Source organism: Onthophagus taurus, chromosome 7 (assembly GCF_036711975.1).
Source record: "Onthophagus taurus isolate NC chromosome 7, IU_Otau_3.0, whole genome shotgun sequence".
NCBI classification, from domain to species: Eukaryota; Metazoa; Arthropoda; class Insecta; order Coleoptera; family Scarabaeidae; genus Onthophagus; species Onthophagus taurus.
Window position 1 is genome coordinate 24,792,887 of NC_091972.1, and position 144,179 is coordinate 24,937,065.

At 37.6% G+C, this 144,179-nt stretch overlaps 1 long non-coding RNA gene across 1 annotated transcript; it reads left to right on the forward strand.

Annotated features, from left to right (window-relative positions):
* The first annotated feature begins 19,829 nt into the window (after positions 1-19,829).
* Positions 19,830-21,010, forward strand: LOC139430759 (uncharacterized). The gene is made up of 3 exons (XR_011641142.1): positions 19,830-20,444; positions 20,525-20,647; positions 20,701-21,010. It is a non-coding gene; the product is annotated as an uncharacterized lncRNA (long non-coding RNA).
* The last annotated feature ends 123,169 nt before the right edge of the window (positions 21,011-144,179 follow it).

Sequence of the window (144,179 nt, forward strand, 5' to 3'; positions counted from 1 at the left end):
TGATACTATGACGTTATACGCAGTTCTGAGCCATGTTTGAACTTTCTATCACTTTTGGTTCCGATAATTCTGTTGACCATATATGTGATATTCAGTCGCCAAATGACACGTTGGAGCATGTTGAAGATAAAAAACAAAATGTGCCCAAAACGTGATATTATGACGTTATACGCCGTTCTGAGACATGATTGAACTTTCTATCGCTTTTGGTTCCGGTAATTCTGTTGACCATATTTGTGATATTCAGGCGCCAAATGACATGTTGGAGCATGTTGGAGATAAATAACAAAATGTGCCCAAAACGTGATATTATGACGTTATACGCCGTTCTGAGCCATGTTTGAACTTTCTATCACTTTTGGTTCCGATAATTCTGTTGACAATATTTGTGATATTCAGATGACAAATGTCACATTGGAGCATGTTGGAGATAAAAAACAAAATGTGCCCAAAACGTGATATTATGACGTTATACGCCGTTCTGAGCCATGTTTGAACTTTCTATCACTTTTGGTTCCGGTAATTCTGTCGACAATATATGTGATATTCAGATGCCAAATGTCACATTGGAGCATGTTGGAGATAAAAAACAAAATGTGACCAAAACGATATATTATGACGTTATACGCCGTTCTGAGCCATGTTTAAACTTTCTATCACTTTTGCTTCCGGTAATTCTGTTGACCATATATGTGATATCCAGATGCCAAATGTCACATTGCAGCATGTTGGAGATAAAAAACAAAATGCGCCCAAAACGTGATATTATGACGTTATACGCCATTCTGAGACATGTTTGAACTTTCTATCACTTTTGGTTCCGATAATTCTGTAGACCAGATTTGTGATATTCAGATGCCAAATGTCACATTGGAGCATGTTGGAGATAAAAAACAAAATGTGCCCAAAACGTGATATTATGACGTTATACGCCGTTCTGAGCCATGTTTGAACTTTCTATCACTTTTGGTTCCGATAATTCTGTTGACCATATTTGTGATATTCAGGGGCCAAATGTCGTATTGGAGCATGTTGGAGATAAAAAACAAAATGTGCCCAAAACGTGATATTATGACGTTATACGCCGTTCTGAGCCATGATTGAACTTTCTATCGCTTTTGGTTCCGGTAATTCTGTTGACCATATTTGTGATATTTAGGGGCCAAATGTCATCTTGGAGCATGTTGGAGATAAAAAACAAAATGCGCCCAAAACGTGATATTATGACGTTATACGCCGTTCTGAGACATGTATGAACTTTCTATCACTTTTGGTTCCGGTAATTCTGTCGACCATATATGTGATATTCAGATGCCAAATGTCACATTGGAGCATGTTGGAGATAAAAAACAAAATGTGCCCAAAACGTGATATTATGACGTTATACGCCGTTCTGAGCCATGTTTGAACTTTCTATCACTTTTGGTTCGGGTAATTCTGTCGACCATATATGTGACATTCAGATGCCAAATGTCGCATTGGAGCATGTTGGAGATAAAAAACAAAATGCGCCCAAAACGTGATATTATGACGTTATACGCCGTTCTGAGCCATGTTTGAACTTTCTATCACTTTTGGTTCCGATAATTCTGTTGACCATATATGTGATATTCAGTCGCTAAATGACACGTTGGAGCATGTTGAAGATAAAAAACAAAATGAGCCCAAAACGTGATATTATGACGTTATACGCCGTTCTGAGCCACGTTTGAACTTTCTATCACTTTTGGTTCCGATAATTCTATTGACCATATTTGTGATATTCAGGCGCCAAATGACATATTGGAGCATGTTGGAGATAAAAAACAAAATGCGCCCAAAACGTGATACTATGACGTTATACGCAGTTCTGAGCCATGTTTGAACTTTCTATCACTTTTGGTTCCGATAATTCTGTTGACCATATATGTGATATTCAGTCGCCAAATGACACGTTGGAGCATGTTGAAGATAAAAAACAAAATGTGCCCAAAACGTGATATTATGACGTTATACGCCGTTCTGAGACATGATTGAACTTTCTATCGCTTTTGGTTCCGGTAATTCTGTTGACCATATTTGTGATATTCAGGCGCCAAATGACATGTTGGAGCATGTTGGAGATAAATAACAAAATGTGACCAAAACGTGATATTATGACGTTATACGCCGTTCTGAGCCATGTTTGAACTTTCTATCACTTTTGGTTCCGATAATTCTGTTGACAATATTTGTGATATTCAGATGACAAATGTCACATTGGAGCATGTTGGAGATAAAAAACAAAATGTGCCCAAAACGTGATATTATGACGTTATACGCCGTTCTGAGCCATGTTTGAACTTTCTATCACTTTTGGTTCCGGTAATTCTGTCGACCATATATGTGATATTCAGATGCCAAATGTCACATTGGAGCATGTTGGAGATAAAAAACAAAATGTGACCAAAACGATATATTATGACGTTATACGCCGTTCTGAGCCATGTTTAAACTTTCTATCACTTTTGCTTCCGGTAATTCTGTTGACCATATATGTGATATCCAGATGCCAAATGTCACATTGCAGCATGTTGGAGATAAAAAACAAAATGCGCCCAAAACGTGATATTATGACGTTATACGCCATTCTGAGACATGTTTGAACTTTCTATCACTTTTGGTTCCGATAATTCTGTAGACCAGATTTGTGATATTCAGATGCCAAATGTCACATTGGAGCATGTTGGAGATAAAAAACAAAATGTGCCCAAAACGTGATATTATGACGTTATACGCCGTTCTGAGCCATGTTTGAACTTTCTATCACTTTTGGTTCCGATAATTCTGTTGACCATATTTGTGATATTCAGGGGCCAAATGTCGTATTGGAGCATGTTGGAGATAAAAAACAAAATGTGCCCAAAACGTGATATTATGACGTTATACGCCGTTCTGAGCCATGATTGAACTTTCTATCGCTTTTGGTTCCGGTAATTCTGTTGACCATATTTGTGATATTTAGGGGCCAAATGTCATCTTGGAGCATGTTGGAGATAAAAAACAAAATGCGCCCAAAACGTGATATTATGACGTTATACGCCGTTCTGAGACATGTATGAACTTTCTATCACTTTTGGTTCCGGTAATTCTGTCGACCATATATGTGATATTCAGATGCCAAATGTCACATTGGAGCATGTTGGAGATAAAAAACAAAATGTGCCCAAAACGTGATATTATGACGTTATACGCCGTTCTGAGCCATGTTTGAACTTTCTATCACTTTTGGTTCGGGTAATTCTGTCGACCATATATGTGACATTCAGATGCCAAATGTCGCATTGGAGCATGTTGGAGATAAAAAACAAAATGCGCCCAAAACGTGATATTATGACGTTATACGCCGTTCTGAGCCATGTTTGAACTTTCTATCACTTTTGGTTCCGATAATTCTGTTGACCATATATGTGATATTCAGTCGCTAAATGACACGTTGGAGCATGTTGAAGATAAAAAACAAAATGAGCCCAAAACGTGATATTATGACGTTATACGCCGTTCTGAGCCACGTTTGAACTTTCTATCACTTTTGGTTCCGATAATTCTATTGACCATATTTGTGATATTCAGGCGCCAAATGACATATTGGAGCATGTTGGAGATAAAAAACAAAATGCGCCCAAAACGTGATACTATGACGTTATACGCAGTTCTGAGCCATGTTTGAACTTTCTATCACTTTTGGTTCCGATAATTCTGTTGACCATATATGTGATATTCAGTCGCCAAATGACACGTTGGAGCATGTTGAAGATAAAAAACAAAATGTGCCCAAAACGTGATATTATGACGTTATACGCCGTTCTGAGCCATGTTTGAACTTTCTATCACTTTTGGTTCCGATAATTCTGTTGACCATATTTGTGATATTCAGGCGCCAAATGACATATTGGAGCATGTTGTAGATAAAAAACAAAATGTGCCCAAAACGTCATATTATGACGTTATACGCCGTTCTGAGCCATGTTTGAACTTTCTATCACTTTTGGTTCCGATAATTCTGTTGACCATATTTGTGATATTCAGATGTCAAATGTCACATTGGAGCATGTTGGAGATAAAAAACAAAATGTGCCCAAAACGTGATATTATGACGTTATACGACGTTCTGAGCCATGATTGAACTTTCTATCGCTTTTGGTTCCGGTAATTCTGTTGACCATATTTGTGATAATTAGGGGCCAAATGTCATCTTGGAGCATGTTGGAGATAAAAAACAAAATGTGCCCAAAACGTTATATTATGACGTTATACGCCGTTCTGAGCCATGATTGAACTTTCTATCACTTTTGGTTCCGATAATTCTGTTGACCATATTTGTGATAATTAGGGGCCAAATGACATGTTGGAGCATGTTGGAGATAAATAACAAAATGTGACCAAAACGTGATATTATGACGTTATACGCCGTTCTGAGCCATGTTTGAACTTTCTATCACTTTTGGTTCCGATAATTCTGTTGACCATATTTGTGATATTCAGGCGCCAAATGACATATTGGAGCATGTTGGAGATAAAAAACAAAATGCGCCCAAAACGTGATATTATGACGTTATACGCCGTTCTGAGCCACGTTTGAACTTTCTATCACTTTTGGTTCCGATAATTCTGTTGACCATATATGTGATATTCAGTCGCCAAATGACACGTTGGAGCATGTTGAAGATAAAAAACAAAATGTGCCCAAAACGTGATATTATGACGTTATACGCCGTTCTGAGCCATGTTTGAACTTTCTATCACTTTTGGTTCCGATAATTCTGTTGACCATATTTGTGATATTCAGGGGCCAAATGTCGTATTGGAGCATGTTGGAGATAAAAAACAAAATGCGCACAAAACGTGATATTATGACGTTATACGCCGTTCTGAGCCGTGTTTGAACTTTCTATCACTTTTGGTTCCGATAATTCTGTTGACCATATTTGTGATATTCAGGCGCCAAATGACATGTTGGAGCATGTTGGAGATAAAAAACAAAATGTGCCCAAAACGTGATATTATGACGTTATACGCCGTTCTGAGCCATGATTGAACTTTCTATCGCTTTTGGTTCCGGTAATTCTGTTGACCATATTTGTGATATTTAGGGGCCAAATGTCATCTTGGAGCATGTTGGAGATAAAAAACAAAATGCGCCCAAAACGTGATATTATGACGTTATACGCCGTTCTGAGACATGTATGAACTTTCTATCACTTTTGGTTCCGGTAATTCTGTCGACCATATATGTGATATTCAGATGCCAAATGTCACATTGGAGCATGTTGGAGATAAAAAACAAAATGTGCCCAAAACGTGATATTATGACGTTATACGCCGTTCTGAGCCATGTTTGAACTTTCTATCACTTTTGGTTCGGGTAATTCTGTCGACCATATATGTGACATTCAGATGCCAAATGTCGCATTGGAGCATGTTGGAGATAAAAAACAAAATGCGCCCAAAACGTGATATTATGACGTTATACGCCGTTCTGAGCCATGTTTGAACTTTCTATCACTTTTGGTTCCGATAATTCTGTTGACCATATATGTGATATTCAGTCGCTAAATGACACGTTGGAGCATGTTGAAGATAAAAAACAAAATGAGCCCAAAACGTGATATTATGACGTTATACGCCGTTCTGAGCCACGTTTGAACTTTCTATCACTTTTGGTTCCGATAATTCTATTGACCATATTTGTGATATTCAGGCGCCAAATGACATATTGGAGCATGTTGGAGATAAAAAACAAAATGCGCCCAAAACGTGATACTATGACGTTATACGCAGTTCTGAGCCATGTTTGAACTTTCTATCACTTTTGGTTCCGATAATTCTGTTGACCATATATGTGATATTCAGTCGCCAAATGACACGTTGGAGCATGTTGAAGATAAAAAACAAAATGTGCCCAAAACGTGATATTATGACGTTATACGCCGTTCTGAGCCATGTTTGAACTTTCTATCACTTTTGGTTCCGATAATTCTGTTGACCATATTTGTGATATTCAGGCGCCAAATGACATATTGGAGCATGTTGTAGATAAAAAACAAAATGTGCCCAAAACGTCATATTATGACGTTATACGCCGTTCTGAGCCATGTTTGAACTTTCTATCACTTTTGGTTCCGATAATTCTGTTGACCATATTTGTGATATTCAGATGTCAAATGTCACATTGGAGCATGTTGGAGATAAAAAACAAAATGTGCCCAAAACGTGATATTATGACGTTATACGACGTTCTGAGCCATGATTGAACTTTCTATCGCTTTTGGTTCCGGTAATTCTGTTGACCATATTTGTGATAATTAGGGGCCAAATGTCATCTTGGAGCATGTTGGAGATAAAAAACAAAATGTGCCCAAAACGTTATATTATGACGTTATACGCCGTTCTGAGCCATGATTGAACTTTCTATCACTTTTGGTTCCGATAATTCTGTTGACCATATTTGTGATAATTAGGGGCCAAATGACATGTTGGAGCATGTTGGAGATAAATAACAAAATGTGACCAAAACGTGATATTATGACGTTATACGCCGTTCTGAGCCATGTTTGAACTTTCTATCACTTTTGGTTCCGATAATTCTGTTGACCATATTTGTGATATTCAGGCGCCAAATGACATATTGGAGCATGTTGGAGATAAAAAACAAAATGCGCCCAAAACGTGATATTATGACGTTATACGCCGTTCTGAGCCACGTTTGAACTTTCTATCACTTTTGGTTCCGATAATTCTGTTGACCATATATGTGATATTCAGTCGCCAAATGACACGTTGGAGCATGTTGAAGATAAAAAACAAAATGTGCCCAAAACGTGATATTATGACGTTATACGCCGTTCTGAGCCATGTTTGAACTTTCTATCACTTTTGGTTCCGATAATTCTGTTGACCATATTTGTGATATTCAGGGGCCAAATGTCGTATTGGAGCATGTTGGAGATAAAAAACAAAATGCGCCCAAAACGTGATATTATGACGTTATACGCCGTTCTGAGCCGTGTTTGAACTTTCTATCACTTTTGGTTCCGATAATTCTGTTGACCATATTTGTGATATTCAGGCGCCAAATGACATGTTGGAGCATGTTGGAGATAAATAACAAAATGTGCCCAAAACGTGATATTATGACGTTATACGCCGTTCTGAGCCATGATTGAACTTTCTATCGCTTTTGGTTCCGGTAATTCTGTTGACCATATTTGTGATATTTAGGGGCCAAATGTCATCTTGGAGCATGTTGGAGATAAAAAACAAAACGCGCCCAAAACGTGATATTATGACGTTATACGCCGTTCTGAGACATGTATGAACTTTCTATCACTTTTGGTTCCGGTAATTCTGTCGACCATATATGTGATATTCAGATGCCTAATGTCACATTGGAGCATGTTGGAGATAAAAAACACAATGTGCCTAAAACGTGATATTATGACGTTATACGCCGTTCTGAGCCATGTTTGAACTTTCGATCACTTTTGGTTCGGGTAATTCTGTCGACCATATATGTGATATTCAGATGCCAAATGTCACATTGGAGCATGTTGGAGATAGAAAACAAAATGTGCCCAAAACGTGATATTATGACGTTATACGCCGTTCTGAGCCATGTTTGAACTTTCTATCACTTTTGGTTCCGATAATTCTGTTGACCATATTTGTGATATTCAGGCGCCAAATGACATATCGGAGCATGTTGGAGATAAAAAACAAAATGCGCCCAAAACGTGATATTATGACGTTATACGCCGTTCTGAGCCATGTTTGAACTTTCTATCACCTTTGGTTTCGGTAATTCTGTCGACCATGTATGTGATATTCAGGTGCCAAATGTCACATTGGAGCATGTTGGAGATAAAAAGCAAAATGTGCCCAAAAAGTGATGTTATGACGTTATACGCCGTTCTGAGACATGTTTGAACTTTCTATCACTTTTAGTTCCGGTAATTCTGTCGACGATATATGTGATATCCAGATGCCAAATGTCACATTGGAGCATGTTGGAGATAAAAAACAAAATGTGCCCAAAACGTGATATTATGACGTTATACGCTGTTCTGAGCCATGTTTGAACTTTCTATCACTTTTGGTTCCGGTAATTCTGTCGACCATATATGTGATATTCATATGCCAAATGTCACATTGGAGCATGTTGGAGATAAAAAACAAAATGCGCCCAAAACGTGATATTATGACGTTATACGCCGTTCTGAGACATGTTTGAACTTTCTATCACTTTTGGTTCCGGTAATTCTGTCGACCATATATGTGATATTCAGATGCCAAATGTCATCTTGGAGCATGTTGGAGATAAAAAACAAAATGCGCCCAAAACGTGATATTATGACGTTATACGCCGTTCTGAGCCATGTTTGAACTTTCTATCACTTTTGGTTCCGATAATTCTGTCCACCATATTTGTGATATTCAGGCGTACAAATGTCATCTTGGAGCATGTTGGAGATAAAAATCAAAATGCGCCCAAAACGTGATATTATGACGTTATACGCCGTTCTGAGACATGTTTGAACTTTCTATCACTTTTGGTTCCGGTAATTCTGTCGACCATATTTGTGATATTCAGATGCTAAGGGCTGCATTCAGAGACGATTCTACATCATGTAGATTCTACAATTGTAGACCGAGAATCTGTTCGGACGAGCTCGGCATCCAGGCGATCGACGTCGTCTCGACTCACGCCAGGTGCATAGCAATGAATCTATCGCACTTTAAGAAAGTGTTTGTATGTTTGGTTTATTTTTCGTAATGAGCAAAAATTATAATTAAAAAAAATTGTTTTGGTTTTAAAACCATATTTTTTATTATGTTATTAATATTAACGGCAGAATATTTTTATTATACTTTTCGTTTAAAATTTTACATTTCATGGGTATTAGAATAATATGTAGGAACACATATTTAATAAAACAGATAAGAAACCGAAGATTCTATTCTTCACAATTCATTTATTTACATATTTGTTTTAATTCTGTATATCGGGTATCAATATTATTGATGTAAGAATACTCCTCAAAATTACAGGTAAGTACTCAAACAACACAAAAATAATGTTATTAAAAAAAAAGTTGGAAAAAAATATATTAAAAGTTGATCTTTATACAGGTGTCTCAGCGAGACCGGTCATTAGACGTTTCTGGGGTTCTGGCCAAACAAAAAATTTGAGAATGCAGACTTAAGTATTATCAATTACGTTCTCTTCATCTAAAATATTTTCAGATTTCTAGCGCTTCCGGTTGATAATACTTAAGTCTGAATTCTCAAATTTTTATTTTCGCCAGAACCCAGAAACGTCTAATGACCGGTCTCGCTGAGACACCCTGTATATGTGTTCGATGAACTCGTTAAAATCGTCGTCTTAATAATAAAAAAAACTCAAAAAATATAAATAGCACCTGCACTACAAAAACAAAAAATTATTAAAAGTAATAGTAAACACCTAAAAATAAATAAAAGAAATCCAATATGAAAAATACCTACATACAAAACAGTAAAAATTAATATTAATTACTTTACAAAGTAGAAATAAAACAAAGAAATAACAATAGGCTACACTACGAAAATACAAAAATAATTAAAATTGCACTAAACTTAAAAAAAAAAAAAATATACCGAATATAATAATGAAAACAAAGTACCTACTCTACAAATAGAAACAATAACGCTAATACTGAACACTTATTACAACAAAACCACAAACATTATCGAAAAACTACAAGATATACAGAATTAAAACAAATATGTAAATAAATAAATTGTGAAGGATAGAATCTTCGGTTTCTTATCTGTTTTATTAAATATGTGTTCCCACATATTATTCTAATACCCATGGAGTGTTAAATTTAAACAAAAAGTATAATAAAAATTAAAATATTCTGCTGTTAATACTAATAACATAATAAAAAATATAGTTTTAAAAGTAAAATGTTTTTTTTTAATTATAATTTTTTTCTCATTTCGAAAAATGAACGAAACATACGAACGCTTTCTTTAAAGTGTGATAGATTCATTGCTATCAATTGCTGTACGCCTCGCGTGAGTCGAGACGACGTCGATCGCCCAGATGCCGAGCTCGTCCGAACTGATTCTTGGTCTACAATTGTAGAATCTACATGATGTAGAATCGTCTCTGAATGCGGCCCTAAATGTCACATTGGAGCATGTTGGAGATAGAAAACAAAATGTGCCCAAAACGTGATATTATGACGTTATACGCCGTTCTGAGCCATGTTTGAACTTTCTATCACTTTTGGTTCCGATAATTCTGTTGACCATATTTGTGATATTCAGATGTCAAATGTCACATTGGAGCATGTTGGAGATAAAAACAAAATGTGCCCAAAACGTGATATTATGACGTTATACGCCGTTCTGAGCCATGTTTGAACTTTCTATCACTTTTGGTTCCGATAATTCTGTTGACCATATTTGTGATATTCAGGCGCCAAATGACATATTGGAGCATGTTGTAGATAAAAAACAAAATGTGCCCAAAACGTCATATTATGACGTTATACGCCGTTCTGAGCCATGTTTGAACTTTCTATCACTTTTGGTTCCGATAATTCTGTTGACCATATTTGTGATATTCAGATGTCAAATGTCACATTGGAGCATGTTGGAGATAAAAAACAAAATGTGCCCAAAACGTGATATTATGACGTTATACGACGTTCTGAGCCATGATTGAACTTTCTATCGCTTTTGGTTCCGGTAATTCTGTTGACCATATTTGTGATAATTAGGGGCCAAATGTCATCTTGGAGCATGTTGGAGATAAAAAACAAAATGTGCCCAAAACGTGATATTATGACGTTATACGCCGTTCTGAGCCATGATTGAACTTTCTATCGCTTTTGGTTCCGGTAATTCTGTTGACCATATTTGTGATATTCAGGCGCCAAATGACATGTTGGAGCATGTTGGAGATAAATAACAAAATGTGACCAAAACGTGATATTATGACGTTATACGCCGTTCTGAGCCATGTTTGAACTTTCTATCACTTTTGGTTCCGATAATTCTGTTGACAATATTTGTGATATTCAGATGACAAATGTCACATTGGAGCATGTTGGAGATAAAAAACAAAATGTGCCCAAAACGTGATATTATGACGTTATACGCCGTTCTGAGCCATGTTTGAACTTTCCATCACTTTTGGTTCCGATAATTCTGTTGACCATATTTGTGATATTCAGGGGCCAAATGTCGTATTGGAGCATGTTGGAGATAAAAAACAAAATGTGCCCAAAACGTGATATTATGACGTTATACGCCGTTCTGAGCCATGATTGAACTTTCTATCGCTTTTGGTTCCGGTAATTCTGTTGACCATATTTGTGATATTTAGGGGCCAAATGTCATCTTGGAGCATGTTGGAGATAAAAAACAAAATGCGCCCAAAACGTGATATTATGACGTTATACGCCGTTCTGAGACATGTATGAACTTTCTATCACTTTTGGTTCCGGTAATTCTGTCGACCATATATGTGATATTCAGATGCCAAATGTCACATTGGAGCATGTTGGAGATAAAAAACAAAATGTGCCCAAAACGTGATATTATGACGTTATACGCCGTTCTGAGCCATGTTTGAACTTTCTATCACTTTTGGTTCGGGTAATTCTGTCGACCATATATGTGACATTCAGATGCCAAATGTCGCATTGGAGCATGTTGGAGATAAAAAACAAAATGCGCCCAAAACGTGATATTATGACGTTATACGCCGTTCTGAGCCATGTTTGAACTTTCTATCACTTTTGGTTCCGATAATTCTGTTGACCATATATGTGATATTCAGTCGCTAAATGACACGTTGGAGCATGTTGAAGATAAAAAACAAAATGAGCCCAAAACGTGATATTATGACGTTATACGCCGTTCTGAGCCACGTTTGAACTTTCTATCACTTTTGGTTCCGATAATTCTATTGACCATATTTGTGATATTCAGGCGCCAAATGACATGTTGGAGCATGTTGGAGATAAAAAACAATATGTGCCCAAAACGTGATATTATGACGTTATACGCCGTTCTGAGCCATGTTTGAACTTTCTATCACTTTTGGTTCGGGTAATTCTGTCGACCATATATGTGATATTCAGATGCCAAATGTCACATTGGAGCATGTTGGAGATAAAAAACAAAATGTGCCCAAAACGTGATATTATGACGTTATACGCCGTTCTGAGCCATGTTTGAACTTTCTATCACTTTTGGTTCGGGTAATTCTGTCGACCACATATGTGACATTCAGATGCCAAATGTCGCATTGGAGCATGTTGGAGATAGAAAACAAAATGTGCCCAAAACGTGATATTATGACGTTATACGCCGTTCTGAGCCATGTTTGAAATTTCTATCACTTTTGGTTCCGATAATTCTGTTGACCATATTTGTGATATTCAGGCGCCAAATGACATATTGGAGCATGTTGGAGATAAAAAACAAAATGCGCCCAAAACGTGATATTATGACGTTATACGCCGTTCTGAGCCACGTTTGAACTTTCTATCACTTTTGGTTCCGATAATTCTGTTGACCATATATGTGATATTCAGTCGCCAAATGACACGTTGGAGCATGTTGAAGATAAAAAACAAAATGTGCCCAAAACGTGATATTATGACGTTATACGCCGTTCTGAGCCATGATTGAACTTTCTATCGCTTTTGGTTCCGGTAATTCTGTTGACCATATTTGTGATATTTAGGGGCCAAATGTCATCTTGGAGCATGTTGGAGATAAAAAACAAAACGCGCCCAAAACGTGATATTATGACGTTATAAGCCGTTCTGAGACATGTATGAACTTTCTATCACTTTTGGTTCCGGTAATTCTGTCGACCATATATGTGATATTCAGATGCCTAATGTCACATTGGAGCATGTTGGAGATAAAAAACAAAATGTGCCTAAAACGTGATATTATGACGTTATACGCCGTTCTGAGCCATGTTTGAACTTTCGATCACTTTTGGTTCGGGTAATTCTGTCGACCATATATGTGATATTCAGATGCCAAATGTCACATTGGAGCATGTTGGAGATAGAAAACAAAATGTGCCCAAAACGTGATATTATGACGTTATACGCCGTTCTGAGCCATGTTTGAACTTTCTATCACTTTTGGTTCCGATAATTCTGTTGACCATATTTGTGATATTCAGGCGCCAAATGACATATCGGAGCATGTTGGAGATAAAAAACAAAATGCGCCCAAAACGTGATATTATGACGTTATACGCCGTTCTGAGCCATGTTTGAACTTTCTATCAGCTTTGGTTTCGGTAATTCTGTCGACCATGTATGTGATATTCAGGTGCCAAATGTCACATTGGAGCATGTTGGAGATAAAAAGCAAAATGTGCCCAAAACGTGATGTTATGACGTTATACGCCGTTCTGAGACATGTTTGAACTTTCTATCACTTTTAGTTCCGGTAATTCTGTCGACGATATATGTGATATCCAGATGCCAAATGTCACATTGGAGCATGTTGGAGATAAAAAACAAAATGTGCCCAAAACGTGATATTATGACGTTATACGCCGTTCTGAGCCATGTTTGAACTTTCTATCACTTTTGGTTCCGGTAATTCTGTCGACCATATATGTGATATTCATATGCCAAATGTCACATTGGAGCATGTTGGAGATAAAAAACAAAATGCGCCCAAAACGTGATATTATGACGTTATACGCCGTTCTGAGACATGTTTGAACTTTCTATCACTTTTGGTTCCGGTAATTCTGTCGACCATATATGTGATATTCAGATGCCAAATGTCATCTTGGAGCATGTTGGAGATAAAAAACAAAATGCGCCCAAAACGTGATATTATGACGTTATACGCCGTTCTGAGCCATGTTTGAACTTTCTATCACTTTTGGTTCCGATAATTCTGTCCACCATATTTGTGATATTCAGGCGTACAAATGTCATCTTGGAGCATGTTGGAGATAAAAAACAAAATGCGCCCAAAACGTGATATTATGACGTTATACGCCGTTCTGAGACATGTTTGAACTTTCTATCACTTTTGGTTCCGATAATTCTGTTGACCATATTTGTGATATTCAGGCGCCAAATGACATGTTGGAGCATGTTGGAGATAAAAAACAATATGTGCCCAAAACGTGATATTATGACGTTATACGCCGTTCTGAGCCATGTTTGAACTTTCTATCACTTTTGGTTCCGGTAATTCTGTTGACCATATATGTGATATTCAGGGGCCAAATGTCATCATGGAGCATGTTGGAGATAAAAAACAAAATGTGCCCAAAACGTGATATTATGACGTTATACGCCGTTCTGAGCCATGTTTGAACTTTCTATCACTTTTGGTTCCGATAATTCTGTTGAACATATTTGTGATATTCATTGGCCAAATATCGTATTGGAGCATGTTGGAGATAAAAAACAAAATGTGCCCAAAACGTGATATTATGACGTTATACGCCGTTCTGAGCCATGATTGAACTTTCTATCACTTTTGGTTCCGGTAATTCTGTCGACCATATTTGTGATATTCAGATGCTAAATGTCACATTGGAGCATGTTGGAGATAGAAAACAAAATGTGCCCAAAACGTTATATTATGACGTTATACGCCGTTCTGAGCCATGTTTGAACTTTCTATCACTTTTGGTTCCGATAATTCTGTTGACCATATTTGTGATATTCAGATGTCAAATGTCACATTGGAGCATGTTGGAGATAAAAACAGAATGTGCCTAAAACGTGATATTATGACGTTATACGCCGTTCTGAGCCATGTTTGAACTTTCAATCACTTTTGGTTCCGATAATTCTGTTGACCATATTTGTGATATTCAGGGGCCAAATGTCGTATTGGAGCATGTTGGAGATAGAAAACAAAATGCGCCCAAAACGTGATATTATGACGTTATACGCCGTTCTGAGCCATGTTTGAACTTTCTATCACTTTTGGTTCCGATAATTCTGTTGACCATATTTGTGATATTCAGGCGCCAAATGACATGTTGGAGCATGTTGGAGATAAATAACAAAATGTGCCCAAAACGTGATATTATGACGTTATACGCCGTTCTGAGCCATGATTGAACTTTCTATCGCTTTTGGTTCCGGTAATTCTGTTGACCATATTTGTGATATTCAGGCGCCAAATGACATGTTGGAGCATGTTGGAGATAAATAACAAAATGTGCCCAAAACGTGATATTATGACGTTATACGCCGTTCTGAGCCATGTTTGAACTTTCTATCACCTTTGGTTCCGGTAATTCTGTCGACCATATATGTGATATTCATATGCCAAATGTCACATTGGAGCATGTTGGAGATAAAAAACAAAATGCGCCCAAAACGTGATATTATGATGTTATACGCCGTTCTGAGACATGTTTGAACTTTCTATCACTTTTGGTTCCGGTAATTCTGTCGACCATATATGTGATATTCAGATGCCAAATGTCATCTTGGAGCATGTTGGAGATAAAAAACAAAATGCGCCCAAAACGTGATATTATGACGTTATACGCCGTTCTGAGCCATGTTTGAACTTTCTATCACTTTTGGTTCCGATAATTCTGTCCACCATATTTGTGATATTCAGGCGTACAAATGTCATCTTGGAGCATGTTGGAGATAAAAAACAAAATGCGCCCAAAACGTGATATTATGACGTTATACGCCGTTCTGAGCCATGTTTGAACTTTCTATCACTTTTGGTTCCGATAATTCTGTTGACCATATTTGTGATATTCAGATGTCAAATGTCACATTGGAGCATGTTGGAGATAAAAACAAAATGTGCCCAAAACGTGATATTATGACGTTATACGCCGTTCTGAGCCATGTTTGAACTTTCAATCACTTTTGGTTCCGATAATTCTGTTGACCATATTTGTGATATTCAGGGGCCAAATGTCGTATTGGAGCATGTTGGAGATAGAAAACAAAATGTGCCCAAAACGTGATATTATGACGTTATACGCCGTTCTGAGCCATGTTTGAACTTTCAATCACTTTTGGTTCCGATAATTCTGTTGACCATATTTGTGATATTCAGGGGCCAAATGTCATATTGGAGCATGTTGGAGATAAAAAACAAAATGTGCAAAAAACGTGATATTATGACGTTATACGCCGTTCTGAGCCATGTTTGAACTTTCTATCACTTTTGGTTCCGGTAATTCTGTCGACCATATATGTGATATTCAAATGCCAAATGTCACATTGTAGCATGTTGGAGATAGAAAACAAAATGTGACCAAAACGTGATATTATGACGTTATACGCCGTTCTAAGCCATGTTTGAACTTTCTATCACTTTTGGTTCCGATAATTCTGTTGAACATATTTGTGATATTCAGGGGCCAAATGCCATCTTGGAGCATGTTGGAGATAAAAAACAAAATGCGCCCAAAACGTAATATTATGACGTTATACGCCGTTCTGAGACATGTTTGAACTTTCTATCACTTTTGGTTCCGGTAATTCTGTCGACCATATATGTGATATTCAGATGCCAAATGTCATCTTGGAGCATGTTGGAGATAAAAAACAAAATGTGCCCAAAACGTGATATTATGACGTTATACGCCGTTCTGAGCCATGTTTGAACTTTCTATCACTTTTGGTTCTGATAATTCTGTTGACCATATTTGTGATATTCAGGTGCCAAATGACATATTGGATCATGTTGGAGATAAAAAACAAAATGCGCCCTAAACGTGATATTATGACATTATACGCCGTTCTGAGCCATGTTTGAACTTTCTATCACTTTTGGTTCCGATAATTCTGTTGAACATATTTGTGATATTCAGGGGCCAAATGTCATCTTGGAGCATGTTGGAGATAAAAAACAAAATGCGCCCAAAACGTGATATTATGACGTTATACGCCGTTCTGAGACATGTTTGAACTTTCTATCACTTTTGGTTCCGGTAATTCTGTCGACCATATATGTGATATTCAGATGCCAAATGTCATCTTGGAGCATGTTGGAGATAAAAAACAAAATGTGCCCAAAACGTGATATTATGACGTTATACGCCGTTCTGAGCCATGTTTGAACTTTCTATCACTTTTGGTTCCGGTAATTCTGTCGACCATATATGTGAAATTAAATGCCAAATGTCACATTGTAGCATGTTGGAGATAGAAAACAAAATGTGACCAAAACGTGATATTATGACGTTATACGCCGTTCTAAGCCATGTTTGAACTTTCTATCACTTTTGGTTCCGATAATTCTGTTGAACATATTTGTGATATGCAGGCGCCAAATGACATCTTGGAGCATGTTGGAGATAAAAAACAAAATGCGCCCAAAACGTGATATTATGACGTTATACGCCGTTCTGAGCCATGTTTGAACTTTCTATCACTTTTGGTTCCGATAATTCTGTTGACCATATTTGTGATATTCAGGGGCCAAATGTCATCTTGGAGCATGTTGGAGATAAAAAACAAAATGTTCCCAAAACGTGATATTATGACGTTATACGCCGTTCTGAGCCATGTTTGAACTTTCTATCACTTTTGGTTCCGGTAATTCTGTCGACCATATATGTGATATTCAGATGCCAAATGTCATCTTGGAGCATGTTGGAGATAAAAAACAAAATGTGCCCAAAACGTGATATTATGACGCTATACGCCGTTCTGAGCCATGTTTGAACTTTCTATCACTTTTGGTTCCGATAATTCTGTTGACCATATATGTGATATTCAGGCGCCAAATGACATCTTGGAGCATGTTGGAGATAAAAAACAAAATGCGCCCAAAACGTGATATTATGACGTTATACGCCGTTCTGAGCCATGATTGAACTTTCTATCGCTTTTGGTTCCGATAATTCTGTTGACCATATTTGTGTTATTCAGGCGCCAAATGTCACATTGGAGCATGTTGGAGATAAAAAGTAAAATGTGCCCAAAACGTGATATTATGACGCTATATGCCGTTCTGAGACATGTTTGAACTCTCTAACACTTTTAGTTCCGGTAATTCTGTCGACGATATATGTGATATCCAGATGCCAAATGACATCTTGGAGCATGTTGGAGATAAAAAACAAAATGCGCCCAAAACGTGATATTATGACGTTATACGCCGTTCTGAGCCATGATTGAACTTTCTATCACTTTTGGTTCCGATAATTCTGTTGACCATATATGTGATATTCAGTCGCCAAATGACACGTTGGAGCATGTTGAAGATAAAAAACAAAATGTGCCCAAAACGTGACATTATGACGTTATACGCCGTTCTGAGCCATGTTTGAACTTTCTATCACTTTTGGTTCCGATAATTCTGTTGACCATATTTGTGATATTCAGGGGCCAAATGTCATCTTGGAGCACGTTGGAGATTAAAAACAAAATGAGCCCAAAACGTGATATTATGACGTTGTACGCCGTTCTGAGCCATGTTTGAACTTTCTATCACTTTTGGTTCCGATAATTCTGTTGACCATATATGTGATATTCAGGCGCCAAATGACATCTTGGAGCATGTTGGAGATAAAAAACAAAATGCGCCCAAAACGTGATATTATGACGTTATACGCCGTTCTGAGCCATGTTTGAACTTTCTATCACTTTTGGTTCCGATAATTCTGTTGACCATATATGTGATATTCAGTCGCCAAATGACACGTTGGAGCATGTTGAAGATAAAAAACAAAATGTGCCCAAAACGTGATATTATGACGTTATACGCCGTTCTGAGCCATGTTTGAACTTTCTATCACTTTTGGTTCCGATAATTCTGTTGACCATATTTGTGATATTCAGGGGCCAAATGTCATCTTGGAGCATGTTGGAGATTAAAAACAAAATGTTCCCAAAACGTGATATTATGACGTTATACGCCGTTCTGAGCCATGTTTGAACTTTCTATCACTTTAGGTTCCGATAATTCTGTTGACCATATTGTGATATTCAGATACCAAATGTCACATTGGAGCATGTTGGAGATAAAAAACAAAATGTGCCCAAAACGTGATATTATGACATTATACGCCGTTCTGAGCCATGTTTAAACTTTCTATCATTTTTGGTTCCGATAATTCTGTTGACCATATTTGTGATATTTAGGGGCCAAATGTCGTATTGGAGCATGTTGGAGATAAAAAACAAAATGCTCCCAAAACGTGATATTATGACGTTATACGCCGTTCTAAGACATGTTTGAACTTTCTACCACTTTTGGTTCCGATAATTCTGTTGACCATATTTGTGATATTCAGGGGCCAAATGTCATATTGGAGCATGTTGGAGATAAAAAACAAAATGCGCCCAAAACGTGATATTATGACGTTATACGCCGTTCTGAGCTATGTTTGAACTTTCTATCACTTTTGGTTCCGGTAATTCTGTTGACCATATTTGTGATATTCAGGGGCCAAATGTCATCTTGGAGCATGTTGGAGATAAAAAACAAAATGCGCCCAAAACGTGATATTATGACGTTATACGCCGTTCTGAGACATGTTTGAACTTTCTATCACTTTTGGTTCCGGTAATTCTGTCGACCATATATGTGATATTCAGATGCCAAATGTCATCTTGGAGCATGTTGGAGATAAAAAACAAAATGTGCCCAAAACGTGATATTATGACGTTATACGCCGTTCTGAGCCATGTTTGAACTTTCTATCACTTTTGGTTCCGGTAATTCTGTCGACCATATATGTGATATTCAAATGCCAAATGTCACATTGTAGCATGTTGGAGATAGAAAACAAGATGTGACCAAAACGTGATATTATGACGTGTGGCGGCTTTTCAACAAAACGACAACAACACAATCGAACCCCTTTTAAAAAAATACAGATCTGCAACACCTCGGCTTCCCAGTGAAGATGGGGTGGGTTTGAATTTATAAGGCGCCACGCAGTTTCAGTTACAGATCGCTCTAACTGCGAAGAGGGCTGGAAGGGAAAAGGTTCGACAACACCAACATATAACAAAACACAAAGAAATCGCGAAATCATATACCATATAAAAACAAATTTATTAAGGAAAAAAAAATATGGTAAAACAAAATATAAAGTATATAAGTAGTAAATAAAATAACGGAGATTGTTCAAAAAAAATCCCGAATAATTAGGGGGGTAAAAGAGAAAGAAAATAATAATGAACTGAATAAAACAAAATTAAAACAAACCTAAATAATGATCGCGACACGTCCCCGATTGACCCGAGCGCTCGATCAGGCGAACGGAAAAGAAAACAAAATCGAAATCAATACCGAAATTAATAACACCCCTAATAAATCCGATAACTTTACAAGAAAAATTAATTGACAATTAAAATGAGATAATAATAATAAAGAACTGGTTTAAAGTGAAATGAACAAAATGAACCCGTGAAGTTAACAAAAAAAATTAAATGGTAAGTACAAAAGAAAATCTTACTTTATAAAAAAAATACAAAAGTATCTAACCACACTGATATTCTTTTTGTATAAACAGGAAAATTCTGACCTTTATTCCAAACTCTTTTGAACGAAGGATGATGACTTCACGATGACAACAATTATACGTAGATACAGCAACAAAATCCAGCAAACCTCCTTTGGAAACACTTGTTCGATGGTAAGTACAGGAAACTTGGGTTATGTAGCTTCTAATTTACTTCTTTATTCCAGGTAGTACTTGTTTCCGGGATGGGAGATTTCCCAAGAACTTATGTAAGGAATAAGGCTCTCAGAAAACAAAAAAAAAACCTAGCGTGTAAAAAAAGAAAGAAAAATGTAAATAGATAATTAGGCAAGAATGTAGGAATGGATGATTTTATGTAGTGTGAAAGGAGTTTAAATGAATTTAGGTTTAAGTTAGTATTAAGCTAAAATTAGAGAAAATGTAAAAAGAAAAACCTACCTCAAGGTGGTATGAGGTTTTAACCAGCAAAATGAATAGTCTTTGTAAAAATGTGCAATAAATCCGGTGAAACCGTAATCGTTGAATAATTTCCAAACGAAAAATTAAAGGATTAATTAACTCAGATCCCGATAAATACGGATATAAATCGATCCAAAATTCTACACAGAATTATACCAAAATGTCGACTTAAAATTCTTGTTAACCATCCATACACTACAAAGGCTGGTTTCAAAAGAGGAAGAGTAAAATCGCGCACGGGTATTCATTTCCCAAGATTTTAACCAAAAAACTCGTAATAAAATCGCGCGGTGCCAAGAATTCAAAATCACTCCCTCCCTCTATTATTGACAGTCCGAACTTAAAAATGTAAACAAAATTCATGATAGTAACGAAGAAGAGAAAAAGAAAAGTTTTAAGGTTAAGATTTATTGTGTGATTGTAATGAAGGTAATGAAAAAGAAAAAGGCGTTTAAAATGAGCGAAAGGAAAGGATTTAAGAAAAGTGATGAAAAGGAAAGGATTTTCAAGTGTTTCCAAGTTCGGCTTGCTGTAACAAAAAAACAAAAATTATAACAAGGTAAATAAACAAAATGGTATATAATTCCCCGACTTCTAACAATTACAGACAAATCACAAGGAAATTCAATAACCTCGAACGGAACCGTTACAGACGTTATACGCCGTTCTAAGCCATATTTGAACTTTCTATCACTTTTGGTTCCGATAATTCTGTTGACCATATTTGTGATATTCAGGGGCCAAATGTCATCTTGGAGCATGTTGGAGATAAAAAACAAAATGCGCCCAAAACGTGATATTATGACGTTATACGCCGTTCTGAGACATGTTTGAACTTTCTATCACTTTTGGTTCCGGTAATTCTGTCGACCATATATGTGATATTCAGATGCCAAATGTCATCTTGGAGCATGTTGGAGATAAAAAACAAAATGTACCCAAAACGTGATATTATGACGTTATACGCCGTTCTGAGCCATGTTTGAACTTTCTATCACTTTTGGTTCCGGTAATTCTGTCGACCATATATGTGAAATTAAATGCCAAATGTCACATTGTAGCATGATGGAGATAGAAAACAAAATGTGACCAAAACGTGATATTATGACGTTATACGCCGTTCTAAGCCATGTTTGAACTTTCTATCACTTTTGGTTCCGATAATTCTGTTGAACATATTTGTGATATGCAGGCGCCAAATGACATCTTGGAGCATGTTGGAGATAAAAAACAAAATGCGCCCAAAACGTGATATTATGACGTTATACGCCGTTCTGAGCCATGTTTGAACTTTCTATCACTTTTGGTTCCGATAATTCTGTTGACCATATTTATGATATTCAGGGGCCAAATGTCATCTTGGAGCATGTTGGAGATAAAAAACAAAATGTTCCCAAAACGTGATATTATGACGTTATACGCCGTTCTGAGCCATGTTTGAACTTTCTATCACTTTTGGTTCCGGTAATTCTGTCGACCATATATGTGATATTCAGATGCCAAATGTCATCTTGGAGCATGTTGGAGATAAAAAACAAAATGTGCCCAAAACGTGATATTATGACGCTATACGCCGTTCTGAGCCATGTTTGAACTTTCTATCACTTTTGGTTCCGATAATTCTGTTGACCATATATGTGATATTCAGGCGCCAAATGACATCTTGGAGCATGTTGGAGATAAAAAACAAAATGCGCCCAAAACGTGATATTATGACGTTATACGCCGTTCTGAGCCATGATTGAACTTTCTATCGCTTTTGGTTCCGATAATTCTGTTGACCGTATTTGTGTTATTCAGGCGCCAAATGTCACATTGGAGCATGTTGGAGATAAAAAGTAAAATGTGCCCAAAACGTGATATTATGACGCTATACGCCGTTCTGAGACATGTTTGAACTCTCTAACACTTTTAGTTCCGGTAATTCTGTCGACGATATATGTGATATCCAGATGCCAAATGTCACATTGGAGCATGTTGGAGATAAAAAACAAAATGTGCCCAAAACGTGATATTATGACGTTATACGCCGTTCTGAGCCATGTTTGAACTTTCTATCACTTTTGGTTCCGATAATTTTGTTGACCATATATGTGATATTCAGGCGCCAAATGACATCTTGGAGCATGTTGGAGATAAAAAACAAAATGCGCCCAAAACGTGATATTATGACGTTATACGCCGTTCTGAGCCATGATTGAACTTTCTATCACTTTTGGTTCCGATAATTCTGTTGACCATATATGTGATATTCAGTTGCCAAATGACACGTTGGAGCATGTTGAAGATAAAAAACAAAATGTGCCCAAAACGTGACATTATGACGTTATACGCCGTTCTGAGCCATGTTTGAACTTTCTATCACTTTTGGTTCCGATAATTCTGTTGACCATATTTGTGATATTCAGGGGCCAAATGTCATCTTGGAGCACGTTGGAGATTAAAAACAAAATGTGCCCAAAACGTGATATTATGACGTTGTACGCCGTTCTGAGCCATGTTTGAACTTTCTATCACTTTTGGTTCCGATAATTCTGTTGACCATATATGTGATATTCAGGCGCCAAATGACATCTTGGAGCATGTTGGAGATAAAAAACAAAATGCGCCCAAAACGTGATATTATGACGTTATACGCCGTTCTGAGCCATGTTTGAACTTTCTATCACTTTTGGTTCCGATAATTCTGTTGACCATATATGTGATATTCAGGCGCCAAATGACATCTTGGAGCATGTTGGAGATAAAAAACAAAATGCGCCCAAAACGTGATATTATGACGTTATACGCCGTTCTGAGCCATGTTTGAACTTTCTATCACTTTTGGTTCCGATAATTCTGTTGACCATATATGTGATATTCAGTCGCCAAATGACACGTTGGAGCATGTTGAAGATAAAAAACAAAATGTGCCCAAAACGTGATATTATGACGTTATACGCCGTTCTGAGCCATGTTTGAACTTTCTATCACTTTTGGTTTCGATAATTCTGTTGACCATATTTGTGATATTCAGGGGCCAAATGTCACATTGGAGCATGTTGGAGATAAAAAACAAAATGTGCCCAAAACGTGATATTATGACGTTATACGCCGTTCTGAGCCATGTTTGAACTTTCTATCACTTTTGGTTCCGATAATTCTGTTGACCATATTTGTGATACTCAGGCGCCAAATGACATGTTGGAGCATGTTGCAGATAAATAACAAAATGTGCCCAAAACGTGATATTATGAAGTTATACGCCGTTCTGAGCCATGTTTGAACTTTCTATCACCTTTGGTTCCGATAATTCTGTTGACCATATTTGTGATACTCAGGCGCCAAATGACATGTTGGAGCATGTTGCAGATAAATAACAAAATGTGCCCAAAACGTGATATTATGACGTTATACGCCGTTCTGAGCCATGTTTGAACTTTCTATCACCTTTGGTTTCGGTAATTCTGTCGACCATATATGTGATATTCAGATGCCAAATGTCACATTGGAGCATGTTGGAGATAAAAAACAGAATGTGCCCATAACGTGATATTATGACGTTATACGCCGTTCTGAGCCATGATTGAACTTTCTATCGCTTTTGGTTCCGGTAATTCTGTTGACCATATTTGTGATATTCAGGCGCCAAATGACATGTTGGAGCATGTTGGAGATAAATAACAAAATGTGCCCAAAACGTGATATTATGACGTTATACGCCGTTCTGAGCCATGTTTGAACTTTCTATCACCTTTGGTTTCGGTAATTCTGTCGACCATATATGTGATATTCAGGTGCCAAATGTCACATTGGAGCATGTTGGAGATAAAAAGCAAAATGTGCCCAAAACGTGATGTTATGACGTTATACGCCGTTCTGAGATATGTTTGAACTTTCTATCACTTTTAGTTCCGGTAATTCTGTTGACCATATTTGTGATATTCAGGCTTCAAATGACATATTGGAGCATGTTGGAGATAAAAAACAAAATGCGCCCAAAACGTGATATTATGACGTTATACGCCGTTCTGAGCCATGATTGAAATTTCTATCACTTTTGGTTCCGATAATTCTGTTGACCATATATGTGATATTCAGTCGCCAAATGACACGTTGGAGCATGTTGAAGATAAAAAACAGAATGTGCTCAAAACGTGATATTATGACGTTATACGCCGTTCTGAGCCATGTTTGAACTTTCTATCACTTTTGGTTCCGATAATTCTGTTGACCATATTTGTGATATTCAGGTGCCAAATGTCACATTGGAGCATGTTGGAGATAAAAAACAAAATGTGCCCAAAGCGTGATATTATGACGTTATACGCCGTTCTGAGCCATGTTTGAACTTTCTATCACTTTAGGTTCCGATAATTCTGTTGACCATATTGTGATATTCAGGTACCAAATGACACGTTGGAGCATGTTGAAGATAAAAAACAGAATGTGCTCAAAACGTGATATTATGACGTTATACGCCGTTCTGAGCCATGTTTGAACTTTCTATCACTTTAGGTTCCGATAATTCTGTTGACCATATTGTGATATTCAGGTACCAAATGACACGTTGGAGCATGTTGAAGATAAAAAACAGAATGTGCTCAAAACGTGATATTATGACGTTATACGCCGTTCTGAGCCATGTTTGAACTTTCTATCACTTTTGGTTCCGATAATTCTGTTGACCATATTTGTGATATTCAGGCGCCAAATGACATGTTGGAGCATGTGGGAGATAAAAAACAAAATGTGCCCAAAACGTGATATTGTGACGTTATACGCCGTTCTGAGCCATGTTTGAACTTTCTATCACTTTTGGTTCCGATAATTCTGTTGACCATATTTGTGATATTCAGGGGCCAAATGTCGTATTGGAGCATGTTGGAGATAAAAAACAAAATGGGCCCAAAACTTGATATTATGACGTTATACGCCGTTCTGAGCCATGATTGAACTTTCTATCGCTTTTGGTTCCGGTAATTCTGTTGACCATATTTGTGATATTCAGGCGCCAAATGACATGTTGGAGCATGTTGGAGATAAAAAACAAAATGCGCCCAAAACGTGATATTATGACGTTATACGCCGTTCTGAGCCATGTTTAAACTTTCTATCACTTTTGGTTCCGGTAATTCTGTCGACCATATATTTGATATTCAGGCGCCAAACGACATCTTGGAGCATGTTGGAGATAAAAAACAAAATGCGCCCAAAACGTGATATTATGACGTTATACGCCGTTCTGAGCCATGTTTGAACTTTCTATCACTTTTGGTTCCGATAATTCTGTTGACCATATTTGTGATACTCAGGCGCCAAATGACATGTTGGAGCATGCTGCAGATAAATAACAAAATGTGCCCAAAACGTGATATTATGACGTTATACGCCGTTCTGAGCCATGTTTGAACTTTCTATCACCTTTGGTTTCGGTAATTCTGTCGACCATATATGTGATATTCAGATGCCAAATGTCACATTGGAGCATGTTGGAGATAAAAAACAGAATGTGCCCAAAATGTGATATTATGACGTTATACGCCGTTCTGAGCCATGATTGAACTTTCTATCGCTTTTGGTTCCGGTAATTCTGTTGACCATATTTGTGATATTCAGGTGCCAAATGACATATTGGAGCATGTTGGAGATAAAAAACAAAATGCGCCCAAAACGTGATATTATGACGTTATACGCCGTTCTGAGCCATGTTTGAACTTTCTATCACTTTTGGTTCCGATAATTCTATTGACCGTATTTGTGATATTCAGATGCAAAATGTCACATTGGAGCATGTTGGAGATAAAAAACAAAATGTGCCCAAAGCGTGATATTGTGACGTTATACGCCGTTCTGAGCCATGTTTGAACTTTCTATCACTTTAGGTTCCGATAATTCTGTTGGCCATAATGTGATATTCAGGTACCAAATGTCACATTGGAGCATGTTGGAGATAAAAAACAAAATTTGCCCAAAACGTGATATTATGACATTATACGCCGTTCTGAGCCATGTTTAAACTTTCTATCACTTTTGGTTCCGGTAATTCTGTCGACCATATATTTGATATTCAGGCGCCAAACGACATCTTGGAGCATGTTGCAGATAAATAACAAAATGTGCCCAAAACGTGATATTATGACGTTATACGCCGTTCTGAGCCATGTTTGAACTTTCTATCACTTTTGGCTCCGATAATTCTGTTGACCATATTTGTGATACTCAGGCGCCAAATGACATGTTGGAGCATGTTGCAGATAAATAACAAAATGTGCCCAAAACGTGATATTATGACGTTATACGCCGTTCTGAGCCATGTTTGAACTTTCTATCACTTTTGGTTCCGATAATTCTGTTGACCATATTTGTGATACTCAGGCGCCAAATGACATGTTGGAGTATGTTGCAGATAAATAACAAAATGTGCCCAAAACGTGATATTATGACGTTATACGCCGTTCTGAGCCATGTTTGAACTTTCTATCACATTTGGTTCCGATAATTCTGTTGACCATATTTGTGATACTCAGGCGCCAAATGACATGTTGGAGCATGTTGCAGATAAATAACAAAATGTGCCCAAAACGTGATATTATGACGTTATACGCCGTTCTGAGCCATGAATGAACTTTCTATCGCTTTTGGTTCCGGTAATTCTGTTGACCATATATGTGATATTCAGGCGCCAAATGACATCTTGGAGCATGTTGGAGATAAAAAACAAAATGCGCCCAAAACGTGATATTATGACGTTATACGCCGTTCTGAGCCATGTTTGAACTTTCTATCACTTTTGGTTCCGATAATTCTGTTGACCATATTTGTGATATTCAGGGGCCAAATGTCATCTTGGAGCATGTTGGAGATAAAAAACAAAATGTGCCCAAAACGTGATATTATGACGTTATACGCCGTTCTGAGCCATGTTAGAACTTTCTATCACTTTTAGTTCCGATAATTCTGTTGACCATATTTGTGATATTCAGGGGCCAAATGTCGTATTGGAGCATGTTGGAGATAAAAAACAAAATGTGCCCAAAACGTGATATTATGACGTTATACACCGTTCTGAGCCATGATTGAACTTTCTATCGCTTTTGGTTCCGATAATTCTGTTGACCAGATTTGTGATATTCAGATGCCAAATGTCACATTGGAGCATGTTGGAGATAAAAAACAAAATGTGCCCAAAACCTGATATTATGACGTTATACGCCGTTCTGAGCCATGTTTGAACTTTCCATCACTTTTGGTTCCGATAATTCTATTGACCATATTTGTGATATTCAGGGGCCAAATGTCGTATTGGAGCATGTTGGAGATAAAAAACAAAATGTGCCCAAAACGTGATATTATGACGTTATACGCCGTTCTGAGCCATGTTTGAACTTTCTATCACTTTTGTTCCGATAATTCTGTTGACCAGATTTGTGATATTCAGATACCAAATGTCACATTGGAGCATGTTGGAGATAAAAAACAAAATGTGCCCAAAACGTGATATTATGACGTTATACGCCGTTCTGAGCCATGATTGCACTTTCTATCGCTTTTGGTTCCGGTAATTCTGTTGACCATATTTGTGATATTCAGGTGCCAAATGTCACATTGGAGCATGTTGGAGATAAAAAACAAAATGTGCCCAAAGCGTGATATTATGACGTTATACGCCGTTCTGAGCCATGTTTGAACTTTCTATCACTTTAGGTTCCGATAATTCTGTTGACCATATTGTGATATTCAGGTACCAAATGTCACATTGGAGCATGTTGGAGATAAAAAACAAAATTTGCCCAAAACGTGATATTATGACATTATACGCCGTTCTGAGCCATGTTTAAACTTTCTATCACTTTTGGTTCCGGTAATTCTGTCGACCATATATTTGATATTCAGGCGCCAAACGACATCTTGGAGCATGTTGGAGATAAAAAACAAAATGTGCCCAAAACGTGATATTATGACGTTATACGCCGTTCTGAGCCATGTTTGAACTTTCTATCACTTTTGGTTCCGATAATTCTGTTGACCATATTTGTGATACTCAGGCGCCAAATGACATGTTGGAGCATGTTGCAGATAAATAACAAAATGTGCCCAAAACGTGATATTATGAAGTTATACGCCGTTCTGAGCCATGTTTGAACTTTCTATCACCTTTGGTTCCGATAATTCTGTTGACCATATTTGTGATACTCAGGCGCCAAATGACATGTTGGAGCATGTTGCAGATAAATAACAAAATGTGCCCAAAACGTGATATTATGACGTTATACGCCGTTCTGAGCCATGTTTGAACTTTCTATCACCTTTGGTTTCGGCAATTCTGTCGACCATATATGTGATATTCAGATGCCAAATGTCACATTGGAGCATGTTGGAGATAAAAAACAGAATGTGCCCATAACGTGATATTATGACGTTATACGCCGTTCTGAGCCATGATTGAACTTTCTATCGCTTTTGGTTCCGGTAATTCTGTTGACCATATTTGTGATATTCAGGCGCCAAATGACATGTTGGAGCATGTTGGAGATAAATAACAAAATGTGCCCAAAACGTGATATTATGACGTTATACGCCGTTCTGAGCCATGTTTGAACTTTCTATCACCTTTGGTTTCGGTAATTCTGTCGACCATATATGTGATATTCAGGTGCCAAATGTCACATTGGAGCATGTTGGAGATAAAAAGCAAAATGTGCCCAAAACGTGATGTTATGACGTTATACGCCGTTCTGAGATATGTTTGAACTTTCTATCACTTTTAGTTCCGGTAATTCTGTTGACCATATTTGTGATATTCAGGCTTCAAATGACATATTGGAGCATGTTGGAGATAAAAAACAAAATGCGCCCAAAACGTGATATTATGACGTTATACGCCGTTCTGAGCCATGATTGAAATTTCTATCACTTTTGGTTCCGATAATTCTGTTGACCATATATGTGATATTCAGTCGCCAAATGACACGTTGGAGCATGTTGAAGATAAAAAACAGAATGTGCTCAAAACGTGATATTATGACGTTATACGCCGTTCTGAGCCATGTTTGAACTTTCTATCACTTTTGGTTCCGATAATTCTGTTGACCATATTTGTGATATTCAGGTGCCAAATGTCACATTGGAGCATGTTGGAGATAAAAAACAAAATGTGCCCAAAGCGTGATATTATGACGTTATACGCCGTTCTGAGCCATGTTTGAACTTTCTATCACTTTAGGTTCCGATAATTCTGTTGACCATATTGTGATATTCAGGTACCAAATGACACGTTGGAGCATGTTGAAGATAAAAAACAGAATGTGCTCAAAACGCGATATTATGACGTTATACGCCGTTCTGAGCCATGTTTGAACTTTCTATCACTTTAGGTTCCGATAATTCTGTTGACCATATTGTGATATTCAGGTACCAAATGACACGTTGGAGCATGTTGAAGATAAAAAACAGAATGTGCTCAAAACGTGATATTATGACGTTATACGCCGTTCTGAGCCATGTTTGAACTTTCTATCACTTTTGGTTCCGATAATTCTGTTGACCATATTTGTGATATTCAGGCGCCAAATGACATGTTGGAGCATGTGGGAGATAAAAAACAAAATGTGCCCAAAACGTGATATTGTGACGTTATACGCCGTTCTGAGCCATGTTTGAACTTTCTATCACTTTTGGTTCCGATAATTCTGTTGACCATATTTGTGATATTCAGGGGCCAAATGTCGTATTGGAGCATGTTGGAGATAAAAAACAAAATGGGCCCAAAACTTGATATTATGACGTTATACGCCGTTCTGAGCCATGATTGAACTTTCTATCGCTTTTGGTTCCGGTAATTCTGTTGACCATATTTGTGATATTCAGGCGCCAAATGACATGTTGGAGCATGTTGGAGATAAAAAACAAAATGCGCCCAAAACGTGATATTATGACGTTATACGCCGTTCTGAGCCATGATTGAAATTTCTATCACTTTTGGTTCCGATAATTCTGTTGACCATATTTGTGATATTCAGGGGCCAAATGTCATCTTGGAGCATGTTGGAGATAAAAAACAAAATTTGCCCAAAACGTGATATTATGATATCATACGCCGTTCTGAGCCATGTTTAAACTTTCTATCACTTTTGGTTCCGGTAATTCTGTCGACCATATATTTGATATTCAGGCGCCAAACGACATCTTGGAGCATGTTGGAGATAAAAAACAAAATGCGCCCAAAACGTGATATTATGACGTTATACGCCGTTCTGAGCCATGTTTGAACTTTCTATCACTTTTGGTTCCGATAATTCTGTTGACCATATTTGTGATACTCAGGCGCCAAATGACATGTTGGAGCATGCTGCAGATAAATAACAAAATGTGCCCAAAACGTGATATTATGACGTTATACGCCGTTCTGAGCCATGTTTGAACTTTCTATCACCTTTGGTTTCGGTAATTCTGTCGACCATATATGTGATATTCAGATGCCAAATGTCACATTGGAGCATGTTGGAGATAAAAAACAGAATGTGCCCAAAATGTGATATTATGACGTTATACGCCGTTCTGAGCCATGTTTGAACTTTCTATCACTTTAGGTTCCGATAATTCTGTTGACCATAATGTGATATTCAGGTACCAAATGTCACATTGGAGCATGTTGGAGATAAAAAACAAAATTTGCCCAAAACGTGATATTATGACATTATACGCCGTTCTGAGCCATGTTTAAACTTTCTATCACTTTTGGTTCCGGTAATTCTGTCGACCATATATTTGATATTCAGGCGCCAAACGACATCTTGGAGCATGTTGCAGATAAATAACAAAATGTGCCCAAAACGTGATATTATGACGTTATACGCCGTTCTGAGCCATGTTTGAACTTTCTATCACTTTTGGCTCCGATAATTCTGTTGACCATATTTGTGATACTCAGGCGCCAAATGACATGTTGGAGCATGTTGCAGATAAATAACAAAATGTGCCCAAAACGTGATATTATGACGTTATACGCCGTTCTGAGCCATGTTTGAACTTTCTATCACTTTTGGTTCCGATAATTCTGTTGACCATATTTGTGATACTCAGGCGCCAAATGACATGTTGGAGTATGTTGCAGATAAATAACAAAATGTGCCCAAAACGTGATATTATGACGTTATACGCCGTTCTGAGCCATGTTTGAACTTTCTATCACATTTGGTTCCGATAATTCTGTTGACCATATTTGTGATACTCAGGCGCCAAATGACATGTTGGAGCATGTTGCAGATAAATAACAAAATGTGCCCAAAACGTGATATTATGACGTTATACGCCGTTCTGAGCCATGAATGAACTTTCTATCGCTTTTGGTTCCGGTAATTCTGTTGACCATATATGTGATATTCAGGCGCCAAATGACATCTTGGAGCATGTTGGAGATAAAAAACAAAATGCGCCCAAAACGTGATATTATGACGTTATACGCCGTTCTGAGCCATGTTTGAACTTTCTATCACTTTTGGTTCCGATAATTCTGTTGACCATATTTGTGATATTCAGGGGCCAAATGTCATCTTGGAGCATGTTGGAGATAAAAAACAAAATGTGCCCAAAACGTGATATTATGACGTTATACGCCGTTCTGAGCCATGTTAGAACTTTCTATCACTTTTAGTTCCGATAATTCTGTTGACCATATTTGTGATATTCAGGGGCCAAATGTCGTATTGGAGCATGTTGGAGATAAAAAACAAAATGTGCCCAAAACGTGATATTATGACGTTATACACCATTCTGAGCCATGATTGAACTTTCTATCGCTTTTGGTTCCGGTAATTCTGTTGACCATATTTGTGATATTCAGGCGCCAAATGACATGTTGGAGCATGTTGGAGATAAATAACAAAATGTGCCCAAAACGTGATATTATGACGTTATACGCCGTTCTGAGCCATGTTTGAACTTTCTACCACTTTTGGTTCCGATAATTCTGTTGACCAGATTTGTGATATTCAGATGCCAAATGTCACATTGGAGCATGTTGGAGATAAAAAACAAAATGTGCCCAAAACCTGATATTATGACGTTATACGCCGTTCTGAGCCATGTTTGAACTTTCCATCACTTTTGGTTCCGATAATTCTATTGACCATATTTGTGATATTCAGGGGCCAAATGTCGTATTGGAGCATGTTGGAGATAAAAAACAAAATGTGCCCAAAACGTGATATTATGACGTTATACGCCGTTCTGAGCCATGTTTGAACTTTCTATCACTTTTGTTCCGATAATTCTGTTGACCAGATTTGTGATATTCAGATGCCAAATGTCACATTGGAGCATGTTGGAGATAAAAAACAAAATGTGCCCAAAACGTGATATTATGACGTTATACGCCGTTCTGAGCCATGTTTGAACTTTCTATCACCTTTGGTTTCTTTTCGACCATATATGTGATATTCAAATGCCAAATGCCACATTGTAGCATGTTGGAGATAGAAAAGAAAATGTGACCAAAACGTGATATTATGACGTTATACGCCGTTCTGAGACATGTTTGAACTTTCTATCACTTTTGGTTCCGATAATTCTGTTGACCATATATGTGATATTCAGTCGCCAAATGACACGTTGGAGCATGTTGAAGATAAAAAACAAAATGTGCCCAAAACGTGATATTATGACGTTATACGCCGTTCTGAGCCATGTTTGAAATTTCTATCACTTTTAGTTCCGATAATTCTGTTGTCCATATTTGTGATATTCAGGGGCCAAATGTCGTATTGGAGCATGTTGGAGATAAAAAACAAAATGGGCCCAAAACGTGATATTATGACGTTATACGCCGTTCTGAGCCATCATTGAACTTTCTATCGCTTTTGGTTCCGGTAATTCTGTTGACCATATTTGTGATATTCAGGCGCCAAATGACATGTTGGAGCATGTTGCAGATAAATAACAAAATGTGCCCAAAACGTGATATTATGACGTTATACGCCGTTCTGAGCTATGTTTGAACTTTCTATCACTTTTGTTTCCGATAATTCTGTTGACCATATTTGTGATATTCAGGCGCCAAATGACATGTAGGAGCATGCTGGAGATAAAAAACAAAATGTGCCCAAAACGTGATATTATGACGTTATACGCCGTTCTGAGCTATGTTTGAACTTTCTATCACTTTTGTTTCCGATAATTCTGTTGACCATATTTATGATATTCAGGGGCCAAATGTCGTATTGGAGCATGTTGGAGATAAAAAACAAAATGGGCCCAAAACGTGATATTATGACGTTATACGCCGTTCTGAGCCATCATTGAACTTTCTATCGCTTTTGGTTCCGGTAATTCTGTTGACCATATTTGTGATATTCAGGCGCCAAATGACATGTTGGAGCATGTTGCAGATAAATAACAAAATGTGCCCAAAACGTGATATTATGACGTTATACTACGTTCTGAGCCATGTTTGAACTTTCTATCACTTTTGGTTCCGATAATTCTGTTGACCATATATGTGATATTCAGTCGCCAAATGACACGTTGGAGCATGTTGAAGATAAAAAACAGAATGTGCTCAAAACGTGATATTATGACGTTATACGCCGTTCTGAGCCATGTTTGAACTTTCTATCACTTTTGGTTCCGATAATTCTGTTGACCATATTTGTGATATTCAGGCGCCAAATGACATGTTGGAGCATGTTGGAGATAAAAAACAAAATGTGCCCAAAACGTGATATTATGACGTTATACGCCGTTCTGAGCCATGTTTGAACTTTCTATCACTTTTGGTTCCGATAATTCTGTTGACCATATATGTGATATTCAGTCGCCAAATGACACGTTGGAGCATGTTGAAGATAAAAAACAGAATGTGCTCAAAACGTGATATTATGACGTTATACGCCGTTCTGAGCCATGTTTGAACTTTCTATCACCTTTGGTTTCGGTAATTCTGTCGACCATATATGTGATATTCAGGTGCCAAATGTCACATTGGAGCATGTTGGAGATAAAAAACAAAATGTGCCCAAAACGTGATATTATGACGTTATACGCCGCTCTGAGCCATGTTTGAACTTTCTATCACTTTTGGTTCCGGTAATTCTGTCGACCATATATGTGATATTCAGATGCCAAATGTCTCATTGGAGCATGTTGGAGATAGAAAACAAAATGTGACCAAAACGTAATATTATGACGTTATACGCCGTTCTGAGCTATGTTTGAACTTTCTATCACTTTTGGTTCCGATAATTCTGTTGACCATATTTGTGATATTCAGGCGCCAAATGACATATTGGAGCATGTTGGAGATAAAAAACAAAATGCCCCAAAACGTGATATTATGACGTTATACGCCGTTCTGAGCCATGTTTGAAATTTCTATCACTTTTGGTTCCGATAATTCTGTTGACCATATATATGATATTCAGTCGCCAAATGACACGTTGGAGCATGTTGGAGATAAATAACAAAATGTGACCAAAACGTGATATTATGACGTTATACGCCGTTCTGAGCCATGTTTGAACTTTCTATCACCTTTGGTTTCGGTAATTCTGTCGACCATATATGTGATATTCAGGTGCCAAATGTCACATTGGAGCATGTTGGAGATAAAAAACAAAATGCACCCAAAACGTGATATTATGACGTTATACGCCGTTCTGAGCCATGTTTGAACTTTCTATCACTTTAGGTTCCGATAATTCTGTTGACCATATTTGTGATGTTCAGATGCCAAATGTCACATTGGAGCATGTTGGAGATAAAAAACAAAATGTGCCCAAAACGTGATATTATGACATTATACGCCGTTCTGAGCCATGTTTGAACTTTCTATCACTTTTGGTTCCGATAATTCTGTTGACCATATATGTGATATTCAGTCGCCAAATGACACGTTGGAGCATGTTGAAGATAAAAAACAGAATGTGCTCAAAACGTGATATTATGACGTTATACGCCGTTCTGAGCCATGTTTGAACTTTCTATCACTTTTGGTTCCGATAATTCTGTTGACCATATTTGTGATATTCAGGCGCCAAATGACATGTTGGAGCATGTTGGAGATAAAAAACAAAATGTGCCCAAAACGTGATATTATGACGTTATACGCCGTTCTGAGCTATGTTTGAACTTTCTATCACTTTTGGTTCCGATAATTCTGTTGACCATATTTATGATATTCAGGGGCCAAATGTCGTATTAGAGCATGTTGGAGATAAAAAACAAAATGGGCCCAAAACGTGATATTATGACGTTATACGCCGTTCTGAGCCATCATTGAACTTTCTATCGCTTTTGGTTAAGGTAATTCTGTTGACCATATTTGTGATATTCAGGCGCCAAATGACATGTTGGAGCATGTTGCAGATAAATAACAAAATGTGCCCAAAACGTGATATTATGACGTTATACTACGTTCTGAGCCATGTTTGAACTTTCTATCACTTTTGGTTCCGATAATTCTGTTGACCATATATGTGATATTCAGTCGCCAAATGACACGTTGGAGCATGTTGAAGATAAAAAACAGAATGTGCTCAAAACGTGATATTATGACGTTATACGCCGTTCTGAGCCATGTTTGAACTTTCTATCACTTTTGGTTCCGATAATTCTGTTGACCATATTTGTGATATTCAGGCGCCAAATGACATGTTGGAGCATGTTGGAGATAAAAAACAAAATGTGCCCAAAACGTGATATTATGACGTTATACGCCGTTCTGAGCCATGTTTGAACTTTCTATCACTTTTGGTTCCGATAATTCTGTTGACCATATATGTGATATTCAGTCGCCAAATGACACGTTGGAGCATGTTGAAGATAAAAAACAGAATGTGCTCAAAACGTGATATTATGACGTTATACGCCGTTCTGAGCCATGTTTGAACTTTCTATCACCTTTGGTTTCGGTAATTCTGTCGACCATATATGTGATATTCAGGTGCCAAATGTCACATTGGAGCATGTTGGAGATAAAAAACAAAATGTGCCCAAAACGTGATATTATGAGGTTATACGCCGTTCTGAGCCATGTTTGAACTTTCTATCACTTTTGGTTCCGGTAATTCTGTCGACCATATATGTGATATTCAGATGCCAAATGTCTCATTGGAGCATGTTGGAGATAGAAAACAAAATGTGCCCAAAACGTAATATTATGACGTTATACGCCGTTCTGAGCTATGTTTGAACTTTCTATCACTTTTGGTTCCGATAATTCTGTTGACCATATTTGTGATATTCAGGCGCCAAATGACATATTGGAGCATGTTGGAGATAAAAAACAAAATGCCCCAAAACGTGATATTATGACGTTATACGCCGTTCTGAGCCATGTTTGAAATTTCTATCACTTTTGGTTCCGATAATTCTGTTGACCATATATATGATATTCAGTCGCCAAATGACACGTTGGAGCATGTTGGAGATAAATAACAAAATGTGCCCAAAACGTGATATGACGTTATACGCCGTTCTGAGCCATGTTTGAACTTTCTATCACCTTTGGTTTCGGTAATTCTGTCGACCATATATGTGATATTCAGGTGCCAAATGTCACATTGGAGCATGATGGAGATAAAAAACAAAATGCACCCAAAACGTGATATTATGACGTTATACGCCGTTCTGAGCCATGTTTGAACTTTCTATCACTTTAGGTTCCGATAATTCTGTTGACCATATTTGTGATATTCAGTCGCTAAATGACACGTTGGAGCATGTTGAAGATAAAAAACAAAATGAGCCCAAAACGTGATATTATGACGTTATACGCCGTTCTGAGCCACGTTTGAACTTTCTATCACTTTTGGTTCCGATAATTCTATTGACCATATTTGTGATATTCAGGCGCCAAATGACATATTGGAGCATGTTGGAGATAAAAAACAAAATGCGCCCAAAACGTGATACTATGACGTTATACGCAGTTCTGAGCCATGTTTGAACTTTCTATCACTTTTGGTTCCGATAATTCTGTTGACCATATATGTGATATTCAGTCGCCAAATGACACGTTGGAGCATGTTGAAGATAAAAAACAAAATGTGCCCAAAACGTGATATTATGACGTTATACGCCGTTCTGAGACATGTTCGAACTTTCTATCACTTTTGGTTCCGATAATTCTGTTGACCATATTTGTGATATTCAGGCGCCAAATGACATATTGGAGCATGTTGTAGATAAAAAACAAAATGTGCCCAAAACGTCATATTATGACGTTATACGCCGTTCTGAGCCATGTTTGAACTTTCTATCACTTTTGGTTCCGATAATTCTGTTGACCATATTTGTGATATTCAGATGTCAAATGTCACATTGGAGCATGTTGGAGATAAAAAACAAAATGTGCCCAAAACGTGATATTATGACGTTATACGACGTTCTGAGCCATGATTGAACTTTCTATCGCTTTTGGTTCCGGTAATTCTGTTGACCATATTTGTGATAATTAGGGGCCAAATGTCATCTTGGAGCATGTTGGAGATAAAAAACAAAATGTGCCCAAAACGTGATATTATGACGTTATACGCCGTTCTGAGCCATGATTGAACTTTCTATCGCTTTTGGTTCCGGTAATTCTGTTGACCATATTTGTGATATTCAGGCGCCAAATGACATGTTGGAGCATGTTGGAGATAAATAACAAAATGTGACCAAAACGTGATATTATGACGTTATACGCCGTTCTGAGCCATGTTTGAACTTTCTATCACTTTTGGTTCCGATAATTCTGTTGACAATATTTGTGATATTCAGATGACAAATGTCACATTGGAGCATGTTGGAGATAAAAAACAAAATGTGCCCAAAACGTGATATTATGACGTTATACGCCGTTCTGAGCCATGTTTGAACTTTCCATCACTTTTGGTTCCGATAATTTTGTTGACCATATTTGTGATATTCAGGGGCCAAATGTCGTATTGGAGCATGTTGGAGATAAAAAACAAAATGTGCCCAAAACGTGATATTATGACGTTATACGCCGTTCTGAGCCATGATTGAACTTTCTATCGCTTTTGGTTCCGGTAATTCTGTTGACCATATTTGTGATATTTAGGGGCCAAATGTCATCTTGGAGCATGTTGGAGATAAAAAACAAAATGCGCCCAAAACGTGATATTATGACGTTATACGCCGTTCTGAGCCATGTTTGAACTTTCTATCACTTTTGGTTCGGGTAATTCTGTCGACCATATATGTGACATTCAGATGCCAAATGTCGCATTGGAGCATGTTGGAGATAAAAAACAAAATGCGCCCAAAACGTGATATTATGACGTTATACGCCGTTCTGAGCCATGTTTGAACTTTCTATCACTTTTGGTTCCGATAATTCTGTTGACCATATATGTGATATTCAGTCGCTAAATGACACGTTGGAGCATGTTGAAGATAAAAAACAAAATGAGCCCAAAACGTGATATTATGACGTTATACGCCGTTCTGAGCCACGTTTGAACTTTCTATCACTTTTGGTTCCGATAATTCTATTGACCATATTTGTGATATTCAGGCGCCAAATGACATGTTGGAGCATGTTGGAGATAAAAAACAATATGTGCCCAAAACGTGATATTATGACGTTATACGCCGTTCTGAGCCATGTTTGAACTTTCTATCACTTTTGGTTCGGGTAATTCTGTCGACCATATATGTGATATTCAGATGCCAAATGTCACATTGGAGCATGTTGGAGATAAAAAACAAAATGTGCCCAAAACGTGATATTATGACGTTATACGCCGTTCTGAGCCATGTTTGAACTTTCTATCACTTTTGGTTCGGGTAATTCTGTCGACCACATATGTGACATTCAGATGCCAAATGTCGCATTGGAGCATGTTGGAGATAGAAAACAAAATGTGCCCAAAACGTGATATTATGACGTTATACGCCGTTCTGAGCCATGTTTGAAATTTCTATCACTTTTGGTTCCGATAATTCTGTTGACCATATTTGTGATATTCAGGCGCCAAATGACATATTGGAGCATATTGGAGATAAAAAACAAAATGTGCCCAAAACGTGATATTTTGACGTTATACGCCGTTCTGAGCCATGTTTGAACTTTCTATCACTTTTGGTTCCGATAATTCTGTTGACCATATTTGTGATATTCAGGGGCCAAATGTGGTATTGGAGCATGTTGGAGATAAAAAACAAAATGCGCCAAAAACGTGATATTATGACGTTATACGCCGTTCTGAGCCATGTTTGAACTTTCTATCACTTTTGGTTCCGATAATTCTGTTGACCATATTTGTGATATTCAGGCGCCAAATGACATGTTGGAGCATGTTGGAGATAAATAACAAAATGTGCCCAAAACGTGATATTATGACGTTATACGCCGTTCTGAGCCATGATTGAACTTTCTATCGCTTTTGGTTCCGGTAATTCTGTTGACCATATTTGTGATATTTAGGGGCCAAATGTCATCTTGGAGCATGTTGGAGATAAAAAACAAAACGCGCCCAAAACGTGATATTATGACGTTATAAGCCGTTCTGAGACATGTATGAACTTTCTATCACTTTTGGTTCCGGTAATTCTGTCGACCATATATGTGATATTCAGATGCCTAATGTCACATTGGAGCATGTTGGAGATAAAAAACAAAATGTGCCTAAAACGTGATATTATGACGTTATACGCCGTTCTGAGCCATGTTTGAACTTTCGATCACTTTTGGTTCGGGTAATTCTGTCGACCATATATGTGATATTCAGATGCCAAATGTCACATTGGAGCATGTTGGAGATAGAAAACAAAATGTGCCCAAAACGTGATATTATGACGTTATACGCCGTTCTGAGCCATGTTTGAACTTTCTATCACTTTTGGTTCCGATAATTCTGTTGACCATATTTGTGATATTCAGGCGCCAAATGACATATCGGAGCATGTTGGAGATAAAAAACAAAATGCGCCCAAAACGTGATATTATGACGTTATACGCCGTTCTGAGCCATGTTTGAACTTTCTATCAGCTTTGGTTTCGGTAATTCTGTCGACCATGTATGTGATATTCAGGTGCCAAATGTCACATTGGAGCATGTTGGAGATAAAAAGCAAAATGTGCCCAAAACGTGATGTTATGACGTTATACGCCGTTCTGAGACATGTTTGAACTTTCTATCACTTTTAGTTCCGGTAATTCTGTCGACGATATATGTGATATCCAGATGCCAAATGTCACATTGGAGCATGTTGGAGATAAAAAACAAAATGTGCCCAAAACGTGATATTATGACGTTATACGCCGTTCTGAGCCATGTTTGAACTTTCTATCACTTTTGGTTCCGGTAATTCTGTCGACCATATATGTGATATTCATATGCCAAATGTCACATTGGAGCATGTTGGAGATAAAAAACAAAATGCGCCCAAAACGTGATATTATGACGTTATACGCCGTTCTGAGACATGTTTGAACTTTCTATCACTTTTGGTTCCGGTAATTCTGTCGACCATATATGTGATATTCAGATGCCAAATGTCATCTTGGAGCATGTTGGAGATAAAAAACAAAATGCGCCCAAAACGTGATATTATGACGTTATACGCCGTTCTGAGCCATGTTTGAACTTTCTATCACTTTTGGTTCCGATAATTCTGTCCACCATATTTGTGATATTCAGGCGTACAAATGTCATCTTGGAGCATGTTGGAGATAAAAAACAAAATGCGCCCAAAACGTGATATTATGACGTTATACGCCGTTCTGAGCCATGTTTGAACTTTCTATCACTTTTGGTTCCGATAATTCTGTTGACCATATATGTGATATTCAGTCGCCAAATGACACGTTGGAGCATGTTGTAGATAAAAAACAAAATGTGCCCAAAACGTGATATTATGATGTTATACGCCGTTCTGAGCCATGTTTGAACTTTCTATCACTTTTGGTTCCGATAATTCTGTTGACCATATTTGTGATATTCAGGCGCCAAATGACATATTGGAGCATGTTGGAGACAAAGAACAAAATGCGCCCAAAACGTGATATTATGACGTTATACGCCGTTCTGAGCCATGTTTGAACTTTCTATCACTTTTGGTTCCGATAATTCTGTTGACAAGATTTGTGATATTCAGATGCCAAATGTCACATTGGAGCATGTCGGAGATAAAAAACAAAATGTGCCCAAAACGTGATATTATAACGTTATACGCCGTTCTGAGCCATGATTGAACTTTCTATCGCTTTTGGTTCCGGTAATTCTGTTGACCATATTTGTGATATTCAGGCGCCAAATGACAGGTTGGAGCATGTTGGAGATAACAAACAAAATGTGCCCAAAACGTGATATTATGACGTTATATGCCGTTCTGAGCCATGTTTGAACTTTCATTCACTTTTGGTTCCGATAATTCTATTGACCGTATTTGTGATATTCAAATGCAAAATGTCACATTGGAGCATGTTGGAGATAAAAAACAAAGTGTGCCCGAAACGTGATATTATGACGTTATACGCTGTTCTGAGCCATGTTTGAACTTAATATCACTTTTGGTTCCGATAATTCTGTTGACCATATTTGTGGTATTCAGAGGCCAAATGTCGTATTGGAGCATGTTGGAGATAAAAAACAAAATGTGCCCAAAACGTGATATTATGACGTTATACGCCGTTCTGAGCCATGATTGAAATTTCTATCGCTTTTGGTTCCGATAATTCTGTTGACCATATTTGTGTTATTCAGGCGCCAAATGTCACATTGGAGCATGTTGGAGATAAAAAGCAAAATGTGCCCAAAACGTGATAGTATGACGTTATACGCCGTTCTGAGACATGTTTGAACTTTCTATCACTTTTAGTTCCGGTAATTCTGTCGACGATATATGTGATATCCAGATGCCAAATGTCACATTGGAGCATGTTGGAGATAAAAAACAAAATGTGCCCACAACGTGATATTATGACGTTATACGCCGTTCTGAGCCATGATTGAACTTTCTATCGCTTTTGGTTCCGGTAATTCTGTTGACCATATATGTGATATTCAGGCGCCAAAAGACATCTTGGAGCATGTTGGAGATAAAAAACAAAATGCGCCCAAAACGTGATATTATGACGTTATACGCCGTTCTGAGCCATGTTTGAACTTTCTATCACTTTTGGTTCCGATAATTCTGTTGACCATATATGTGATATTCAGTCGCCAAATGACACGTTGGAGCATGTTGAAGATAAAAAACAAAATGTGCCCAAAACGTGATATTATGACGTTATACGCCGTTCTGAGCCATGTTTGAACTTTCTATCACTTTTGGTTCCGATAATTCTGTTGACCAGATTTGTGATATTCAGATGCCAAATGTCACATTGGAGCATGTTGGAGATAAAAAACAAAATGTGCCCAAAACGTGATATTATGACGTTATACGCCGTTCTGAGCCATGTTTGAACTTTCTATCACTTTTGGTTCCGATAATTCTGTTGACAAGATTTGTGATATTCAGATGCCAAATGTCACATTGGAGCATGTCGGAGATAAAAAACAAAATGTGCCCAAAACGTGATATTATAACGTTATACGCCGTTCTGAGCCATGATTGAACTTTCTATCGCTTTTGGTTCCGGTAATTCTGTTGACCATATTTGTGATATTCAGGCGCCAAATGACAGGTTGGAGCATGTTGGAGATAACAAACAAAATGTGCCCAAAACGTGATATTATGACGTTATATGCCGTTCTGAGCCATGTTTGAACTTTCATTCACTTTTGGTTCCGATAATTCTATTGACCGTATTTGTGATATTCAAATGCAAAATGTCACATTGGAGCATGTTGGAGATAAAAAACAAAGTGTGCCCGAAACGTGATATTATGACGTTATACGCTGTTCTGAGCCATGTTTGAACTTAATATCACTTTTGGTTCCGATAATTCTGTTGACCATATTTGTGGTATTCAGAGGCCAAATGTCGTATTGGAGCATGTTGGAGATTAAAAACAAAATGTGCCCAAAACGTGATATTATGACGTTATACGCCGTTCTGAGCCATGATTGAAATTTCTATCGCTTTTGGTTCCGATAATTCTGTTGACCATATTTGTGTTATTCAGGCGCCAAATGTCACATTGGAGCATGTTGGAGATAAAAAGCAAAATGTGCCCAAAACGTGATAGTATGACGTTATACGCCGTTCTGAGACATGTTTGAACTTTCTATCACTTTTAGTTCCGGTAATTCTGTCGACGATATATGTGATATCCAGATGCCAAATGTCACATTGGAGCATGTTGGAGATAAAAAACAAAATGTGCCCACAACGTGATATTATGACGTTATACGCCGTTCTGAGCCATGATTGAACTTTCTATCGCTTTTGGTTCCGGTAATTCTGTTGACCATATATGTGATATTCAGGCGCCAAAAGACATCTTGGAGCATGTTGGAGATAAAAAACAAAATGCGCCCAAAACGTGATATTATGACGTTATACGCCGTTCTGAGCCATGTTTGAACTTTCTATCACTTTTGGTTCCGATAATTCTGTTGACCATATATGTGATATTCAGTCGCCAAATGACACGTTGGAGCATGTTGAAGATAAAAAACAAAATGTGCCCAATACGTGATATTATGACGTTATACGCCGTTCTGAGCCATGTTTGAACTTTCTATCACTTTTGGTTCCGATAATTCTGTTGACCATATTTGTGATATTCAGGCGCCAAACGACATCTTGGAGCATGTTGGAGATAAAAAACAAAATGCGCCCAAAACGTGATATTATGACGTTATACGCCGTTCTGAGCCATGTTTGAACTTTCTATCACTTTTGGTTCCGATAATTCTGTTGACCATATATGTGATATTCAGTCGCCAAATGACACGTTGGAGCATGTTGAAGATAAGAAACAAAATGTGCCCAAAACGTGATATTATGATGTTATACGCCGTTCTGAGCCATGTTTGAACTTTCTATCACTTTTGTTCCGATAATTCTGTTGACCATATTTGTGATATTCAGGCGCCAAATGACATGTTGGAGCATGTTGGAGATAAATAACAAAATGTGCCCAAAACGTGATATTATGACGTTATACGCCGTTCTGAGCCATGATTGAACTTTCTATCGCCTTTGGTTCCGGTAATTCTGTTGACCATATTTGTGATATTTATGGGCCAAATGTCATCTTGGAGCATGTTGGAGATAAAAAACAAAACGCGCCCAAACCGTGATATTATGACGTTATACGCCGTTCTGAGACATGTATGAACTTTCTATCACTTTTGGTTCCGGTAATTCTGTCGACCATATATGTGATATTCAGATGCCAAATGTCACATTGGAGCATGTTGGAGATAAAAAACAAAATGTGCCCAAAACGTGATATTATGACGTTATACGCCGTTCTGAGCCATGTTTGAACTTTCGATCACTTTTGGTTCGGGTAATTCTGTCGACCATATATGTGATATTCAGATGCCAAATGTCACATTGGAGCATGTTGGAGATAGACAACAAAATGTGCCCAAAACGTGATATTATGACGTTATACGCCGTTCTGAGCCATGTTTGAACTTTCTATCACTTTTGGTTCCGATAATTCTGTTGACCATATTTGTGATATTCAGGCGCCAAACGACATCTTGGAGCATGTTGGAGATAAAAAACAAAATGCGCCCAAAACGTGATACTATGACGTTATACGCCGTTCTGAGTCATGTTTGAACTTTCTATCACTTTTGGTTCTGATAATTCTGTTGACCATATTTGTGATATTCAGGCGCCAAATGACATATTGGAGCATGTTGGAGATAAAGAACAAAATGCACCCAAAACGTGATATTATGACGTTATACGCCGTTCTGAGCCATGTTTGAACTTTCTATCACTTTTGGTTCCGATAATTCTGTTGACCATATATGTGATATTCAGTCGCCAAATGACACGTTGGAGCATGTTGAAGATAAAAAACAAAATGTGCCCAAAACGTGATATTATTACGTTATACGCCGTTCTGAGCCATGTTTGAACTTTCTATCACTTTTGGTTCCGATAATTCTGCTGACCATATTTGTGATATTCAGGCGCAAAATGACATGTTGGAGCATGTTGGTGATAGAAAACAATATGTGCCCAAAACGTGATATTATGACGTTATACGCCGTTCTGAGCCATGTTTGAACTTTCTATCACTTTTGGTTCCGATAATTCTGTTGACCAGATTTGTGATATTCAGATGCCAAATGTCACATTGGAGCATGTTGGAGATAAAAAACAAAATGTGCCCAAAACGTGATATTATGACGTTATACGCCGTTCTGAGCCATGTTTGAACTTTCTATCACTTTTGGTTCCGATAATTCTGTTGACAAGATTTGTGATATTCAGATGCCAAATGTCACATTGGAGCATGTCGGAGATAAAAAACAAAATGTGCCCAAAACGTGATATTATGACGTTATACGCCGTTCTGAGCCATGATTGAACTTTCTATCGCTTTTGGTTCCGGTAATTCTGTTGACCATATTTGTGATATTCAGGCGCCAAATGACAGGTTGGAGCATGTTGGAGATAAATAACAAAATGTGCCCAAAACGTGATATTATGACGTTATACGCCGTTCTGAGCCATGTTTGAACTTTCTATCACTTTTCGGTTCCGGTAATTCTGTCGACCATATATGTGATATTCAGATGCCAAATGTCACATTGGAGCATGTTGGAGATAAAAAACAAAATGTGCCCGAAACGTGATATTATGACGTTATACGCCGTTCTGAGCCATGTTTGAACTTAATATCACTTTTGGTTCCGATAATTCTGTTGACCATATTTGTGGTATTCAGAGGCCAAATGTCGTATTGGAGCATGTTGGAGATAAAAAACAAAATGTGCCCAAAACGTGATATTATGACGTTATACGCCGTTCTGAGCCATGATTGAACTTTCTATCGCTTTTGGTTCCGATAATTCTGTTGACCATATTTGTGTTATTCAGGCGCCAAATGTCACATTGGAGCATGTTGGAGATAAAAAGCAAAATGTGCCCAAAACGTGATATTATGACGTTATACGCCGTTCTGAGACATGTTTGAACTTTCTATCACTTTTAGTTCCGGTAATTCTGTCGACGATATATGTGATATCCAGATGCCAAATGTCACATTGGAGCATGTTGGAGATAAAAAACAAAATGTGCCCAAAACGTGATATTATGACGTTATACGCCGTTCTGAGCCATGATTGAACTTTCTATCGCTTTTGGTTCCGGTAATTCTGTTGACCATATATGTGATATTCAGGCGCCAAATGACATCTTGGAGCATGTTGGAGATAAAAAACAAAATGCGCCCAAAACGTGATATTATGACGTTATACGCCGTTCTGAGCCATGTTTGAACTTTCTATCACTTTTGGTTCCGATAATTCTGTTGACCATATTTGTGATATTCAGGCGCCAAATGACATGTTGGAGCATGTTGGAGATAAATAACAAAATGTGCCCAAAACGTGATATTATGACGTTATACGCCGTTCTGAGCCATGATTGAACTTTCTATCACTTTTGGTTCCGGTAATTCTGTCGACCATATATGTGATATTCAGATGCCAAATGTCACATTGGAGCATGTTGGAGATAAAAAACAAAATGTGCCCAAAACGTGATATTATGACGTTATACGCCGTTCTGAGCCATGTTTGAACTTTCGATCACTTTTGGTTCGGGTAATTCTGTCGACCATATATGTGATATTCAGATGCCAAATGTCACATTGGAGCATGTTGGAGATAGACAACAAAATGTGCCCAAAACGTGATATTATGACGTTATACGCCGTTCTGAGCCATGTTTGAACTTTCTATCACTTTTGGTTCCGATAATTCTGTTGACCATATTTGTGATATTCAGGCGCCAAATGACATATCGGAGCATGTTGGAGATAAAAAACAAAATGCGCCCAAAACGTGATATTATGACGTTATACGCCGTTCTGAGCCATGTTTGAACTTTCTATCACCTTTGGTTTCGGTAATTCTGTCGACCATATATGTGATATTCAGGTGCCAAATGTCACATTGGAGCATGTTGGAGATAGAAAGCAAAATGTGCCCAAAACGTGATGTTATGACGTTATATGCCGTTCTGAGACATGTTTGAACTTTCTATCACTTTTAGTTCCGGTAATTCTGTCGACGATATATGTGATATCCAGATGCCAAATGTCACATTGGAGCATGTTGGAGATAAAAAACAAAATGTGCCCAAAACGTGATATTATGACGTTATACGCCGTTCTGAGCCATGTTTGAACTTTCTATCACTTTTGGTTCCGGTAATTCTGTCGACCATATATGTGACATTCATATGCCAAATGTCACATTGGAGCATGTTGGAGATAAAAAATAAAATGCGCCCAAAACGTGATATTATGACGTTATACGCCGTTCTGAGACATGTTTGAACTTTCTATCACTTTTGGTTCCGGTAATTCTGTCGACCATATATGTGATATTCAGATGCCAAATGTCATCTTGGAGCATGTTGGAGATAAAAAACAAAATGCGCCCAAAACGTGATATTATGACGTTATACGCCGTTCTGAGCCATGTTTGAACTTTCTATCACTTTTGGTTCCGATAATTCTGTCCACCATATTTGTGATATTCAGGCGTACAAATGTCATCTTGGAGCATGTTGGAGATAAAAAACAAAATGCGCCCAAAACGTGATATTATGACGTTATACGCCGTTCTGAGACATGTTTGAACTTTCTATCACTTTTGGTTCCGATAATTCTGTTGACCATATTTGTGATATTCAGATGTCAAATGTCACATTGGAGCATGTTGGAGATAAAAACAAAATGTGCCCAAAACGTGATATTATGACGTTATACGCCGTTCTGAGCCATGTTTGAACTTTCAATCACTTTTGGTTCCGATAATTCTGTTGACCATATTTGTGATATTCAGGGGCCAAATGTCGTATTGGAGCATGTTGGAGATAGAAAACAAAATGCGCCCAAAACGTGATATTATGACGTTATACGCCGTTCTGAGCCATGTTTGAACTTTCTATCACTTTTGGTTCCGATAATTCTGTTGACCATATTTGTGATATTCAGGCGCCAAATGACATGTTGGAGCATGTTGAAGATAAATAACAAAATGTGCCCAAAACGTGATATTATGACGTTATACGCCGTTCTGAGCCATGATTGAACTTTCTATCGCTTTTGGTTCCGGTAATTCTGTTGACCATATTTGTGATATTCAGGCGCCAAATGACATGTTGGAGCATGTTGGAGATAAAAAACAAAATGCGCCCAAAACGTGATATTATGACGTTATACGCCGTTCTGAGCCATGTTTAAACTTTCTTAAACTTTTGGTTCCGATAATTCTGTTGACCATATTTGTGATATTCAGGGGCCAAATGTCATCTTGGAGCATGTTGGAGATAAAAAACAAAATGCGCCCAAAACGTGATATTATGACGTTATACGCCGTTCTGAGACATGTTTGAACTTTCTATCACTTTTGGTTCCGGTAATTCTGTCGACCATATATGTGATATTCAGATGCCAAATGTCACATTGGAGCATGTTGGAGATAAAAAACAAAATGCGCCCAAAACGTGATATTATGACGTTATACGCCGTTCTGATGCATGTTTGAACTTTCTATCACTTTTGGTTCCGGTAATTCTGTTGACCATATTTGTGATATTCAGGGGCCAAAGATCATCTTGGAGCATGTTGGAGATAAAAAACAAAAAGCGCCCAAAACGTGATATTATGACGTTATACGCCGTTCTGAGACATGTTTGAACTTTCTATCACTTTTGGTTCCGATAATTCTGTCCACCATATTTGTGATATTCAGGCGTACAAATGTCATCTTGGAGCATGTTGGAGATAAAAAACAAAATGCGCCCAAAACGTGATATTATGACGTTATACGCCGTTCTGAGACATGTTTGAACTTTCTATCACTTTTGGTTCCGATAATTCTGTTGACCATATTTGTGATATTCAGATGTCAAATGTCACATTGGAGCATGTTGGAGATAAAAACAAAATGTGCCCAAAACGTGATATTATGACGTTATACGCCGTTCTGAGCCATGTTTGAACTTTCAATCACTTTTGGTTCCGATAATTCTGTTGACCATATTTGTGATATTCAGGGGCCAAATGTCGTATTGGAGCATGTTGGAGATAGAAAACAAAATGCGCCCAAAACGTGATATTATGACGTTATACGCCGTTCTGAGCCATGTTTGAACTTTCTATCACTTTTGGTTCCGATAATTCTGTTGACCATATTTGTGATATTCAGGCGCCAAATGACATGTTGGAGCATGTTGGAGATAAATAACAAAATGTGCCCAAAACGTGATATTATGACGTTATACGCCGTTCTGAGCCATGATTGAACTTTCTATCGCTTTTGGTTCCGGTAATTCTGTTGACCATATTTGTGATATTCAGGCGCCAAATGACATGTTGGAGCATGTTGGAGATAAAAAACAAAATGCGCCCAAAACGTGATATTATGACGTTATACGCCGTTCTGAGCCATGTTTAAACTTTCTTAAACTTTTGGTTCCGATAATTCTGTTGACCATATTTGTGATATTCAGGGGCCAAATGTCATCTTGGAGCATGTTGGAGATAAAAAACAAAATGCGCCCAAAACGTGATATTATGACGTTATACGCCGTTCTGAGACATGTTTGAACTTTCTATCACTTTTGGTTCCGGTAATTCTGTCGACCATATATGTGATATTCAGATGCCAAATGTCACATTGGAGCATGTTGGAGATAAAAAACAAAATGCGCCCAAAACGTGATATTATGACGTTATACGCCGTTCTGATGCATGTTTGAACTTTCTATCACTTTTGGTTCCGGTAATTCTGTTGACCATATTTGTGATATTCAGGGGCCAAAGATCATCTTGGAGCATGTTGGAGATAAAAAACAAAAAGCGCCCAAAACGTGATATTATGACGTTATACGCCGTTCTGAGACATGTTTGAACTTTCTATCACTTTTGGTTCCGATAATTCTGTCCACCATATTTGTGATATTCAGGCGTACAAATGTCATCTTGGAGCATGTTGGAGATAAAAAACAAAATGCGCCCAAAACGTGATATTATGACGTTATACGCCGTTCTGAGACATGTTTGAACTTTCTATCACTTTTGGTTCCGATAATTCTGTTGACCATATTTGTGATATTCAGATGTCAAATGTCACATTGGAGCATGTTGGAGATAAAAACAAAATGTGCCCAAAACGTGATATTATGACGTTATACGCCGTTCTGAGCCATGTTTGAACTTTCAATCACTTTTGGTTCCGATAATTCTGTTGACCATATTTGTGATATTCAGGGGCCAAATGTCGTATTGGAGCATGTTGGAGATAGAAAACAAAATGCGCCCAAAACGTGATATTATGACGTTATACGCCGTTCTGAGCCATGTTTGAACTTTCTATCACTTTTGGTTCCGATAATTCTGTTGACCATATTTGTGATATTCAGGCGCCAAATGACATGTTGGAGCATGTTGGAGATAAATAACAAAATGTGCCCAAAACGTGATATTATGACGTTATACGCCGTTCTGAGCCATGATTGAACTTTCTATCGCTTTTGGTTCCGGTAATTCTGTTGACCATATTTGTGATATTCAGGCGCCAAATGACATGTTGGAGCATGTTGGAGATAAAAAACAAAATGCGCCCAAAACGTGATATTATGACGTTATACGCCGTTCTGAGCCATGTTTAAACTTTCTTAAACTTTTGGTTCCGATAATTCTGTTGACCATATTTGTGATATTCAGGGGCCAAATGTCATCTTGGAGCATGTTGGAGATAAAAAACAAAATGCGCCCAAAACGTGATATTATGACGTTATACGCCGTTCTGAGACATGTTTGAACTTTCTATCACTTTTGGTTCCGGTAATTCTGTCGACCATATATGTGATATTCAGATGCCAAATGTCACATTGGAGCATGTTGGAGATAAAAAACAAAATGCGCCCAAAACGTGATATTATGACGTTATACGCCGTTCTGATGCATGTTTGAACTTTCTATCACTTTTGGTTCCGGTAATTCTGTTGACCATATTTGTGATATTCAGGGGCCAAAGATCATCTTGGAGCATGTTGGAGATAAAAAACAAAAAGCGCCCAAAACGTGATATTATGACGTTATACGCCGTTCTGAGACATGTTTGAACTTTCTATCACTTTTGGTTCCGGTAATTCTGTCGACCATATATGTGATATTCAGATGCCAAATGTCATCTTGGAGCATGTTGGAGATAAAAAACAAAATGTGCCCAAAACGTGATATTATGACGTTATACGCCGTTCTGAGCCATGTTTGAACTTTCTATCACTTTTGGTTCCGGTAATTCTGTCGACCATATATGTGATATTCAAATGCCAAATGTCACATTGTAGCATGTTGGAGATAGAAAACAAGATGTGACCAAAACGTGATATTATGACGTTATACGCCGTTCTAAGCCATATTTGAACTTTCTATCACTTTTGGTTCCGATAATTCTGTTGACCATATTTGTGATATTCAGGGGCCAAATGTCATATTGGAGTATGTTGGAGATAAAAAACAAAATGTGCAAAAAACGTGATATTATGACGTTATACGCCGTTCTGAGCCATGTTTGAACTTTCTATCACTTTTGGTTCCGGTAATTTTGTCGACCATATATGTGATATTCAGATGCCAAATGTCACATTGGAGCATGTTGGAGATAAAAAACAAAATGCGCCCAAAACGTGATATTATGACGTTATACGCCGTTCTGATGCATGTTTGAACTTTCTATCACTTTTGGTTCCGGTAATTCTGTTGACCATATTTGTGATATTCAGGGGCCAAATGTCATCTTGGAGCATGTTGGAGATAAAAAACAAAATGCGCCCAAAACGTGATATTATGACGTTATACGCCGTTCTGAGCCATGTTTGAACTTTCTATCACTTTTGGTTCCGGTAATTCTGTCGTCCATATATGTGATATTCAAATGCCAAATGTCACATTGTAGCATGTTGGAGATAGAAAACAAGATGTGACCAAAACGTGATATTATGACGTTATACGCCGTTCTAAGCCATATTTGAACTTTCTATCACTTTTGGTTACGATAATTCTGTTGACCATATTTGTGATATTCAGGGGCCAAATGTCATCTCGGAGCATGTTGGAGATAAAAAACAAAATGCTCCCAAAACGTGATATTATGACGTTATACGCCGTTCTAAGACATGTTTGAACTTTCTACCACTTTTGGTTCCGATAATTCTGTTGACCATATTTGTGATATTCAGGGGCCAAATGTCATATTGGAGTATGTTGGAGATAAAAAACAAAATGTGCAAAAAACGTGATATTATGACGTTATACGCCGTTCTGAGCCATGTTTGAACTTTCTATCACTTTTGGTTCCGGTAATTTTGTCGACCATATATGTGATATTCAGATGCCAAATGTCACATTGGAGCATGTTGGAGATAAAAAACAAAATGCGCCCAAAACGTGATATTATGACGTTATACGCCGTTCTGATGCATGTTTGAACTTTCTATCACTTTTGGTTCCGGTAATTCTGTTGACCATATTTGTGATATTCAGGGGCCAAATGTCATCTTGGAGCATGTTGGAGATAAAAAACAAAATGCGCCCAAAACGTGATATTATGACGTTATACGCCGTTCTGAGACATGTTTGAACTTTCTATCACTTTTGGTTCCGGTAATTCTGTCGACCATATATGTGATATTCAGATGCCAAATGTCATCTTGGAGCATGTTGGAGATAAAAAACAAAATGTGCCCAAAACGTGATATTATGACGTTATACGCCGTTCTGAGCCATGTTTGAACTTTCTATCACTTTTGGTTCCGGTAATTCTGTCGACCATATATGTGATATTCAAATGCCAAATGTCACATTGTAGCATGTTGGAGATAGAAAACAAGATGTGACCAAAACGTGATATTATGACGTTATACGCCAGTTAAAATTCTAAGATCAGAATTTTGTTTTTTTTTAAAGTTTATTTTATTAAAAACTAAGTTACAAAAGTTTAAGTTTGCTATTTATTTTATAATTGTAAATTAACTTGTTTATATTAAATCTAAGTTTCGAATTTTACGATGTGCGGCGACGTCGCGATGATAGCTTAGTCTCTGTTTCGTAATTACGCTCGGGATTATATACTTTTTGGAAATGCTTATTTAGCATTTACTCTTGGAGGGCACCTATAACTCCTCCCGCCAAAGAGGGAAACATAACCTGGAATTTTCTCAAAATGACCATGTTTGTTTCCCTAGATTCTGTTTGGGTCTTTCTTCTTTCGGTGGATTAATTTTCTTTTTTCTGTACATTTTCTTACTTATCAACCCTGCAATTAGAAGTATGATTAGGCAATATAGTATAATGGTCCATATTGTGATTGGCCTCTCGTGTAGATATGGTTCTTCAATTCTTCTCACGTCTTCTGACAGTTTCTCCAATTCACCAATAACGTCTTGAACTTTACCATCTTGGACTTCTTTTAGTTTTTCTATTTCTCCATTCCAAGGTAGTTTTTGTTCGGGTATGTCGGATATTTTCAGATGCGGAATCTTGATTATTCTTTCGGCAACTAGTCGGGATCGATATGCTTTCAAGGTAGCAGCGCCAATTTGTAGAGAACATCCAGGTGTTATCTTGATGATGTAGGTACCATTCAATATTTCGAATTCTTCTATCTTCCTACAATTCTTTTTTACCTTTTGAGGTGTAGATGTTGTGATAAGCCATCGATCGTCTGTTATTCTTGTAATTCTCGGGGTTAATACTTCGTCCATTTTTGTTTCACAATTTTCATATTGTCCCATAATCAGAATTAATCGTACTTCGCATGGAGTTTCTTCAAGACTGATTTGATGACTGGTTTCGTGACATATAAATTCTGACGGTAAAACTTCTCTGCATGCAGTGTGAGTAGCTATAAACTTTTCATTATTGATTGCTAAATAAGGAGTTTTGGGAGTTATCGAGGCGAAGGTAGACAAATTGTATCTTTTTGGAAGTGGAAATAGTTCATATAGGGAATAGGATAACTTTTCAACAATAGGAATCATAAGAACATAAAATATTTTAGAATCTTTCATAAATGCTTTAAGTGTAATTATTTGTTCTATGTAGTACATGCCTTCTTCGTCGGGATTTATTGGTAATTTGTCATCTGTAAGTTGTTCTTCAATATGTACCAGTTCATGATGTAATGTATTTTTGTCGAGAATAGATGGATGAAATATTCCTGCTTTTGCGAATACTATGGAATTTGTTACGGTAGATAAGATGCTATTAAGTCTGTCGATCATGAATATTAATTGATTAATGATAGCATACATTGACATAAATTTTCGAGATTCCAAAGCGAAATAAGATGCGTTTTTCATTGCGGCTCCCATTTGTAGTATTCTAGATGTAAGGACCACTTGATTCGATTTAAGAATCTTTATCGAGTCGTCAAATTTTGTCAAGGCTTTGGTCGATAAAGTAATTTGTTTATCGACGATGGTTTTAATTTTCTTCTGAGACGATTGGAGTTCCTCTATCGCTTGATCGTAACGAAGGGCATCTTCTTCGTCTAGGTTTCCTGTAATGGCCTTTATTATACTTCCCGCAATGTTAATTGCTCCTCTTTTTGATTTTAAATGATTCTTCGGGAATATATCCTCGACCTGTCTTGTCATTTGTTCCATTCCTGTTTTCATTATCGATATAAAATTGTACATTTCTCTTTCATAGGATGATTCCGTTTGGTTGATCATTTTTAAACAATCTTGATAATGTCGTTTGGTTGTCTCTACTTCGTGCAATAATTGCGCTAGATCGTAGACGGTTGTTAGGCTCCAATAACTATGAGCGTTTTGAGCTCTGCCCAGTAATACTGGTAGGAGTCCTGTGTTATCTTCTATGTTAGTTATTGTAACGTCGCACCAGTGGCCACGGAACATGAATCCGAGGTATCTGTAATAATGGAATGTTTTAGAGTTCTTGTATGATATCGTTTTTCTCCTGATTTAGTTTTTACTATGACAGTCTCGTCGTCATTTACTTTCGTAATTCTATAAGGACCTAAATAGGGGTTTTGAAGTTTATTTCTTCCTGTGTTTCTTATGTACACTAATTCATTTACTTTGAATGGTTTTCCTTTGATCTTTTCTTTTCGTTTATTCACGTATTTTTCTTTGTATGCTTTATTTTTTTCTTCTATGGTTTTATATAGATGTTTAAGTCGTTCTTTGTGATTTTGAATGTAATCCGCAAAGTAATCTTTTGAATACAGTAAATCCATGGGATCTCTTAGCGATGTGTGACCAAAAACAACTTCTAGTGGAGTGGCTCCGATAGGTTTTGAGATGCTGTTGTTATATGCAATAACTGCTAGCTTTATAAGATCGTGTGTTGGTTGATCTTTGTTGGTTTCACGAAGACATCGCACGTGTTCAATCAACGTAGAATGAAATCGTTCAATGTGCGCTCTTCAAAGGAATAGCTTGTGCCATTCTTGAAAATACATCAATGATCGTTAAATATTTTCTGTTACTAATTGAAAATGTGTCCATGAATAATTTTTTAAATGGTCTGTCTGGAGTTTGTGTAATTTGTAGGGGTGGTTGCGAAGGGTGTCTGTCATATTTAGCACGATTACAAATTTCACATTGCTTAATGTAATTCGTGACTGTTTCTCTCATGTTGTTCCACCAATATCTTCTTTTTAAATATGCCAATGTTTCTTCTATACCTCTATGATTTGATTTTCCGACGTGGTGATTTTCTACGTGTTCTATTTGTTCGCCTTTATCGCTTACAACAGTTACACGCTTCGTACATCTGATTAGTGTTGGACCGTTGTCATTAAAGTATTTCGCGTAAGCACTGCAGAAATCTCTGTAAAGTGATTCGCTACTAAAGTACAAATAATACTTTTCATTTGACGCCATGTATTCTTTCATAAAATCTAATATCAATTTTTCGTTGTTGTCTTTTGGAATTCGAGCAGTTATTATTTTTCTGTTGTCTTTATTTACTTTACTTCCTAATAGTTCCATTGAAGTTGTTATTTCTTCTCCTCTTCCTACATTAATGAGGAACTGCACCCTTTGTTTATCGATTGGTTCGTCGATGATTTCGATAGTTTTATCAGGCTCTATGGATCGATTAGAATGTCTTGTATCGTCATCTTCACTAGGAAGTAACATTTCTTGATCGTTGTTTCCTCTTAGTTCTTCTCTGAGCATGGATAGATTTTTTCCTGTTGGGGATGATAAAGGGTGATTGACGTGAAACGAAGTATTGGGTAGTTCGCTTATGTTTGGAATTGTTTCTTCTTGCAAAAGTTCGTTAACGAGTTGGTCTAATTCTTCACCAATAGTGGGTGCTGTGGTTTTGTCATCTTCTATTGCGTTTAGTTCCTCGAGTTGGATTCTAGATAAAGCGTCAGCGTTTGAATTTAGTTTTCCCTTTTTATAAATAATTTCGAAATCGTATTCTTCTAGTTTTAGTTTCCATCTCATTAATTTTGAATTTGGTTCTTTTAATTTCCAAAGCCATACTAAGGGTCTGTGATCTGTAAATATTTTAAAACGATGGCCATATACGTATGGCCTAAAATATTACGGCCCATACTATGCTTAAAAGCTCTTTTTCTATAGTGCTGTATCGTTGTTCTGTTTCGCTTAGCGTTCTTGAGGCATAACATACTGGTTTATCGTTTTCGATGTTACCTTGTGACAAAACAGCGCCGATTGCTACGTTCGATGCATCAGTTGTTATTATGAATTCCTTATTGAAATCAGGATACTGTAACAATGGTTCGTTACTCAGAATATTTTTACATGTTTCGAATGCATCTTTATAATCGTCGTCCAATATTATTTTGGCACCTTTTCGTAAACATTTAGTGAATGGCTTCGTAATATTTGCGTAATCTTTAATAAATTTCCTGTAGTATCCTACTAGTCCTAAAAATGATTTTATTTCTTTCGGCGTTTTAGGCAAAGGATAATTACGGATGGCATGTACTTTTTCTGGATTCGGTTTCACTCCGTCTTCCGTTATGAGATGTCCCAAATATTTAATTTCTTTACGGAGGAACTCGCATTTTTCTAATTTGATTTTGAAATTCGCCTTTTCTAATCTATCGAAGACCTTCTGAAGTTTCGTTATGTGTTCTTGCAATGATGTCGAATAAACAATTATGTCATCCAAGTAAACTAAACAGGTGTCTTCTAGGAGTCCTTTCAAGATGTTGTCCATTACACGTTGAAATGTCGCTGGAGCGTTTTTCAAACCGAATGGCATTCTTTTGAATTCATAGTGTCCCTGTTCTGTAGAGAACGCCGTTTTTTCTGTATCACTTGGCTCCATCTCGATCTGGTGGTAACCTGATGCCAAGTCTATACTACTAAAGTAATGACATCGACCTAGTTTGTCCAATATATCCGAAATATTCGGTATTGGATATTTATCTTCTATCGTCTGGTCATTTAATCTTCTGTAGTCTATTACCATTCTCTTCGTTACTTTTCCGTTTGTTGTTTTCGTAACGATGTTTACAGGGCAACTCCAGGGTGATATACTTTCTTTAATTATGTCCTGGTCCAATAGTTCAAATATTTGCTTCTTAATTTCCTTTTTCGTATCTTGTGATTGTCTATACATCTTGACATAAATTGGAGTATCATTCTTTAGATTTAATTTGTGTTTGATACAATGCGTAAAACTTAATCGTTGTCCTTCTACGTGAAATATGTGTTTATATCGTTCCAAAAGAATTCGGATGCTACCTTTTTCTTCTAAGGTCATTCCTTTCGTGTTCAAGTGTTTCGTTACGTTTTCTTTCAATAAGTTGCTTAATTCTTCTTCAGACATTTCTGAGTCTATTTCCATGTCTGTTTCGAAATTGTACGGGGTTTGAATGTCTTCTAGATGGTTAACTTCCATTTTGTCGTAAAATATTAGTCCTACTTTTTCTGTTGTATAATTAGTTAGCATAACAAGCGCTTCTCCGTTTACGATGTTTACTACAGAGTCTCTTATCTTTACGTTTGGAATAAACTCACGTTCTTCTACGTAAGCAATACCGTCCAGCTGATTTACGGGTATTCGTACGGGTTTTGATTCGAGGGCATTTAAAACTACTCTGTTGTCTCTAAAATGGATTGGAATTTGGGTATTTTCAGTAATTAATTTTCTTCTTCGAATATCTAAAACTGCGTTTAATTTTTGTAATAAATCTATTCCTATAAGACCATCGAAGTTCTTACTAAAATCGAATTTATAGAAAACGTGTTTGATTGGCGCTTTAAATATGTCTGGAATTTCTACATAGATAGCGTCATTGTGACATGATGTTCCATGCGCTGTCTTTACTTTAAAAGGCATTTTTATCGCAAAATCTTTGAAGTTTTTATATATTAACGAATTTATTAACGTTTTAGTGGAACCTGTGTCGATCAAAAATTTAAGTCCGCTAAATTGTATATATGGAAGAGTACTGCTAATGTTGTTTAATTCGATAGTTTCGGGCTTATTTTTCGTTATAGGTCTCGATAGAAGAGGCCTATTGCATGAAAATTTACTTCATCATCGTTATCATTTGTTTGTTCGTTATTTTCATTATTTTCGTTAGTCAAATCGGCTTCTTCGTAGTAGTCAGGTTGATTGTAATAATAACCTTCGTAACTTATGTCTGCCGATTCTTCGCCGATCTGTTCCTCTGGATAAGTTTCTTGATAGTATAACTTATTAGGCCTTTTATGCACGTTTAGAATGCTGGATTCTGCTGGTCTTTTCATTGCAGAAGTATCCACATCCATTGGTGTCGGTTTTGGTAACGCTTGTGCTCTATTACCGAAAGTATTGTTAAATTGTTGTGGCCTTCCGAACTGTTGTTGTGGCCTTCCGAATTGTTGTTGTGGCCTTCCGAATTGTTGTTGTGACCTTCCCGCCGCATTCCAGTTTCCGAACGAATTTCCAGTTGGGTTTACTCTGGGTGGATTAAAGAATGGTCGCGGAGCAGATTGTGGTAACATCATTCTAGAGCTCTGAAACGGTTGAGTAAAAGATTGAACTGGTGGATAGTATGGTACGAATATCGGTCTAGGAGACGATATTGGTTTGTGCGGAGAGTGTGCTTGATGTTTCGCCTCCGTTTTATGTATATGATTTGGTCTTCCCGCTCTGTAATTGAAGTTTTCTACCTCAACGACATGACTCATTGCGGTTTCTAGGTCTCCGGGTTGTTTTACTTGTACCATAATTCCCATGTTTGTGTCGATCTCGAACAAACCTTGTAAGAATATTTGAAGTGCTGTACTTTTATAATTAGTCATCTTTAATGCACGACTATTTGCATCATCATCTCGCAATTTGACTTGAGTTAACAAAAGCTGCATTGTTTCTTTTACTCTTTTTCCGTAGACGTACGGAGCTTCACCTCGGTGTGGTTTCAAGGCTGCTAAGTCTCCGAATAAGCATTGTTCGCTTCTCTGATCGCCAAAGTTGCTGAGGAGGATGTTTTTTAAATCTGTCCATCGGGTAACTTCTTCGTTGCTGCTGATAGCTTGAAGTGCCTTTCCTCTTAATTTTCCTTGAAATATACGTAATAATAGAGAGGCAACTTGCGGGCTTCTTTCTCCGATAGGATTATAAAAAGTGTCTACCAGAAATTCGCAAGCTGATATGAAGGCGTTGAGAGTGGTTACGTCTCCATCGTATACTGGTATGGTGTCTTGATAAACGTTGGTGATATCTTTTGGTGTATAAGGCATTTTGTCAGCCAATGATATATCACTTATTGCGTTTATGAGTTCACTGAGGTCACTCATACAAGGAACAAAAGTACAAGGGGCAAGGGAAACAATCAATAAGATTTACTCACATGCAGATTATATGCTGTAGGGAAATCATAACCGATGTCCTGCTGAACCAATTTGTTGTAATCCAATAAGGGTTGTACGATTGTTCACAATATGTTTCGAACACTACACAAACCGTTGAAACGGACCGCGAATTCACGAAGATTTTTACTCGCGAACACGTTGTAGTTATCCTACTGACTGCGCCTGTTAAAATTCTAAGATCAGAATTTTGTTTTTTTTTTAAGTTTATTTTATTAAAAACTAAGTTACAAAAGTTTAAGTTTGCTATTTATTTTATAATTGTAAACTAACTTGTTTATATTAAATCTAAGTTTCGAATTTTACGAAGTGCGGCGACGTCGCGATGATAGCTTAGTCTCTGTTTCGTAATTACGCTCGGGATTATATACTTTTTGGAAATGCTTATTTAGCATTTACTCTTGGAGGGCACCTATAACTCGCCGTTCTAAGCCATATTTGAACTTTCTATCACTTTTGGTTCCGATAATTCTGTTGACCATATTTGTGATATTCAGGGGCCAAATGTCATCTTGGAGCATGTTGGAGATAAAAAAGAAAATGCGCCCAAAACGTGATATTATGACGTTATACGCCGTTCTGAGACATGTTTGAACTTTCTATCACTTTTGGTTCCGGTAATTCTGTCGACCATATATGTGATATTCAGATGCCAAATGTCATCTTGGAGCATGTTGGAGATAAAAAACAAAATGTGCCCAAAACGTGATATTATGACGTTATACGCCGTTCTGAGCCATGTTTGAACTTTCTATCACTTTTGGTTCCGGTAATTCTGTCGACCATATATGTGATATTCAAATGCCAAATGTCACATTGTAGCATGTTGGAGATAGAAAACAAGATGTGACCAAAACGTGATATTATGACGTTATACGCCGTTCTAAGCCATATTTGAACTTTCTATCACTTTTGGTTCCGATAATTCTGTTGACCATATTTGTGATATTCAGGGGCCAAATGTCATCTTGGAGCATGTTGGAGATAAAAAACAAAATGCGCCCAAAACGTGATATTATGACGTTATACGCCGTTCTGAGACATGTTTGAACTTTCTATCACTTTTGGTTCCGGTAATTCTGTCGACTATATATGTGATATTCAGATGCCAAATGTCATCTTGGAGCATGTTGGAGATAAAAAACAAAATGTGCCCAAAACCTGATATTATGACGTTATACGCCGTTCTGAGCCATGTTTGAACTTTCTATCACTTTTGGTTCCGGTAATTCTGTCGACCATATATGTGATATTCAAATGCCAAATCTCACATTGTAGCATGTTGGAGATAGAAAACAAAATGTGACCAAAACGTGATATTATGACGTTATACGCCGTTCTAAGCCATGTTTGAACTTTCTATCACTTTTGGTTCCGATAATTCTGTTGAACATATTTGTGATATTCAGGGGCCAAATGTCATCTTGGAGCATGTTGGAGATAAAAAACAAAATGCGCCCAAAACGTGATATTATGACGTTATACGCCGTTCTGAGACATGTTTGAACTTTCTATCACTTTTGGTTCCGGTAATTTTGTCGACCATATATGTGATATTCAGATGCCAAATGTCATCTTGGAGCATGTTGGAGATAAAAAACAAAATGTGCCCAAAACGTGATATTATGACGTTATACCCCGTTCTGAGCCTTGTTTGAACTTTCTATCACTTTTGGTTCCGGTAATTCTGTCGACCATATATGTGATATTCAAATGCCAAATGTCACATTGGAGCATGTTGGAGATAGAAAACAAGATGTGACCAAAACGTGATATTATGACGTTATACGCCGTTCTAAGCCATATTTGAACTTTCTATCACTTTTGGTTCCGATAATTCTGTTGACCATATTTGTGATATTCAGGGGCCAAATGTCATCTCGGAGCATGTTGGAGATAAAAAACAAAATGCTCCCAAAACGTGATATTATGACGTTATACGCCGTTCTAAGACATGTTTGAACTTTCTACCACTTTTGGTTCCGATAATTCTGTTGACCATATTTGTGATATTCAGGGGCCAAATGTCATATTGGAGCATGTTGGAGATAAAAAACAAAATGTGCAAAAAACGTGATATTATGACGTTATACGCCGTTCTGAGCCATGTTTGAACTTTCTATCACTTTTGGTTCCGGTAATTTTGTCGACCATATATGTGATAATCAGATGCCAAATGTCACATTGGAGCATGTTGGAGATAAAAAACAAAATGCGCCCAAAACGTGATATTATGACGTTATACGCCGTTTTGAGACATGTTTGAACTTTCTATCACTTTTGGTTCCGGTAATTCTGTTGACCATATTTGTGATATTCAGGGGCCAAATGTCATCTTGGAGCATGTTGGAGATAAAAAACAAAATGTGCCCAAAACGTGATATTATGACGTTATACGCCGTTCTGAGACATGTTTGAACTTTCTATCACTTTTGGTTCCGGTAATTCTGTCGACCATATATGTGATATTCAGATGCCAAATGTCATCTTGGAGCATGTTGGAGATAAAAAACAAAATGTGCCCAAAACGTGATATTATGACGTTATACGCCGTTCTGAGCCATGTTTGAACTTTCTATCACTTTTGGTTCCGGTAATTCTGTCGACCATATATGTGATATTCAAATGCCAAATGTCACATTGTAGCATGTTGGAGATAGAAAACAAGATGTGACCAAAACGTGATATTATGACGTTATACGCCGTTCTAAGCCATATTTGAACTTTCTATCACTTTTGGTTCCGATAATTCTGTTGACCATATTTGTGATATTCAGGGGCCAAATGTCATCTTGGAGCATGTTGGAGATAAAAAACAAAATGCGCCCAAAACGTGATATTATGACGTTATACGCCGTTCTGAGACATGTTTGAACTTTCTATCACTTTTGGTTCCGGTAATTTTGTCGACCATATATGTGATATTCAGATGCCAAATGTCATCTTGGAGCATGTTGGAGATAAAAAACAAAATGTGCCCAAAACGTGATATTATGACGTTATACGCCGTTCTGAGCCATGTTTGAACTTTCTATCACTTTTGGTTCCGGTAATTCTGTCGACCATATATGTGATATTCAAATGCCAAATCTCACATTGTAGCATGTTGGAGATAGAAAACAAAATGTGACCAAAACGTGATATTATGACGTTATACGCCGTTCTAAGCCATGTTTGAACTTTCTATCACTTTTGGTTCCGATAATTCTGTTGAACATATTTGTGATATTCAGGGGCCAAATGTCATCTTGGAGCATGTTGGAGATAAAAAACAAAATGCGCCCAAAACGTGATATTATGACGTTATACGCCGTTCTGAGACATGTTTGAACTTTCTATCACTTTTGGTTCCGGTAATTTTGTCGACCATATATGTGATATTCAGATGCCAAATGTCATCTTGGAGCATGTTGGAGATAAAAAACAAAATGTGCCCAAAACGTGATATTATGACGTTATACCCCGTTCTGAGCCATGTTTGAACTTTCTATCACTTTTGGTTCCGGTAATTCTGTCGACCATATATGTGATATTCAAATGCCAAATGTCACATTGGAGCATGTTGGAGATAGAAAACAAGATGTGACCAAAACGTGATATTATGACGTTATACGCCGTTCTAAGCCATATTTGAACTTTCTATCACTTTTGGTTCCGATAATTCTGTTGACCATATTTGTGATATTCAGGGGCCAAATGTCATCTCGGAGCATGTTGGAGATAAAAAACAAAATGCTCCCAAAACGTGATATTATGACGTTATACGCCGTTCTAAGACATGTTTGAACTTTCTACCACTTTTGGTTCCGATAATTCTGTTGACCATATTTGTGATATTCAGGGGCCAAATGTCATATTGGAGCATGTTGGAGATAAAAAACAAAATGTGCAAAAAACGTGATATTATGACGTTATACGCCGTTCTGAGCCATGTTTGAACTTTCTATTACTTTTGGTTCCGGTAATTTTGTCGACCATATATGTGATATTCAGATGCCAAATGTCACGTTGGAGCATGTTGGAGATAAAAAACAAAATGCGCCCAAAACGTGATATTATGACGTTATACCCCGTTCTGAGCCATGTTTGAACTTTCTATTACTTTTGGTTCCGGTAATTCTGTCGACCATATATGTGATATTCAGATGCCAAATGTCATCTTGGAGCATGTTGGAGATAAAAAACAAAATGTGCCCAAAACGTGATATTATGACGTTATACGCCGTTCTGAGCCATGTTTGAACTTTCTATCACTTTTGGTTCCGGTAATTCTGTCGACCATATATGTGATATTCGAATGCCAAATGTCACATTGTAGCATGTTGGAGATAGAAAACAAGATGTGACCAAAACGTGATATTATGACGTTATACGCCGTTCTAAGCCATATTTGAACTTTCTATCACTTTTGGTTCCGATAATTCTGTTGACCATATTTGTGATATTCAGGGGCCAAATGTCATCTTGGAGCATGTTGGAGATAAAAAACAAAATGCGCCCAAAACGTGATATTATGACGTTATACGCCGTTCTGAGACATGTTTGAACTTTCTATCACTTTTGGTTCCGGTAATTCTGTCGACCATATATGTGATATTCAGATGCCAAATGTCATCTTGGAGCATGTTGGAGATAAAAAACAAAATGTGCCCAAAACGTGATATTATGACGTTATACGCCGTTCTGAGCCATGTTTGAACTTTCTATCACTTTTGGTTCCGGTAATTCTGTCGACCATATATGTGAAATTAAATGCCAAATGTCACATTGTAGCATGTTGGAGATAGAAAACAAAATGTGACCAAAACGTGATATTATGACGTTATACGCCGTTCTAAGCCATGTTTGAACTTTCTATCACTTTTGGTTCCGATAATTCTGTTGAACATATTTGTGATATGCAGGCGCCAAATGACATCTTGGAGCATGTTGGAGATAAAAAACAAAATGCGCCCAAAACGTGATATTATGACGTTATACGCCGTTCTGAGCCATGTTTGAACTTTCTATCACTTTTGGTTCCGGTAATTCTGTCGACCATATATGTGATATTCAGATGCCAAATGTCATCTTGGAGCATGTTGGAGATAAAAAACAAAATGTGCCCAAAACGTGATATTATGACGCTATACGCCGTTCTGAGCCATGTTTGAACTTTCTATCACTTTTGGTTCCGATAATTCTGTTGACCATATATGTGATATTCAGGCGCCAAATGACATCTTGGAGCATGTTGGAGATAAAAAACAAAATGCGCCCAAAACGTGATATTATGACGTTATACGCCGTTCTGAGCCATGATTGAACTTTCTATCGCTTTTGGTTCCGATAATTCTGTTGACCATATTTGTGTTATTCAGGCGCCAAATGTCACATTGGAGCATGTTGGAGATAAAAAGTAAAATGTGCCCAAAACGTGATATTATGACGCTATACGCCGTTCTGAGACATGTTTGAACTCTCTAACACTTTTAGTTCCGGTAATTCTGTCGACGATATATGTGATATCCAGATGCCAAATGTCACATTGGAGCATGTTGGAGATAAAAAACAAAATGTGCCAAAAACGTGATATTATGACGTTATACGCCGTTCTGAGCCATGTTTGAACTTTCTATCACTTTTGGTTCCGATAATTTTGTTGACCATATATGTGATATTCAGGCGCCAAATGACATCTTGGAGCATGTTGGAGATAAAAAACAAAATGCGCCCAAAACGTGATATTATGATGTTATACGCCGTTCTGAGCCATGATTGAACTTTCTATCACTTTTGGTTCCGATAATTCTGTTGACCATATATGTGATATTCAGTCGCCAAATGACACGTTGGAGCATGTTGAAGATAAAAAACAAAATGTGCCCAAAACGTGACATTATGACGTTATACGCCTTTCTGAGCCATGTTTGAACTTTCTATCACTTTTGGTTCCGATAATTCTGTTGACCATATTTGTGATATTCAGGGGCCAAATGTCATCTTGGAGCACGTTGGAGATTAAAAACAAAATGTGCCCAAAACGTGATATTATGACGTTGTACGCCGTTCTGAGCCATGTTTGAACTTTCTATCACTTTTGGTTCCGATAATTCTGTTGACCATATATGTGATATTCAGGCGCCAAATGACATCTTGGAGCATGTTGGAGATAAAAAACAAAATGCGCCCAAAACGTGATATTATGATGTTATACGCCGTTCTGAGCCATGTTTGAACTTTCTATCACTTTTGGTTCCGATAATTCTGTTGACCATATATGTGATATTCAGTCGCCAAATGACACGTTGGAGCATGTTGAAGATAAAAAACAAAATGTGCCCAAAACGTGATATTATGACGTTATACGCCGTTCTGAGCCATGTTTGAACTTTCTATCACTTTTGGTTCCGATAATTCTGTTGACCATATTTGTGATATTCAGGGGCCAAATGTCATCTTGGAGCATGTTGGAGATTAAAAACAAAATGTGCCCAAAACGTGATATTATGACGTTATACGCCGTTCTGAGCCATGTTTGAACTTTCTATCACTTTAGGTTCCGATAATTCTGTTGACCATATTGTGATATTCAGATACCAAATGTCACATTGGAGCATGTTGGAGATAAAAAACAAAATGTGCCCAAAACTTGATATTATGACATTATACGCCGTTCTGAGCCATGTTTAAACTTTCTATCATTTTTGGTTCCGATAATTCTGTTGACCATATTTGTGATATTTAGGGGCCAAATGTCGTATTGGAGCATGTTGGAGATAAAAAACAAAATGCTCCCAAAACGTGATATTATGACGTTATATGCCGTTCTAAGACATGTTTGAACTTTCTACCACTTTTGGTTCCGATAATTCTGTTGACCATATTTGTGATATTCAGGGGCCAAATGTCATATTGGAGCATGTTGGAGATAAAAAACAAAATGTGCAAAAAACGTGATATTATGACGTTATACGCCGTTCTGAGCCATGTTTGAACTTTCTATCACTTTTGGTTCCGGTAATTTTGTCGACCATATATGTGATATTCAGATGCCAAATGTCACGTTGGAGCATGTTGGAGATAAAAAACAAAATGCGCCCAAAACGTGATATTATGACGTTATACGCCGTTCTGAGACATGTTTGAACTTTCTATCACTTTTGGTTCCGGTAATTCTGTTGACCATATTTGTGATATTCAGGGGCCAAATGTCATCTTGGAGCATGTTGGAGATAAAAAACAAAATGCGCCCAAAACGTGATATTATGACGTTATACGCCGTTCTGAGCCATGATTGAACTTTCTATCACTTTTGGTTCCGATAATTCTGTTGACCATATATGTGATATTCAGTTGCCAAATGACACGTTGGAGCATGTTGAAGATAAAAAACAAAATGTGCCCAAAACGTGACATTATGACGTTATACGCCGTTCTGAGCCATGTTTGAACTTTCTATCACTTTTGGTTCCGATAATTCTGTTGACCATATTTGTGATATTCAGGGGCCAAATGTCATCTTGGAGCACGTTGGAGATTAAAAACAAAATGTGCCCAAAACGTGATATTATGACGTTGTACGCCGTTCTGAGCCATGTTTGAACTTTCTATCACTTTTGGTTCCGATAATTCTGTTGATCATATATGTGATATTCAGGCGCCAAATGACATCTTGGAGCATGTTGGAGATAAAAAACAAAATGCGCCCAAAACGTGATATTATGACGTTATACGCCGTTCTGAGCCATGTTTGAACTTTCTATCACTTTTGGTTCCGGTAATTCTGTTGACCATATTTGTGATATTCAGGGGCCAAATGTCATCTTGGAGCATGTTGGAGATAAAAAACAAAATGCGCCCAAAACGTGATATTATGACGTTATACGCCGTTCTGAGCCATGATTGAACTTTCTATCACTTTTGGTTCCGATAATTCTGTTGACCATATATGTGATATTCAGTTGCCAAATGACACGTTGGAGCATGTTGAAGATAAAAAACAAAATGTGCCCAAAACGTGACATTATGACGTTATACGCCGTTCTGAGCCATGTTTGAACTTTCTATCACTTTTGGTTCCGATAATTCTGTTGACCATATTTGTGATATTCAGGGGCCAAATGTCATCTTGGAGCACGTTGGAGATTAAAAACAAAATGTGCCCAAAACGTGATATTATGACGTTGTACGCCGTTCTGAGCCATGTTTAAACTTTCTATCACTTTTGGTTCCGATAATTCTGTTGATCATATATGTGATATTCAGGCGCCAAATGACATCTTGGAGCATGTTGGAGATAAAAAACAAAATGCGCCCAAAACGTGATATTATGACGTTATACGCCGTTCTGAGCCATGTTTGAACTTTCTATCACTTTTGGTTCCGATAATTCTGTTGACCATATATGTGATATTCAGTCGCCAAATGACACGTTGGAGCATGTTGAAGATAAAAAACAAAATGTGCCCAAAACGTGATATTATGACGTTATACGCCGTTCTGAGCCATGATTGAACTTTCTATCACTTTTGGTTCCGATAATTCTGTTGACCATATATGTGATATTCAGTTGCCAAATGACACGTTGGAGCATGTTGGAGATTAAAAACAAAATGTGCCCAAAACGTGATATTATGACGTTATACGCCGTTCTGAGCCATGTTTGAACTTTCTATCACTTTAGGTTCCGATAATTCTGTTGACCATATTGTGATATTCAGATACCAAATGTCACATTGGAGCATGTTGGAGATAAAAAACAAAATGTGCCCAAAACGTGATATTATGACATTATACGCCGTTCTGAGCCATGTTTAAACTTTCTATCATTTTTGGTTCCGATAATTCTGTTGACCATATTTGTGATATTTAGGGGCCAAATGTCGTATTGGAGCATGTTGGAGATAAAAAACAAAATGTGCCCAAAACGTGATATTATGACGTTATACGCCGTTCTGAGCCATGTTTGAACTTTCTATCACTTTTGGTTCCGATAATTCTGTTGACCATATTTATGATACTCAGGCGCCAAATGACATGTTGGAGCATGTTGCAGATAAATAACAAAATGTGCCCAAAACGTGATATTATGACGTTATACGCAGTTCTGAGCCATGTTTGAACTTTCTATCACCTTTGGTTTCGGTAATTCCGTCGACCATATATGTGATATTCAGATGCCAAATGTCATCTTGGAGCATGTTGGAGATAAAAAACAAAATGTGCCCAAAACGTGATATTATGACGTTATACGCCGTTCTGAGCCATGTTTGAACTTTCTATCACTTTTGGTTCCGGTAATTCTGTCGACCATATATGTGATATTCAAATGCCAAATGTCACATTGTAGCATGTTGGAGATAGAAAACAAGATGTGACCAAAACGTGATATTATGACGTTATACGCCGTTCTAAGCCATATTTGAACTTTCTATCACTTTTGGTTCCGATAATTCTGTTGACCATATTTGTGATATTCAGGGGCCAAATGTCATCTTGGAGCATGTTGGAGATAAAAAACAAAATGCGCCCAAAACGTGATATTATGACGTTATACGCCGTTCTGAGCCATGTTTGAACTTTCTATCACTTTTGGTTCCGGTAATTCTGTTGACCATATTTGTGATATTCAGGGGCCAAATGTCATCTTGGAGCATGTTGGAGATAAAAAACAAAATGCGCCCAAAACGTGATATTATGACGTTATACGCCGTTCTGAGCCATGATTGAACTTTCTATCACTTTTGGTTCCGATAATTCTGTTGACCATATATGTGATATTCAGTTGCCAAATGACACGTTGGAGCATGTTGAAGATAAAAAACAAAATGTGCCCAAAACGTGACATTATGACGTTATACGCCGTTCTGAGCCATGTTTGAACTTTCTATCATTTTTGGTTCCGATAATTCTGTTGACCATATTTGTGGTATTTAGGGGCCAAATGTCGTATTGGAGCATGTTGGAGATAAAAAACAAAATGCTCCCAAAACGTGATATTATGACGTTATATGCCGTTCTAAGACATGTTTGAACTTTCTACCACTTTTGGTTCCGATAATTCTGTTGACCATATTTGTGATATTCAGGGGCCAAATGTCATATTGGAGCATGTTGGAGATAAAAAACAAAATGTGCAAAAAACGTGATATTATGACGTTATACGCCGTTCTGAGCCATGTTTGAACTTTCTATCACTTTTGGTTCCGGTAATTTTGTCGACCATATATGTGATATTCAGATGCCAAATGTCACGTTGGAGCATGTTGGAGATAAAAAACAAAATGCGCCCAAAACGTGATATTATGACGTTATACGCCGTTCTGAGACATGTTTGAACTTTCTATCACTTTTGGTTCCGGTAATTCTGTTGACCATATTTGTGATATTCAGGGGCCAAATGTCATCTTGGAGCATGTTGGAGATAAAAAACAAAATGCGCCCAAAACGTGATATTATGACGTTATACGCCGTTCTGAGCCATGATTGAACTTTCTATCACTTTTGGTTCCGATAATTCTGTTGACCATATATGTGATATTCAGTTGCCAAATGACACGTTGGAGCATGTTGAAGATAAAAAACAAAATGTGCCCAAAACGTGACATTATGACGTTATACGCCGTTCTGAGCCATGTTTGAACTTTCTATCACTTTTGGTTCCGATAATTCTGTTGACCATATTTGTGATATTCAGGGGCCAAATGTCATCTTGGAGCACGTTGGAGATTAAAAACAAAATGTGCCCAAAACGTGATATTATGACGTTGTACGCCGTTCTGAGCCATGTTTGAACTTTCTATCACTTTTGGTTCCGATAATTCTGTTGATCATATATGTGATATTCAGGCGCCAAATGACATCTTGGAGCATGTTGGAGATAAAAAACAAAATGCGCCCAAAACGTGATATTATGACGTTATACGCCGTTCTGAGCCATGTTTGAACTTTCTATCACTTTTGGTTCCGGTAATTCTGTTGACCATATTTGTGATATTCAGGGGCCAAATGTCATCTTGGAGCATGTTGGAGATAAAAAACAAAATGCGCCCAAAACGTGATATTATGACGTTATACGCCGTTCTGAGCCATGATTGAACTTTCTATCACTTTTGGTTCCGATAATTCTGTTGACCATATATGTGATATTCAGTTGCCAAATGACACGTTGGAGCATGTTGAAGATAAAAAACAAAATGTGCCCAAAACGTGACATTATGACGTTATACGCCGTTCTGAGCCATGTTTGAACTTTCTATCACTTTTGGTTCCGATAATTCTGTTGACCATATTTGTGATATTCAGGGGCCAAATGTCATCTTGGAGCACGTTGGAGATTAAAAACAAAATGTGCCCAAAACGTGATATTATGACGTTGTACGCCGTTCTGAGCCATGTTTAAACTTTCTATCACTTTTGGTTCCGATAATTCTGTTGATCATATATGTGATATTCAGGCGCCAAATGACATCTTGGAGCATGTTGGAGATAAAAAACAAAATGCGCCCAAAACGTGATATTATGACGTTATACGCCGTTCTGAGCCATGTTTGAACTTTCTATCACTTTTGGTTCCGATAATTCTGTTGACCATATATGTGATATTCAGTCGCCAAATGACACGTTGGAGCATGTTGAAGATAAAAAACAAAATGTGCCCAAAACGTGATATTATGACGTTATACGCCGTTCTGAGCCATGATTGAACTTTCTATCACTTTTGGTTCCGATAATTCTGTTGACCATATATGTGATATTCAGTTGCCAAATGACACGTTGGAGCATGTTGGAGATTAAAAACAAAATGTGCCCAAAACGTGATATTATGACGTTATACGCCGTTCTGAGCCATGTTTGAACTTTCTATCACTTTAGGTTCCGATAATTCTGTTGACCATATTGTGATATTCAGATACCAAATGTCACATTGGAGCATGTTGGAGATAAAAAACAAAATGTGCCCAAAACGTGATATTATGACATTATACGCCGTTCTGAGCCATGTTTAAACTTTCTATCATTTTTGGTTCCGATAATTCTGTTGACCATATTTGTGATATTTAGGGGCCAAATGTCGTATTGGAGCATGTTGGAGATAAAAAACAAAATGTGCCCAAAACGTGATATTATGACGTTATACGCCGTTCTGAGCCATGTTTGAACTTTCTATCACTTTTGGTTCCGATAATTCTGTTGACCATATTTATGATACTCAGGCGCCAAATGACATGTTGGAGCATGTTGCAGATAAATAACAAAATGTGCCCAAAACGTGATATTATGACGTTATACGCAGTTCTGAGCCATGTTTGAACTTTCTATCACCTTTGGTTTCGGTAATTCCGTCGACCATATATGTGATATTCAGATGCCAAATGTCATCTTGGAGCATGTTGGAGATAAAAAACAAAATGTGCCCAAAACGTGATATTATGACGTTATACGCCGTTCTGAGCCATGTTTGAACTTTCTATCACTTTTGGTTCCGGTAATTCTGTCGACCATATATGTGATATTCAAATGCCAAATGTCACATTGTAGCATGTTGGAGATAGAAAACAAGATGTGACCAAAACGTGATATTATGACGTTATACGCCGTTCTAAGCCATATTTGAACTTTCTATCACTTTTGGTTCCGATAATTCTGTTGACCATATTTGTGATATTCAGGGGCCAAATGTCATCTTGGAGCATGTTGGAGATAAAAAACAAAATGCGCCCAAAACGTGATATTATGACGTTATACGCCGTTCTGAGCCATGTTTGAACTTTCTATCACTTTTGGTTCCGGTAATTCTGTTGACCATATTTGTGATATTCAGGGGCCAAATGTCATCTTGGAGCATGTTGGAGATAAAAAACAAAATGCGCCCAAAACGTGATATTATGACGTTATACGCCGTTCTGAGCCATGATTGAACTTTCTATCACTTTTGGTTCCGATAATTCTGTTGACCATATATGTGATATTCAGTTGCCAAATGACACGTTGGAGCATGTTGAAGATAAAAAACAAAATGTGCCCAAAACGTGACATTATGACGTTATACGCCGTTCTGAGCCATGTTTGAACTTTCTATCACTTTTGGTTCCGATAATTCTGTTGACCATATTTGTGATATTCAGGGGCCAAATGTCATCTTGGAGCACGTTGGAGATTAAAAACAAAATGTGCCCAAAACGTGATATTATGACGTTGTACGCCGTTCTGAGCCATGTTTAAACTTTCTATCACTTTTGGTTCCGATAATTCTGTTGATCATATATGTGATATTCAGGCGCCAAATGACATCTTGGAGCATGTTGGAGATAAAAAACAAAATGCGCCCAAAACGTGATATTATGACGTTATACGCCGTTCTGAGCCATGTTTGAACTTTCTATCACTTTTGGTTCCGATAATTCTGTTGACCATATATGTGATATTCAGTCGCCAAATGACACGTTGGAGCATGTTGAAGATAAAAAACAAAATGTGCCCAAAACGTGATATTATGACGTTATACGCCGTTCTGAGCCATGTTTGAACTTTCTATCACTTTTGGTTCCGATAATTCTGTTGACCATATTTGTGATATTCAGGGGCCAAATGTCATCTTGGAGCATGTTGGAGATTAAAAACAAAATGTGCCCAAAACGTGATATTATGACGTTATACGCCGTTCTGAGCCATGTTTGAACTTTCTATCACTTTAGGTTCCGATAATTCTGTTGACCATATTGTGATATTCAGATACCAAATGTCACATTGGAGCATGTTGGAGATAAAAAACAAAATGTGCCCAAAACGTGATATTATGACATTATACGCCGTTCTGAGCCATGTTTAAACTTTCTATCATTTTTGGTTCCGATAATTCTGTTGACCATATTTGTGATATTTAGGGGCCAAATGTCGTATTGGAGCATGTTGGAGATAAAAAACAAAATGTGCCCAAAACGTGATATTATGACGTTATACGCCGTTCTGAGCCATGTTTGAACTTTCTATCACTTTTGGTTCCGATAATTCTGTTGACCATATTTATGATACTCAGGCGCCAAATGACATGTTGGAGCATGTTGCAGATAAATAACAAAATGTGCCCAAAACGTGATATTATGACGTTATACGCAGTTCTGAGCCATGTTTGAACTTTCTATCACCTTTGGTTTCGGTAATTCCGTCGACCATATATGTGATATTCAGATGCCAAATGTCATCTTGGAGCATGTTGGAGATAAAAAACAAAATGTGCCCAAAACGTGATATTATGACGTTATACGCCGTTCTGAGCCATGTTTGAACTTTCTATCACTTTTGGTTCCGGTAATTCTGTCGACCATATATGTGATATTCAAATGCCAAATGTCACATTGTAGCATGTTGGAGATAGAAAACAAGATGTGACCAAAACGTGATATTATGACGTTATACGCCGTTCTAAGCCATATTTGAACTTTCTATCACTTTTGGTTCCGATAATTCTGTTGACCATATTTGTGATATTCAGGGGCCAAATGTCATCTCGGAGCATGTTGGAGATAAAAAACAAAATGCTCCCAAAACGTGATATTATGACGTTATACGCCGTTCTAAGACATGTTTGAACTTTCTACCACTTTTGGTTCCGATAATTCTGTTGACCATATTTGTGATATTCAGGGGCCAAATGTCATATTGGAGCATGTTGGAGATAAAAAACAAAATGTGCAAAAAACGTGATATTATGACGTTATACGCCGTTCTGAGCCATGTTTGAACTTTCTATCACTTTTGGTTCCGGTAATTCTGTCGACCATATATGTGATATTCAAATGCCAAATGTCACATTGTAGCATGTTGGAGATAGAAAACAAAATGTGACCAAAACGTGATATTATGACGTTATACGCCGTTCTAAGCCATGTTTGAACTTTCTATCACTTTTGGTTCCGATAATTCTGTTGAACATATTTGTGATATTCAGGGGCCAAATGCCATCTTGGAGCATGTTGGAGATAAAAAACAAAATGCGCCCAAAACGTGATATTATGACGTTATACGCCGTTCTGAGACATGTTTGAACTTTCTATCACTTTTGGTTCCGGTAATTCTGTCGACCATATATGTGATATTCAGATGCCAAATGTCATCTTGGAGCATGTTGGAGATAAAAAACAAAATGTGCCCAAAACGTGATATTATGACGTTATACGCCGTTCTGAGCCATGTTTGAACTTTCTATCACTTTTGGTTCTGATAATTCTGTTGACCATATTTGTGATATTCAGGTGCCAAATGACATATTGGATCATGTTGGAGATAAAAAACAAAATGCGCCCTAAACGTGATATTATGACATTATACGCCGTTCTGAGCCATGTTTGAACTTTCTATCACTTTTGGTTCCGATAATTCTGTTGAACATATTTGTGATATTCAGGGGCCAAATGTCATCTTGGAGCATGTTGGAGATAAAAAACAAAATGCGCCCAAAACGTGATATTATGACGTTATACGCCGTTCTGAGACATGTTTGAACTTTCTATCACTTTTGGTTCCGGTAATTCTGTCGACCATATATGTGATATTCAGATGCCAAATGTCATCTTGGAGCATGTTGGAGATAAAAAACAAAATGTGCCCAAAACGTGATATTATGACGTTATACGCCGTTCTGAGCCATGTTTGAACTTTCTATCACTTTTGGTTCCGGTAATTCTGTCGACCATATATGTGAAATTAAATGCCAAATGTCACATTGTAGCATGTTGGAGATAGAAAACAAAATGTGACCAAAACGTGATATTATGACGTTATACGCCGTTCTAAGCCATGTTTGAACTTTCTATCACTTTTGGTTCCGATAATTCTGTTGAACATATTTGTGATATGCAGGCGCCAAATGACATCTTGGAGCATGTTGGAGATAAAAAACAAAATGCGCCCAAAACGTGATATTATGACGTTATACGCCGTTCTGAGCCATGTTTGAACTTTCTATCACTTTTGGTTCCGATAATTCTGTTGACCATATTTGTGATATTCAGGGGCCAAATGTCATCTTGGAGCATGTTGGAGATAAAAAACAAAATGTTCCCAAAACGTGATATTATGACGTTATACGCCGTTCTGAGCCATGTTTGAACTTTCTATCACTTTTGGTTCCGGTAATTCTGTCGACCATATATGTGATATTCAGATGCCAAATGTCATCTTGGAGCATGTTGGAGATAAAAAACAAAATGTGCCCAAAACGTGATATTATGACGCTATACGCCGTTCTGAGCCATGTTTGAACTTTCTATCACTTTTGGTTCCGATAATTCTGTTGACCATATATGTGATATTCAGGCGCCAAATGACATCTTGGAGCATGTTGGAGATAAAAAACAAAATGCGCCCAAAACGTGATATTATGACGTTATACGCCGTTCTGAGCCATGATTGAACTTTCTATCGCTTTTGGTTCCGATAATTCTGTTGACCATATTTGTGTTATTCAGGCGCCAAATGTCACATTGGAGCATGTTGGAGATAAAAAGTAAAATGTGCCCAAAACGTGATATTATGACGCTATACGCCGTTCTGAGACATGTTTGAACTCTCTAACACTTTTAGTTCCGGTAATTCTGTCGACGATATATGTGATATCCAGATGCCAAATGACATCTTGGAGCATGTTGGAGATAAAAAACAAAATGCGCCCAAAACGTGATATTATGACGTTATACGCCGTTCTGAGCCATGATTGAACTTTCTATCACTTTTGGTTCCGATAATTCTGTTGACCATATATGTGATATTCAGTCGCCAAATGACACGTTGGAGCATGTTGAAGATAAAAAACAAAATGTGCCCAAAACGTGACATTATGACGTTATACGCCGTTCTGAGCCATGTTTGAACTTTCTATCACTTTTGGTTCCGATAATTCTGTTGACCATATTTGTGATATTCAGGGGCCAAATGTCATCTTGGAGCACGTTGGAGATTAAAAACAAAATGTGCCCAAAACGTGATATTATGACGTTGTACGCCGTTCTGAGCCATGTTTGAACTTTCTATCACTTTTGGTTCCGATAATTCTGTTGACCATATATGTGATATTCAGGCGCCAAATGACATCTTGGAGCATGTTGGAGATAAAAAACAAAATGCGCCCAAAACGTGATATTATGACGTTATACGCCGTTCTGAGCCATGTTTGAACTTTCTATCACTTTTGGTTCCGATAATTCTGTTGACCATATATGTGATATTCAGTCGCCAAATGACACGTTGGAGCATGTTGAAGATAAAAAACAAAATGTGCCCAAAACGTGATATTATGACGTTATACGCCGTTCTGAGCCATGTTTGAACTTTCTATCACTTTTGTTTCCGATAATTCTGTTGACCATATTTGTGATATTCAGGGGCCAAATGTCATCTTGGAGCATGTTGGAGATTAAAAACAAAATGTGCCCAAAACGTGATATTATGACGTTATACGCCGTTCTGAGCCATGTTTGAACTTTCTATCACTTTAGGTTCCGATAATTCTGTTGACCATATTGTGATATTCAGATACCAAATGTCACATTGGAGCATGTTGGAGATAAAAAACAAAATGTGCCCAAAACGTGATATTATGACATTATACGCCGTTCTGAGCCATGTTTAAACTTTCTATCATTTTTGGTTCCGATAATTCTGTTGACCATATTTGTGATATTTAGGGGCCAAATGTCGTATTGGAGCATGTTGGAGATAAAAAACAAAATGCTCCCAAAACGTGATATTATGACGTTATACGCCGTTCTAAGACATGTTTGAACTTTCTACCACTTTTGGTTCCGATAATTCTGTTGACCATATTTGTGATATTCAGGGGCCAAATGTCATATTGGAGCATGTTGGAGATAAAAAACAAAATGCGCCCAAAACGTGATATTATGACGTTATACGCCGTTCTGAGCTATGTTTGAACTTTCTATCACTTTTGGTTCCGGTAATTCTGTTGACCATATTTGTGATATTCAGGGGCCAAATGTCATCTTGGAGCATGTTGGAGATAAAAAACAAAATGCGCCCAAAACGTGATATTATGACGTTATACGCCGTTCTGAGACATGTTTGAACTTTCTATCACTTTTGGTTCCGATAATTCTGTTGACCATATTTGTGACATTCAGGGGCCAAATGTCATCTTGGAGCATGTTGGAGATAAAAAACAAAATGTTCCCAAAACGTGATATTATGACGTTATACGCCGTTCTGAGCCATGTTTGAACTTTCTATCACTTTTGGTTCCGGTAATTCTGTCGACCATATATGTGATATTCAGATGCCAAATGTCATCTTGGAGCATGTTGGAGATAAAAAACAAAATGTGCCCAAAACGTGATATTATGACGCTATACGCCGTTCTGAGCCATGTTTGAACTTTCTATCACTTTTGGTTCCGATAATTCTGTTGACCATATATGTGATATTCAGGCGCCAAATGACATCTTGGAGCATGTTGGAGATAAAAAACAAAATGCGCCCAAAACGTGATATTATGACGTTATACGCCGTTCTGAGCCATGATTGAACTTTCTATCGCTTTTGGTTCCGATAATTCTGTTGACCATATTTGTGTTATTCAGGCGCCAAATGTCACATTGGAGCATGTTGGAGATAAAAAGTAAAATGTGCCCAAAACGTGATATTATGACGCTATACGCCGTTCTGAGACATGTTTGAACTCTCTAACACTTTTAGTTCCGGTAATTCTGTCGACGATATATGTGATATCCAGATGCCAAATGACATCTTGGAGCATGTTGGAGATAAAAAACAAAATGCGCCCAAAACGTGATATTATGACGTTATACGCCGTTCTGAGCCATGATTGAACTTTCTATCACTTTTGGTTCCGATAATTCTGTTGACCATATATGTGATATTCAGTCGCCAAATGACACGTTGGAGCATGTTGAAGATAAAAAACAAAATGTGCCCAAAACGTGACATTATGACGTTATACGCCGTTCTGAGCCATGTTTGAACTTTCTATCACTTTTGGTTCCGATAATTCTGTTGACCATATTTGTGATATTCAGGGGCCAAATGTCATCTTGGAGCACGTTGGAGATTAAAAACAAAATGTGCCCAAAACGTGATATTATGACGTTGTACGCCGTTCTGAGCCATGTTTGAACTTTCTATCACTTTTGGTTCCGATAATTCTGTTGACCATATATGTGATATTCAGGCGCCAAATGACATCTTGGAGCATGTTGGAGATAAAAAACAAAATGCGCCCAAAACGTGATATTATGACGTTATACGCCGTTCTGAGCCATGTTTGAACTTTCTATCACTTTTGGTTCCGATAATTCTGTTGACCATATATGTGATATTCAGTCGCCAAATGACACGTTGGAGCATGTTGAAGATAAAAAACAAAATGTGCCCAAAACGTGATATTATGACGTTATACGCCGTTCTGAGCCATGTTTGAACTTTCTATCACTTTTGGTTCCGATAATTCTGTTGACCATATTTGTGATATTCAGGGGCCAAATGTCATCTTGGAGCATGTTGGAGATTAAAAACAAAATGTGCCCAAAACGTGATATTATGACGTTATACGCCGTTCTGAGCCATGTTTGAACTTTCTATCACTTTAGGTTCCGATAATTCTGTTGACCATATTGTGATATTCAGATACCAAATGTCACATTGGAGCATGTTGGAGATAAAAAACAAAATGTGCCCAAAACGTGATATTATGACATTATACGCCGTTCTGAGCCATGTTTAAACTTTCTATCATTTTTGGTTCCGATAATTCTGTTGACCATATTTGTGATATTTAGGGGCCAAATGTCGTATTGGAGCATGTTGGAGATAAAAAACAAAATGCTCCCAAAACGTGATATTATGACGTTATACGCCGTTCTAAGACATGTTTGAACTTTCTACCACTTTTGGTTCCGATAATTCTGTTGACCATATTTGTGATATTCAGGGGCCAAATGTCATATTGGAGCATGTTGGAGATAAAAAACAAAATGCACCCAAAACGTGATATTATGACGTTATACGCCGTTCTGAGCTATGTTTGAACTTTCTATCACTTTTGGTTCCGGTAATTCTGTTGACCATATTTGTGATATTCAGGGGCCAAATGTCATCTTGGAGCATGTTGGAGATAAAAAACAAAATGCGCCCAAAACGTGATATTATGACGTTATACGCCGTTCTGAGACATGTTTGAACTTTCTATCACTTTTGGTTCCGGTAATTCTGTCGACCATATATGTGATATTCAGATGCCAAATGTCATCTTGGAGCATGTTGGAGATAAAAAACAAAATGTGCCCAAAACGTGATATTATGACGTTATACGCCGTTCTGAGCCATGTTTGAACTTTCTATCACTTTTGGTTCCGGTAATTCTGTCGACCATATATGTGATATTCAAATGCCAAATGTCACATTGTAGCATGTTGGAGATAGAAAACAAGATGTGACCAAAACGTGATATTATGACGTTATACGCCGTTCTAAGCCATATTTGAACTTTCTATCACTTTTGGTTCCGATAATTCTGTTGACCATATTTGTGATATTCAGGGGCCAAATGTCATCTTGGAGCATGTTGGAGATAAAAAACAAAATGCGCCCAAAACGTGATATTATGACGTTATACGCCGTTCTGAGACATGTTTGAACTTTCTATCACTTTTGGTTCCGGTAATTCTGTCGACCATATATGTGATATTCAGATGCCAAATGTCATCTTGGAGCATGTTGGAGATAAAAAACAAAATGTACCCAAAACGTGATATTATGACGTTATACGCCGTTCTGAGCCATGTTTGAACTTTCTATCACTTTTGGTTCCGGTAATTCTGTCGACCATATATGTGAAATTAAATGCTAAATGTCACATTGTAGCATGATGGAGATAGAAAACAAAATGTGACCAAAACGTGATATTATGACGTTATACGCCGTTCTAAGCCATGTTTGAACTTTCTATCACTTTTGGTTCCGATAATTCTGTTGAACATATTTGTGATATGCAGGCGCCAAATGACATCTTGGAGCATGTTGGAGATAAAAAACAAAATGCGCCCAAAACGTGATATTATGACGTTATACGCCGTTCTGAGCCATGTTTGAACTTTCTATCACTTTTGGTTCCGATAATTCTGTTGACCATATTTGTGATATTCAGGGGCCAAATGTCATCTTGGAGCATGTTGGAGATAAAAAACAAAATGTTCCCAAAACGTGATATTATGACGTTATACGCCGTTCTGAGCCATGTTTGAACTTTCTATCACTTTTGGTTCCGGTAATTCTGTCGACCATATATGTGATATTCAGATGCCAAATGTCATCTTGGAGCATGTTGGAGATAAAAAACAAAATGTGCCCAAAACGTGATATTATGACGCTATACGCCGTTCTGAGCCATGTTTGAACTTTCTATCACTTTTGGTTCCGATAATTCTGTTGCCCATATATGTGATATTCAGGCGCCAAATGACATCTTGGAGCATGTTGGAGATAAAAAACAAAATGCGCCCAAAACGTGATATTATGACGTTATACGCCGTTCTGAGCCATGATTGAACTTTCTATCGCTTTTGGTTCCGATAATTCTGTTGACCATATTTGTGTTATTCAGGCGCCAAATGTCACATTGGAGCATGTTGGAGATAAAAAGTAAAATGTGCCCAAAACGTGATATTATGACGCTATACTCCGTTCTGAGACATGTTTGAACTCTCTAACACTTTTAGTTCCGGTAATTCTGTCGACGATATATGTGATATCCAGATGCCAAATGTCACATTGGAGCATGTTGGAGATAAAAAACAAAATGTGCCCAAAACGTGATATTATGACGTTATACGCCGTTCTGAGCCATGTTTGAACTTTCTATCACTTTTGGTTCCGATAATTTTGTTGACCATATATGTGATATTCAGGCGCCAAATGACATCTTGGAGCATGTTGGAGATAAAAAACAAAATGCGCCCAAAACGTGATATTATGACGTTATACGCCGTTCTGAGCCATGATTGAACTTTCTATCACTTTTGGTTCCGATAATTCTGTTGACCATATATGTGATATTCAGTTGCCAAATGACACGTTGGAGCATGTTGAAGATAAAAAACAAAATGTGCCCAAAACGTGACATTATGACGTTATACGCCGTTCTGAGCCATGTTTGAACTTTCTATCACTTTTGGTTCCGATAATTCTGTTGACCATATTTGTGATATTCAGGGGCCAAATGTCATCTTGGAGCACGTTGGAGATTAAAAACAAAATGTGCCCAAAACGTGATATTATGACGTTGTACGCCGTTCTGAGCCATGTTTGAACTTTCTATCACTTTTGGTTCCGATAATTCTGTTGACCATATATGTGATATTCAGGCGCCAAATGACATCTTGGAGCATGTTGGAGATAAAAAACAAAATGCGCCCAAAACGTGATATTATGACGTTATACGCCGTTCTGAGCCATGTTTGAACTTTCTATCACTTTTGGTTCCGATAATTCTGTTGACCATATATGTGATATTCAGTCGCCAAATGACACGTTGGAGCATGTTGAAGATAAAAAACAAAATGTGCCCAAAACGTGATATTATGACGTTATACGCCGTTCTGAGCCATGTTTGAACTTTCTATCACTTTTGGTTCCGATAATTCTGTTGACCATATTTGTGATATTCAGGGGCCAAATGTCATCTTGGAGCATGTTGGAGATTAAAAACAAAATGTGCCCAAAACGTGATATTATGACGTTATACGCCGTTCTGAGCCATGTTTGAACTTTCTATCATTTTAGGTTCCGATAATTCTGTTGACCATATTGTGATATTCAGATACCAAATGTCACATTGGAGCATGTTGGAGATAAAAAACAAAATGTGCCCAAAACGTGATATTATGACGTTATACGCCGTTCTGAGCCATGTTTGAACTTTCTATCACTTTTGGTTCCGATAATTCTGTTGACCATATTTGTGATATTTAGGGGCCAAATGTCGTATTGGAGCATGTTGGAGATAAAAAACAAAATGTGCCCAAAACGTGATATTATGACGTTATACGCCGTTCTGAGCCATGTTTGAACTTTCTACCACTTTTGGTTCCGATAATTCTGTAGACCATATATGTGATATTCAGATGCCAAATGTCGCATTGGAGCATGTTGGAGATAAAAAACAAAATGTGCCCAAAACGTGATATTATGACGTTATACGCCGTTCTCAGCCATGTTTGAACTTTCTATCACCTTTGGTTCCGATAATTCTGTTGACCAGATTTGTGATATTCAGATGCCAAATGTCACATTGGAGCATGTTGGAGATAAAAAACAAAATGTGCCCAAAACGTGATATTATGACGTTATACGCCGTTCTGAGCCATGTTTGAACTTTCTATCACTTTTGGTTCCGATAATTCTGTTGACCATATTTGTGATATTCAGGCGCCAAATGTCGTATTGGAGCATGTTGGAGATAAAAAACAAAATGTTCCCAAAACGTGATATTATGACGTTATACGCCGTTCTGAGCCATGTTTGAACTTTCTATCACTTTTGGTTCCGATAATTCTGTTGACCATATTTGTGATACTCAGGCGCCAAATGACATGTTGGAGCATGTTGCAGATAAATAACAAAATGTGCCCAAAACGTGATATTATGACGTTATACGCAGTTCTGAGCCATGTTTGAACTTTCTATCACCTTTGGTTTCGGTAATTCCGTCGACCATATATGTGATATTCAGATGCCAAATGTCACATTGGAGCATGTTGGAGATAAAAAACAAAATGTGCCCAAAACGTGATATTATGACGTTATACGCCGTTCTGAGCCATGATTGAACTTTCTATCGCTTTTGGTTCCGGTAATTCTGTTGACCATATATGTGATATGCAGGCGCCAAATGACATCTTGGAGCATGTTGGAGATAAAAAACAAAATGCGCCCAAAACGTGATATTATGACGTTATACGCCGTTCTGAGCCATGTTTGAACTTTCTATCACTTTTGGTTGCGATAATTCTGTTGACCATATATGTGATATTCAGTCGCCAAATGACACGTTGGAGCATGTTGAAGATAAAAAAAAAATGTGCCCAAAACGTGATATTATGACGTTATACGCCGTTCTGAGCCATGTTTGAACTTTCTATCACTTTTGGTTTCGGTAATTCTGTCGACCATATATGTGATATTCAGGTGCCAAATGTCACATTGGAGCATGTTGGAGATAAAAAGCAAAATGTGCCCAAAACGTGATATGACGTTATTCGCCGTTCTGAGCCATGTTTGAACTTTCTATTACTTTTGGTTCCGATAATTCTGTTGACCATATTTGTGATATTCAGGCGCCAAATGACATGTTGGAGCATGTTGGAGATAAAAAACAAAATGTGCCCAAAACGTGATATTATGACGTTATACGCCGTTCTGAGCCATGTTTGAACTTTCTATCACTTTTGGTTCCGATAATTCTGTTGACCATATATGTGATATTCAGTCGCCAAATGACACGTTGGAGCATGTTGAAGATCAAAAAAAAAATGTGCCCAAAACGTGATATTATGACGTTATACACCGTTCTGAGCCATGTTTGAACTTTCTATCACTTTTGGTTCCGATAATTCTGTTGACCATATTTGTGATATTCAGATGCCAAATGTCACATTGGAGCATGTTGGAGATAAAAAACAAAATGTGCCCAAAACGTGATATTATGACGTTATACGCCGTTCTCAGCCATGTTTGAACTTTCTATCACTTTTGGTTCCGATAATTCTGTTGACCAGATTTGTGATATTCAGATGCCAAATGTCACATTGGAGCGTGTTGGAGATAAAAAACAAAATGTGCCCAAAACGTGATATTATGACATTATACGCCGTTCTGAGCCATGTTTGAACTTTCTATCACTTTTGGTTCCGATAATTCTGTTGACCATATTTGTGATATTCAGGTGCCAAATGACATGTTGGAGCATGTTGGAGATAAAAAGCAAAATGTGAACAAAACGTGATGTTATGACGTTATACGCCGTTCTGAGACATGTTTGAACTTTCTATCACTTTTGGTTCCGGTAATTCTGTCGACCATATATGTGATATTCAGATGCCAAATGACACGTTGGAGCATGTTGAAGATAAAAAACAAAATGTGCCCAAAACGTGATATTATGACGTTATACGCCGTTCTGAGCCATGTTTGAACTTTCTATCACTTTTGGTTCCGATAATTCTGTTGACCATATTTGTGATATTCAGATGTCAAATGTCACATTGGAGCATGTTGGAGATAAAAAACAAAATGTGCCCAAAACGTGATATTATGACGTTATACGCCGTTCTGAGCCATGTTTGAACTTTCTATCCCTTTTGGTTCCGATAATTCTGTTGACCATATATGTGATATTCAGTCGCCAAATGACACGTTGGAGCATGTTGAAGATAAAAAAAAAATGTGCCCAAAACGTGATATTATGACGTTATACGCCGTTCTGAGCCATGTTTGAACTTTCTATCACCTTTGGTTTCGGTAATTCTGTTGACCATATTTGTGATATTCAGATGCCAGATGTCACATTGGAGCATGTTGGATATAAAAAACAAAATGTGCCCAAAACGTGATATTATGACGTTATACGCCGTTCTGAGCCATGTTTGAACTTTCTATCACTTTTGGTTCCGATAATTCTGTTGACCATATTTGGGATATTCAGGCGCCAAATGACATGTTGGAGCATGTTGGAGATAAAAAACAAAATGTGCCCAAAACGTGATACTATGACGTTATACGCCGTTCTGAGCCATGTTTGAACTTTCTATCACTTTTGGTTCCGATTATTCTGTTGACCATATATGTGATATTCAGTCGCCAAATGACACGTTGGAGCATGTTGAAGATCAAAAAAAAAATGTACCCAAAACGTGATATTATGACGTTATACGCCGTTCTGAGCCATGTTTGAACTTTCTATCACTTTTGGTTCCGATAATTCTGTTGACCATATTTGTGATATTCAGATGTCAAATGTCACATTGGAGCATGTTGGAGATAAAAAACAAAATGTGCCGAAAACGTGATATTATGACGTTATACGCCGTTCTGAGCCATGTTTGAACTTTCTATCACTTTTGGTTCCGATAATTCTGTTGACCATATTTGTGATATTCAGATGCCAAATGTCACATTTGAGCATGTTGGAGATAAAAAACAAAATGTGCCCAAAACGTGATATTATGACGTTATACGCCGTTCTGAGCCATGTTTGAACTTTCTATCACTTTTGGTTCCGATAATTCTGTTGACCATATATGTGATATTCAGTCGCCAAATGACACGTTGGAGCATGTTGAAGATCAAAAAAAAAATGTGCCCAAAACGTGATATTATGACGTTATACACCGTTCTGAGCCATGTTTGAACTTTCTATCACTTTTGGTTCCGATAATTCTGTTGACCATATTTGTGATATTCAGATGCCAAATGTCACATTGGAGCATGTTGGAGATAAAAAACAAAATGTGCCCAAAACGTGATATTATGACGTTATACGCCGTTCTCAGCCATGTTTGAACTTTCTATCACTTTTGGTTCCGATAATTCTGTTGACCAGATTTGTGATATTCAGATGCCAAATGTCACATTGGAGCGTGTTGGAGATAAAAAACAAAATGTGCCCAAAACGTGATATTATGACATTATACGCCGTTCTGAGCCATGTTTGAACTTTCTATCACTTTTGGTTCCGATAATTCTGTTGACCATATTTGTGATATTCAGGTGCCAAATGACATGTTGGAGCATGTTGGAGATAAAAAGCAAAATGTGAACAAAACATGATGTTATGACGTTATACGCCGTTCTGAGACATGTTTGAACTTTCTATCACTTTTGGTTCCGGTAATTCTGTCGACCATATATGTGATATTCAGATGCCAAATGACACGTTGGAGCATGTTGAAGATAAAAAACAAAATGTGCCCAAAACGTGATATTATGACGTTATACGCCGTTCTGAGCCATGTTTGAACTTTCTATCACTTTTGGTTCCGATAATTCTGTTGACCATATTTGTGATATTCAGATGTCAAATGTCACATTGGAGCATGTTGGAGATAAAAAACAAAATGTGCCCAAAACGTGATATTATGACGTTATACGCCGTTCTGAGCCATGTTTGAACTTTCTATCCCTTTTGGTTCCGATAATTCTGTTGACCATATATGTGATATTCAGTCGCCAAATGACACGTTGGAGCATGTTGAAGATAAAAAAAAAATGTGCCCAAAACGTGATATTATGACGTTATACGCCGTTCTGAGCCATGTTTGAACTTTCTATCACCTTTGGTTCCGATAATTCTGTTGACCATATTTGTGATATTCAGGCGCCAAATGTCATCTTGGAGCATGTTGGAGATAAAAAACAAAATGCGCCCAAAACGTGATATCATGACGTTATACGCCGTTCTGAGCCATGTTTGAACTTTCTATCACCTTTGGTTCCGATAATTCTGTTGACCATATTTGTGATATTCAGAGGCCAAATGTCATATTGGAGCATGTTGGAGATAAAAAACAAAATGTGCCCAAAACGTGATATTATGACGTTGTACGCCGTTCTGAGCCATGTTTGAACTTTCTATCACATTTGGTTCCGATAATTCTGTTGACCATATTTGTGATATTCAGATGCCAAATGTCACATTGGAGCATGTTGGAGATAAAAAACAAAATGTGCCCAAAACGTGATATTATGATGTTATACGCCGTTCTGAGCCATGTTTGAACTTTCTATCACATTTGGTTCCGATAGTTCTGTTGACCATATTTGTGATATTCAGGGGCCAAATGTCGTCTTGGAGCATGTTGGAGATAAAAAACAAAATGTGCAAAAAACGTGATATTATGACGTTATACGCCGTTCTGAGCCATGTTTGAACTTTATATCACCTTTGGTTCCGATAATTCTGTTGACCATATATGTGATATTCAGTCGCCAAATGACACGTTGGAGCATGTTGAAGATCAAAAAAAAAATGTGCCCAAAACGTGATATTATGACGTTATACGCCGTTCTGAGCCATGTTTGAACTTTCTATCACTTTTGGTTCCGATAATTCTGTTGACCATATTTGTGATATTCAGATGCCAAAGTCACATTGGAGCATGTTGGAGATAAAAAACAAAATGTGCCGAAAACGTGATATTATGACGTTATACGCCGTTCTGAGCCATGTTTGAACTTTCTATCACTTTTGGTTCCGATAATTCTGTTGACCATATTTGTGATATTCAGATGCCAAAGTCACATTGGAGCATGTTGGAGATAAAAAACAAAATGTGCCGAAAACGTGATATTATGACGTTATACGCCGTTCTGAGCCATGTTTGAACTTTCTATCACTTTTGGTTCCGATAATTCTGTTGACCATATTTGTGATATTCAGGCGCCAAATGTCATCTTGGAGCATGTTGGAGATAAAAAACAAAATGTGCCCAAAACGTGATATTATGACGTTGTACGCCGTTCTGAGCCATGTTTGAACTTTCTATCACATTTGGTTCCGATAGTTCTGTTGACCATATTTGTGATATTCAGGGGCCAAATGTCATCTTGGAGCATGTTGGAGATAAAAAACAAAATGCGCCCAAAACGTGATATCATGACGTTATACGCCGTTCTGAGCCATGTTCGAACTTTCTATCACCTTTGGTTCCGATAATTCTGTTGACCATATTTGTGATATTCAGAGGCCAAATGTCATATTGGAGCATGTTGGAGATAAAAAACAAAATGTGCCCAAAACGTGATATTATGACGTTGTACGCCGTTCTGAGCCATGTTTGAACTTTCTATCACATTTGGTTCCGATAATTCTGTTGACCATATTTGTGATATTCAGATGCCAAATGTCACATTGGAGCATGTTGGAGATAAAAAACAAAATGTGCCCAAAACGTGATATTATGATGTTATACGCCGTTCTGAGCCATGTTTGAACTTTCTATCACATTTGGTTCCGATAGTTCTGTTGACCATATTTGTGATATTCAGGGGCCAAATGTCATCTTGGAGCATGTTGGAGATAAAAAACAAAATGTGCAAAATACGTGATATTATGACGTTATACGCCGTTCTGAGCCATGTTTGAACTTTCTATCACTTTTGGTTCCGGTAATTTTGTCCACCATATATGTGATATTCAGATGCCAAATGTCACATTGGAGCATGTTGGAGATAAAAAACAAAATGTGCCCAAAACGTGATATTATGACGATATACGCCGTTCTGAGCCATGTTTGAACTTTCTATCACTTTTGGTTCCGATAATTCTGTTGACCATATTTGTGATATTCAGGCGTCAAATGACATATTGGAGCATGTTGGAGATAAAAACAAAATGTGCCCAAAACGATATATTATGACGTTATACGCCGTTCTGAGACATGTTTGAACTTTCTATCACTTTTGGTTCCGATGATTCTGTTGACCATATTTGTGATATTCAGGGGCCAAATGTCATCTTGGAGCATGTTGGAGATAAAAACAAAATGCGCCCAAACGTGATATTATGACGTTATACGCTGTTCTGAGACATGTTTGAACTTTCTATCACTTTTGGTTCCGGTAATTCTGTCGACCATATATGTGATATTCAGATGCCAAATGTCACATTGGAGCATGTTGGAGATAAAAAACAAAATGTGCCCAAAACGTGATATTATGACGTTATACGCCGTTCTGAGACATGTTTGAACTTTCTATCACTTTTGGTTCCGGTAATTCTGTCGACCATATATGTGATATTCAGGCGCCAAATGACATCTTGGAGCATGTTGGAGATAAAAAACAAAATGTGCCCAAAACGTGATATTATGACGTTATACGCCGTTCTGAGCCATGTTTGAACTTTCTATCACTTTTTGTTCCGATAATTCTGTTGACCATATTTGTGATATTCAGGCGCCAAATGACATATTGGAGCATGTTGGAGATAAAAAACAAAATGCGCCCAAAACGTGATATTATGACGTTATACGCCGTTCTGAGCCATGTTTGAACTTTCTATCACTTTTGGTTCCGATAATTCTGTTGACTATATTTGTGATATTCAGGCGCCAAATGACATATTGCAGCATGTTGGAGATAAGAAACAAAATGCGCCCAAAACGTGATATTATGACGTTATACGCCGTTCTGAGACATGTTTGAACTTTCTATCACTTTTGGTTCCGGTAATTCTGTCGACCATATATGTGATATTCAGATGCCAAATGTCACATTGGAGCATGTTGGAGATAAAAAACAAAATGCGCCCAAAACGTGATATTATGACGTTATACGCCGTTCTGAGACATGTTTGAACTTTCTATCACTTTTGGTTCCGGTAATTCTGTTGACCATATATGTGATATTCAGGCGCCAAATGACATCTTGGAGCATGTTGGAGATAAAAAACAAAATGCGCCCAAAACGTGATATTATGACGTTATACGCGTTCTGAGACATGTTTGAACTTTCTATCACTTTTGGTTCCGGTAATTCTGTTGACCATATATGTGATATTCAGGCGCCAAATGACATCTTGGAGCATGTTGGAGATAAAAAACAAAATGCGCCCAAAACGTGATATTATGACGTTATACGCCGTTCTGAGCCATGTTTGAACTTTCTATCACTTTTTGTTCCGATAATTCTGTTGACCATATTTGTGATATTCAGGCGCCAAATGACATATTGGAGCATGTTGGAGATAAAAAACAAAATGCGCCCAAAACGTGATATTATGACGTTATACGCCGTTCTGAGCCATGTTTGAACTTTCTATCACTTTTGGTTCCGATAATTCTGTTGACTATATTTGTGATATTCAGGCGCCAAATGACATATTGCAGCATGTTGCAGATAAGAAAAAAATGCGCCCAAAACGTGATATTATGACGTTATACGCCGTTCTGAGACATGTTTGAACTTTCTATCACTTTTGGTTCCGGTAATTCTGTCGACCATATATGTGATATTCAGATGCCAAATGTCACATTGGAGCATGTTGGAGATAAAAAACAAAATGCGCCCAAAACGTGATATTATGACGTTATACGCCGTTCTGAGACATGTTTGAACTTTCTATCACTTTTGGTTCCGGTAATTCTGTTGACCATATATGTGATATTCAGGCGCCAAATGACATCTTGGAGCATGTTGGAGATAAAAAACAAAATGCGCCCAAAACGTGATATTATGACGTTATACGCGTTCTGAGACATGTTTGAACTTTCTATCACTTTTGGTTCCGGTAATTCTGTTGACCATATATCTGATATTCAGGCGCCAAATGACATCTTGGAGCATGTTGGAGATAAAAAACAAAATGCGCCCAAAACGTGATATTATGACGTTATACGCCGTTCTGAGCCATGTTTGAACTTTCTATCACTTTTGGTTCCGATGATTCTGTTGACCATATTTGTGATATTCAGGGGCCAAATGACATCTTGGTGCATGTTGGAGATAAAAAACAAATTGTGCCCAAAACGTGATATTATGACGTTATACGCCGTTCTGAGACATGTTTGAACTTTCTATCACTTTTGGTTCCGGTAATTCTGTCGACCATATATGTGATATTCAGATGCCAAATGTCACATTGGAGCATGTTGGAGTTAAAAAACAAAATGTGCCCAAAACGTGATATTATGACGTTATACGCCGTTCTGAGCCATGTTTGAACTTTCTATCACTTTTGGTTCCGATAATTCTGTTGACCATATTTGTGATATTCAGGCGCCAAATGACATATTGGAGCATGTTGGAGATAAAAAACAAAATGCGCCCAAAACGTGATATTATGACGTTATACGCCGTTCTGAGCCATGTTTGAACTTCCTATCACTTTTGGTTCCGATGATTCTGTTGACCATATTTGTGATATTCAGGGGCCAAATGTCGTATTGGAGCATGTTGGAGATAAAAAACAAAATGCGCTCAAAACGTGATATTAGGACGTTATACGCCGTTCTGAGCCATGTCTGAACTTTCTATCACTTTTGGTTCCGGTAATTCTGTCGACCATGTATGTGATATTCAGATGCCAAATGTCACATTGGAGCATGTTGGAGATAAAAAACAAAATGTGCCCAAAACGTGATATTATGACGTTATACGCTGTTCTGAGACATGTTTGAACTTTCTATCACTTTTGGTTCCGGTAATTCTGTCGACCATGTATGTGATATTCAGATGCCAAATGTCACATTGGAGCATGTTGGAGATAAAAAACAAAATGTGCCCAAAACGTGATATTATGACGTTATACGCCATTCTGAGACATGTTTGAACTTTCTATCACTTTTGGTTCCGGTAATTCTGTCGACCATATATGTGATATTCAGGCGCCAAATGACATCTTGGAGCATGTTGGAGATAAAAAACAAAATGCGCCCAAAACGTGATATTATGACGTTATACGCCGTTCTGAGCAATGTTTGAACTTTCTATCACAAAAGTGATTACGGGAACCAAAGGGTTCCCGTAATTCTGTCGACCATATATGTGATATTCAGATGCCAAATGTCACATTGGAGCATGTTGGAGATAAAAAACAAAATGTGCCCAAAACGTCATATTATGACATTATACGCCGTTCTGAGCCATGTTTGAACTTTCTATCACTTTTGGTACCGGTAATTCTGTTGACCATATATGTGATATTCAGGCGCCAAATGACATCTTGGAGCATGTTGGAGATAAAAAACAAAATGCGCCCAAAACGTGATATTATGACGTTATACGCCGTTATGAGACATGTTTGAACTTTCTATCACTATTGGTTCCGGTAATTCTGTTGACCATATATGTGATATTCAGGCGCCAAATGACATCTTGGAGCATGTTGGAGATAAAAAACAAAATGTGCCCAAAACGTGATATTATGACGTTATACGCCGTTCTGAGACATGTTTGAACTTTCTATCAATTTTGGTTCCGGTAATTCTGTTGACCATATATGTGATATTCAGGCGCCAAATGACATCTTGGAGCATGTTGGAGATAAAAAACAAAATGCGCCCAAAACGTGATATTTTGACGTTATACGCCGTTCTGAGCAATGTTTGAACTTTCTATCACTTTTGGTTCCGATAATTCTGTAGACTATATATGTGATATTCAGATGCCAAATGTCACATTGGAGCATGTTGGAGATAAAAAACAAAATGCGCCCAAAACGTGATATTTAGACGTTATACGCCTTTCTGAGCCATGTTTGAACTTTCTATCACTTTTGGTTCCGGTAATTCTGTCGACCATATATGTGATATTCAGATGCCAAATGTCACATTAGAGCATGTTGGAGATAAAAAACAAAATGCGCCCAAAACGTGATATTATGACGTTATACGCCGTTCTGAGACATGTCTGAACTTTCTATCACTTTTGGTTCCGATAATTCTGTCGACCATATTTGTGATATTCAGGAGCCAAATGACATATTGGAGCATGTTGGAGATAAAAAACAAAATGCGACCAAAACGTGATATTACGATGTTATACGCCGTTCTGAGCCATGTTTGAACTTTCTATCACTTTTGGTTCCGATGATGCTGTTGACCATATTTGTGATATTCAGGGGCCAAATGTCATCTTGGAGCATGTTGGAGATAAAAAACAAAATGCGCCCAAAACGTGATATTATGACGTTATACGCCGTTCTGAGCAATGTTTGAACATTCTATCACAAAAGTGATTACGGGAACCAAAGGGTTCCCGTAATTCTGTCGACCATATATGTGATATTCAGGCGCCAAATGATATGTTGGAGCATGTTGGAGATAAAAAACAATATGTGCCCAAAACGTGATATTATGACGTTATACGCCATTCTGAGCCATGTTTGAACTTTCTATCACTTTTGGTTCCGATAATTCTGTTGACCATATTTGTGATATTCAGGGGCCAAATATCGTATTGGAGCATGTTGGAGATAAAAAACAAAATGCGCCCAAAACGTGATATTTTGACGTTATACGCCGTTCTGAGCAATGTTTGAACTTTCTATCACTTTTGGTTCCGATAATTCTGTAGACTATATATGTGATATTCAGATGCCAAATGTCACATTGGAGCATGTTGGAGATAAAAAACAAAATGCGCCCAAAACGTGATATTTAAACGTTATACGCCTTTCTGAGCCATGTTTGAACTTTCTATCACTTTTGGTTCCGATGATTCTGTTGACCATATTTGTGATATTCAGGGGCCAAATGTCATCTTGGAGCATGTTGGAGATAAAAACAAAATGCGCCCAAAACGTGATATTATGACGTTATACGCCGTTCTGAGACATGTTTGAACTTTCTATCACTTTTGGTTCCGGTAATGCTGTTGACCATATACGTGATATTCAGGCGCCAAATGACATCTTGGAGCATGTTGGAGATAAAAAACAAAATGCCCTCAAAACGTGATATTATGACGTTATACGCCGTTCTGAGCCATGTTTGAACTTTCTATCACTTTTGGTTCCGATAATTCTGTTGACCATATTTGTGATATTCAGGCGCCAAATGATATGTTGGAGCATGTTGGAGATAAAAAACAATATGTGCCCAAAACGTGATATTATGACGTTATACGCCATTCTGAGCCATGTTTGAACTTTCTATCACTTTTGGTTCCGATAATTCTGTTGACCATATTTGTGATATTCAGGGGCCAAATATCGTATTGGAGCATGTTGGAAATAAAAAACAAAATGTGCCCAAAACGTGATATTATGACGTTATACGCCGTTCTGAGCCATGTTTGAACTTTCTATCACTTTTGGTTCCGGTAATTATGTTGACCATATATGTGATATATTCAGGGGCCAAATGTCATCTTGGAGCATGTTGGAGATAAAAAACAAAATGCGCCCAAAACGTGATATTTAGACGTTATACGCCTTTCTGAGCCATGTTTGAACTTTCTATCACTTTTGGTTCCGATGATTCTGTTGACCATATTTGTGATATTCAGGGGCCAAATGTCATCTTGGAGCATGTTGGAGATAAAAAACAAAATGCGCCCAAAACGTGATATTATGACGTTATACGCCGTTCTGAGACATGTTTGAACTTTCTATCACTTTTGGTTCCGGTAATTCTGTCGACCATATATGTGATATTCAGATGCCAAATGTCACATTGGAGCATGTTGGAGATAAAAACAAAATGCGCCCAAAACGTGATATTATGACGTTATACGCCGTTCTGAGACATGTTTGAACTTTCTATCACTTTTGGTTCCGGTAATGCTGTTGACCATATATGTGATATTCAGGCGCCAAATGACATCTTGGAGCATGTTGGAGATAAAAAACAAAATGCGCCCAAAACGTGATATTATGACGTTATACGCCGTTCTGAGCCATGTTTGAACTTTCTATCACTTTTTGTTCCGATAATTCTGTTGACCATATTTGTGATATTCAGGCGCCAAATGACATATTGGAGCATGTTGGAGATAAAAAACAAAATGCGCCCAAAACGTGATATTATGACGTTATACGCCGTTCTGAGCCATGTTTGAACTTTCTATCACTTTTGGTTCCGATAATTCTGTTGACTATATTTGTGATATTCAGGCGCCAAATGACATATTGCAGCATGTTGCAGATAAGAAAAAAATGCGCCCAAAACGTGATATTATGACGTTATACGCCGTTCTGAGACATGTTTGAACTTTCTATCACTTTTGGTTCCGGTAATTCTGTCGACCATATATGTGATATTCAGATGCCAAATGTCACATTGGAGCATGTTGGAGATAAAAAACAAAATGCGCCCAAAACGTGATATTATGACGTTATACGCCGTTCTGAGACATGTTTGAACTTTCTATCACTTTTGGTTCCGGTAATTCTGTTGACCATATATGTGATATTCAGGCGCCAAATGACATCTTGGAGCATGTTGGAGATAAAAAACAAAATGCGCCCAAAACGTGATATTATGACGTTATACGCGTTCTGAGACATGTTTGAACTTTCTATCACTTTTGGTTCCGGTAATTCTGTTGACCATATATCTGATATTCAGGCGCCAAATGACATCTTGGAGCATGTTGGAGATAAAAAACAAAATGCGCCCAAAACGTGATATTATGACGTTATACGCCGTTCTGAGCCATGTTTGAACTTTCTATCACTTTTGGTTCCGATGATTCTGTTGACCATATTTGTGATATTCAGGGGCCAAATGACATCTTGGTGCATGTTGGAGATAAAAAACAAATTGTGCCCAAAACGTGATATTATGACGTTATACGCCGTTCTGAGACATGTTTGAACTTTCTATCACTTTTGGTTCCGGTAATTCTGTCGACCATATATGTGATATTCAGATGCCAAATGTCACATTGGAGCATGTTGGAGTTAAAAAACAAAATGTGCCCAAAACGTGATATTATGACGTTATACGCCGTTCTGAGCCATGTTTGAACTTTCTATCACTTTTGGTTCCGATAATTCTGTTGACCATATTTGTGATATTCAGGCGCCAAATGACATATTGGAGCATGTTGGAGATAAAAAACAAAATGCGCCCAAAACGTGATATTATGACGTTATACGCCGTTCTGAGCCATGTTTGAACTTCCTATCACTTTTGGTTCCGATGATTCTGTTGACCATATTTGTGATATTCAGGGGCCAAATGTCGTATTGGAGCATGATGGAGATAAAAAACAAAATGCGCTCAAAACGTGATATTAGGACGTTATACGCCGTTCTGAGCCATGTCTGAACTTTCTATCACTTTTGGTTCCGATAATTCTGTCCACCATATTTGTGATATTCAGGAGCCAAATGACATATTGGAGCATGTTGGAGATAAAAAACAAAATGCGCCCAAAACGTGATATTACGATGTTATACGCCGTTCTGAGCCATGTTTGAACTTTCTATCACTTTTGGTTCCGGTAATTCTGTTGACCATATACGTGATATTAGGCGCCAAATGACATCTTGGAGCATGTTGGAGATAAAAAACAAAATGCGCCCAAAACGTGATATTATGACGTTATACGCCGTTCTGAGACATGTTTGAACTCTCTATCATTTTTGGTTCCGGTAATTCTGTCGACCATATATGTGATATTCAGATGCCAAATGTCACATTGGAGCATGTTGGAGTTAAAAAACAAAATGTGCCCAAAACGTGATATTATGACGTTATACGCCGTTCTGAGATATGTTTGAACTTTCTATCACTTTTGGTTCCGATGATTCTGTTGACCATATTTGTGATATTCAGGGGCCAAATGTCATCTTGGAGCATGTTGGAGATAAAAAACAAAATGCGCCCAAAACGTGATATTATGACGTTATACGCTGTTCTGAGACATGTTTGAACTTTCTATCACTTTTGGTTCCGGTAATTCTGTCGACCATGTATGTGATATTCAGATGCCAAATGTCACATTGGAGCATGTTGGAGATAAAAAACAAAATGTGCCCAAAACGTGATATTATGACGTTATACGCCATTCTGAGACATGTTTGAACTTTCTATCACTTTTGGTTCCGGTAATTCTGTCGACCATATATGTGATATTCAGGCGCCAAATGACATCTTGGAGCATGTTGGAGATAAAAAACAAAATGCGCCCAAAACGTGATATTATGACGTTATACGCCGTTCTGAGCAATGTTTGAACTTTCTATCACAAAAGTGATTACGGGAACCAAAGGGTTCCCGTAATTCTGTCGACCATATATGTGATATTCAGATGCCAAATGTCACATTGGAGCATGTTGGAGATAAAAAACAAAATGTGCCCAAAACGTCATATTATGACATTATACGCCGTTCTGAGCCATGTTTGAACTTTCTATCACTTTTGGTACCGGTAATTCTGTTGACCATATATGTGATATTCAGGCGCCAAATGACATCTTGGAGCATGTTGGAGATAAAAAACAAAATGCGCCCAAAACGTGATATTATGACGTTATACGCCGTTATGAGACATGTTTGAACTTTCTATCACTATTGGTTCCGGTATTTCTGTTGACCATATATGTGATATTCAGGCGCCAAATGACATCTTGGAGCATGTTGGAGATAAAAAACAAAATGTGCCCAAAACGTGATATTATGACGTTATACGCCGTTCTGAGACATGTTTGAACTTTCTATCAATTTTGGTTCCGGTAATTCTGTTGACCATATATGTGATATTCAGGCGCCAAATGACATCTTGGAGCATGTTGGAGATAAAAAACAAAATGCGCCCAAAACGTGATATTTTGACGTTATACGCCGTTCTGAGCAATGTTTGAACTTTCTATCACTTTTGGTTCCGATAATTCTGTAGACTATATATGTGATATTCAGATGCCAAATGTCACATTGGAGCATGTTGGAGATAAAAAACAAAATGCGCCCAAAACGTGATATTTAGACGTTACGCCTTTCTGAGCCATGTTTGAACTTTCTATCACTTTTGGTTCCGGTAATTCTGTCGACCATATATGTGATATTCAGATGCCAAATGTCACATTAGAGCATGTTGGAGATAAAAAACAAAATGCGCCCAAAACGTGATATTATGACGTTATACGCCGTTCTGAGACATGTCTGAACTTTCTATCACTTTTGGTTCCGATAATTCTGTCGACCATATTTGTGATATTCAGGAGCCAAATGACATATTGGAGCATGTTGGAGATAAAAAACAAAATGCTACCAAAACGTGATATTACGATGTTATACGCCGTTCTGAGCCATGTTTGAACTTTCTATCACTTTTGGTTCCGATGATGCTGTTGACCATATTTGTGATATTCAGGGGCCAAATGTCATCTTGGAGCATGTTGGAGATAAAAAACAAAATGCGCCCAAAACGTGATATTATGACGTTATACGCCGTTCTGAGCAATGTTTGAACATTCTATCACAAAAGTGATTACGGGAACCAAAGGGTTCCCGTAATTCTGTCGACCATATATGTGATATTCAGGCGCCAAATGATATGTTGGAGCATGTTGGAGATAAAAAACAATATGTGCCCAAAACGTGATATTATGACGTTATACGCCATTCTGAGCCATGTTTGAACTTTCTATCACTTTTGGTTCCGATAATTCTGTTGACCATATTTGTGATATTCAGTGGCCAAATATCGTATTGGAGCATGTTGGAGATAAAAAACAAAATGCGCCCAAAACGTGATATTTTGACGTTATACGCCGTTCTGAGCAATGTTTGAACTTTCTATCACTTTTGGTTCCGATAATTCTGTAGACTATATATGTGATATTCAGATGCCAAATGTCACATTGGAGCATGTTGGAGATAAAAAACAAAATGCGCCCAAAACGTGATATTTAGACGTTATACGCCTTTCTGAGCCATGTTTGAACTTTCTATCACTTTTGGTTCCGATGATTCTGTTGACCATATTTGTGATATTCAGGGGCCAAATGTCATCTTGGAGCATGTTGGAGATAAAAACAAAATGCGCCCAAAACGTGATATTATGACGTTATACGCCGTTCTGAGACATGTTTGAACTTTCTATCACTTTTGGTTCCGGTAATGCTGTTGACCATATACGTGATATTCAGGCGCCAAATGACATCTTGGAGCATGTTGGAGATAAAAAACAAAATGCCCTCAAAACGTGATATTATGACGTTATACGCCGTTCTGAGCCATGTTTGAACTTTCTATCACTTTTGGTTCCGATAATTCTGTTGACCATATTTGTGATATTCAGGCGCCAAATGATATGTTGGAGCATGTTGGAGATAAAAAACAATATGTGCCCAAAACGTGATATTATGACGTTATACGCCATTCTGAGCCATGTTTGAACTTTCTATCACTTTTGGTTCCGATAATTCTGTTGACCATATTTGTGATATTCAGGGGCCAAATATCGTATTGAAGCATGTTGGAGATAAAAAACAAAATGTGCCCAAAACGTGATATTATGACGTTATACGCCGTTCTGAGCCATGTTTCAACTTTCTATCACTTTTGGTTCCGGTAATTATGTTGACCATATATGTGATATATTCAGGGGCCAAATGTCATCTTGGAGCATGTTGGAGATAAAAAACAAAATGTGCCCAAAACGTGATATTATGACGTTATACGCCGTTCTGAGACATGTTTGAACTTTCTATCACTTTTGGTTCCGATAATTCTGTTGACCATATTTGTGATATTCAGGCGCCAAATGACATCTTGGAGCATGTTGGAGATAAAAAACAAAATGCGCCCAAAACGTGATATTATGACGTTATACGCCGTTCTGAGCCATGTTTGAACTTTCTATCACTTTTAGTTCTGGTAATTCTGTTGACCATATATGTGATATTCAGGGGCCAAATGTCATCTTGGAGCATGTTGGAGATAAAAAACAAAATGTGCCCAAAACGTGATATTATGACGTTATACGCCGTTCAGAGCCATGTTTGAACTTTCTATCACTTTTGGTTCCGGTAATTCTATTGACCATATATGTGATATTCAGGGGCCAAATGTCATCTTGGAGCATGTTGGAGATAAAAAATAAAATGTGCCCAAAACGTGATATTATGACGTTATACGCCGTTCTGAGCCATGTTTGAACTTTCTATCACTTTTGGTTCCGATAATTCTGTTGACCATATATGTGATATTCAGGGGCCAAATGTCATCTTGGAGCATGTTGGAGATAAAAAACAAAATGTGCCCAAAACGTGATATTATGACGTTATACGCCGTTCTGAGACATGTTTGAACTTTCTATCACTTTTGGTTCCGATAATTCTGTTGACCATATTTGTGATATTCAGGCGCCAAATGACATCTTGGAGCATGTTGGAGATAAAAAACAAAATGCGCCCATAACGTGATATTATGACGTTATACGCCGTTCTGAGCCATGTTTGAACTTTCTATCACTTTTGGTTCCGGTAATTCTGTTGACCATATATGTGATATTCAGGGGCCAAATGTCATCTTGGAGCATGTTGGAGATAAAAAATAAAATGTGCCCAAAACGTGATATTATGACGTTATACGCCGTTCTGAGCCATGTTTGAACTTTCTATCACTTTTGGTTCCGGTAATTCTGTTGACCATATATGTGATATTCAGGGGCCAAATGTCATCTTGGAGCATGTTGGAGATAAAAAACAAAATGTGCCCAAAACGTGATATTATGACGTTATACGCCGTTCTGAGCCATGTTTGAACTTTCTATCACTTTTGGTTCCTTTAATTCTGTTGACCATATTTGTGATATTCAGGGGCCAAATATCGTATTGGAGCATGTTGCAGATAAAAAACAAAATGTGCCCAAAACGTGATATTATGACGTTATACGCCGTTCTGAGCCATGTTTGAACTTTCTATCACTTTTGGTTCCGGTAATTATGTTGACCATATATGTGATATATTCAGGGGCCAAATGTCATCTTGGAGCATGTTGGAGATAAAAAAAAAAATGTGCCCAAAACGTGATATTATGACGTTATACGCCGTTCTGAGACATGTTTGAACTTTCTATCACTTCTGGTTCCGATAATTCTGTTGACCATATTTGTGATATTCAGGCGCCAAATGACATCTTGGAGCATGTTGGAGATAAAAAACAAAATGCGCCCAAAACGTGATATTATGACGTTATACGCCGTTCTGAGCCATGTTTGAACTTTCTATCACTTTTGGTTCCGGTAATTCTGTTGACCATATATGTGATATTCAGGGGCCAAATGTCATCTTGGAGCATGTTGGAGATAAAAAACAAAATGTGCCCAAAACGTGATATTATGACGTTATACGCCGTTCTGAGCCATGTTTGAACTTTCTATCACTTTTGGTTCCTTTAATTCTGTTGACCATATATGTGATATTCAGGGGCCAAATGTCATCTTGGAGCATGTTGGAGATAAAAAACAAAATGTGCCCAAAACGTAATATTATGACGTTATACGCCGTTCTGAGCCATGTTTGAACTTTCTATCACTTTTGGTTCCGATAATTCTGTTGACCATATTTGTGATATTCAGGCGCCAAATGACATGTTGGAGCATGTTGGAGATAAAAAACAATATGTGCCCAAAACGTGATATTATGACGTTATACGCCGTTCTGAGCCATGTTTGAACTTTCTATCACTTTTGGTTCCGGTAATTCTGTTGACCATATATGTGATATTCAGGGGCCAAATGTCATCTTGGAGCATGTTGGAGATAAAAAATAAAATGTGCCCAAAACGTGATATTATGACGTTATACGCCATTCTGAGCCATGTTTGAACTTTCTATCACTTTTGGTTCCGATAATTCTGTTGACCATATTTGTGATATTCAGGGGCCAAATATCGTATTGGAGCATGTTGGAGATAAAAAACAAAATGTGCCCAAAACGTGATATTATGACGTTATAAGCCGTTCTGAGCCATGTTTGAACTTTCTATCACTTTTGGTTCCGGTAATTATGTTGACCATATATGTGATATATTCAGGGGCCAAATGTCATCTTGGAGCATGTTGGAGATAACAAACAAAATGTGCCCAAAACGTGATATTATGACGTTATACGCCGTTCTGAGACATGTTTGAACTTTCTATCACTTTTGGTTCCGATAATTCTGTTGACCATATTTGTGATATTCAGGCGCCAAATGACATCTTGGAGCATGTTGGAGATAAAAAACAAAATGCGCCCAAAACGTGATATTATGACGTTATACGCCGTTCTGAGCCATGTTTGAACTTTCTATCACTTTTAGTTCTGGTAATTCTGTTGACCATATATGTGATATTCAGGGGCCAAATGTCATCTTGGAGCATGTTGGAGATAAAAAACAAAATGTGCCCAAAACGTGATATTATGACGTTATACGCCGTTCAGAGCCATGTTTGAACTTTCTATCACTTTTGGTTCCGGTAATTCTATTGACCATATATGTGATATTCAGGGGCCAAATGTCATCTTGGAGGATGTTGGAGATAAAAAATAAAATGTGCCCAAAACGTGATATTATGACGTTATACGCCGTTCTGAGCCATGTTTGAACTTTCTATCACTTTTGGTTCCGATAATTCTGTTGACCATATATGTGATATTCAGGGGCCAAATGTCATCTTGGAGCATGTTGGAGATAAAAAACAAAATGCGCCCAAAACGTGATATTATGACGTTATACGCCGTTCTGAGCCATGTTTGAACTTTCTATCACTTTTGGTTCCGATAATTCTGTTGACTATATTTGTGATATTCAGGCGCCAAATGACATATTGCAGCATGTTGCAGATAAGAAAAAAATGCGCCCAAAACGTGATATTATGACGTTATACGCCGTTCTGAGACATGTTTGAACTTTCTATCACTTTTGGTTCCGGTAATTCTGTCGACCATATATGTGATATTCAGATGCCAAATGTCACATTGGAGCATGTTGGAGATAAAAAACAAAATGCGCCCAAAACGTGATATTATGACGTTATACGCCGTTCTGAGACATGTTTGAACTTTCTATCACTTTTGGTTCCGGTAATTCTGTCGACCATATATGTGATATTCAGATGCCAAATGTCACATTGGAGCATGTTGGAGATAAAAAACAAAATGCGCCCATAACGTGATATTATGACGTTATACGCCGTTCTGAGCCATGTTTGAACTTTCTATCACTTTTGGTTCCGGTAATTCTGTTGACCATATATGTGATATTCAGGGGCCAAATGTCATCTTGGAGCATGTTGGAGATAAAAAATAAAATGTGCCCAAAACGTGATATTATGACGTTATACGCCGTTCTGAGCCATGTTTGAACTTTCTATCACTTTTGGTTCCGGTAATTCTGTTGACCATATATGTGATATTCAGGGGCCAAATGTCATCTTGGAGCATGTTGGAGATAAAAAACAAAATGTGCCCAAAACGTGATATTATGACGTTATACGCCGTTCTGAGCCATGTTTGAACTTTCTATCACTTTTGGTTCCTTTAATTCTGTTGACCATATTTGTGATATTCAGGGGCCAAATATCGTATTGGAGCATGTTGCAGATAAAAAACAAAATGTGCCCAAAACGTGATATTATGACGTTATACGCCGTTCTGAGCCATGTTTGAACTTTCTATCACTTTTGGTTCCGGTAATTATGTTGACCATATATGTGATATATTCAGGGGCCAAATGTCATCTTGGAGCATGTTGGAGATAAAAAAAAAAATGTGCCCAAAACGTGATATTATGACGTTATACGCCGTTCTGAGACATGTTTGAACTTTCTATCACTTCTGGTTCCGATAATTCTGTTGACCATATTTGTGATATTCAGGCGCCAAATGACATCTTGGAGCATGTTGGAGATAAAAAACAAAATGCGCCCAAAACGTGATATTATGACGTTATACGCCGTTCTGAGCCATGTTTGAACTTTCTATCACTTTTGGTTCCGGTAATTCTGTTGACCATATATGTGATATTCAGGGGCCAAATGTCATCTTGGAGCATGTTGGAGATAAAAAACAAAATGTGCCCAAAACGTGATATTATGACGTTATACGCCGTTCTGAGCCATGTTTGAACTTTCTATCACTTTTGGTTCCTTTAATTCTGTTGACCATATATGTGATATTCAGGGGCCAAATGTCATCTTGGAGCATGTTGGAGATAAAAAACAAAATGTGCCCAAAACGTAATATTATGACGTTATACGCCGTTCTGAGCCATGTTTGAACTTTCTATCACTTTTGGTTCCGATAATTCTGTTGACCATATTTGTGATATTCAGGCGCCAAATGACATGTTGGAGCATGTTGGAGATAAAAAACAATATGTGCCCAAAACGTGATATTATGACGTTATACGCCGTTCTGAGCCATGTTTGAACTTTCTATCACTTTTGGTTCCGGTAATTCTGTTGACCATATATGTGATATTCAGGGGCCAAATGTCATCTTGGAGCATGTTGGAGATAAAAAATAAAATGTGCCCAAAACGTGATATTATGACGTTATACGCCATTCTGAGCCATGTTTGAACTTTCTATCACTTTTGGTTCCGATAATTCTGTTGACCATATTTGTGATATTCAGGGGCCAAATATCGTATTGGAGCATGTTGGAGATAAAAAACAAAATGTGCCCAAAACGTGATATTATGACGTTATAAGCCGTTCTGAGCCATGTTTGAACTTTCTATCACTTTTGGTTCCGGTAATTATGTTGACCATATATGTGATATATTCAGGGGCCAAATGTCATCTTGGAGCATGTTGGAGATAAAAAACAAAATGTGCCCAAAACGTGATATTATGACGTTATACGCCGTTCTGAGACATGTTTGAACTTTCTATCACTTTTGGTTCCGATAATTCTGTTGACCATATTTGTGATATTCAGGCGCCAAATGACATCTTGGAGCATGTTGGAGATAAAAAACAAAATGCGCCCAAAACGTGATATTATGACGTTATACGCCGTTCTGAGCCATGTTTGAACTTTCTATCACTTTTAGTTCTGGTAATTCTGTTGACCATATATGTGATATTCAGGGGCCAAATGTCATCTTGGAGCATGTTGGAGATAAAAAACAAAATGTGCCCAAAACGTGATATTATGACGTTATACGCCGTTCAGAGCCATGTTTGAACTTTCTATCACTTTTGGTTCCGGTAATTCTATTGACCATATATGTGATATTCAGGGGCCAAATGTCATCTTGGAGGATGTTGGAGATAAAAAATAAAATGTGCCCAAAACGTGATATTATGACGTTATACGCCGTTCTGAGCCATGTTTGAACTTTCTATCACTTTTGGTTCCGATAATTCTGTTGACCATATATGTGATATTCAGGGGCCAAATGTCATCTTGGAGCATGTTGGAGATAAAAAACAAAATGCGCCCAAAACGTGATATTATGACGTTATACGCCGTTCTGAGCCATGTTTGAACTTTCTATCACTTTTGGTTCCGATAATTCTGTTGACTATATTTGTGATATTCAGGCGCCAAATGACATATTGCAGCATGTTGCAGATAAGAAAAAAATGCGCCCAAAACGTGATATTATGACGTTATACGCCGTTCTGAGACATGTTTGAACTTTCTATCACTTTTGGTTCCGGTAATTCTGTCGACCATATATGTGATATTCAGATGCCAAATGTCACATTGGAGCATGTTGGAGATAAAAAACAAAATGCGCCCAAAACGTGATATTATGACGTTATACGCCGTTCTGAGACATGTTTGAACTTTCTATCACTTTTGGTTCCGGTAATTCTGTTGACCATATATGTGATATTCAGGCGCCAAATGTCGTATTGGAGCATGTTGGAGATAAAAAACAAAATGCGCTCAAAACGTGATATTAGGACGTTATACGCCGTTCTGTGCCATGTCTGAACTTTCTATCACTTTTGGTTCCGATAATTCTGTCCACCATATTTGTGATATTCAGGAGCCAAATGACATATTGGAGCATGTTGGAGATAAAAAACAAAATGCGCCCAAAACGTGATATTACGATGTTATACGCCGTTCTGAGCCATGTTTGAACTTTCTATCACTTTTGGTTCCGGTAATTCTGTTGACCATATACGTGATATTAGGCGCCAAATGACATCTTGGAGCATGTTGGAGATAAAAAACAAAATGCGCCCAAAACGTGATATTATGACGTTATACGCCGTTCTGAGACATGTTTGAACTCTCTATCATTTTTGGTTCCGGTAATTCTGTCGACCATATATGTGATATTCAGATGCCAAATGTCACATTGGAGCATGTTGGAGATAAAAAACAAAATGCGCCCAAAACGTGATATTATGACGTTATACGCCGTTCTGAGCCATGTTTGAACTTTCTATCACTTTTGGTTCCTTTAATTCTGTTGACCATATTTGTGATATTCAGGGGCCAAATATCGTATTGGAGCATGTTGCAGATAAAAAACAAAATGTGCCCAAAACGTGATATTATGACGTTATACGCCGTTCTGAGCCATGTTTGAACTTTCTATCACTTTTGGTTCCGGTAATTATGTTGACCATATTTGTGATATATTCAGGGGCCAAATGTCATCTTGGAGCATGTTGGAGATAAAAAACAAAATGTGCCCAAAACGTGATATTATGACGTTATACGCCGTTCTGAGACATGTTTGAACTTTCTATCACTTTTGGTTCCGATAATTCTGTTGACCATATTTGTGATATTCAGGCGCCAAATGACATCTTGGAGCATGTTGGAGATAAAAAACAAAATGCGCCCAAAACGTGATATTATGACGTTATACGCCGTTCTGAGCCATGTTTGAACTTTCTATCACTTTTAGTTCTGGTAATTCTGTTGACCATATATGTGATATTCAGGGGCCAAATGTCATCTTGGAGCATGTTGGAGATAAAAAACAAAATGTGCCCAAAACGTGATATTATGACGTTATACGCCGTTCAGAGCCATGTTTGAACTTTCTATCACTTTTGGTTCCGGTAATTCTATTGACCATATATGTGATATTCAGGGGCCAAATGTCATCTTGGAGGATGTTGGAGATAAAAAATAAAATGTGCCCAAAACGTGATATTATGACGTTATACGCCGTTCTGAGCCATGTTTGAACTTTCTATCACTTTTGGTTCCGATAATTCTGTTGACCATATATGTGATATTCAGGGGCCAAATGTCATCTTGGAGCATGTTGGAGATAAAAAACAAAATGCGCCCAAAACGTGATATTATGACGTTATACGCCGTTCTGAGCCATGTTTGAACTTTCTATCACTTTTGGTTCCGATAATTCTGTTGACTATATTTGTGATATTCAGGCGCCAAATGACATATTGCAGCATGTTGCAGATAAGAAAAAAATGCGCCCAAAACGTGATATTATGACGTTATACGCCGTTCTGAGACATGTTTGAACTTTCTATCACTTTTGGTTCCGGTAATTCTGTCGACCATATATGTGATATTCAGATGCCAAATGTCACATTGGAGCATGTTGGAGATAAAAAACAAAATGCGCCCAAAACGTGATATTATGACGTTATACGCCGTTCTGAGACATGTTTGAACTTTCTATCACTTTTGGTTCCGGTAATTCTGTTGACCATATATGTGATATTCAGGCGCCAAATGTCGTATTGGAGCATGTTGGAGATAAAAAACAAAATGCGCTCAAAACGTGATATTAGGACGTTATACGCCGTTCTGTGCCATGTCTGAACTTTCTATCACTTTTGGTTCCGATAATTCTGTCCACCATATTTGTGATATTCAGGAGCCAAATGACATATTGGAGTATGTTGGAGATAAAAAACAAAATGCGCCCAAAACGTGATATTACGATGTTATACGCCGTTCTGAGCCATGTTTGAACTTTCTATCACTTTTGGTTCCGGTAATTCTGTTGACCATATACGTGATATTAGGCGCCAAATGACATCTTGGAGCATGTTGGAGATAAAAAACAAAATGCGCCCAAAACGTGATATTATGACGTTATACGCCGTTCTGAGACATGTTTGAACTCTCTATCATTTTTGGTTCCGGTAATTCTGTCGACCATATATGTGATATTCAGATGCCAAATGTCACATTGGAGCATGTTGGAGATAAAAAACAAAATGCGCCCAAAACGTGATATTATGACGTTATACGCCGTTCTGAGCCATGTTTGAACTTTCTATCACTTTTGGTTCCTTTAATTCTGTTGACCATATTTGTGATATTCAGGGGCCAAATATCGTATTGGAGCATGTTGCAGATAAAAAACAAAATGTGCCCAAAACGTGATATTATGACGTTATACGCCGTTCTGAGCCATGTTTGAACTTTCTATCACTTTTGGTTCCGGTAATTATGTTGACCATATTTGTGATATTCAGGCGCCAAATGACATCTTGGAGCATGTTGGAGATAAAAAACAAAATGCGCCCAAAACGTGATATTATGACGTTATACGCCGTTCTGAGCCATGTTTGAACTTTCTATCACTTTTGGTTCCGATGATTCTGTTGACCATATTTGTGATATTCAGGGGCCAAATGTCATCTTGGAGCATGTTGGAGATAAAAAACAAAATGCGCCCAAAACGTGATATTATGACGTTATACGCCGTTCTGAGCCATGTTTGAACTTTCTATCACTTTTGGTTCCTTTAATTCTGTTGACCATATTTGTGATATTCAGGGGCCAAATATCGTATTGGAGCATGTTGCAGATAAAAAACAAAATGTGCCCAAAACGTGATATTATGACGTTATACGCCGTTCTGAGCCATGTTTGAACTTTCTATCACTTTTGGTTCCGGTAATTATGTTGACCATATTTGTGATATTCAGGCGCCATGACATCTTGGAGCATGTTGGAGATAAAAAACAAAATGCGCCCAAAACGTGATATTATGACGTTATACGCCGTTCTGAGCCATGTTTGAACTTTCTATCACTTTTGGTTCCGATAATTCTGTTGACCATATTTGTGATATTCAGGCGCCAAATGACATCTTGGAGCATGTTGGAGATAAAAAACAAAATATGCCCAAAACGTAATATTATGACGTTATACGCCGTTCTGAGCCATGTTTGAACTTTCTATCACTTTTGGTTCCGATAATTCTGTTGACCATATTTGTGATATTCAGGCGCCAAATGACATGTTGGAGCATGTTGGAGATAAAAAACAATATGTGCCCAAAACGTGATATTATGACGTTATACGCCGTTCTGAGCCATGTTTGAACTTTCTATCACTTTTGGTTCCGGTAATTCTGTTGACCATATATGTGATATTCAGGGGCCAAATGTCATCTTGGAGCATGTTGGAGATAAAAAATAAAATGTGCCCAAAACGTGATATTATGACGTTATACGCCATTCTGAGCCATGTTTGAACTTTCTATCACTTTTGGTTCCGATAATTCTGTTGACCATATTTGTGATATTCAGGGGCCAAATATCGTATTGGAGCATGTTGGAGATAAAAAACAAAATGTGCCCAAAACGTGATATTATGACGTTATAAGCCGTTCTGAGCCATGTTTGAACTTTCTATCACTTTTGGTTCCGGTAATTATGTTGACCATATATGTGATATATTCAGGGGCCAAATATCGTATTGGAGCATGTTGGAGATAAAAAACAAAATGTGCCCAAAACGTGATATTATGACGTTATAAGCCGTTCTGAGCCATGTTTGAACTTTCTATCACTTTTGGTTCCGATAATTCTGTTGACCATATTTGTGATATTCAGGGGCCAAATATCGTATTGGAGCATGTTGGAGATAAAAAACAAAATGTGCCCAAAACGTGATATTATGACGTTATACGCCGTTCTGAGACATGTTTGAACTTTCTATCACTTTTGGTTCCGATAATTCTGTTGACCATATTTGTGATATTCAGGCGCCAAATGACATCTTGGAGCATGTTGGAGATAAAAAACAAAATGCGCCCAAAACGTGATATTATGACGTTATACGCCATTCTGAGCCATGTTTGAACTTTCTATCACTTTTGGTTCCGATAATTCTGTTGACCATATTTGTGATATTCAGGGGCCAAATATCGTATTGGAGCATGTTGGAGATAAAAAACAAAATGTGCCCAAAACGTGATATTATGACGTTATAAGCCGTTCTGAGCCATGTTTGAACTTTCTATCACTTTTGGTTCCGGTAATTATGTTGACCATATATGTGATATATTCAGGGGCCAAATGTCATCTTGGAGCATGTTGGAGATAAAAAACAAAATGTGCCCAAAACGTGATATTATGACGTTATACGCCGTTCTGAGCCATGTTTGAACTTTCTATCACTTTTGGTTCCGGTAATTCTGTCGACCATATATGTGATATTCAGATGCCAAATGTCACATTGGAGCATGTTGGAGATAAAAAACAAAATGCGCCCAAAACGTGATATTATGACGTTATACGCCGTTCTGAGACATGTTTGAACTTTCTATCACTTTTGGTTCCGGTAATTCTGTTGACCATATATGTGATATTCAGGCGCCAAATGTCGTATTGGAGCATGTTGGAGATAAAAAACAAAATGCGCTCAAAACGTGATATTAGGACGTTATACGCCGTTCTGTGCCATGTCTGAACTTTCTATCACTTTTGGTTCCGATAATTCTGTCCACCATATTTGTGATATTCAGGAGCCAAATGACATATTGGAGCATGTTGGAGATAAAAAACAAAATGCGCCCAAAACGTGATATTACGATGTTATACGCCGTTCTGAGCCATGTTTGAACTTTCTATCACTTTTGGTTCCGGTAATTCTGTTGACCATATACGTGATATTAGGCGCCAAATGACATCTTGGAGCATGTTGGAGATAAAAAACAAAATGCGCCCAAAACGTGATATTATGACGTTATACGCCGTTCTGAGACATGTTTGAACTCTCTATCATTTTTGGTTCCGGTAATTCTGTCGACCATATATGTGATATTCAGATGCCAAATGTCACATTGGAGCATGTTGGAGATAAAAAACAAAATGCGCCCAAAACGTGATATTATGACGTTATACGCCGTTCTGAGCCATGTTTGAACTTTCTATCACTTTTGGTTCCTTTAATTCTGTTGACCATATTTGTGATATTCAGGGGCCAAATATCGTATTGGAGCATGTTGCAGATAAAAAACAAAATGTGCCCAAAACGTGATATTATGACGTTATACGCCGTTCTGAGCCATGTTTGAACTTTCTATCACTTTTGGTTCCGGTAATTATGTTGACCATATTTGTGATATATTCAGGGGCCAAATGTCATCTTGGAGCATGTTGGAGATAAAAAACAAAATGTGCCCAAAACGTGATATTATGACGTTATACGCCGTTCTGAGACATGTTTGAACTTTCTATCACTTTTGGTTCCGATAATTCTGTTGACCATATTTGTGATATTCAGGCGCCAAATGACATCTTGGAGCATGTTGGAGATAAAAAACAAAATGCGCCCAAAACGTGATATTATGACGTTATACGCCGTTCTGAGCCATGTTTGAACTTTCTATCACTTTTAGTTCTGGTAATTCTGTTGACCATATATGTGATATTCAGGGGCCAAATGTCATCTTGGAGCATGTTGGAGATAAAAAACAAAATGTGCCCAAAACGTGATATTATGACGTTATACGCCGTTCAGAGCCATGTTTGAACTTTCTATCACTTTTGGTTCCGGTAATTCTATTGACCATATATGTGATATTCAGGGGCCAAATGTCATCTTGGAGGATGTTGGAGATAAAAAATAAAATGTGCCCAAAACGTGATATTATGACGTTATACGCCGTTCTGAGCCATGTTTGAACTTTCTATCACTTTTGGTTCCGATAATTCTGTTGACCATATATGTGATATTCAGGGGCCAAATGTCATCTTGGAGCATGTTGGAGATAAAAAACAAAATGCGCCCAAAACGTGATATTATGACGTTATACGCCGTTCTGAGCCATGTTTGAACTTTCTATCACTTTTGGTTCCGATAATTCTGTTGACTATATTTGTGATATTCAGGCGCCAAATGACATATTGCAGCATGTTGCAGATAAGAAAAAAATGCGCCCAAAACGTGATATTATGACGTTATACGCCGTTCTGAGACATGTTTGAACTTTCTATCACTTTTGGTTCCGGTAATTCTGTCGACCATATATGTGATATTCAGATGCCAAATGTCACATTGGAGCATGTTGGAGATAAAAAACAAAATGCGCCCAAAACGTGATATTATGACGTTATACGCCGTTCTGAGACATGTTTGAACTTTCTATCACTTTTGGTTCCGGTAATTCTGTTGACCATATATGTGATATTCAGGCGCCAAATGTCGTATTGGAGCATGTTGGAGATAAAAAACAAAATGCGCTCAAAACGTGATATTAGGACGTTATACGCCGTTCTGTGCCATGTCTGAACTTTCTATCACTTTTGGTTCCGATAATTCTGTCCACCATATTTGTGATATTCAGGAGCCAAATGACATATTGGAGCATGTTGGAGATAAAAAACAAAATGCGCCCAAAACGTGATATTACGATGTTATACGCCGTTCTGAGCCATGTTTGAACTTTCTATCACTTTTGGTTCCGGTAATTCTGTTGACCATATACGTGATATTAGGCGCCAAATGACATCTTGGAGCATGTTGGAGATAAAAAACAAAATGCGCCCAAAACGTGATATTATGACGTTATACGCCGTTCTGAGACATGTTTGAACTCTCTATCATTTTTGGTTCCGGTAATTCTGTCGACCATATATGTGATATTCAGATGCCAAATGTCACATTGGAGCATGTTGGAGATAAAAAACAAAATGCGCCCAAAACGTGATATTATGACGTTATACGCCGTTCTGAGCCATGTTTGAACTTTCTATCACTTTTGGTTCCTTTAATTCTGTTGACCATATTTGTGATATTCAGGGGCCAAATATCGTATTGGAGCATGTTGCAGATAAAAAACAAAATGTGCCCAAAACGTGATATTATGACGTTATACGCCGTTCTGAGCCATGTTTGAACTTTCTATCACTTTTGGTTCCGGTAATTATGTTGACCATATTTGTGATATTCAGGCGCCAAATGACATCTTGGAGCATGTTGGAGATAAAAAACAAAATGCGCCCAAAACGTGATATTATGACGTTATACGCCGTTCTGAGCCATGTTTGAACTTTCTATCACTTTTGGTTCCGATGATTCTGTTGACCATATTTGTGATATTCAGGGGCCAAATGTCATCTTGGAGCATGTTGGAGATAAAAAACAAAATGCGCCCAAAACGTGATATTATGACGTTATACGCCGTTCTGAGCCATGTTTGAACTTTCTATCACTTTTGGTTCCTTTAATTCTGTTGACCATATTTGTGATATTCAGGGGCCAAATATCGTATTGGAGCATGTTGCAGATAAAAAACAAAATGTGCCCAAAACGTGATATTATGACGTTATACGCCGTTCTGAGCCATGTTTGAACTTTCTATCACTTTTGGTTCCGGTAATTATGTTGACCATATTTGTGATATTCAGGCGCCATGACATCTTGGAGCATGTTGGAGATAAAAAACAAAATGCGCCCAAAACGTGATATTATGACGTTATACGCCGTTCTGAGCCATGTTTGAACTTTCTATCACTTTTGGTTCCGATAATTCTGTTGATCATATTTGTGATATTCAGGCGCCAAATGACATCTTGGAGCATGTTGGAGATAAAAAACAAAATATGTCCAAAACGTAATATTATGACGTTATACGCCGTTCTGAGCCATGTTTGAACTTTCTATCACTTTTGGTTCCGATAATTCTGTTGACCATATTTGTGATATTCAGGCGCCAAATGACATGTTGGAGCATGTTGGAGATAAAAAACAATATGTGCCCAAAACGTGATATTATGACGTTATACGCCGTTCTGAGCCATGTTTGAACTTTCTATCACTTTTGGTTCCGGTAATTCTGTTGACCATATATGTGATATTCAGGGGCCAAATGTCATCTTGGAGCATGTTGGAGATAAAAAATAAAATGTGCCCAAAACGTGATATTATGACGTTATACGCCATTCTGAGCCATGTTTGAACTTTCTATCACTTTTGGTTCCGATAATTCTGTTGACCATATTTGTGATATTCAGGGGCCAAATATCGTATTGGAGCATGTTGGAGATAAAAAACAAAATGTGCCCAAAACGTGATATTATGACGTTATAAGCCGTTCTGAGCCATGTTTGAACTTTCTATCACTTTTGGTTCCGGTAATTATGTTGACCATATATGTGATATATTCAGGGGCCAAATATCGTATTGGAGCATGTTGGAGATAAAAAACAAAATGTGCCCAAAACGTGATATTATGACGTTATAAGCCGTTCTGAGCCATGTTTGAACTTTCTATCACTTTTGGTTCCGATAATTCTGTTGACCATATTTGTGATATTCAGGGGCCAAATATCGTATTGGAGCATGTTGGAGATAAAAAACAAAATGTGCCCAAAACGTGATATTATGACGTTATACGCCGTTCTGAGACATGTTTGAACTTTCTATCACTTTTGGTTCCGATAATTCTGTTGACCATATTTGTGATATTCAGGCGCCAAATGACATCTTGGAGCATGTTGGAGATAAAAAACAAAATGCGCCCAAAACGTGATATTATGACGTTATACGCCATTCTGAGCCATGTTTGAACTTTCTATCACTTTTGGTTCCGATAATTCTGTTGACCATATTTGTGATATTCAGGGGCCAAATATCGTATTGGAGCATGTTGGAGATAAAAAACAAAATGTGCCCAAAACGTGATATTATGACGTTATAAGCCGTTCTGAGCCATGTTTGAACTTTCTATCACTTTTGGTTCCGGTAATTATGTTGACCATATATGTGATATATTCAGGGGCCAAATGTCATCTTGGAGCATGTTGGAGATAAAAAACAAAATGTGCCCAAAACGTGATATTATGACGTTATACGCCGTTCTGAGACATGTTTGAACTTTCTATCACTTTTGGTTCCGATAATTCTGTTGACCATATTTGTAATATTCAGGCGCCAAATGACATCTTGGAGCATGTTGGAGATAAAAAACAAAATGCGCCCAAAACGTGATATTATGACGTTATACGCCGTTCTGAGCCATGTTTGAACTTTCTATCACTTTTAGTTCTGGTAATTCTGTTGACCATATATGTGATATTCAGGGGCCAAATGTCATCTTGGAGCATGTTGGAGATAAAAAACAAAATGTGCCCAAAACGTGATATTATGACGTTATACGCCGTTCAGAGCCATGTTTGAACTTTCTATCACTTTTGGTTCCGGTAATTCTATTGACCATATATGTGATATTCAGGGGCCAAATGTCATCTTGGAGCATGTTGGAGATAAAAAATAAAATGTGCCCAAAACGTGATATTATGACGTTATACGCCGTTCTGAGCCATGTTTGAACTTTCTATCACTTTTGGTTCCGGTAATTCTGTTGACCATATATGTGATATTCAGGGGCCAAATGTCATCTTGGAGCATGTTGGAGATAAAAAACAAAATGTGCCCAAAACGTGATATTATGACGTTATACGCCGTTCTGAGCCATGTTTGAACTTTCTATCACTTTTGGTTCCGATAATTCTGTTGACTATATTTGTGATATTCAGGCGCCAAATGACATATTGCAGCATGTTGCAGATAAGAAAAAAATGCGCCCAAAACGTGATATTATGACGTTATACGCCGTTCTGAGACATGTTTGAACTTTCTATCACTTTTGGTTCCGGTAATTCTGTCGACCATATATGTGATATTCAGATGCCAAATGTCACATTGGAGCATGTTGGAGATAAAAAACAAAATGCGCCCAAAACGTGATATTATGACGTTATACGCCGTTCTGAGACATGTTTGAACTTTCTATCACTTTTGGTTCCGGTAATTCTGTTGACCATATATGTGATATTCAGGCGCCAAATGACATCTTGGAGCATGTTGGAGATAAAAAACAAAATGCGCCCAAAACGTGATATTATGACGTTATACGCGTTCTGAGACATGTTTGAACTTTCTATCACTTTTGGTTCCGGTAATTCTGTTGACCATATATCTGATATTCAGGCGCCAAATGACATCTTGGAGCATGTTGGAGATAAAAAACAAAATGCGCCCAAAACGTGATATTATGACGTTATACGCCGTTCTGAGCCATGTTTGAACTTTCTATCACTTTTGGTTCCGATGATTCTGTTGACCATATTTGTGATATTCAGGGGCCAAATGACATCTTGGTGCATGTTGGAGATAAAAAACAAATTGTGCCCAAAACGTTTTATTATGACGTTATACGCCGTTCTGAGACATGTTTGAACTTTCTATCACTTTTGGTTCCGGTAATTCTGTCGACCATATTTGTGATATTCAGGCGCCAAATGACATCTTGGAGCATGTTGGAGATAAAAAACAAAATGTGCCCAAAACGTAATATTATGACGTTATACGCCGTTCTGAGCCATGTTTGAACTTTCTATCACTTTTGGTTCCGATAATTCTGTTGACCATATTTGTGATATTCAGGCGCCAAATGACATGTTGGAGCATGTTGGAGATAAAAAACAATATGTGCCCAAAACGTGATATTATGACGTTATACGCCGTTCTGAGCCATGTTTGAACTTTCTATCACTTTTGGTTCCGGTAATTCTGTTGACCATATATGTGATATTCAGGGGCCAAATGTCATCTTGGAGCATGTTGGAGATAAAAAATAAAATGTGCCCAAAACGTGATATTATGACGTTATACGCCATTCTGAGCCATGTTTGAACTTTCTATCACTTTTGGTTCCGATAATTCTGTTGACCATATTTGTGATATTCAGGGGCCAAATATCGTATTGGAGCATGTTGGAGATAAAAAACAAAATGTGCCCAAAACGTGATATTATGACGTTATAAGCCGTTCTGAGCCATGTTTGAACTTTCTATCACTTTTGGTTCCGGTAATTATGTTGACCATATATGTGATATATTCAGGGGCCAAATATCGTATTGGAGCATGTTGGAGATAAAAAACAAAATGTGCCCAAAACGTGATATTATGACGTTATACGCCGTTCTGAGACATGTTTGAACTTTCTATCACTTTTGGTTCCGATAATTCTGTTGACCATATTTGTGATATTCAGGCGCCAAATGACATCTTGGAGCATGTTGGAGATAAAAAACAAAATGCGCCCAAAACGTGATATTATGACGTTATACGCCATTCTGAGCCATGTTTGAACTTTCTATCACTTTTGGTTCCGATAATTCTGTTGACCATATTTGTGATATTCAGGGGCCAAATATCGTATTGGAGCATGTTGGAGATAAAAAACAAAATGTGCCCAAAACGTGATATTATGACGTTATAAGCCGTTCTGAGCCATGTTTGAACTTTCTATCACTTTTGGTTCCGGTAATTATGTTGACCATATATGTGATATATTCAGGGGCCAAATGTCATCTTGGAGCATGTTGGAGATAAAAAACAAAATGTGCCCAAAACGTGATATTATGACGTTATACGCCGTTCTGAGACATGTTTGAACTTTCTATCACTTTTGGTTCCGATAATTCTGTTGACCATATTTGTGATATTCAGGCGCCAAATGACATCTTGGAGCATGTTGGAGATAAAAAACAAAATGCGCCCAAAACGTGATATTATGACGTTATACGCCGTTCTGAGCCATGTTTGAACTTTCTATCACTTTTAGTTCTGGTAATTCTGTTGACCATATATGTGATATTCAGGGGCCAAATGTCATCTTGGAGCATGTTGGAGATAAAAAACAAAATGTGCCCAAAACGTGATATTATGACGTTATACGCCGTTCAGAGCCATGTTTGAACTTTCTATCACTTTTGGTTCCGGTAATTCTATTGACCATATATGTGATATTCAGGGGCCAAATGTCATCTTGGAGCATGTTGGAGATAAAAAATAAAATGTGCCCAAAACGTGATATTATGACGTTATACGCCGTTCTGAGCCATGTTTGAACTTTCTATCACTTTTGGTTCCGATAATTCTGTTGACCATATATGTGATATTCAGGGGCCAAATGTCATCTTGGAGCATGTTGGAGATAAAAAACAAAATGCGCCCAAAACGTGATATTATGACGTTATACGCCGTTCTGAGCCATGTTTGAACTTTCTATCACTTTTGGTTCCGATAATTCTGTTGACTATATTTGTGATATTCAGGCGCCAAATGACATATTGCAGCATGTTGCAGATAAGAAAAAAATGCGCCCAAAACGTGATATTATGACGTTATACGCCGTTCTGAGACATGTTTGAACTTTCTATCACTTTTGGTTCCGGTAATTCTGTCGACCATATATGTGATATTCAGATGCCAAATGTCACATTGGAGCATGTTGGAGATAAAAAACAAAATGCGCCCAAAACGTGATATTATGACGTTATACGCCGTTCTGAGACATGTTTGAACTTTCTATCACTTTTGGTTCCGGTAATTCTGTTGACCATATATGTGATATTCAGGCGCCAAATGACATCTTGGAGCATGTTGGAGATAAAAAACAAAATGCGCCCAAAACGTGATATTATGACGTTATACGCGTTCTGAGACATGTTTGAACTTTCTATCACTTTTGGTTCCGGTAATTCTGTTGACCATATATCTGATATTCAGGCGCCAAATGACATCTTGGAGCATGTTGGAGATAAAAAACAAAATGCGCCCAAAACGTGATATTATGACGTTATACGCCGTTCTGAGCCATGTTTGAACTTTCTATCACTTTTGGTTCCGATGATTCTGTTGACCATATTTGTGATATTCAGGGGCCAAATGACATCTTGGTGCATGTTGGAGATAAAAAACAAATTGTGCCCAAAACGTTTTATTATGACGTTATACGCCGTTCTAAGACATGTTTGAACTTTCTATCACTTTTGGTTCCGGTAATTTTGTCGACCATATATGTGATATTCAGATGCCAAATGTCACATTGGAGCATGTTGGAGTTAAAAAACAAAATGTGCCCAAAACGTGATATTATGACGTTATACGCCGTTCTGAGCCATGTTTGAACTTTCTATCACTTTTGGTTCCGATAATTCTGTTGACCATATTTGTGATATTCAGGCGCCAAATGACATATTGGAGCATGTTGGAGATAAAAAACAAAATGCGCCCAAAACGTGATATTATGACGTTATACGCCGTTCTGAGCCATGTTTGAACTTCCTATCACTTTTGGTTCCGATGATTCTGTTGACCATATTTGTGATATTCAGGGGCCAAATGTCGTATTGGAGCATGTTGGAGATAAAAAACAAAATGCGCTCAAAACGTGATATTAGGACGTTATACGCCGTTCTGAGCCATGTCTGAACTTTCTATCACTTTTGGTTCCGATAATTCTGTCCACCATATTTGTGATATTCAGGAGCCAAATGACATATTGGAGCATGTTGGAGATAAAAAACAAAATGCGCCCAAAACGTGATATTACGATGTTATACGCCGTTCTGAGCCATGTTTGAACTTTCTATCACTTTTGGTTCCGGTAATTCTGTTGACCATATATCTGATATTCAGGCGCCAAATGACATCTTGGAGCATGTTGGAGATAAAAAACAAAATGCGCCCAAAACGTGATATTATGACGTTATACGCCGTTCTGAGCCATGTTTGAACTTTCTATCACTTTTGGTTCCGATGATTCTGTTGACCATATTTGTGATATTCAGGGGCCAAATGACATCTTGGTGCATGTTGGAGATAAAAAACAAATTGTGCCCAAAACGTTTTATTATGACGTTATACGCCGTTCTGAGACATGTTTGAACTTTCTATCACTTTTGGTTCCGGTAATTCTGTCGACCATATATGTGATATTCAGATGCCAAATGTCACATTGGAGCATGTTGGAGTTAAAAAACAAAATGTGCCCAAAACGTGATATTATGACGTTATACGCCGTTCTGAGCCATGTTTGAACTTTCTATCACTTTTGGTTCCGATAATTCTGTTGACCATATTTGTGATATTCAGGCGCCAAATGACATATTGGAGCATGTTGGAGATAAAAAACAAAATGCGCCCAAAACGTGATATTATGACGTTATACGCCGTTCTGAGCCATGTTTGAACTTCCTATCACTTTTGGTTCCGATGATTCTGTTGACCATATTTGTGATATTCAGGGGCCAAATGTCGTATTGGAGCATGTTGGAGATAAAAAACAAAATGCGCTCAAAACGTGATATTAGGACGTTATACGCCGTTCTGAGCCATGTCTGAACTTTCTATCACTTTTGGTTCCGATAATTCTGTCCACCATATTTGTGATATTCAGGAGCCAAATGACATATTGGAGCATGTTGGAGATAAAAAACAAAATGCGCCCAAAACGTGATATTACGATGTTATACGCCGTTCTGAGCCATGTTTGAACTTTCTATCACTTTTGGTTCCGGTAATTCTGTTGACCATATACGTGATATTAGGCGCCAAATGACATCTTGGAGCATGTTGGAGATAAAAAACAAAATGCGCCCAAAACGTGATATTATGACGTTATACGCCGTTCTGAGACATGTTTGAACTCTCTATCATTTTTGGTTCCGGTAATTCTGTCGACCATATATGTGATATTCAGATGCCAAATGTCACATTGGAGCATGTTGGAGTTAAAAAACAAAATGTGCCCAAAACGTGATATTATGACGTTATACGCCGTTCTGAGACATGTTTGAACTTTCTATCACTTTTGGTTCCGATGATTCTGTTGACCATATTTGTGATATTCAGGGGCCAAATGTCATCTTGGAGCATGTTGGAGATAAAAAACAAAATGCGCCCAAAACGTGATATTATGACGTTATACGCTGTTCTGAGACATGTTTGAACTTTCTATCACTTTTGGTTCCGGTAATTCTGTCGACCATGTATGTGATATTCAGATGCCAAATGTCACATTGGAGCATGTTGGAGATAAAAAACAAAATGTGCCCAAAACGTGATATTATGACGTTATACGCCATTCTGAGACATGTTTGAACTTTCTATCACTTTTGGTTCCGGTAATTCTGTCGACCATATATGTGATATTCAGGCGCCAAATGACATCTTGGAGCATGTTGGAGATAAAAAACAAAATGCGCCCAAAACGTGATATTATGACGTTATACGCCGTTCTGAGCAATGTTTGAACTTTCTATCACAAAAGTGATTACGGGAACCAAAGGGTTCCAGTAATTCTGTCGACCATATATGTGATATTCAGATGCCAAATGTCACATTGGAGCATGTTGGAGATAAAAAACAAAATGTGCCCAAAACGTCATATTATGACATTATACGCCGTTCTGAGCCATGTTTGAACTTTCTATCACTTTTGGTACCGGTAATTCTGTTGACCATATATGTGATATTCAGGCGCCAAATGACATCTTGGAGCATGTTGGAGATAAAAAACAAAATGCGCCCAAAACGTGATATTATGACGTTATACGCCGTTATGAGACATGTTTGAACTTTCTATCACTATTGGTTCCGGTAATTCTGTTGACCATATATGTGATATTCAGGCGCCAAATGACATCTTGGAGCATGTTGGAGATAAAAAACAAAATGTGCCCAAAACGTGATATTATGACGTTATACGCCGTTCTGAGACATGTTTGAACTTTGTATCAATTTTGGTTCCGGTAATTCTGTTGACCATATATGTGATATTCAGGCGCCAAATGACATCTTGGAGCATGTTGGAGATAAAAAACAAAATGCGCCCAAAACGTGATATTTTGACGTTATACGCCGTTCTGAGCAATGTTTGAACTTTCTATCACTTTTGGTTCCGATAATTCTGTAGACTATATATGTGATATTCAGATGCCAAATGTCACATTGGAGCATGTTGGAGATAAAAAACAAAATGCGCCCAAAACGTGATATTTAGACGTTATACGCCTTTCTGAGCCATGTTTGAAATTTCTATCACTTTTGGTTCCGGTAATTCTGTCGACCATATATGTGATATTCAGATGCCAAATGTCACATTAGAGCATGTTGGAGATAAAAAACAAAATGCGCCCAAAACGTGATATTATGACGTTATACGCCGTTCTGAGACATGTCTGAACTTTCTATCACTTTTGGTTCCGATAATTCTGTCGACCATATTTGTGATATTCAGGAGCCAAATGACATATTGGAGCATGTTGGAGATAAAAAACAAAATGCGACCAAAACGTGATATTACGATGTTATACGCCGTTCTGAGCCATGTTTGAACTTTCTATCACTTTTGGTTCCGATGATGCTGTTGACCATATTTGTGATATTCAGGGGCCAAATGTCATCTTGGAGCATGTTGGAGATAAAAAACAAAATGCGCCCAAAACGTGATATTATGACGTTATACGCCGTTCTGAGCAATGTTTGAACATTCTATCACAAAAGTGATTACGGGAACCAAAGGGTTCCCGTAATTCTGTCGACCATATATGTGATATTCAGATGCCAAATGTCACATTGGAGCATGTTGGAGATAAAAAACAAAATGTGCCCAAAACGTCATATTATGACGTTATACGCCGTTCTGAGCCATGTTTGAACTTTCTATCACTTTTGGTACCGGTAATTCTGTTGACCATATATGTGATATTCAGGCGCCAAATGACATCTTGGAGCATGTTGGAGATAAAAAACAAAATGCGCCCAAAACGTGATATTATGACGTTATACGCCGTTATGAGACATGTTTGAACTTTCTATCACTATTGGTTCCGGTAATTCTGTTGACCATATATATGATATTCAGGCGCCAAATGACATCTTGGAGCATGTTGGAGATAAAAAACAAAATGTGCCCAAAACGTGATATTATGACGTTATACGCCGTTCTGAGACATGTTTGAACTTTCTATCAATTTTGGTTCCGGTAATTCTGTTGACCATATATGTGATATTCAGGCGCCAAATGACATCTTGGAGCATGTTGGAGATAAAAAACAAAATGCGCCCAAAACGTGATATTTTGACGTTATACGCCGTTCTGAGCAATGTTTGAACTTTCTATCACTTTTGGTTCCGATAATTCTGTAGACTATATATGTGATATTCAGATGCCAAATGTCACATTGGAGCATGTTGGAGATAAAAAACAAAATGCGCCCAAAACGTGATATTTAGACGTTATACGCCTTTCTGAGCCATGTTTGAACTTTCTATCACTTTTGGTTCCGATGATTCTGTTGACCATATTTGTGATATTCAGGGGCCAAATGTCATCTTGGAGCATGTTGGAGATAAAAACAAAATGCGCCCAAAACGTGATATTATGACGTTATACGCCGTTCTGAGACATGTTTGAACTTTCTATCACTTTTGGTTCCGGTAATGCTGTTGACCATATACGTGATATTCAGGCGCCAAATGACATCTTGGAGCATGTTGGAGATAAAAAACAAAATGCCCTCAAAACGTGATATTATGACGTTATACGCCGTTCTGAGCCATGTTTGAACTTTCTATCACTTTTGGTTCCGATAATTCTGTTGACCATATTTGTGATATTCAGGCGCCAAATGATATGTTGGAGCATGTTGGAGATAAAAAACAATATGTGCCCAAAACGTGATATTATGACGTTATACGCCATTCTGAGCCATGTTTGAACTTTCTATCACTTTTGGTTCCGATAATTCTGTTGACCATATTTGTGATATTCAGGGGCCAAATATCGTATTGGAGCATGTTGGAGATAAAAAACAAAATGTGCCCAAAACGTGATATTATGACGTTATACGCCGTTCTGAGCCATGTTTGAACTTTCTATCACTTTTGGTTCCGGTAATTATGTTGACCATATATGTGATATATTCAGGGGCCAAATGTCATCTTGGAGCATGTTGGAGATAAAAAACAAAATGTGCCCAAAACGTGATATTATGACGTTATACGCCGTTCTGAGACATGTTTGAACTTTCTATCACTTTTGGTTCCGATAATTCTGTTGACCATATTTGTGATATTCAGGCGCCAAATGACATCTTGGAGCATGTTGGAGATAAAAAACAAAATGCGCCCAAAACGTGATATTATGACGTTATACGCCGTTCTGAGCCATGTTTGAACTTTCTATCACTTTTAGTTCTGGTAATTCTATTGACCATATATGTGATATTCAGGGGCCAAATGTCATCTTGGAGCATGTTGGAGATAAAAAACAAAATGTGCCCAAAACGTGATATTATGACGTTATACGCCGTTCAGAGCCATGTTTGAACTTTCTATCACTTTTGGTTCCGGTAATTCTATTGACCATATATGTGATATTCAGGGGCCAAATGTCATCTTGGAGCATGTTGGAGATAAAAAATAAAATGTGCCCAAAACGTGATATTATGACGTTATACGCCGTTCTGAGCCATGTTTGAACTTTCTATCACTTTTGGTTCCGGTAATTCTGTTGACCATATATGTGATATATTCAGGGGCCAAATGTCAGCTTGGAGCATGTTGGAGATAAAAAACAAAATGTGCCCAAAACGTGATATTATGACGTTATACGCCGTTCTGAGACATGTTTGAACTTTCTATCAATTTTGGTTCCGGTAATTCTGTTGACCATATATGTGATATTCAGGCGCCAAATGACATCTTGGAGCATGTTGGAGATAAAAAACAAAATGCGCCCAAAACGTGATATTTTGACGTTATACGCCGTTCTGAGCAATGTTTGAACATTCTATCACAAAAGTGATTACGGGAACCAAAGGGTTCCCGTAATTCTGTCGACCATATATGTGATATTCAGATGCCAAATGTCACATTGGAGCATGTTGGAGATAAAAAACAAAATGTGCCCAAAACGTCATATTATGACGTTATACGCCGTTCTGAGCCATGTTTGAACTTTCTATCACTTTTGGTACCGGTAATTCTGTTGACCATATATGTGATATTCAGGCGCCAAATGACATCTTGGAGCATGTTGGAGATAAAAAACAAAATGCGCCCAAAACGTGATATTATGACGTTATACGCCGTTATGAGACATGTTTGAACTTTCTATCACTATTGGTTCCGGTAATTCTGTTGACCATATATATGATATTCAGGCGCCAAATGACATCTTGGAGCATGTTGGAGATAAAAAACAAAATGTGCCCAAAACGTGATATTATGACGTTATACGCCGTTCTGAGACATGTTTGAACTTTCTATCAATTTTGGTTCCGGTAATTCTGTTGACCATATATGTGATATTCAGGCGCCAAATGACATCTTGGAGCATGTTGGAGATAAAAAACAAAATGCGCCCAAAACGTGATATTTTGACGTTATACGCCGTTCTGAGCAATGTTTGAACTTTCTATCACTTTTGGTTCCGATAATTCTGTAGACTATATATGTGATATTCAGATGCCAAATGTCACATTGGAGCATGTTGGAGATAAAAAACAAAATGCGCCCAAAACGTGATATTTAGACGTTATACGCCTTTCTGAGCCATGTTTGAACTTTCTATCACTTTTGGTTCCGATGATTCTGTTGATCATATTTGTGATATTCAGGGGCCAAATGTCATCTTGGAGCATGTTGGAGATAAAAACAAAATGCGCCCAAAACGTGATATTATGACGTTATACGCCGTTCTGAGACATGTTTGAACTTTCTATCACTTTTGGTTCCGGTAATGCTGTTGACCATATACGTGATATTCAGGCGCCAAATGACATCTTGGAGCATGTTGGAGATAAAAAACAAAATGCCCTCAAAACGTGATATTATGACGTTATACGCCGTTCTGAGCCATGTTTGAACTTTCTATCACTTTTGGTTCCGATAATTCTGTTGACCATATTTGTGATATTCAGGCGCCAAATGATATGTTGGAGCATGTTGGAGATAAAAAACAATATGTGCCCAAAACGTGATATTATGACGTTATACGCCATTCTGAGCCATGTTTGAACTTTCTATCACTTTTGGTTCCGATAATTCTGTTGACCATATTTGTGATATTCAGGGGCCAAATATCGTATTGGAGCATGTTGGAGATAAAAAACAAAATGTGACCAAAACGTGATATTATGACGTTATACGCCGTTCTGAGCCATGTTTGAACTTTCTATCACTTTTGGTTCCGGTAATTATGTTGACCATATATGTGATATATTCAGGGGCCAAATGTCATCTTGGAGCATGTTGGAGATAAAAAACAAAATGTGCCCAAAACGTGATATTATGACGTTATACGCCGTTCTGAGACATGTTTGAACTTTCTATCACTTTTGGTTCCGATAATTCTGTTGACCATATTTGTGATATTCAGGCGCCAAATGACATCTTGGAGCATGTTGGAGATAAAAAACAAAATGCGCCCAAAACGTGATATTATGACGTTATACGCCGTTCTGAGCCATGTTTGAACTTTCTATCACTTTTAGTTCTGGTAATTCTATTGACCATATATGTGATATTCAGGGGCCAAATGTCATCTTGGAGCATGTTGGAGATAAAAAACAAAATGTGCCCAAAACGTGATATTATGACGTTATACGCCGTTCAGAGCCATGTTTGAACTTTCTATCACTTTTGGTTCCGGTAATTCTATTGACCATATATGTGATATTCAGGGGCCAAATGTCATCTTGGAGCATGTTGGAGATAAAAAATAAAATGTGCCCAAAACGTGATATTATGACGTTATACGCCGTTCTGAGCCATGTTTGAACTTTCTATCACTTTTGGTTCCGGTAATTCTGTTGACCATATATGTGATATATTCAGGGGCCAAATGTCAGCTTGGAGCATGTTGGAGATAAAAAACAAAATGTGCCCAAAACGTGATATTATGACGTTATACGCCGTTCTGAGACATGTTTGAACTTTCTATCACTTTTGGTTCCGATAATTCTGTTGACCATATTTGTGATATTCAGGCGCCAAATGACATCTTGGAGCATGTTGGAGATAAAAAACAAAATGAGCCCAAAACATGATATTATGACGTTATACGCCGTTCTGAGCCATGTTTGAACTTTCTATCACTTTTGGTTCCGATAATTCTGTTGACCATATTTGTGATATTCAGGCGCTAAATGACATGTTGGAGCATGTTGGAGATAAAAAACAATATGTGCCCAAAACGTGATATTATGACGTTATACGCCATTCTGAGCCATGTTTGAACTTTCTATCACTTTTGGTTCCGATAATTCTGTTGACCATATTTGTGATATTCAGGGGCCAAATATCGTATTGGAGCATGTTGGAGATAAAAAACAAAATGTGCCCAAAACGTGATATTATGACGTTATACGCCGTTCTGAGCCATGTTTGAACTTTCTATCACTTTTGGTTCCGGTAATGCTGTTGACCATATATGTGATATATTCAGGGGCCAAATGTCAGCTTGGAGCATGTTGGAGATAAAAAACAAAATGTGCCCAAAACGTGATATTATGACGTTATACGCCGTTCTGAGACATGTTTGAACTTTCTATCACTTTTGGTTCCGATAATTCTGTTGACCATATTTGTGATATTCAGGCGCCAAATGACATCTTGGAGCATGTTGGAGATAAAAAACAAAATGCGCCCAAAACATGATATTATGACGTTATACGCCGTTCTGAGCCATGTTTGAACTTTCTATCACTTTTGGTTCCGGTAATTCTGTTGACCATATATGTGATATTCAGGGGCCAAATGTCATCTTGGAGCATGTTGGAGATAAAAAACAAAATGTGCCCAAAACGTGATATTATGACGTTATACGCCGTTCTGAGCCATGTTTGAACTTTCTATCACTTTTGGTTCCTTTAATTCTGTTGACCATATATGTGATATTCAGGGGCCAAATGTCATCTTGGAGCATGTTGGAGATAAAAAACAAAATGTGCCCAAAACGTAATATTATGACGTTATACGCCGTTCTGAGCCATGTTTGAACTTTCTATCACTTTTGGTTCCGATAATTCTGTTGACCATATTTGTGATATTCAGGCGCCAAATGACATGTTGGAGCATGTTGGAGATAAAAAACAATATGTGCCCAAAACGTGATATTATGACGTTATACGCCGTTCTGAGCCATGTTTGAACTTTCTATCACTTTTGGTTCCGGTAATTCTGTTGACCATATATGTGATATTCAGGGGCCAAATGTCATCTTGGAGCATGTTGGAGATAAAAAATAAAATGTGCCCAAAACGTGATATTATGACGTTATACGCCGTTCTGAGCCATGTTTGAACTTTCTATCACTTTTGGTTCCGGTAATTCTGTTGACCATATATGTGATATTCAGGGGCCAAATGTCATCTTGGAGCATGTTGGAGATAAAAAATAAAATGTGCCCAAAACGTGATATTATGACGTTATACGCCATTCTGAGCCATGTTTGAACTTTCTATCACTTTTGGTTCCGATAATTCTGTTGACCATATTTGTGATATTCAGGGGCCAAATATCGTATTGGAGCATGTTGGAGATAAAAAACAAAATGTGCCCAAAACGTGATATTATGACGTTATAAGCCGTTCTGAGCCATGTTTGAACTTTCTATCACTTTTGGTTCCGGTAATTATGTTGACCATATATGTGATATATTCAGGGGCCAAATGTCATCTTGGAGCATGTTGGAGATAAAAAACAAAATGTGCCCAAAACGTGATATTATGACGTTATACGCCGTTCTGAGACATGTTTGAACTTTCTATCACTTTTAGTTCTGGTAATTCTGTTGACCATATATGTGATATTCAGGGGCCAAATGTCATCTTGGAGCATGTTGGAGATAAAAAACAAAATGTGCCCAAAACGTGATATTATGACGTTATACGCCGTTCAGAGCCATGTTTGAACTTTCTATCACTTTTGGTTCCGGTAATTCTATTGACCATATATGTGATATTCAGGGGCCAAATGTCATCTTGGAGCATGTTGGAGATAAAAAATAAAATGTGCCCAAAACGTGATATTATGACGTTATACGCCGTTCTGAGCCATGTTTGAACTTTCTATCACTTTTGGTTCCGATAATTCTGTTGACCATATATGTGATATTCAGGGGCCAAATGTCATCTTGGAGCATGTTGGAGATAAAAAACAAAATGTGCCCAAAACGTGATATTATGACGTTATACGCCGTTCTGAGACATGTTTGAACTTTCTATCACTTTTGGTTCCGATAATTCTGTTGACCATATTTGTGATATTCAGGCGCCAAATGTCATCTTGGAGCATGTTGGAGATAAAAAACAAAATGTGCCCAAAACGTGATATTATGCCGTTATACGCCGTTCTGAGCCATGTTTGAACTTTCTATCACTTTTGGTTCCGGTAATTCTGTTGACCATATATGTGATATATTCAGGGGCCAAATGTCATCTTGGAGCATGTTGGAGATAAAAAACAAAATGTGCCCAAAACGTGATATTATGACGTTATACGGCGTTCTGAGACATGTTTGAACTTTCTATCACTTTTGGTTCCGATAATTCTGTTGACCATATTTGTGATATTCAGGCGCCAAATGACATCTTGGAGCATGTTGGAGATAAAAAACAAAATGCGCCCAAAACATGATATTATGACGTTATACGCCGTTCTGAGCCATGTTTGAACTTTCTATCACTTTTGGTTCCGATAATTCTGTTGACCATATTTGTGATATTCAGGCGCTAAATGACATGTTGGAGCATGTTGGAGATAAAAAACAATATGTGCCCAAAACGTGATATTATGACGTTATACGCCATTCTGAGCCATGTTTGAACTTTCTATCACTTTTGGTTCCGATAATTCTGTTGACCATATTTGTGATATTCAGGGGCCAAATATCGTATTGGAGCATGTTGGAGATAAAAAACAAAATGTGCCCAAAACGTGATATTATGACGTTATACGCCGTTCTGAGCCATGTTTGAACTTTCTATCACTTTTGGTTCCGGTAATTCTGTTGACCATATATGTGATATATTCAGGGGCCAAATGTCAGCTTGGAGCATGTTGGAGATAAAAAACAAAATGTGCCCAAAACGTGATATTATGACGTTATACGCCGTTCAGAGCCATGTTTGAACTTTCTATCACTTTTGGTTCCGGTAATTCTATTGACCATATATGTGATATTCAGGGGCCAAATGTCATCTTGGAGCATGTTGGAGATAAAAAATAAAATGTGCCCAAAACGTGATATTATGACGTTATACGCCGTTCTGAGCCATGTTTGAACTTTCTATCACTTTTGGTTCCGATAATTCTGTTGACCATATATGTGATATTCAGGGGCCAAATGTCATCTTGGAGCATGTTGGAGATAAAAAACAAAATGTGCCCAAAACGTGATATTATGACGTTATACGCCGTTCTGAGACATGTTTGAACTTTCTATCACTTTTGGTTCCGATAATTCTGTTGACCATATTTGTGATATTCAGGCGCCAAATGTCATCTTGGAGCATGTTGGAGATAAAAAACAAAATGTGCCCAAAACGTGATATTATGCCGTTATACGCCGTTCTGAGCCATGTTTGAACTTTCTATCACTTTTGGTTCCGGTAATTCTGTTGACCATATATGTGATATATTCAGGGGCCAAATGTCATCTTGGAGCATGTTGGAGATAAAAAACAAAATGTGCCCAAAACGTGATATTATGACGTTATACGGCGTTCTGAGACATGTTTGAACTTTCTATCACTTTTGGTTCCGATAATTCTGTTGACCATATTTGTGATATTCAGGCGCCAAATGACATCTTGGAGCATGTTGGAGATAAAAAACAAAATGCGCCCAAAACATGATATTATGACGTTATACGCCGTTCTGAGCCATGTTTGAACTTTCTATCACTTTTGGTTCCGATAATTCTGTTGACCATATTTGTGATATTCAGGCGCTAAATGACATGTTGGAGCATGTTGGAGATAAAAAACAATATGTGCCCAAAACGTGATATTATGACGTTATACGCCATTCTGAGCCATGTTTGAACTTTCTATCACTTTTGGTTCCGATAATTCTGTTGACCATATTTGTGATATTCAGGGGCCAAATATCGTATTGGAGCATGTTGGAGATAAAAAACAAAATGTGCCCAAAACGTGATATTATGACGTTATACGCCGTTCTGAGCCATGTTTGAACTTTCTATCACTTTTGGTTCCGGTAATTCTGTTGACCATATATGTGATATATTCAGGGGCCAAATGTCAGCTTGGAGCATGTTGGAGATAAAAAACAAAATGTGCCCAAAACGTGATATTATGACGTTATACGCCGTTCTGAGACATGTTTGAACTTTCTATCACTTTTGGTTCCGATAATTCTGTTGACCATATTTGTGATATTCAGGCGCCAAATGACATCTTGGAGCATGTTGGAGATAAAAAACAAAATGCGCCCAAAACATGATATTATGACGTTATACGCCGTTCTGAGCCATGTTTGAACTTTCTATCACTTTTGGTTCCGATAATTCTGTTGACCATATTTGTGATATTCAGGCGCTAAATGACATGTTGGAGCATGTTGGAGATAAAAAACAATATGTGCCCAAAACGTGATATTATGACGTTATACGCCATTCTGAGCCATGTTTGAACTTTCTATCACTTTTGGTTCCGATAATTCTGTTGACCATATTTGTGATATTCAGGGGCCAAATATCGTATTGGAGCATGTTGGAGATAAAAAACAAAATGTGCCCAAAACGTGATATTATGACGTTATACGCCGTTCTGAGACATGTTTGAACTTTCTATCACTTTTGGTTCCGATAATTCTGTTGACCATATATGTGATATTCAGGGGCCAAATGTCATCTTGGAGCATGTTGGAGATAAAAAACAAAATGTGCCCAAAACGTGATATTATGACGTTATTCGCCGTTCTGAGCCATGTTTGAACTTTCTATCACTTTTGGTTCCTTTAATTCTGTTGACCATATTTGTGATATTCAGGGGCCAAATATCGTATTGGAGCATGTTGCAGATAAAAAACAAAATGTGCCCAAAACGTGATATTATGACGTTATACGCCGTTCTGAGCCATGTTTGAACTTTCTATCACTTTTGGTTCCGGTAATTATGTTGACCATATATGTGATATATTCAGGGGCCAAATGTCATCTTGGAGCATGTTGGAGATAAAAAAAAAAATGTGCCCAAAACGTGATATTATGACGTTATACGCCGTTCTGAGACATGTTTGAACTTTCTATCACTTCTGGTTCCGATAATTCTGTTGACCATATTTGTGATATTCAGGCGCCAAATGACATCTTGGAGCATGTTGGAGATAAAAAACAAAATGCGCCCAAAACGTGATATTATGACGTTATACGCCGTTCTGAGCCATGTTTGAACTTTCTATCACTTTTGGTTCCGGTAATTCTGTTGACCATATATGTGATATTCAGGGGCCAAATGTCATCTTGGAGCATGTTGGAGATAAAAAACAAAATGCGCCCAAAACGTGATATTATGACGTTATACGCCGTTCTGAGCCATGTTTGAACTTTCTATCACTTTTGGTTCCTTTAATTCTGTTGACCATATATGTGATATTCAGGGGCCAAATGTCATCTTGGAGCATGTTGGAGATAAAAAATAAAATGTGCCCAAAACGTGATATTATGACGTTATACGCGATTCTGAGCCATGTTTGAACTTTCTATCACTTTTGGTTCCGATAATTCTGTTGACCATATTTGTGATATTCAGGGGCCAAATATCGTATTGGAGCATGTTGGAGATAAAAAACAAAATGTGCCCAAAACGTGATATTATGACGTTATAAGCCGTTCTGAGCCATGTTTGAACTTTCTATCACTTTTGGTTCCGGTAATTATGTTGACCATATATGTGATATATTCAGGGGCCAAATGTCATCTTGGAGCATGTTGGAGATAAAAAACAAAATGTGCCCAAAACGTGATATTATGACGTTATACGCCGTTCTGAGACATGTTTGAACTTTCTATCACTTTTGGTTCCGATAATTCTGTTGACCATATTTGTGATATTCAGGCGCCAAATGACATCTTGGAGCATGTTGGAGATAAAAAACAAAATGCGCCCAAAACGTGATATTATGACGTTATACGCCGTTCTGAGCCATGTTTGAACTTTCTATCACTTTTAGTTCTGGTAATTCTGTTGACCATATATGTGATATTCAGGGGCCAAATGTCATCTTGGAGCATGTTGGAGATAAAAAACAAAATGTGCCCAAAACGTGATATTATGACGTTATACGCCGTTCAGAGCCATGTTTGAACTTTCTATCACTTTTGGTTCCGGTAATTCTATTGACCATATATGTAGGATTTGTCCTTGAAGGCTCTCAGGAGTGGGACGAGCCGACTTTCCTAGGCGGGAAGTCAGTAGTCGAAAAGCAATCGAACGAAAAAGATCGATTCGATCAAAACGGTGACCAGTATAGTGAAATCAAATAATACCCTTATTTTGTTAAACTATTAAATAAAACTTAAGTTACAATTCCGATGTTTTGGTGAATAAATAAAAACATAACCCCTAGATTTAGAATAAAAGTGAGCACGAACCCACAAATTGGAGGCCCGTCCGGAATAAGAAAAACGGTAATGTGCGAATGTGTTAACAAACAGTAAAAGTGTATTGAAAATTGGAAAGCGAAGAGTAAAATTCCGAAGAAACAACAAAAACGGCAACGACGCGGGAGTTGTGAAGGTCGTGGGAGACACAGACGACGACGAAGCGACGCCATTACAGTAACGGCTTTCGAAGAGACGTGACACGCCAGAAGTCCACAAAAAAAAAAAAGATAAGTTGCATGCTTTTGTTCATCTACGAAAATTATTAAAAGAAATAAAATAAAAATGGATCGCTTAGCCGATAATTTAAATATTGAACGAAACATATCAAGAGCAAAAACGGCTGCTATAAGGGCATGTCATAAACTGGTTTTTGAAAATGACGGCGATCGTAACAATAGAAAAAGATTACGTGAGTTTACGGGTTTTGCTTTTGAAAATAATGACGAAAAACAAAAGAAGTTAGATTACGCGATAAAAAGTTTGACTTTGGGAGATTTAAACTCAATTTGTAACATCTTGGAAATTCCAAACGACGCGAATAATAAGGAGGATTTGGTGGGAGTTTTATGTACACGATTGTCGGATTTAAATTTGTTAACAAAAGACGACGAAGCAAATGACGACGAAAACCACAGCGACGAGGATAATTCCGACAATGACGTTAATAACGACGTAGAAAACGATGACGAAGGAAATGATGACGTACAAAAAATAGTTCCTGAATCGAAGAAGGCGCCACCAAAATTTGTACTAACGTTTAAGGACGTGGAGGACGCAGTTTCAACATTCAACGGACGTGATAATTGTTCGGTCGAGAAGTGGCTGGAAGAATTTGAAGAAACCGCAATATTGATGGGGTGGAACGACGTAGAAAAGTTGATTTACGGAAAAAGATTGCTTAAGGATGACGCACTTCTGTTTATCAAATCAGAACCGATGATTAAATCATGGAAAATATTGAAAAATAAGTTAAAAAAGGAATATGGTCAAACAATAAACAGCGCAGCATTACATAAAATGCTAACTACCAGAAAAAAACGAAAGGATGAGACGATTACGCAATACCTTTTAGAAATGCGACAAATTGCATCACGGGGTTACATAGAAGAAGACGCGTTGATCGACTATATTATTGACGGGATTACTGACGACGAAGTAAATAAAACCGTGCTATATGGTGCAAAATGTATGAACGATTTTAAAGCGAAATTAAAAATTTATGAGAAAATGAAATCCAAGCAATATAAAGATAAACGAGATTATAAAGAAAAAAATACCAAGGACACCGATTTGAGGCAGAAAAAGAATGAACGCGACGAAAAAGATTCTTTTCCAACATGTTTCAACTGTGGAAAGAAGGGTCACCTTTCGAAGAATTGCCGCGACAAGGCAAAAGGCATAAAATGTTTCAACTGCAATAACTTTGGTCATATTTCGAGGAATTGTCAGTCGCAAGAGAAAGAAAAGAGACAATCGTATGTGATAAGAGAGATTGAAGAAGTAATGCCCGGATACAAGCAATTGTACCTTAACAAAAGATTATTTAACGGATTTGTAGATACCGGAAGTGATCTTAACCTGATTAAGATTAGCAGTTATTTGAAGTTGGGTTCACCAAATTTTGAAAGCACATCGATTTCCCTGAAAGGACTAGGCAAAAACGCTGTTTCTACTTTAGGAAAATTTAACACTGATATAAGCATAGATAAGTGCGAATTTGAGACGACAATACATATTGTACCTGACGATGCCATTCCCATGGATTTGCTTATCGGAAAATCAATTTTAAAACAAGTTACCTTGATGATTTCCTCCGAAGAAATTAAAGTTTTTAGCCGTGGACAAAAAGAAGAACTAAATCTTTCCGAAGAAAATGATATATTGTTAATAAATACAGAAAATGTTTTAGATGTCGGAAGATATGAATATTATGACGAAGTTGAACGATTAATCGAAAATTACAAACCGGAAAAGTGTTCACCATCGGCAAACGTGCAAACTAAAATTATTTTACAGGACGAGATACCAGTTTACCAGACGCCGAGAAGATTGTCAATGCCAGAAAAACATGAGGTAAATAAACAAATCGAAGAATGGTTGAACAATGGAATAATTAGAGAAAGTACATCCGACTTTGCAAGCCCTATTGTACTCGTGAAGAAGAAGGATGGAAGTACTCGCATTTGCATCGATTACCGCAAATTGAATAGAAAAATAATAAAGGATCGTTATCCCCTTCCTGTGATAGAAGACCATATTGATTTATTGGTTGGTGCGACAATATTTACAACGTTAGATTTAAGAAATGGGTTCTTTCATGTTCCTGTCGCAGAAGAGAGCGTAAAGTATACATCTTTCGTAACGCCAAATGGACAATATGAGTTTTTGCGTACTCCGTTCGGCTTATGCAATTCACCTGCAGTTTTTCAACGTTATGTCAACAACGTGTTTAAAGATCTGATTCGAGAAAATGTAGTGATTTTATACATGGACGATATTATTATTCCTGCCAAAGACGTCAACGAAGCGTTTAAAAGGTTGAAAAGAGTTTTAATCACGGCAATGGAAAATGGATTAGAGTTTAAATGGTCGAAATGTCAGTTCCTTAAAGATTCTGTGGAATATTTGGGTCATGAAATAGAGAATGGCTTTGTCAAGCCAGCGAAACACAAAATCAAGGCCGTTATAAATTTTCCGAAACCAACGACGGTAAAGAAAGTTCAAAGTTTTCTGGGACTTACTGGATACTTTAGAAAATATATCGCTGATTACTCACTAATTGCGAAACCTTTAACGGATTTATTAAAACAAGGCAAAAGGTTTGTATTTGAAAAAGATGAAGAGCAAGCATTTGAACAGCTAAAAGAAAAATTAACTAGCGAACCAGTACTGAAAATTTTCAATTATGGCAACGAAACGGAACTCCACGTAGATGCGAGTAAAGATGGCTTTGGAGCCGTATTATTGCAAACGAATCCAAATGACGGAAAATTATATCCAATCTATTACTGGAGTAGAAAAACTAGTGACGCTCAGAAAAAATATCATAGTTATGAGCTCGAGGTACTTGCCATAGTAGAGGCGTTGAAAAAATTTCGCGTTTATTTATTGGGCAACCATTTTAAAATCTTAACAGATTGTGCAGCTTTTGCAGCCACAATGCAAAAGAAAGGTCTTTGCACAAGGGTCGCACGATGGGCGCTTTTGTTGGAAGAATTTGATTATACGATTGAGCATAGACCAGGACATAGAATGAAGCATTGCGATGCTCTAAGTCGAAATCCAATAACTATGATAATTGAATCCGGATTTTTGGAAAGGGTGGCGAAGGCGCAATCGGACGACGAACATCTACGAACAATTATGAAAATTTTGGAAAGTGGCGAGTATGAAAATTATGAGGTGGTGAAGAACATTTTGTATAAAAATATAGATGGGCAAAGACTCCTTGCGATTCCAATTAATATGCAACCGCACATAATACGAGAGGCGCATGAAAATGGCCACTTTGCTTTGAAAAAAACGAGTGAGTTGATCAAACGAGATTATTACATACCTAACTTAGACGAAAAAATTAAGAAGATTATACAAAATTGCATACGATGCATTTTAGTAGAAAGAAAATCAGGAAAAGCCGAAGGTTTATTAAATCCAATAGAGAAGGGTGATGTCCCCTTACACACATATCACATTGATCATCTGGGTCCGATGGCGAAAACCTGTAAAAGCTATAAATATTTGTTTGCTGTCATCGACGCCTTCACCAAATTTGTATGGATTTACCCTACAAAAACTACTTCAACAAAGGAAGTCTTAGACAAATTAGAAATACAAAAAACAACTTTTGGAAACCCAGCAGTAATAATTTCGGATCGAGGAACCGCTTTTACATCACGAGAATTCAATAATTATTGCACGCAAGAACGTATTAGACACGTAACAATTACAACGGGTGTTCCGCGTGGAAACGGACAAGTTGAGCGAATAAATCGAATAATCATCCCCGTACTCTCCAAATTAACGATTGAAAAACCAGAAAATTGGTACAAATACGTTAAGAAAGTACAAGAAGCTATAAATAGCACATTTCAAAGAAGTGTGAATAGCACACCTTTTCAGCTGATGTTTGGTGTACCAATGAAACGGCCTGAAGAACTCCGGTTAAGAGAGATAATTGAAGAGGAATACGTTCAGGAATTCAATGAGGAACGAGAGAATTTGAGAAGAGAGGCTAAAAAGCAGATCATTAAAATTCAACAAGAAAATCGACGAAATTATAATAAAAAAAGAAAACCTGCAAGAAACTATCGTATAGGCGATCTCGTGGCCATAAAGCGCACGCAATTTCAAAATGAATCTAAGTTGTTGCCAAAATTTCTAGGTCCGTATAGAGTAGTTAGAGGAACTGGTCTTGATCGCTACGAGGTGGAAAAAGTTGGTAACCACGAGGGTCCCGGAAAAACGTTCAGCAGCGCTGATTTCATGAAGCCCTGGTGTCTGGACAGTCCATTCGAGACGAATGCTTTGCAAGATGGCCGAGATGTAGGATTTGTCCTTGAAGGCTCTCAGGAGTGGGACGAGCCGACTTTCCTAGGCGGGAAGTCAGTAGTCGAAAAGCAATCGAACGAAAAAGATCGATTCGATCAAAACGGTGACCAGTATAGTGAAATCAAATAATACCCTTATTTTGTTAAACTATTAAATAAAACTTAAGTTACAATTCCGATGTTTTGGTGAATAAATAAAAACATAACCCCTAGATTTAGAATAAAAGTGAGCACGAACCCACATATATGTGATATTCAGGGGCCAAATGTCATCTTGGAGCATGTTGGAGATAAAAAATAAAATGTGCCCAAAACGTGATATTATGACGTTATACGCCGTTCTGAGCCATGTTTGAACTTTCTATCACTTTTGGTTCCGATAATTCTGTTGACCATATATGTGATATTCAGGGGCCAAATGTCATCTTGGAGCATGTTGGAGATAAAAAACAAAATGTGCCCAAAACGTGATATTATGACGTTATACGCCGTTCTGAGACATGTTTGAACTTTCTATCACTTTTGGTTCCGATAATTCTGTTGACCATATTTGTGATATTCAGGGGCCAAATATCGTATTGGAGCATGTTGGAGATAAAAAACAAAATGTGCCCAAAACGTGATATTATGACGTTATACGCCGTTCTGAGCCATGTTTGAACTTTCTATCACTTTTGGTTCCGGTAATTCTGTTGACCATATATGTGATATATTCAGGGGCCAAATGTCAGCTTGGAGCATGTTGGAGATAAAAAACAAAATGTGCCCAAAACGTGATATTATGACGTTATACGCCGTTCTGAGACATGTTTGAACTTTCTATCACTTTTGGTTCCGATAATTCTGTTGACCATATTTGTGATATTCAGGCGCCAAATGACATCTTGGAGCATGTTGGAGATAAAAAACAAAATGCGCCCAAAACATGATATTATCACGTTATACGCCGTTCTGAGCCATGTTTGAACTTTCTATCACTTTTGGTTCCGATAATTCTGTTGACCATATTTGTGATATTCAGGCGCTAAATGACATGTTGGAGCATGTTGGAGATAAAAAACAATATGTGCCCAAAACGTGATATTATGACGTTATACGCCATTCTGAGCCATGTTTGAACTTTTTATCACTTTTGGTTCCGGTAATTCTGTTGACCATATATGTGATATTCAGGGGCCAAATGTCATCATGGAGCATGTTGGAGATAAAAAACAAAATGTGCCCAAAACGTGATATTATGACGTTATACGCCGTTCTGAGCCATGTTTGAACTTTCTATCACTTTTGGTTCCGGTAATTCTGTTGACCATATATGTGATATTCAGGGGCCAAATGTCATCTTGGAGCATGTTGGAGATAAAAAACAAAATGTGCCCAAAACGTGATATTATGACGTTATACGCCGTTCTGAGCCATGTTTGAACTTTCTATCACTTTTAGTTCCGGTAATTCTGTTGACAATATATGTGATATTCAGGGGCCAAATGTCATCTTGGAGCATGTTGGAGATAAAAAACAAAATGTGCCCAAAACGTGATATTATGACGTTATACGCCGTTCTGAGCCATGTTTGAACTTTCTATCACTTTTGGTTCCGGTAATTCTGTTGACCATATATGTGATATTCAGGGGCCAAATGTCATCTTGGAGCATGTTGGAGATAAAAAACAAAATGTGCCCAAAACGTGATATTATGACGTTATACGCCGTTCAGAGCCATGTTTGAACTTTCTATCACTTTTGGTTCCGGAAATTCTGTTGACCATATATGTGATATTCAGGGGCCAAATGTCATCTTGGAGCATGTTGGAGATAAAAAACAAAATGTGCCCAAAACGTGATATTATGACGTTATACGCCGTTCTGAGCCATGTTTGAACTTTCTATCACTTTTGGTTCCGATAATTCTGTTGACCATATTTGTGATATTCAGGGGCCAAATATCGTATTGGAGCATGTTGGAGATAAAAAACAAAATGGGCCCAAAACGTGATATTATGACGTTATACGCCGTTCTGAGCCATGTTTGAACTTTCTATCACTTTTGGTTCCGATAATTCTGTTGACCATATATGTGAAATTCAGGCGCCAAATGACATCTTGGAGCATGTTGGAGATAAAAAACAAAATGCGCCCATAACGTGATATTATGACGTTATACGCCGTTCTGAGACATGTTTGAACTTTCTATCACTTTTGGTTCCGATAATTCTGTTGACCATATTTGTGATATTCAGGCGCCAAATGTCATCTTGGAGCATGTTGGAGATAAAAAACAAAATGTGCCCAAAACGTGATATTATGACGTTATACGGCGTTCTGAGACATGTTTGAACTTTCTATCACTTTTGGTTCCGATAATTCTGTTGACCATATTTGTGATATTCAGGCGCCAAATGACATCTTGGAGCATGTTGGAGATAAAAAACAAAATGCGCCCAAAACATGATATTATGACGTTATACGCCGTTCTGAGCCATGTTTGAACTTTCTATCACTTTTGGTTCCGATAATTCTGTTGACCATATTTGTGATATTCAGGCGCTAAATGACATGTTGGAGCATGTTGGAGATAAAAAACAATATGTGCCCAAAACGTGATATTATGACGTTATACGCCATTCTGAGCCATGTTTGAACTTTCTATCACTTTTGGTTCCGATAATTCTGTTGACCATATTTGTGATATTCAGGGGCCAAATATCGTATTGGAGCATGTTGGAGATAAAAAACAAAATGTGCCCAAAACGTGATATTATGACGTTATACGCCGTTCTGAGCCATGTTTGAACTTTCTATCACTTTTGGTTCCGGTAATTCTGTTGACCATATATGTGATATATTCAGGGGCCAAATGTCAGCTTGGAGCATGTTGGAGATAAAAAACAAAATGTGCCCAAAACGTGATATTATGACGTTATACGCCGTTCTGAGACATGTTTGAACTTTCTATCACTTTTGGTTCCGATAATTCTGTTGACCATATTTGTGATATTCAGGCGCCAAATGACATCTTGGAGCATGTTGGAGATAAAAAACAAAATGCGCCCAAAACATGATATTATGACGTTATACGCCGTTCTGAGCCATGTTTGAACTTTCTATCACTTTTGGTTCCGATAATTCTGTTGACCATATTTGTGATATTCAGGCGCTAAATGACATGTTGGAGCATGTTGGAGATAAAAAACAATATGTGCCCAAAACGTGATATTATGACGTTATACGCCATTCTGAGCCATGTTTGAACTTTCTATCACTTTTGGTTCCGATAATTCTGTTGACCATATTTGTGATATTCAGGGGCCAAATATCGTATTGGAGCATGTTGGAGATAAAAAACAAAATGTGCCCAAAACGTGATATTATGACGTTATACGCCGTTCTGAGACATGTTTGAACTTTCTATCACTTTTGGTTCCGATAATTCTGTTGACCATATATGTGATATTCAGGGGCCAAATGTCATCTTGGAGCATGTTGGAGATAAAAAACAAAATGTGCCCAAAACGTGATATTATGACGTTATACGCCGTTCTGAGCCATGTTTGAACTTTCTATCACTTTTGGTTCCTTTAATTCTGTTGACCATATTTGTGATATTCAGGGGCCAAATATCGTATTGGAGCATGTTGCAGATAAAAAACAAAATGTGCCCAAAACGTGATATTATGACGTTATACGCCGTTCTGAGCCATGTTTGAACTTTCTATCACTTTTGGTTCCGGTAATTATGTTGACCATATATGTGATATATTCAGGGGCCAAATGTCATCTTGGAGCATGTTGGAGATAAAAAAAAAAATGTGCCCAAAACGTGATATTATGACGTTATACGCCGTTCTGAGACATGTTTGAACTTTCTATCACTTCTGGTTCCGATAATTCTGTTGACCATATTTGTGATATTCAGGCGCCAAATGACATCTTGGAGCATGTTGGAGATAAAAAACAAAATGCGCCCAAAACGTGATATTATGACGTTATACGCCGTTCTGAGCCATGTTTGAACTTTCTATCACTTTTGGTTCCGGTAATTCTGTTGACCATATATGTGATATTCAGGGGCCAAATGTCATCTTGGAGCATGTTGGAGATAAAAAACAAAATGTGCCCAAAACGTGATATTATGACGTTATACGCCGTTCTGAGCCATGTTTGAACTTTCTATCACTTTTGGTTCCTTTAATTCTGTTGACCATATATGTGATATTCAGGGGCCAAATGTCATCTTGGAGCATGTTGGAGATAAAAAATAAAATGTGCCCAAAACGTGATATTATGACGTTATACGCCATTCTGAGCCATGTTTGAACTTTCTATCACTTTTGGTTCCGATAATTCTGTTGACCATATTTGTGATATTCAGGGGCCAAATATCGTATTGGAGCATGTTGGAGATAAAAAACAAAATGTGCCCAAAACGTGATATTATGACGTTATAAGCCGTTCTGAGCCATGTTTGAACTTTCTATCACTTTTGGTTCCGGTAATTATGTTGACCATATATGTGATATATTCAGGGGCCAAATGTCATCTTGGAGCATGTTGGAGATAAAAAACAAAATGTGCCCAA